The sequence below is a fragment of the Marmota flaviventris genome, chromosome 6 (assembly GCF_047511675.1).
Source record: "Marmota flaviventris isolate mMarFla1 chromosome 6, mMarFla1.hap1, whole genome shotgun sequence".
Lineage (NCBI taxonomy): Eukaryota > Metazoa > Chordata > Mammalia > Rodentia > Sciuridae > Marmota > Marmota flaviventris.
Window position 1 is genome coordinate 88,972,308 of NC_092503.1, and position 144,179 is coordinate 89,116,486.

Here is a 144,179-nt window from a genome sequence, read left to right on the forward strand (position 1 = left end):
TCAGGGCTAGGTGATCATGGATGGGAACCTCTGAAACCATGAACCAAAATAAAATTTCCTTTCTTGTAAGTCGTTGTCTCAATGACAGAGAGCTAAGATATGAAGTCTCAAGGGACCTATTTGGAAATTTTGAAATATGGCCCCTGAAAGTGAGAGATAGAGGGTTGGTGTATGATTTAGTTCTGAAAGAACGATAGCTGACCATGGAGTGGGACTGACTCCAGTGGCCATATCCAAGAAGGGTTGATTTTTATCATGATGGAACTAGAGTAATGCAGTTAAATTGGGCTATGTCTATGCTGGAAGAAAAATTATTGCAACAATTATGATCATTTCCAATAGAGGAGATTTGAGCTATGTTGAGGTGAATGGGGAGAACTGGACTGGGTTGTTCTCCAACCAAGAGAGATCCTAGGAGAGGATTAGAAGACATTAACAGGAATAATCAAAACTGTCCTCCAGTATGCCTTGGGGATGTTAGAAGAACTCTAAGTGACTATCTGGAAGAAGTGTCTCTTCAAGGAAACTATAAGAAAGAGGTCTCCAGAATTGTGAATGTACCACAGTAGAGTCAGGTTCAAACATCTGCAAGCACAGAGAACTTATTCGTTTATGATACCGGTTCACATTACAATTACATTCTCTCCTATTCTCTTCTTCCCTCCTTATTCTGTCCTGGTAGAATTACCAGGCCATCCCTTAACTACTGCAAGTTTCCATCCAGAAGTGGGTCCTAGGTAACGGATAATATAAGAAACTGTAAACAGACGATGATGTTCATTCACAAAGTTGTGTTTGGCCTACATCACAGACTATGCTTGTTAAACTCAGTGGTAAAACTCATACTAAACACACCAGTGGACCCAGCCAAGGCATCCCAGGAGTTCTCTTCCTCTGTTTCACTATGACCTATGGCAGTGTCTGTCTTGTTTACTTCTGAATACTATAAAAGCCTATCATTTCATTTTGAATGTTCACAAACTGAATTCACAAGTATGCACAGATCTAAACAAAAAGGCCATAATATGATAAGGCAACGTCCAGCCAAGCAATTACCCTGCCTGGCATCACCGCCAGCAAATTAGAAAGTCTTTGGGGGCAGTGGGTAAACTTAGACTGAGTCAAGATATTATCTTCCTGCATTCTGGTGAGTTCTGATAATCATATCACCCATTCTACATTTTCGGGAAGTGGAAATCCGTAAAATTCGTTTGAATCTACACATGTATATAGTCCATCCTTTCCAGAATTTCTTGGCTCTCTCAGTCCATCCGCTTAGGCTAGGTTAAACATTCCAAAAATGCTTTGCTGCTGTGAGACGACCTCGTCCTTTGGAACTCAGCCGGTGTGAGGCAAACCAGCTCGATGACGTCAAGGCGTCCGGGCGTGCCCCGCCCCTAGCCCGTTCTTCCCGCCCCGCCCGGCTCGACGCCAGGGGACGCTCGTGGGTCGGGTCTCCTAGGCAACCAGTTGCTCCGCCCCCTCCGCCCCTTTAACCTTTAGGGTGAGCGGGTTCCGCGTCCCTCGCCCTCTCCCCTTTCCCCCTCCGCCTTCCCTATCCCCTTCGCTCAGGCGTGTCCGGACCGGAAGCGAAGATGGCGGCGGTGACTGCTGGCGCGGCTTCAGCCGAGCTGGTGATCGGCTGGTGCATATTCGGCCTCTTACTACTGGTAGGGGAGGCGCTTGGAGTTTTCCCAGTGTTTGCACTGGCGGGAGAAGGGAGGGGCCGGTCCTCCAGCTGGCCTCTCCAGGCTCTGGAGACCCTCCTTGCCCCGCCCTGCTTTTAGCTGGGACTCTGGGCTGCTTTCCATCGGGGGGCGGGGGCGGCTCCGGGAAGTCGAGGAGGGGGAGCTGATTTCCGGCCTCTTTTGCTTCCATTTCACCGATGACGTCTGAAGAGCTGGTGTCATTTACCGAAACTCTTGCCCCAAGCCTTGATTGAGGCCTGGGGCCGGAGATCTGTGGGCGGAAGAGACCCTCGGGTTGAGAAGGGTGTGGTGACCTTTCATCCCCAAAAGGCTGTACCTCTAGTACAGGTGTGCGGCGGCAGCGCCAGGTCTTTTCCGGTTTTGTAGGCGCTGGCGTTGTTGACTAGTCTGATTTTCTAAATGTTTTTTTCCTCCATGTTCCCTATCATTGGCAGCCTTCAGTGCCCATTGTGCGATTCCGCCTTGATGACGTGAGCTACTCGTTCTGACTTTGAGGTGTCACATTCTTTTCAATCTTTTATTGCTAATTGTAGAACAATTGTAAGGTAGAGCGGTAACCTCTTGCTAAGGCCAATGCCAGAGTATGTTACTCCCATTTCACCTCAAGGGCCTTCTGTCCCCAAGCTTCTTATTTCTGATTATTCTATGGGACTGCGATGGCCCCAAATGGCCTTGTTTTTACTTCCCTACCCCAAAAGACAATTCTTTTTTCCCCCAATTTGTTCTTCTTTATATCCCTCTATATTCTCAGAATTCTTTCGTCTTTTGCCTTCATCCTGCCCTGTTGTTTCCTGTTCCAATGTATTTTGACTTCCTGCCTTACAAGCAAAACAAAACAAAACTTTTCACTTCTAGAAATCCGACTTGTTTGAATTTATGAGATTCCTTAAAAGTGTCTCCTATATGTTCTGTTAGTAAATTTTTTAGCAGAAACTACAAAAAAAAAAAAAAAAAAAAAAAAAACTATTGAAAATGTAAGGAAAGGCTTTTCTTGCTGCCTTCACTTTCACAGATGCCTTTGCATCAGAATATGCTTTACCCCCTCATGAAGAAACTGGAAACACTAAGGGTTGGCTGTGGCCTTCAGAGCCATCCACTCCTGTGCTTGGAGAATTCCCTGGTTTTCCAACCCATCATATTTAGTTTATTTAGAAGAAAATAAACAGGTATGTAACTAGTATTGAAGTCTAGCGGGATTATTGTGTCAGTGGTTGGTGAATAAGCATTTAAACTACAATAGGTTTTCTGTAATTTGTAGAAGGATGCACATGAAACAAAACATGGCCTTTAGCAAGGCTTGGAGATAGTTGGGAAAAAGAAAATTCTTGAAACATGTATTTTAAACAATGAAAGCAGGAGTTTAAAAAAGAAATAGTGATTCTGGGAATAGAGAACAACATTGAAAGTGAGTATTGAGATAGATTTTAGATAGAAGAGGAAAGCCCACTTTAATTAGTAAAAGCACAGCAGGAACAAATGAAATGAGAAGACAGTTAATAAACCAGAAACCTGGATATTGGAGTGGGGGAAAAAAATTAGTAATACGGATCATTGTTTAAATTTCTGCAGATATATTTAATTTCTGGTCTTAGAAGAGAACTGGATTCTTATATCTACTTTTTCATTCAGTCTTGAGTTATTTTGGTTGAAGTATATGAAGAAAATCCAGTTTCAACAATACGTGGTTAGAAGCAGAGAAGTATTTTACATATAGTTGCAGATGGTATTTGCTAGCTCATCAGTTAGAAGCTTCTTATGTTTAGTTGCAATATGCAATCTGAAACCCTGTCAATGACTTTTCCTTGTTATATTAAAATTCATTAGTCCAACATGGACTTTGAATGGATCTTTTACCCATGCATAGTTTTACAAGACAGTATGTTGACCATTTAGAAAATACTGGTTAACTGAGTCATGCACATTTTCCAAATATGAATGCATTTTTTTTTTCTTTTTGCAGTACTGGGGATTGAGCCCAGTGATACTTTACTACTGAGTATTTTTACTACCCAACCATTTTTTTTTAGATGGGAGCAATCTCACTAAATTGCCCAGGCCAGCCTTGAATTTATAATCTCTCTCCCTCAGTGTCCTGAGTAGTTGGGATTACAGGCCTGCACCACCCCACCTGGCCAAATATGGATACATTTCATTATAACATATCCAATGTCACATTCATTAAATCACTACTGATCTTATCAGAAATGTCTCAAACTTCCGAGTATTAAGAAGTTGTCAAGCTCACAACTTTTCCAAAATTCTTTCTTTTTTTAAAAATTTTTATTTTTTAATTGATTTTATTTTTAAAATACATGACAGCAGAATGCATTACAATTCTTATTACACATATACAGCACAATTTTTCATATCTCTTTTTGTATATAAAGTATGCTCACACCAATTTATGTCTTCATACATGTACTTTGGATGATGATGTCCATCACATTCTACCATCATTGCTAACCCCCTGCCCCCTCCCTTCCCATCCCACCCCTCTGCCCTATGTAGGGTTCCTCTATTCCTCCCATGCTCCTCATCCCTACCCCATTATGAGTCAGTCACCTTATATCAGAGGAAATATTCAGCATTTGTTTTTTGGGGGGATTGGCTAACTTCACTTAGCATTATCTTTTCCAACTCCATCCATTTACCTGCAAATGCCATGATTTTATTCTCTTTTATTGCTGAGTAATATCCCACTGTGTGTATATGCCACATTTGTTTTTTAACCCATTCATCTACTGAAGGGCATCTAGGTTGGTTCCACAGTTTAACTATTGTGAATTGTGTTGTTATAAACATTGATACGGCTGTGTCCCTGTAGTATGCTGATTTTAAGTCTTTTGGGTTAGACCGAGGAGAGGAATAGCTGGGTGAAATGGTGGTTCCATTCCCAGTTTTCCAAGGAATCTCCATACAGCTTTCCATATTGGCTGCCCAATTTGAAGTTCCACCAGCAATGTATGAGTGTGCCTTTCCCCCCACATCCTTGCCAACACTAATCTGTGAGGTGAATAGAGAGTCTACATCTTGGGAGCAAATTTTTACCCCTCACACATCAGATAGATCACTAATCCCTAGGGTATATAAAGAACTCAAAAAGCTAAGCACCAAAAAAGCAAATAACCCAATCAATAAGTGGGCCAAGGACATGAACAGACAATTCTCAGAAGAGGATATACAATCAATCAACAAATACATGAGAAAATGTTCATCATCTCTAGCAATTAGAGAAATGCAAATCAAAACTACTCTAAGATATCAGCTCACTCCAGTGAGAATGGCAGCTATTATGAAGCCAAAATTCTTATTTTCATTTGAAAGCTTGAATTTTAACACTGGTTAAAAAAATATTGTTAGTTTTTCTTGAAGAGATTGTTTTCTTTGTTCATTTGATAAAATTTGCTAAATATCCAAAACTGAATTATCAGTTTCAGTTTTTCTTTCAAGTAAAAATAGTTTTGCTTGAAAAGAGTAGCTGGTTCTACTTTTGACTTTTCACATGTTTTCTTGGTGAACTGCATACCTTGGTATGCAGCAGGAGGACTTTACGCATGCTTTATATTTTAACCTGAAGTATTTAAAAATATCATGGGTCAAAATTTAATAAAATTTTTACTGCTTTTTCAAGCACAGTCTTAAGTTAAATTGCTTTGTGTGTGTGTGTGTGTGTGTGTGTGTGTGTGTGTGTGTGTGATAGTAAAGAAGGCAGTGACAACTGGCAGTCTGATGCCATTGTCTTGGTTTGTGGTAATACACCAACAGTTTAATCTACTGTGGCTTTTCACTTTAACCATGAGTGAAACTGCATATGACATCTTAGTATTATTATGAGAATAGTTTTCAATTTTGAGTTGAAAGTTTGAATTGAGATTTGGGGACAAGCAGGGTCTGGGGACTTCAGGCTTTTAGAACTGCTGCCAGACATCTACTGAAGAATTGTGACACACACGTTCCTACTTTTGTGATCTTGACCAAACAGAGTGGATTTCAATTTCCTCTACCACATAAAAATGATTAAATTTGGTCTTTCATGCTTATTCTCTGTGTTTACTATAGCAGTTATAAACTTTCTACTTAATTCCCAACGTCCTCAATAATTTGATTCAATCCATCTTTCAATTGTTTTTTCCAGTACTATAGAGATGATCTTCATTTCTGTAAAGCAAGTTTATCTTGTTTCTTAAAGTGTATCATCTGAGTACTGGTTAGAAATAGAAAATATATTGTCCCAACTTCACTGGATCAGAATTGCTGTTTAACAGGATCCCAGAAGTATGTATGCTTATTAGTTTAGTAACTGCTCCTTTATTCTCATTCCTTCCTCTGCTCCATTGGTTTTCAACCTTAGCCACTCATTAAAACCACCTAGGGAATTTTTTAAATCCCAGTACCCAGACTAGTTAAGTCAGAATCTCTTGGGAGGAGTTGGGGAACTATTTTTAAATCTTTTCTGAATTTTTAATAAAGTTATATATTAGTTTACTTTATAAAATGCTCTAAAATATTGTTTTGAATGACACTTCATAATAATTCCTAATTTTTTTTAAAGTACAATGGACAACCATACTTTTTTTTTTAAAGAGAGAGAGATTTTTAATATTTATTTTTTTAGTTTTCGGCGGACACAACATCTTTGTTTGTATGTGGTGCTGAGGATCGAACCCGGGCCGCACACATGCCAGGCGAGCATGCTAAAGCTTGAGCCACATCCTCAGCCCATAATTCCTATTTTTTAAGCAGTTACTGTGGCTAACCACTTTGTAAAACATCTCATTTAATTCTTATAATCTTCTGTGAAAATATTCTTATGCTTATTTTATAAGACATTGGTTTATTTATGGTACAATTATATTGCTACAATGAAACCTACATAAACAAGATTTTTTTGGTTCTTTTAAAATGTAAAGGGATTCTGAAACCCAAAAGTCAAAACCCATGCCTTACCTATTTGCCTGGTTGCCCCTTTTTAATTTGTCTTCTTGATGCTGGCATACTCCTTCCTTTTGATTATACCAACCACTTTGAAATTTATAAAAGTGCAGATTTTTCTCGAAATCTAACAAATTTTGTTGAGCACTATGTGTTGAGTACTCTGCAAGAATAGTAAGATAAGTCTCAGATGCCAATGAATTCAAAACAAATTTGAGGAACATTTAAAATATTTATTTATTTATTTAAAAATTTTAAATCAAACTCAAAACAAAAAAATATTAGTAAACAGTTAAACCAGAATTTAAGTCTAGGTCCTTTTTTTTTTTTTTTTTTTTGTACTAGTGATTACACTCAAAGCTTAATCACTGAGCCATCCCCAGCCCTTTATATACATACATATATATATATATATATATATATATATATATATATATATATATATATTTATTTTATTTTGAGGCAGGGTCTTGCTAAATTGCTTAGGGCCTTGTTAAGTTGCTAACACTGCCTTTGAACTTGGGATCCTCCTGCCTCAGCCTCCTGAGTTTCTTAGATTATAGGCTTGCACCACTGTGCCTGCTCCAAGTCCTTTTTTTGTTGTTTTGTTTTATACCAACATCTAGGTTCTAAAGTCTAAATCTTTTCTCACCTGTTCTTTTGTTTTTTCTTCCTGTTGGTCTGTCACCAGTTGAAATGACAGCAATATGAAGGAATGAGTCACAACTTGGATGTTGTGTCATGTGAAAAGCCAAACTCAAATGACAGAATACTACTATATGAGTACCTAATGACATTCTAGAGAAGACAGAAATTATAGAGGCAGATAATAGATAGTAGTTGTGAGGGTAAAGAGCATGGTTAATTACAAAGGGATAAAGGGAAATTTTTTGGGGTGGTGAAACTGTTCTTATATCTTGATTGTGGTAGGAGAAATTGAAAACTGTAAAACTAATTAGATGGTTTTATTAATTCCATTCAGACATCTGAACTGGGATGCCTAGAAAGGAAGTAACAGATGGTTCTTGAAAGTGAAAGGACAAAACAAGGCTTTTGTCCCAGAACTCTTACTTTATTTAGAATAATGGTTTTCAAGTTTGGCTGATTAAATCCTCAGGCATTTAAAATACTGATGCCTAGAGGACCCTAATTGACTTGATAGGGAGTTGTGGGGGAAGCAAAAACTATGTATTTTATTTAGCTTTATGTATTGTTTATTTTTATTAGAGCCTTACAGTTATAAATAGTAGTTGGGTTCATCTTGGCAAATTTGTACATGCATGGAATTGGAATTCGATGTCAGTTCATGTACACCCCCCCCCCCCCCCCGCCCCCGGCATTCCTTCTCCTCCTGCCTCTGCCCATTTTCCTTCCTCCACTCTACTGTTCCTCCTTTTGCTGTGTATTTATTTATTTTTGTTTGGTTCTTTCTATTTATACATAAAGGTGAAATTCACTATTGTATATTTGTATATGCCCATAGCATAATTTAAAAAACAAATTCATTCCACATTTCCCTTTCCTTTCTCATCCCTCCTCTCTCCCTCTCTGTCTCCTTCTTTACTAATTTTCTGCATAGATTTATGATATCCAATCCTCCTCTTTTTTTTCCCTTCTATTTTGCTGTAGCTTCCACATAGGAAGGAAAACATTTGATCCTTGATTTTTTGAGACTGGCTTATTTTATTTGGCATGCTGTTCTTGATTTCCATCCATTTACCAGTAAATGCCATAATTTCATTCTTTATGGCTGAGTAAAAATGTATTGAATATATATAACCACAGTTTCTTAATTCATTCATCTATTGATGGGCATTGAGGCTGATTCCATAATTTGGCTACCTTGAAGTGTGCTGCTATAAACACTGAAGTGACTATATCACTATAGTATGCTGATTTCAGTTCTTTCACATAACTACCAAGGGGTGGGATAACTGTCATATCATGGTTCCATGCCTAGTTTTTTGAGGACTTTGCATGTTGCTTTCCAGAGTAGTTATACTTATTTGCAGTCCCACCAGCAATGTACAAGTGTATCTTTATCCCCGTACTTGTACCGGCATTTATTATTATTTGTGTTCTTTATAATTGTCATTTTTATTGGCAGGAGATGAAATCTTAATATAGTTTTGATTTGCATTTCTCTGATTGCTAGAGACATTGAACATTTTTCATATATTTGTTGGCCTTTTGTGTTTCTTTTTTGAGAAATGCCTGTTTGGTTCCAAAAGATATTTTAAACCTACACAGGTGATTCTAACTCATAGTCAAGGCTGAAAAACATTGATTTCATATGTCTGCAACCCCCTATAATTGAGCAGAGTGGATACTCTTGAAATATATTCCCTGGACCAATAGCAGCAGCATCTGAGAATCCATTACTAATGCAAATTTTTAGGCTCACTTCAGATCTCTTGAATCTCAGAATCTGGGGTTGGGTACCAGCATTCTGTGCTTTAATAAACTCTCTACTTGATTCTGATACTCCCTAAAGTTAGAGAATCACTTTGGTAATTCAGTTGTTAGAAAGGTCTTGATAAAGTTATCAAGAGTACCTGATTAACAAGAGAGGTTCACTGAAGTATCTCGGGGTGTACTTTTTCTCATTTGCTCTGCACATGAATCCATTTTCAGTGTTGATTTTTCTTTATTTAAAGCCCTTTAAAATTTGAATTATAGTAATTGCATAATAATTATTGCCAGTTAATCTTTTTAACTGTCATAATAAGGCAAAATTAATTTCAGTCTAAGTTATATTCCATGTCACTTCAGTAATAAGCCTAGGTTAGGACAACATCTAGTTATATTTCCTTTGGATGGAGAGATCCACAGGAAAAAGGTATTCAAAACTGGTTATAATTATGACATTGTATGTAACCACTAATGGTAACACTGTGTTTTGTGAGGGTATATGTAACTGAGCACTGTTATCAGTAATGTATGTGTTAGCATTGAAGCAAAGTTGTACTACATTCATGAAACAGACTTTGAAAATGCTAAATTTTACAATTTTTTCATTATACATGTAGAAGAACCTTCACATTACATAAAGTTTTTTTTTTTTTTTTACTGGAAACCTTTAAACACATACAAAGTCAGGGTTGGAAAATACATAGGGGAGTAATAAACATTCTTTTTGTTCTATTTCAGGCTATTTTAGCATTTTGCTGGATATATGTTCGTAAATACCAAAGTCAGAGAGAAAGTGAAGTTGTCTCCACCATAACAGCGATTTTTTCTCTAGCAATTGCACTTATCACATCAGCACTTCTTCCAGTGGATATATTTTTGGTTTCTTACATGAAAAATCAAAATGGCACATTTAAGGTATGTATTATCATACTATGTAATTTTTTTTCTTTCAAGTTCTGAGCAATTAAGTCCAGTGTATTTTGTGTTTCCTTTTTTTGTATCTGGGTTGAAATAAGAATAAAAATGAAGCATAAAGGCTAAGAATGCAACATGGTAAGCTAGAAGCAAACTATTAATTGACATAAGAACCATGAATTCAATAACCTTGCAAATGTGAGAAATGCCTTTTGTTGATCTGAAAATATTTTAAGCATAATAGATTTATTCTTGTGCCTCTCACAACTCTTTTGAAGCTAACATTTGTTGAATATTTACTATGTGTCAGTCTCTATTTTAAGCGTTTTACATATATTAACTTTGTTTAATCTCCTAAACAACCCTACAATATAGATAAGATTATCCATAGTTTTATGGATGAAAAACCAAGGTTTAGCTTGTCAGTATTGTAACTGGAATTTGAAGTTCTGCAATCTGGTTTCAGAGCTCTTGTTTCATGAGGTTTCTTGAGAAGATGGCCTCTTAAGTAAAAGATACTTTCAAGTAGCTCAGTAAATGGGATTTCTGCTAAGGAGTCCATTGTTGTTGTTGTTTTCATTTAAGCAATTCATATTGTGTATTGAACTGTCATAATACAGCAAAACATTATTTCAGCCCATATTTTGGGCTGAAACATTATTTTAAGAAAAATGACCATTTTGTGTGTGTGTGTGTGTGTGTGTGTGTGTGTGTGGTATACTTAAAATTTCTGCTTTTTTTATTGGGCAAGAAGTAATATACCTTTAATAATTGTGTACACAGTACTTAAATGATTGATATTAACATTATAAGATTATTATCTGAGAAATATTTCATTTTAGATCTAAATTCCATAGAAATGTTTGATTTCCTATAACTATGTAAATGGTTGTTTCTTGCATAAACCTTTTAGACATTTTAAGAATGTCTGAATATTCTTTTTATTTAAAAACTGTAGTTAAGGTGCCGAGGGGGGTGTTATGTAGGTAGACTGCTGCTTAGCATATTGGAAGGTCCTAGGTTCAATCCCCGCTTCTGCTAAATATACACCTGTGTGTGTGTGTGTGTATGATAATTCCAGATGGATAAGACATAATTATAAACTTCTAGACTATTCTCTGTGAAGTTAAATAAAATACATACATATATACACATACGCTATATATATATATGTATATATACATATACTATATATGATATATACATAATTTTTTGCAGATATTATAGAAACAGTGTAATTATTCCTGTACAAGTATTGTTTGAATAGGAGTTTTTAGTTGTGAATTTAGAATATTTGATTTTAGATTTTGTGGGGAAATATTTTCATCTTGAAATTTCTCAAGTAAATATTTTCATGAAATTGTGAACTCTCTCCTAGATTAAGTAAGTAGTTGTTTTGTGCCCATATTTTTAGCAGTCATTGTCTGGGTGATGATTTTAATTATTGTTTGTTTGTTTGTTTTTGGTGAAATTGCATTATATTCATTTGAGCAAAATTTTAAGAATTTATCTTCCTAAAGAGCAAAAAATATTACTTGTTAAAATTTAGACTGCTTATTAAATTTCTCCTAAAAGAAGAAAATACACAGTGATAATTTATATGCTTACTTTATAGTTATTAAATATAAATGTGATATAAATGACTAGAAGGGAACAAAATTCATGATGAATTTCTCATACTTAATACAAAGCTTTTAAAAATTATTATTTGGATAATAAAACTGTAGGTTGTACTTTCACTTTTGGGGGGGGGCGGGGCGGGTTGGGGAGTACCAGGAATTGAACTCAGGGGCACTTGACCACTGAGCCACATCTCCAGCCCTATTTTGTATTTTACTTAGAGACAGGGCCTCACTGAGTTGCTTAGTGCCTTTCCTTTGCTGAGGCTGGCTTTGAATTCACAATCCTCCTGTCTCAGCCTCCAGAGCTGCTGAGATTACAGGCCTGTGCCACCACACCCATCTATTTTCTTTATTTATCTCTTGTTTGGTTTAGCCCCTTCAATATAGACAATGTATCATTTTTTTTCTCTGTACATTGACACTTTTTTGATACCTTGAAACATTCTTTGTATGTCTCCCTTCCACTTTCTCTCTCTCTTTGGCTCTCACTTCTTATCTTCTCTTTTGTTGAATAAAATTCACAGTTTTCATTTGGAGTCAGCCTGTTTGCTAACTCTCAGAAGTAGAACCAAAAACATTTTTAAAACTTTTCACTGATAAACTCTTCTCCAGAAAGCTACTGCTGAATTCTTTTCATGTACTTAACAACTAAGGAAAGTGTAAAGTATTTAACAATTAGTTCTTCAGATGTTATGCTATAACTATAAATATAGTCATGTTAATGTAAATATGCCACAATGGCTTTAGATCTATTCCAGGTTTATTTGTTGCTATAAATGTATGTTGGTTAGCAATATGTTCTGGTATTGCTTTCCATAGTGAGTGATACTTGCATTTTAATGTGCTTTTGTCTCTCCTCCCCTCCACTCTCCTTTCCATTCCAATCTCTTTTTTGGTACTGGAGATTAACCCAGGGCTCTACCAAATGAGCTACATTTCCAGCTCTTTTTATTTTATTTTGAGGTAGAGTCTCATTAAATTTCATTGTCTGGCCTCGAACTTTAGATCCTCTTGCTTCATTCTCCAGAGTAGGTGGGATTACAGGCAAGCGGCACCCATGCCCAACTTCTAACATACACTTCTTATTCCTGAATTCCTGCTTTCTCTGCCTTTTTATGGAAGCTGTACATCACAATGCCCAAGTTGTTTCTGTTGACATTTCTTTTAACATAAAGCATTGTAGATAATTGTAACTAAATAACTGCTTTGTTTCTAACTTCTTGTGAAGTAATCAACTTTTTATATTAAAAAAAGACCTTAAAGCTTAGCTATAAGTGCTCTATTAAACAGTCTTGTATAGTTGGCCAGTGACTTTGGATAGTGAACTATACCATTAAAAATGATAAGTTGACACTAATATGAATAAATATTCTTTATTTTATACAACATGTAAAAAAAATTCAAAGCTAGTAGTTAAGATATGGCATCAGAACACTTAGTATTTATTTACTCTTCTCCCCTAGTGATTAATCTCTTTGCGGCCTGCTATTACAACATATCTGGGTTGAACTCTATTGCTTCCTTATTCCTATTTTCAAACAGTGGGTATTATATCTTAGAACTTTGTCTTGTTCTCTGAACCTTAAATACATATATTTACTATTTATTAAGTACATAGTATGTGGTAGACAAGGTAGTTTCTGGAGATTATGATGAAAATAAATAAGATTGCAATTCACATGGAGCTTAAGAGTATGTAAAGCCAGACAAATGGTCAACAAATAAATGCAACAAGGTACTGTATTAGTGATAAATTCTACAAGGATATATAATATATTGACACAAAAGTCTATTTAGGTGTGGTTAACGCAGAAATGGTGATAGGGAGGCCAGACTGCTGAGGTAAACCAAACTAGTGGGTTAGATGAGAGCCAGCTAAGAGCCAAAAGAGAGAATTCTCAGCAAATACAAAAGACTTTAGACAGGATGAATTGGCTTTTTTGACTGAAGTGTGGTATTGAGGTTTTGCTTTTGTATAAGCTAAGAATCAGTGGAAGGCAAGGGCCAAATGGCTTATAATTTTTTTCATGTTAGTGAATTTGGATTTTTCTCTTAATAGAAAGTTAATGAAGGTAAAAGGTGCAGGTAAGTTGAATTGGAGTGGTGCTAATAGACAAAAATGATGAAAAATAATATATATTTTGGAGGTAGAACTCCTGAATTTGTTCATGGATTGGATATGACAGGATGAAGGTAAAAGAAAATTGGAATGCCTACGTTTTTATACAGCTTAGAGATATAGGGAAGTCTAAAGGAATAACAGAGCATAAGCATGCACATGGGTATATGAGGGAGTGTAGAGGGAAAAAATGTGTTTTAAATAAGTCACCTTCAAAGTAACCATTATATATTTGCAAGTATAGGTATCAAGTAGGAAGTTGAAGCTCTGAAGAGAGGTAGGACTGGAGAGAAATATTTGGGGGTAAACATATGAATGTCAGAGCTGTATACTGGTAACTGGGGAGACTGAGTAGTGAGAGAAGACTTGACATTGGAGTGCTTCAATATGTAGAGGCCAGTCAAAGGGAAGAAGCTGGAACCCGAGAAGTAAGAAGAAAAGTAGATAAGGAAAGTAGGAGAAGAATATTTCAGGAATAGAGAATGATTGCTTTTTTGAGTGTTGTTGGAAGGTTAAGTGAAAGGGGTAGAGAAATGACAACTGGATTTGGTCATTGGTAACTATGAAGAATAATTTTAGCATAGCAGTAGGACAGACAGGTTGTGGTGGGTTAAATATGGACAGTGAGGTGAGGATGTAGTGATAAGGAATACTGTCAACTTTTCAGGAAATTTTGTTCTCTAGGTGGGCATCTGTGTTTTTATTTGTTTTGGTAATGTCTTTATCTCTTTGAGGTTAATGGGAATTAATTGAGTTTGTATACTTTAAACTTCATTAGAAAAGGAAGAATTTTTGAGAGTGGAGATAGTGTGTCATTGCAGGTGTAAGATGCTTGACAGATGCTGAGGTAGGCCAGACCTCTAAGTCAGTGGTTCCCCACCATTGACATTTTGTGCTGGATAATTCTTTGTGGTGAGGGACTCTCCTAAATTTTGCAGATGTATACTTAACAGATGCCTATTCCTCCGTCTGCCTGGTGTCTCTAGACATTTCCAAATGCCCATGGGAACAAAATGGCTTCTGAATGAGAATTACTGATCTAAGGTGAGGTTATCAGGTAAAAGTATGGAGAGTCATGTTGGAATTTTAGGTTGGACACCAGGTTTTAGAAAGTCATCTTGAAGGATAGGAAAAGGAATTTACATTTGTGACCCCACTACATTTTTGTTCTATGGAATTCATATCATTTTCTTTTCTCCTGAAATATTCTTCTGTAGTAGTCTCTATTTAGTATTAGTTTTTGAGTGTCTTTACATTCCTTTGAGTCTTAAGTGATTGAAGTTTCTTTTTGTTTCTACTCTGGGAGGAAATAGTTTATAAAACATATCAAGGGTATAGTGGTTTTCAAAACATAAAAGAAAGAAGATTTAATAAAGTAAGCTTTCTTGACAATATATCATATATTTTGGAGGCAAAGGAGTGCATAAAAGCCAAATACACTAATGGTACTTGAGTGATGTTGTGTATTTTACACATATTTGTAGCTTTAAAATAGTAACAGTTTTACTCTTTATTACCTCAATGATTGGTTAAACACAAGAAACTTGTAGAGTAAAATATGTTAAATTTGAATGATTATTTGGCTATAAATTACCTTCAAAATTTCTACTTTCAACCCCCCCCCCACTTCCCCCTGGGTTTGGGCTCTTGTCCAATTTTTAAGTTTGAATTTTTTAAAATTCTAATTTGTTATATATGACAGCAGAATGCATTATAATTCATGTTACACATATAGAGCACAATTTTTCATATCGCTGGTTGTATATAAAGTATATTCACACCATTCTTGTCTTCATACATGTATTCAGAGTAATGATATCCATCTCATTCCACCATCTTTTTTGCCCCCATGACTCCTCCTTTCCCCTCCCACCCTTTTGCCCTATCCAGAGTTCTGTTGAGGACATTACTACTTCTTGGGGCTGTCTTGGAAACTCCTAGGGACTTTGCATGAAATGTAATAAGTAAAAAAGCTATAATTATCCTCTAGTCCATCGATAAATTATTCTTAATTTGATCATCTTCATCAGAAATCTTTTTACACTTCCAGTTTGATGCATAAGCAATCACTAAGGAAGTACATCTCTTAGGAGGTGAAGCTTTGGTGATTATGTATATATGCATTTGGATATTTAAATCACCGAGGAAAAAATTTCTAATCATTATATAGAATTTTCCTCAGGGCTTTCCATTCTAGTTAGTATGCACTATGTACGCTTTCTTTGACTTTTTAAAAGTGTTTTAGGTGTTTCTTTTGTCCCCCCCCCCCTTTTTTTTCCCTAAAGAGTTGGTTGCATGTGTTAAAACTAATGGTGGTAATATGTTCTCTTCCCTCTGTTCAAAAGTACTTCATGTGTATGTTTCTATGGCTGTTTTTTCTAATAGGTTTGTTTTTAATGTCTGTGTGATATTCTCTGTTATGAATATACAATAATATGTTTTACCATTTTTCCTGGGGTATTTAGATTTTCTTCAGTTTTAAACAACACTATACTGAATATGGTTGGGCAAAGAGCTTTTAAGCAAAAACCGTTATTGTTGCTTGGTGTAGACTGTCATTTACTGGAATAAAAATCAGCAAGTGCTTATGTTCATGTATAAGTTGAAATATATGCAAGAATAAGCTCTCCCAAGTGCAGATACTTCAGTACTTCAACCTCCTTTCTTCTATCTTATAGGGGAGGCAGAAGAGTGGTCTTGTAGATAGATAAACACTTGGGACTTCAGTGTCAAGTAGTCTGAGCTGAGTAGGTACAAGCTGTTCAGAGGGTGTTAGTACATTCTCATTGCTGAATAACTGATGAAGACTGTGGGCTCCTTTGTCCCAGGAGTAGTTGAAATTAAGTGTATTCCTCTTGTGTGGGAAAGGGAGGCCGCCCTGTTCAGGCTATCTTGTTGCCAGGGAAATCGGTAAGAATCTCAAAGTCATTCATTGGCCAGTACTATTAAAAATGTCCCTGTACTGATATCTATCTTAACTTGTGAATATTTTTAGGATGGAGTCAACAAAGGATATCTAGATCATAGAGTCTCCTATTAATGTGAAAGAAATGCTTTCAACTCCACATTTTGCCACTACTTCATATTATTAATGTTTTCTATTATGCCAGTTAGTTAAATTAAACATTATTAAAATAAAACATTTTCATGTTTTACTAGTAAAATATAGTAATTAGGAAATTACTTATTGTTGGTCTTTTTTAAGATATTAACATACTCCCTTGGTACATTGGGATTTCTTCTTTCCTCCCTCCCTCCCTTGCCCTTCCCTTCGTTCTTTCTTCCTGTTTTCTCCCCTCTCTCTCTCCTTTTTTTCTTTCTTTTAAGAGAAAAGGTCTTGCTATGTTGTCCATGCTATCACTGAACTTCTGAGTTCAAGCAATTTTCTCACCTTAGCCTGCCAAGTAATTGGGACTATAGGCACATGCTATCATGCCTGGCTCACTCAGTACATTGGGGTTTTGATTGGCAATATATATTATTTTTATAGATTAATTCGGAGTGAATTAGTATTTATAATCTTTCATGTTGCACAGGTGATTTTCCACTTATTTAGAACTTTAATAATCTACAGTTAGGTTAGTTTTCTTTATATAGTTCATTTTTAAAATTTGGTTTATTAAGCTATATTTTTATAGCTGTTTGGAAGTATTATTGTTCATTTTGTATATAGGTTTTGCACTTGCAAGTTTGGATCGTCCACATTTTTATTTTAGTTATTTATCGGCAAGAAATTCATAGATGTTCAGTGCTAGATGTATTTGTAGGCAAAAAGAAGAAGAAAAGAAAAATCCTAAGTTATTTTAAGAAAATTAAGTGTTGATAATTTCCTCAACAGCACTTATAGTGAATGTTGACACTAACTTGAATTCCTGAAATGTTTATTAAAAAAAAAATGACCTGCATTCTAATTTGAACCTTGCAACTTTAATATCAATGACCAGTTCCATAGACTCTCCAGGTTTAATTTTTTGCATGCACAGAATTTAGGGTATTAGACAAAAATATTTGATATTATTATACCTCCATTCTGACTCAGTAGCGTATAGATTTTTTTTCTATTGACAAGATTAATTTGAAATATAAGTTTATTAGTTGAAAGAACATTTATGGGGATGAATGCAAAGGAGTTTAGATGGACTTTTATATATTTCAAAAGTGATAATCTGTTCAAATCTTATTTTATAAAATACAAATTACGTTTGTTAATGTCTGCATAAATTCATTACCATTTTTCATTAGTCCAAAATACTTACTATGACTCACAAGTCTCTTCAACATATGCCCTTCCTTTCCCTTACTCCACCTGCTTTCTGGTTTTTGTTTTTGTTTTTCTAGTGAATCTGTATTTAGCTTCTTTCAGTTTTTCTAATTCTCCATGCATATTCCTCTTTCCTCTTTCCTCATTTTCTTTCTATTTCCCTAAGAACATCTTCTTTTACCTTTGGTCTCTCATTTTAGATAATTTTGGGAAAGCCATTCCTGATCTTCAGTTCAGTTAGGTGCCTTGGTGCTTCACCAGAACTGTGTTATCTTATCTAAGCATTTCCATATTGAAATTTGTCTGTATACTTGTCTGCCTCTCATTTTTTGAAGATATAGACCATACCTTATTTGAATTAATGATAAACTTTAGAAGTGAAATTCTGTCAAATTAAATCTTAACTGTTGGGCAGGTGGATGTTAAAATTAATATTGCTAATGTTTCCTTACTGTCCTAGGATTGGGCTAATGCTAATGTCAGCAAACAGATTGAGGACACTGTATTATATGGCTACTATAGTAAGTATCTTTTTGTTATATTTCCTATTTGGGCTGCTATCAGAATGTAGAATAAAGCTACATATAAACTTTTAATTTTGATATCAAATATGAGATTATTGTTTTCTTTTACACCAGGAATGAATAAATAATATGTCTTCATTCTCAATATTCTAAAACTATTAGTGCCTATTTTGCATCTTTTAGGTTAGCTTATAACACTTCTTTGTGGTGGTTCGATCTGATTACTTTATTTTCATGTCCCTTATGTTAATATTGCTGATTTTCCATACCTAATTGTGCTCTTTATTTAAAAATCTGTTTTCCAGAATTTTTTTGGTAAGTGTTGACAATAGTAGAAAGCTCTCTTGGAAGGGGAATTTTCACCATTACCTTTATTGTACTATACAGAGGTATTTAATTCAGAGGCTATGGTTGATAGGTAGCCTCTCTCCTTTCCCATTCCCCTCCCCTTTTTCTAGTATTTGATCTTACAAATTTATAATAACCACCTACATTTTTCTTTTCAAATAATCATGAGACTTGTGCTATTTAAAAATGTAAAATTTCTTATTTAGAAAAGAGATGCCATTTTTTTCATCAGTAAATAAGATGTATAAGATTTCAGTTGGAAACTTTAAAAAATACAGAAATTTCTGTTAATGGGAATTTTTTTCAAGTGTTTCATTGATTTTTTAATTTAGCTGTTTTGGTTCTAACCTTTGTCTTTTCTCCTGATCTAAAATATAAAGGACCCATTGTGCAATTCTATCCTTTTGGTATAGGTTTGGAAAAATCTTTATAGTATTTTAATATTGAATAATATTTCTAAAAATGGCATTAATAGGGAAAGTGGTGACATTTGGGTAACTTCTGTAGTTAGTTACTAGTATTATACCAGCTTTAATTTTCTTGTTTTGATAAATTTTGTATAATTATGTAAGATGTTACATTAAAGGATGCTGGCTGAAGGGTATATGGCAACTCTTGGTACTACTTTTGCAACTGTTCTACATGTCTAAAATTATTTCTAAATAAAAAACCAAAAGGACAAAGAAAAGAATTTAATATTTCCTATTTATACATTAAATATGTTATAAATGTAATGTTAAAATTGTTGATATGGTTCTTATTAAGTAGAGTGTTGCTTTTCAGTACAAATTTATTGGAAGGATATGGCTTACTTCTTCAAAAACAATTTTGGTGGACGAGCCTGTCACTTGTGTAACAATAAAATAAGATTATCCTGTAGACATGTAACAGGATAAGCCAATTTACATGTTAGGGAAGTCTATGTCCAGGAACCATATCTTATCATTGAACCCAGAGGCTACTGAACTAATCTATTAAAACCAAGGTCACAGAGACTTGTAAGCCAGAATATTACTTCATCAGCTCTTTGCAGTTAGTATCATGTAGGAAATTAAACCTACAGAAAAGGCTTTTGGTATTTTTCTCAGTTCTCCCAAGGATAGTATGTCTTCAGTCTTCACAAGGATAAAGTGTCTATAATAGAATTTAAAACATTAGGAAATGAGTCAGTTCTTACAAATAATAGGTGCTTTAGGGCCTTAGGGCTAATTCTCTGCAGAACTTAGGCTATGCTGAAAAATATAACTTCCTTGGGTTAGGATAATTGAGACATACTGGTCTAGGGAAGAAATTTGCAAATGATGAATAGAATTTTTTGATGACCATGAAGTCAAAACAAAATTTAATTGGATATTATTAATGGTTATTATTATAAAGTTAGTCACATCCTTGAACTATCCACCAAGGCCTTTGGCTTCAACTCAGTGATGATCTACCTACAGCTAAGAACCTGAAAGGAAAGAATTGTGTGGTTTCTAAAATAATTATTATTCTCAAATCCAGCTTTTTCTTCTGAAATTCTAGATACTATCTAGTTACTTATTACATAGACATCTTCTTCTGGATTCTGAGAACTAAAAAAATACAAAGCACTGTATTTATCTGTTGCTTCCATCAGATTCTACAGTTATCTAATCTCTCCCAATACATCAGCACATTTTCAGTCTAACCTTGTAGGCAATGTACAAGACTTTCATAATTATCTTCTGTGTTGTCTTCTGTCTTTCTTGTGTGCTTTTAAAAGAAAAGCTATCTGGTAACAAATCATTTGGCAGTCTCTTTTCTAGACAAAGGTTAATTTTCATATGTTAATTAGTGATAATTTACAGTAGCTTATATACATATTTTTGGAGAGCTGCTGTTTCAGGGCTCTCCTACCTTTGTCAGGTTTTTTTTAATGCCAGTGTAGGTTTTAACTAAGATGCCAGTTTCTATGAAAAACCAAAACAAAACTGGTCACAAAGGTTTAAACTCTTATTAAAATTCTCTTAAAGTAGTTTTAGTTGTCTTCCTCCATGAAAATATTTAAGAGTGCTAACTACCTTCAAATTACTGATTTATATTTATATGTTCACTGCCTTTTCATTCTTCATTGCCTTGAAATTCCATTTGCACTTTGAATCAATCTTTTACCTATACATGTTTTTTGACATTTTATTGACTTATTCATTTGGAAAATATTGGTTCAATGAATAATATAGGTTTTTCAAATGTTGACATATATCATTATACATTAGAAAAACATTCAATATTGTCACCACTATTTTTATTAGAAAAGCCCTTTTGTATTGGGAAGCTGTGAAACTCAAGTTCTAAAGGTGATAAATTCAAGTATTCCTAAATTCTGATTTTTCTCTTGAAAGCTTGAGTTTTATCGGTGGTAACAAATACTGTTATTTACTTATTTTCTTTGCAGTTTCTTTTTTGTTGTTGTTTTGTTTGCTTGCTTGTTTTTGAGATCTTGCTATGTTGCTCAGGATGGCCTTGAAGTCCTGGACTCAAGCAACCTCCTGCCTCACCACCTGAGTAGCTGGGACTGTGGTTGCATGCCACTGTGCTCAATGTTCACTGCTAATTTTTGACAAAGATTGCCTTATACCTAAGTCTGGATAACCATTACTCATTTGGCAGTTGTTCTTTCAAGCAAAAAAGAGGATTTTTTAAAAATGCAGTAGTATATCTCATAACTGGAATAGCATTCTATTGAGACATTTCTAAGAAACAAGTAAGTATGCTTTATGTATACTTTTCTTGCCACAGAATGTTAAAAGATACATACTTAAGGGTGGACATTTAATAGACAGTTTACTTTCATGAATAAAAGTCCAAACTACTTCTTCCCCTGAAGGATACAAAACGACTGGCAGTATAGCATGAGTCCACTGTTTTCTCTCCTTTTAAAAGGCCAGCAGTTTTATCCACTGTTGTTTCTGTTCCATCAATCAGTTCATGTTAAGCATAGAAGAAATGCAAATAAAAACTTGGTATCATTATAAAAAGAATTTTCATTTGTAGATGGCCTTTAAGGATCTCTGTAAATCCGAAGGTCTGGAAGCTCCATTTGGAGGGGATCTTCTATTTTATTAATGGAATTCAGGTGTTTTTTCCTGGCAAGTGTATAGAAGTCAGGATGACTGCTGTGTCTGCCTGCGGATATTCCCCGTCTGTTGGTTATTAGCAATCCTGTTAACTGAAGCTACCTGAAAAGGAGATACAGTTTCCTGGAGCTTGTTGAAGATGAAAAGTGAAGTTGCTTATTTCTGCCCATTTCCACTATGCTAGTAGTGATCTTCTAATTAGGAGACTCCCTTGGCTGCAGATGTTCTGTCTACCCCAGAAACATAAACCCATTTTGTCACATATTCCCAGATGTTTAAAAAAACTTACAAACTAGTATGTAATATATAACTATATATTACATAATAGGCTTATAATTATATTATGGCATACTAATTGGTATAATAGTAATATTAGTATAATTATATATGTAAACTCTAGATTATGATTTCCAACCTAGTTTACTATATCTGTGCCAATTTTGTTGAAATATTCCTAGAATTGAAAAGTTGAGACTTGAAAAATTGAAAACTTAATGGGTTAAGCTTTCATTTCTTTTTTCCTTTTTATTAATTTTATTTATTCATTATGTCTTCAAGTGTTTTGCTGTTTTCTTTCATGAAACTGCTCTTGTATGACTTTATAGTTCTCAGTTCTGTCTAATTTTGTGTCCTGTTCCATGTTCCCTTTTCCTCCTTTTAAAAGAAAACATTGTTAATCTTAGGGGATGTTTCCTAAGTAGTTTCTGGTTAAGTCTGCTCAAGAGATTATCTAGATAAAAACTTCTTGAGACCTAAATGCCTAAGGATTTCTTTCCTCATTTCCAAGTGGAAATATCAGAAAAATAAGTAATCTCTTGGATTTACAGCTAGAGTGACTTGTGTGAGTTTGTCATATTGGTATCATAAACCTTCCTCTATATGCCAGATTGTGAAGAAACATATACTCTTGGTTTTTCATTTTACGTCCTTGGTTATGCCTTGTAAGTTTTCTTTGCAGCTTCTTTCTCTTCTTCTTGACCTCTTTAATGTTGAAATGCCCAGGGTTTAATCTTTGGATCTGTTCTTTATCTCAGTCCTTTATTGATTTTATACTGTTGCTTGATTCTAAATATCATTTATATGCCAAACTTCCAAATTCAAATCTTTGTGCAAACCTCTTTTGAACTTCATATTCTTCTGTGCAGCTGTTATAGGAATTTCTACCAGAAAACCTCAAATTTCACATGTTCAGAGCAGCTCGATCTTCTATACTATTATTTTCCTTGTTGTACTATGTAGCAACCAGAAGGATAGAGTTCCTCAGGCCAAAAATCTTGAAGACTGTCCTTGAAACTATTTTTTTCATGTTTTATATCAAATATGGCAGGAAATTCTCTTGTATTTGATCTTAAGAATTCTTTTAGAATTTACTTCTTACTACCTTCTGGCTACTATACTGTTTAACACACTGTTGTCTCTTTTTAGGTTATTATAGGAACCTCCTAACACATCTCTTACCTATCGATTTTTATTCATAATGCAGAAATCATAGTGATCTTTTAAAAACATGACATATCCTATGCCAAGTCTGCTCAAAATCCTGTAATACTTTCCCATTTCACTCACAGTAGAAGACAAAGTCATTACTAGAACCTATGGAGCTTTGTGTGATCTGGCATTCTTTCCCACCTCACAAACCTCTCTGACCTCATTCCCACTACTCTCTTGTGGTTGGCTGCCTCTTAAGATGGCCCATAGTGCCTTCTACTTCCTAATACTCATGCCCCATGTAGAATCCTCTCTTTTTCAGTATGTTGTGGACCTAATAATCGGCTTCTAACAAGAGGATTGGCAAAAAGGATGGGATGTCACTTCTGAGATTAAGTTATAAAAGATGATGACTTTTGCTTGTACTCTCTGGCTCTTTTCTCTTCCTTTCTTTGATTAAGCAGCTTCCCTGTAGTATACTGCCTTATGGACAAACCCATGGAGGGACTAAAAGTATCCTCCAGCTAATAGCCAGTATAGAATGGAATTCTGCCAACAACTGTGAGTTGGGAAGTAAGGTCTGTCTCATTTGAGCCTTGAGAGAATTGCTAGATGACCAATATCTTGATTTCAGACTTGGGAGAAATCCTGAGTTGAAGGACTTAGCTAAACTGGGCTCATATTCATGACCCACAGAATCTGTGATAATAAATGTTCTTTAAATTACAAAGTTTGGGTAATCTTTTTCACAGCAGTGATTACCTAATATATCTCTACCTCACTGATTATATTAATGTTGCTGTTAATGTTCTTTAACATTCCAGGTTCACTGTTCCCTTCCATCCTCCACTTTATGTTCCCTTTGCCTGGAATGCTTTTCTTCCAGTTATCTGCTTGATTAGTTTCTTTAACTCCTTTAACCCTCAAGTCTTTGCTCAAATGTTATTGAGTGTGAAAAGGTCTTTCCATCTTCAATTAATGGTCCCTTTTATCTTGGTCCATTTTATTGTATTTTTTTCTTGTAGGCCTTAATCACCTTTTCATGCACTATGTATTTTAGTTTAATTTATTGTTTATATCCTCCTGCTAGAATTCATACTACACTAACAAAAATATCTTTTTTGTTTCTTTTGGTCCTTGATGCATTTAGAAGAGTTATTGGCATGTATGTAGTTGCTCAAATATTTGTGAAATGAATGGGTCCTTTATTTGCTGTGTAACTTGAAGAACTCACGTAAGTTTTACCATTTTTGTTAATGAGAGAGGGTTATATGTGCTTCCATGTAGTTAAGATTGAGCTGGGGGTGGAATTTTATCCATGGCCATGTAAGAAGGTTGGCAGATTTTCTTCTACCCCACCCCCCCCAAAAAAAAAAAACAAAAAAACAATCATAAAGCTGGACAAAAATTGAACAAAACCCCCAAATCTAGTGCTTTGGAAATCAGACAAAGACATAAAACAGTCTGACAGGTATTTGATAAATGCTGCAAGAATGTTGTAGTTCAATGTTTTAATCTAGGGATGCTGTATCCTACTCCCAGGTTGTTTATTGCTGATGGATCTCCAGGACAGGGCAAGCCATTAAGACCAGAAGCTGACCTGTTCTGGTAGAAGGGACTTATTCAGATGGGTGCTTATTTCTAGCAGTATTGTTAGTGTAACTGACAATCTTGGAGTCAGCTAAGTGGAAAAGGCCAGCAGTTCTACCTGCATAGGGTTGTGGTCATGACAGACAATCTCATATCCAACTGTTTCTGTACACATGTATATCAGAGAATGGGGAGGATGCAAGTTAGTCATACACTCCTGTCTAGGGGCTGTGTACACATATATAGAAGACCAGAAAGAGCCCAGCAGAAAATAAAACCCAGGGCCAACTTAAACTTGACCTGAACTTTTAATGCACTCTCTTGTCAACTACAGAGTAATTGGCAAGGGATAGAAGACTTACTGGCTCAAGGCACTTGAGTAAAATTTCTTTCTGGTCACTAGTTGATCATTAAGCTATATAGACACTGGAAATCCCTAGAAACTGAGGCTTGAAGATAAAAAGAAGAATTAAAAAAAACCAACCCATAAACAAAAATCAACTGGGTAGACCAGCAGCAACTTAATGCTGTAGTTTACAGATATAATTCTGACAAGTAAGTGAATAAAGATACAAACTGTAAAACAGGAATGACAACCTTTAGGCATAATGGCACAGTCCAGAGTTGATAAAATATATTGTCTAAAATGTTGAGTTTCAAAAATTATTAAGTATGTAAAGAAATAGGAAAATGTGACCCATGATAAAGAAAACAGCAGAAATAATATTTCTAGATTTAAATACAGAGGCTTCAAATACCTGTTATCAGTTAAAAGCAGAAAGTAAACTATTTAATTAAATGAAAGTGTGACAAATTGAGACTTAGTAAGGAGATAGAAATGATTTTTTAAAGAACCATACAAAAATTCTGAAGTTAAAGAATATGGTAACTGAAATGAAAAATTCATTAGATAGTCCCATCAGCAATGGGATCTGATGTGGCTGATTAAAAAAAAAAAAAAACCTCAGTGAACTTGAAGATAGATTATCTAATCAAAAGATCAGAGTGGAAAAAAGATTGAAGGAAAATCAACAAAGCCTCAGAGACCTGTGTGTCAGCTTCAGGCTTACCTATTCATGTATGATGGAACATTCATAAGAAAGAAATCTTGGAAATCCATAAATATTTGGAAATTAAGTAATGCACTTCTGAACAACCCATGGGTCATTATAAATCATAGGCAACTGGAAAGTATTTTTACATGAAAATAAAAAATGGGACTTATCAAAATTTATAGGATGCTGCTCTAATGGTGCTTAGAGAAATTTGAAATTTTAAACTTCTATATTAGAAAATAATTCTTAGGTGCCTAAACCTATTACCTTAAGATAATAGAAAAAGAAGAGGAAACTAAATTTTAAGCTAGTAGAAGAAGCAAAATCAGAGAAGTAGAAAACAGAAAAACATTAGAGAAAAATTAGTCAAACCAAAGTAGGTTCTTTGGGTGAAAATCTATACATTTGACAAATCTTTAGCCAGATTGAGGGCATGGAGCAAGGAGAAATAAGAGAGAGAGAGAGAAAAATAGAAATTATCAAAATGAAGACTAAAAGAGGTGTGTTATTACTAATTTTGCAGAAATTAAAAGGATTAAAAAAGACTCTAAAGAATGACTTTATAGCAACAAATAAGATGAATTAGAAAAATTCTTAGAAAGATGCAGATTACCAAAACTGATTCAAGAAGAAATCGCTCTATAGCACATAAAGAAATTGAATTAATTATTTACTATATTTTCACAAATAAAACTTGATACATAGATTTCATCACTGGTGAATTCTATCATATGTTTAAAAGAGAAATTATATTAGTTTTTCACAAACCCTTTTAGGGATAGAGGATGGAATACCTTCCAACTTTTACCTTGACACCAAAATCAGACAAAAACATGACAAAAGGAAACTTTGGAATAATATTCTTCATGATGCAGACACAAAAATACTACACAAAATTTTTAAAAACCTGAATTGGACATCATATTTCCATTCTTGGGAATTAATTCCAAAAATGGAAGGCTGGTTTAATATTAAAAAATCAATTCATGTAACATACATATTAAAAGAACATAGGGCAAAAAAATGCATGATTGTCTCAGTAGACATATAACAGAATTTGCGTATCCATTGTTGATAACAACTCTCAACAAAGGAGTTATAGAAGGGAACTTCCTCAACCTGACATAGGACAGCTATGAAAAACTTACAATTAACATTATATTTAATGGTGAATATCTGAGTGTTTTCCCCTAAGATCAAGAACAGAGTACAAACATCTCTCATCACTGATACTTAGCATTGTACTGAGGATTCTAGCCCATGAAGGAACCAAAATAGTTGTTTAAATAAATATATCTAAACTAGGAAAGAATTAAGATTTGTGTAACTGATGTGATTCTGCAATTTGTATACGGGGTAAAAATGGGAATTCATAACCCACTTGAATCAAAGTGTGAAATATAATATATCAAGAACTATGTAATGTTTTGAACAACCAACAATAAAAAAATTTAAAAAAAAAGAATTAAGATTTGTTTTCATATATGACAAAATTCTGCAGGTAGAAAATCTCAAGGTACCCATGTAAAGACAAATAAAACCAATAAAAAGGTTGGCAGGGTCACAGGATGCAGTTTTGACATGAAAGCTAGAAACATAATTAAAAGGAAACAAGAATGTAATTCCAATCAGAAACCAGAAGTTCCTGTATTAATGCAGGAATGTTACAAGTTGAAATGATTGGATTGTGAGAAGTGTAACCTAATCAGCATTGAGTTTGTAGGCAGGTGGGGGGTGGCTGGAGGTGGGTCACTGGAAGTGTGCCCTGGAAGGTTATCTTCTTTGTGGCCCCTTCCCCCACTCTCTGCTTTCTGGCTGCCTTGAGATGAGCAGCTTTCCTCCACTATGTACTTCCACAAAGATGTGCTGCATCATCTTGAGCCCCAAGAAATGGATCTAGCCTTCTTTGGACTGAGACCTCTGAAACCATGAGCTCCCAAATAAACTTTTCCTCCTCTAAAATTATTTTTGTCAGGTCTTTTAGTCACAGCAGTGAAAATGCTGACTAAAACAGTTTGTAAGCACATAAAAAGATATCCTACGTTTTTAATCATTAGGGAAATACAAATTGCATTTCCAATGAGATATATAACACATAAATTAGAAGCAGAGACTGTTTAGCAAAATAATATAGACTGGGTGACTAAAACAACTAATATTTATTCCTCATACTTCTGGAGGCTGCCAATAGATTTGGTTCCCTGATGAAGGTTTGCAGATAGCCATCTTCTTGCTGGGTTCTCAAAGTAATACACATTCTGTTCTTTCCTCTTTGTTTGATAATCCCATCATAGGGCCCTTTTTAGTGCCCTAATCTATACTTTATAACTTCCCAAAGGCCCCATCTTGAAATACCATCACAATTGGAGTTAGAACATCAACATACTATTTTGTGGGGCTTAATTCCTTCTATAATATTCCACCTTTGCATAGAAGAAGGACATGAAAATTCAAGTCCTTCTCCTATGCAGAATACATTCATTTCATTTTAGCATTCCCTAAAGCCTTAACTTATTCCAATATGAACTCAAAAATCTAAAATTAAGAGTCTTATTTAAGTATCACCTATCTGTGACACCCTTAAGTACTTGTCTATCCTGAGGCAAAAATTTTCTCTATGAACTCTAAAACCATATAAGTCATCTATTTCTAAAATATTTTTAGTGGTACAATCATAAGATAGACATTTCTTTCCAAAAGGGAAAAATCAGAAGGAAGAAAGGATCTCAATCAAGTGCAGAACTTATAAAGGCTAGGTTTGATGTTCTGCCCTTTGGACTCACTGGCACTTGGACGCTGGCCAAGTTTGAGCTTCCAGGTTCTACTTTGTAGGATTTATGCTCCCAAGAATTTTCCATTTGGCCTTTGAAATCTGGGCGTTGCTACCTCCCCCCACTCTTTGAAACCTAGGCGGCAATCTTGATGATTAAATAGCTTCTGGGGTCATTATTCCCTTGTGTTGTGGAGTAGTAAACTTTTGTCACCAAATAGCTCTATGGTCTGGTAGAAGAATTTGAGAGATCCATCATCCTCTCTTTATGTTATCTTACCTCAATCCCCTTTGGTTGAGACAGTGTTTCTGCTGGAGTAGCTGATTATATCCATGATTCTAGCTGATTATATCCATGGTTCATATCTATACTAATTTGCTTATCAAATATTTTTAATCTGGTGGGGGCACACCAATCTTTATTACACCAGAGGTTACTGTAAGGAACATGGACAATATCCAGCTGTCGACACGTACATAGAGAAAATTGAATGTTCAAGTGCCACTATTTGGGAACATCAAATGGTACAGTTGCTTTGGAAAATTTCTAAAAAAGTTATTATATGATATGGATATAAACTTATTATATGATATGGATTTTCACTTTTAGAAATCTACCAAGAGGAAATAAGCGCAATGTCACACAAAGATATGTATGCTAACTTTCATAGAAGCATTTTTTGTAATAGCCTCAAACTGGAATGAGTACCAGAGCTCAACAACTGAAGAATGTTGAAGTAAAACCTATGTCCATACAATGGAATATATTCTGCAGTCAAAGTTAGAGATCAGCAAACTATGGTAAGGCCTCTGAGTCAAATCTAAATCTGGCCATACCTATTTGTTTACATGTTGTCTGTGGCAACTTTCATGCTAGAATAGCACAGTTGAATAGTTGTAACAGATGTATAGGCTGCAAAGCAGAAAATATTCACTATCTGATTCTTCGCAGAAAAAAAATTCCAAACTCCTGGGCCCAGATGGAAAAAAAACTGTATATATAATTATCTATACATAAAATATCCAGAAAAATAAAAATTTCTAGAGACAAAAAAGAAGTCAAAGTTTGCCTCAAATTTGGGGCAGGTATGGCTATTATTTACAAACTTACAAGACAACCTTTTGGGGGTTATGGAAATATTCTAAAACTGTAAATTTATTAAATTCAATTCATACACCTACATTGTATAAGCTTTGTGATAGTAAATTACTTGTCAAAGTTGTTGGTAAAAGTATTTAATGAGCTAATGTAAATAGAGCATCACAACAGTTTTGTGTTTTGTAGACAGTAAAGGATAGTTGTAATACCAGTCAGGAATGGGTTCTCATTCCCAATGTGTTAAAGATTAAATACCTGATAAATGCCAAGGCAAATATGGAAAGCACAGTTTTATTTAAGAGAGGGACAGAAGTAGCAGACTTCTCCTGAAAAAGAGTACTCAGAGCTAGGTACTTGCAGGAGTGGGTGTGTCTTGCTCTCTTTTAGACCACAGAATGCCCCTTTTAATCCCTGCCTCCCTATCTACTCTGTGTATGTAACTAAGGGCAGGAAGTGGCAAGAGCACAGGGTGTAATCCTTTGTGTTGGGAAGTGAGATCCCTGGAGGTGTTAGCAACCCCTTGAGCTGGAATGTGTGATCCCAGAGGTTAGCTGTTCCCATTGATAAGCAGCCATTATCCTCTCTGGATCCCCATCATTCATTATGTACACTGACTGCCAGGTGTTCTCCCCACTGCCTTGGTTTGTTGAGGAATGTGACATTTCCTGCCCCCAGGCCAAGCAGGGCTGCATGCGGATGCTTTTTGGCAAAGAAAGCATGTGGTGAGTCAGTAGAGTGGGCTCATTTTATAGAATTATTCTCTTAATCTTGTGTTTCCACCATCCTCATCTATTTGTCCTCTTACAGTTGCTATTGTTATAGCTTACAATTTTAGAGGACTTGTGCTATGCTTTGGATAAGTGTCCCACAAAGATTTAGATGTTAAAAGACTTGATCCCTGATGGGTGTTATTGAGAGGTATTGTGGTCCTTTAGGTGAAGGGTTCTAGTGGGAGGTCCTTAGGTCACTGGAGGTGTGCCCTTGAAGGGATTTGTGGAACCCTGGCTCCTTTTTCTCCCTTTTCTTTGCTTCCTGGCTGTGCAGTAAGCAGTTCACTCCATCATGCACTATTTGCCATTGCCATCCACCATTCCCAACAGAGCCCCAAAGCTATGGGTCCATTGATTTTGGATTGGAATCACAAAAACTATGAGCCAAAAACTGATTCTATAATTTCATTCTGTCCAGCATTGGAATCTTTAATTTACAGATAAAAACATTGAGGTTAAGAAGTTAAGAAGACAGGCTTATCAATTGAAATGTGGTTCTTTGTAAGATTCAGCATGATCTCCAAGAGTAATCTGTCTGTTATGTGTATTACTCAGGCTTCTCTAGAGGAACAGAATCAATAGGAAGTATGATTATCAAAAGGGGATTTATTTACTCAAATGCATTTCTATACATCAGTGATGAATCCTCTGAAAGAGAAATTAGGATTAGCCTTAAAAAAAAAAATTCCTGGGAATCAATTTAACAAAAGAGGTGAGCGATCTCTACAATGAAAACTACAGAACACTAAAGAAAGAAATTGAAGAAGACCTTAGAAGATGAAAATATGTCCCATGCTCTTGGATAGGCAAAATTAATATTGTCAAAATAAAAGCGCTATACAGATTCAATGCAATTCCAGTTAAAATCCCAATGTCGTTCCTTATAGAAATAGAAAAAGCAATCATGAAATTCATTTGGAAAAATAAGAGACCCAGAAAAGCCAAAGCAATCCTTAGCAAGAATAGTGAAGCAAGAAGCATCACAATACCAGATCTTAAACTATACTACAAAGCTATAGTAACAAGACAGCATGGTATTGGCACCAAACTAGACATGTAGACCAGTGGTACAGAATAGAAGACACAGAGACAAAACCCACATAAGCACAGTTATCTTATACTAGACAAAGTTGCCAAAAACACATATTGGAGAAAAGATAGCCTCTTCAACAAATGGTGCTGGGAAAACTAAAATCCATATGCAGCAAAATAAAAATAACCCCTATCTCTCAGCATGCACAGAGCTCAACTCAAAGTGGATCAAGGATCTAGGAATTAGACCAGAGACTCTTGTGCCTAATAGAAGAAAAAATAGGCCGAAATTTTCATCATGTCAGATTAGGCCCCAAATTCCTTACAAGACTCCTAAAGCACAAGAAATAAAATAATAAATTAATAAATGAGATGGATTCAAACTAAAAAGCTTCTTTTCAGCAAAAGAAATAATCAGTGAGGTAAAGAGAGAGCCTATATCTTGGGAGCAAATTTTTGCCACACAAATGTCAGATTATGAGAGCACTAATCTCCAGGATATTTAAAGAACTCAAAAAATTTAACACCAAAACAATAAACAACCCAATCAATAAATGGGCTAAGAAGCTGAACAGACACTTCTCAGAAGATATACATTCGGCCAACAAATATATGAAAAAGTGTTCAAAATCTTCAGTAATTAGAGAATTGCAATTCAAAACTATCTAAGAATTCATCTGACAGCAGTCAGAATGGCAGTTATCAAGAATACAAACAACAGTAAGTATTAGCAAGCATGTGGGGGAAAAGGCACACTCATACATTGCTGGTGGGACTGCAAATTGGTGCAGCCAATATGGAAAGCAGTAAGGAGATTCCTTAGAAAAGTTAGAATGGTACTACAATTTGACCCAGCTATCCCACTCCTAGGTCTATACCCAAAGGACTTAAAATCAGCATACTATAGTGATACAGCCACATCAATGTTTATAGCATCTCAGTTCACAATAGCTAAACTGTGGAAGCAACCTCTATACCCTTCAATGGGTGAATGGATAAAGAAACTGTGGTATATATAAACAATGAAATACTCAGCATTAAAAGAGAATAGATTAAAAATTAAAATTAAATAAAAATTAAATAAAAATAAAATTACTCAGCATTAAAAGAGAATAAAATTGTAGCATTTGCAGATAAATGGATGGAGTTGGAGAATATCATGCTAAGCTAAGTAAGTCAATCCCCCAGAACCAAAGGCAGAATGTTTTCTCTGATAAGTGGATGTTGATCATGGGGGGAGGGCATGAGAAAAATGGAAAAAAATTTGATTGGGCAAACTAGGGGAGAGGGGAGGAGAAGGAGCATGGGGACATGAAAGATGGTGGAATAAGATGGCCATCATTACCCTAGGTACATGTATGACTGCACATACATCATGTATAACCAGAGAAATGAAAAGTTGTGCTGCATTTGTGTACAATGAATCAAAATGCATTCTGCTGTCATATATTCCTAATTAGAATTTATAAATTAATTAATATTTTTAAAAGGATATTTATTTAATATCCTTTTGGATTGGCTTACTCAGTCAGAAGCTGGATAGTCCATAATAGCTGTTGCAGGCTGGAGAGCTGAAAGAATCAGTAGCTGCACAGTCCAAAAGGCTTGAAGCCCCAGAATGTGAAGGATCAATGGTACTACCCTGGTCTGAGACTGAAGGCTTCTGGAAACTCCCCAGAGTATCACTGACAGAGTCTGCTTTGGAAGAATGAAGAAATGAGAGTCCAATATCCTCAGATGATCACAGCACCAAGAAGAATGGAGCTTGCATCTGCTGCTGCTTCCTTGTTCTTCTAACTTTTATTCCATCCAAGCCACCATCCTATAGGGCAGTGCTGCCCATTCTTAGGGAGGGTCTCCACTTCAGTTCCCTATCCCACATGCCAATCATTTCTAGACACACTCTCATCAACACACCTAGAAGCCTCTTAATCATAGGCATCTCTTAATCCAATCAAGTTGGCAATTCAAATTAGCCATTACATAATGCTAATTTATTTCATGTGTTTTCCACATACTGTTGTTTCTGTATTTCTGTGTAGCTTTGAAGTCAACATTGTAGTCATCAGTTGCGATTCAATTAGGAGTTACACTATGAATTAATCTTTTTTTTGGTTACTTAACAACTTATTGTTATAAAACTGGCATTGAAGTTTAAATCTTGGAATAAAGACTGTAAAGAAGGGAAACAATTTTTTTTAAAAAGGCATAAGTTAAATGAGTGTTGACCCATTCTTCAGAATAAAAATTCTGAGTCAAAGCCTAGAAATGATGTTATCCTCCAAGGTATGTATTCTCAGTATATACTCAGTATATATGCAATAGAATGTTTGAATGACTTTGCTGTACTATCAGAAGTTGTGCTAGTTATTTATTGTCATGTAACAAATTGCCACAAAATTTAGCAGTTTAAAACACCAAACATTATATTGCAATTTCTGTTGGAAAGGAATCCAGATGCATCTTAGCTGGGCCTTCTCTCTCAGGTTCTCTTGCAAGACTGGAGTGAATGTGTGTGCTAGAACATCCTACAGCTTCTCTAGGGGAAAATTGGCTCCCAAGTCCCTCACAAGGATATGAGCAGGCTTTCAGGTATTACCCTGTTTGGCCAGCAACATTTTTGTGCCACATGAACTTTCCCATAGGGCATTTTATAACATGGCAACTGTGTTCTCTCAGAACAAGTCAGGGATAAAGTGATCAAGAGGGAAGCCAGTTTTAAAAATATCTCAAGAGTAATAGTTTTTGTTACATTTTCTTCATTAGCAATGAGTCACTAGGTCCAGCCTCTATCAAGTGTCTGTATCAGTTTGTCCCCTCCTTTAGAAGTAACCAGTATTTTAAATTTAGCTTGTGTTCATCCTTTGCTTTGCTTTATAGTTTTATATACTTTACTCAGTTTTAAACTTTATATGAAATGACTTGTTTTCCTTCATCCTTATGTTCCTGAGATTCATACATGTTATCACTATAGTGTGTAAATTTTCAGCATGAATGAATATATCACATATTACTGTGTACATTTTTTTATTAAAATTGTGCAATGAATGAAACTCATTATTCTTTCTAAGTGTTTGCACTACTTTATTCCCAAATAAGCCTTCTAGTTGCTCTATATCTTAAACTATGATATTGTCATGCATATTTAGTATTTGTCAGTCTGGTGTGTATGAAATGAAGCCAGCCTGCACCTTATTTGGAAATGAAGTTGCAAGCCTTTATATTTGTTGGCATTTCCATTTTCTACTTGAAGGAACTATTTCAGTGGGTTTGTTAAATTGATTTTGGAATATTTTTATGTACTCTGAGTAGTCTATACCATAATTCTAAATATTATGCTTTTTCCCCATTAGAATTAAGCTTTATGAGAGTGGGGACTTCTGTGTTTTGATGTAACTATATGCGTACCTCCAGAATGTTGACTGAAACATACTAAATAGGTATTGGTTAATTGAATACATTTTATTAGGGTCTTTTTCTGTATCAAAATGATCATTTGAGTTTTTGTTTTGTTTTTATTCTTTCAAGTAATACATTAAATACCACATATCTAGCTAGATGATTCTTTTTTTTGGTATTGGAGATTGAACCTAGGGGCTGTCAACCACTAAGCTATACCTCAGCCTGTGTTTTTTTTTTTTTTTTTCCTGAGACAGGGTCTCTGTAAGTTGTGAAGGGCCTCAATAAGTTTGTGAGGCTGGCTTTGAATTTGTAATCCTTCTGCCTCAGTCTCCTGAGCTGCTGGGATTACAGGTACCCATGCCAGCATGGATAGATTCTTCTTAAATCAACTTTGCATTCCTAGGATAAACCCAAATTGGTCATGAATAGTAGCTTTTGTTTATTTAATTTTTGTAATGTTTTTCTCTCTTTCAGAGAATGCTGTAGACTCTTAAGCACAGTATGGTTCTCTTTCTCCCATAATATATACATGTGTTTCTTATAAATAAGGGATCGGAGTATATCATGGCAGTTTACACTGTTGGTCCTAATTCATCAGTGAATAAATCTATAAGTTGTTTATTTTTGAGTAGTTGTTACTTACAAAACTTTTGCTTGTTACCTAGCATGCTGATTTTGAATTCTTAATAGCTGTCCAGGAGTACTTACACCTTGGGATGAAACAGTGCTTTCATTGAATTTGAAGGTGCCATTCTCCCTAATCATTTTGGTGTCCTTATTTCATTGAATGACTGGGAAATAAATAGTTACCATATCAGCAGGAATGGTAGGCTAGCCAGAGCTGTTATGTCAATATTATAATATAAGAGTCTGAAATTTATTTCTCCTTGTCTTTCCATCCTTAGTACATTAGTACCACCTTAAGGAAACTACAGCATCCAAAATGAGGTGGAGTTAAGCCATCATATATTTGTTTTCCTTCCATGGGTGTTGAATACTGAAAGAAAAATGGATATTCATATACAGCTATCATTCTTGACCCCAAATTTCTTTAAGTGAATAAAGGATACTTTTAAATTCTTTTAGGGTTCCTAGAATATCTTTATATTTTGACCCTCTAAAACAAAGTTTTTTTTTTTTAAAGAGAGAGAGAGAGAGAATTTTTTTAATATTTATTTGTCAGGTTTTGGTGGACACAACATCTTTATTTTATTTTTATGTGGTGCTGAGGAGCGAACCCAGCGCCCTGCACATGCCAGGCGAGCGCGTTACCGCTTGAGCCACATCCCCAGCCCCCCAAAAACAAAGTTTTTTAATGACTACATTATTCTCTTACAATATTGACTGTTATTCTAAGTTTTTCTTGGACCAAATATTTGGATTTAGAGGTTAGCTTCTTTCATTGATAATCAGGAGGAATACATTTTTAAAATTTCAATCATTCAAAAGTCTAATGTATCCAATTTAATTTTTATGGGAATTATAATTTAATGATACACAGCATTTATATGTAGATTTCTTGTTTTGTGTATATATTTTAAAAACCATAGGAATTATCCTGTATTCTTTGCCAGTTTTTTTTTCATGTTTTTTTTTTTAAATCAGTGGTCCTACATTCATTTGTTTTTGATAGTTCTTAATAAGTTTTGTTTTAAAGAACATGTTTTATGAGTAATTCTTATTTATTTATTTATTTAGTTGTAGATGGACACAGTATCTTTATTTATTTATTTTTATGTGGTGCTGAGGTTCGAACCCAGTGCCTCACATGTGTGAGGCAGGTGCTCTTCCACTGAGCTACCACCCCAGCCCAATATGAGTAATTCTTGTCAGTTTCTGTGGACATGAGATTTTAAAATTTGTTCTTAATATGTTCTTTGATGTTAGTGGGTCTATTAAACCAAAAATGTATTATCTTTTATTTGCTAATCTTTAAAAAAAAACTTATATAGAAATGTCATGAGAACATCACAACTGTTGGAGTTAAGAATATTTTTTCTTTGAAAATAGCTGTGAGTTTGAAGTATAATTTTAAAAGAAGCAATTTCTCTGTTTCATGATAGTAGTAGTTATAGCAATTTTTTTTCATTTATAGCTCTATAAACTCAACTTGGCATTAGAAATGATCCAAAACATACAATAAATGTTAATTTAATTCTTTCTTTACATTTCAACATTTATGGGCTAAAGGAGGAAATCTTTACAAAGCACACTGGAAAGAGCAGTCAGATTACCAGAAGATAGCTTAGAATGGGATGTCAGGGACATAAAGATTTAAGGTCTTCTAAATAAATCTGAATCATAAACTACTGGAGAGATATTAGAGAGTCTTCTTAATTTTATCTGTTCCTCACTTCCTTCCATGGGTGTTGAGTACTAGAAATTGTCTCTTTTTGAGCACTGCTATCAGCAGCTTCTCATTAGCCTCAGAAGCTTCCCCCAACCACTTTTTGTTTTTAATTCCTATAATAGTTTGTCTAGTGCTAGAATTTTCTTTAGTCATAGGAAATGTATTCTTGTGCCTGGACTTGTTTTATTCAAGTGTAAGGTTGTGAAATTTATCTGTATCTCTCTCTCTCTCTCTCTCTTTTTTTTTGGTATTGCTGTGTGGTAATCTTGTGTATGAATACATTCAATTTGTTTATCCACTCACCTGTTGATGGACATTGGGTCCTTTTTAGGTTTTGATCATTGCTAGAACATTCCTGCTGAGAGTTAATGCAGCAAATGTGCTATTGCTCAGCTCTTGTCTATCTTCAGGAGGATTAGCTTGTGTTACTGACCCTTGACCAACTCTTAGGAGCCTAGCCCTTGCTATGTTTCCTGTGCTACTAATTGATAAGGTGGTTTTTTACAATGGGATAAGAAAACATGTGGTACCACCTTGTTTAAATTGTTTCTGAAAACCATGATTTTTGGTGAACTCTTGTTTTCTTTCTTAGAATCTGTAGTTTTGATAATTGTACTCAAAACAGATACTATATTATAAGCCTCCAATAAAAATCCTAGATTCCAGAACTCAAGCAGGCTTCCCTGAGTGGAAACACTTTGCATATATTATTGCACTTATCACTAGAGTAATAGAATTGTTGGGTCATAGAGTAGGTGTTTATTGATCTTGATAAGAAACTACTAAACAGTTTTCTACAGTGTTGTACCTTTTTACATTTCCACAGGAAAGTATGAGAATGTTGGCTGTTTTGCTTCTTGTTAATTCTTGGTACTGTCAGTTAATTTTAACCATTTTAGTAAGTCTGTATTATCTAATTATGGGTTTTTATGCTTTTCTGATAATTAATGGTAATATGAACACCTTCTTAAGTGTTTATTGGCCATTGTATGTATCTTCTATTGTGAAGCATCGTTTTAAGTCTTTACTTTTAAAAATGGATTTTCTTTTTTTTTTTGTTTTGTTTTTGGATGAAGGTGCATATTTAGTGGTATGCAAGGTGCTTCATAACATAGTCATAAGCCAAAGAATCATATTTCAGGACAGCAGCTACCATATGACAAAAAGAGTTGCTTTTTAACTATAAGAATTTGTTTTATCCCTGTCATGTTAATTGAATATGATGGTAACTTATGCAATTAGAAGATAATTGTGTTTTATAAATGGCCTCCAGATAAATGAGATAGTGTGAGCAATTATTGAGATCATATTTAAAACTTCTATAACTCCTGCAGTTCTTCCTTCCAATGGAATAAGTAACTTGAGATTTTATCATGTATTAGTAACAAATGCTTTCTATTTTTTTCTTTTTATTGTGGCAAATTAAGCACAACAAAAATGTGTAGTCAACCATTTTATGTATATACTTCAGTGGTGTTAAATACATTTATAATGTTGTTCAGCCATCAACACCACATTTTTATAAATATTTTTATCTTGTAGAACTGAAACTCTATACCCATAAAAACAGTAACTCCCCTTTCTTTCCTTCCCCTCAACTTCTGACAAGTACCATTCTGCTTTCTGGCTTTATAATTTTGACCTAAGTATCTCATATAAGTGTAACCATATAGTATTTGTCTTTTTGTGATTGGATTATTTTACTGAGCATAAAGTTTTCAAAGTTCATCTGTGCTGTAGTTTGTGTTACAATTTTGTTGCTTTTTAAGGCTGAATAATATTCCTTTTATGTGTATGCTACATTTTGCTTCTCTGTTTATCCATAAAAGGATGCTTGATTTTCCAAAGGTATTGTGAATAATGCAGCTATGAACATGGTTATATAGGAAAATCTGAAACCCTGTTTTTTGTTCTTTTGGCTTTATACTCATTAGTGGAATTGCTGGATCATGCAGTAACCGCTCCCCCCCCCCCGCCTTTTTTTTTTTTTTAAAGAAAACATTATACTGTTTGCCGTTTTATGTTCCCACCAATACTACACAGTGTTCCAGTTTCTGTGCACACTTGCCAACATTTGTTATTTTATATTTTTAATAGTAGCCATCCTAATAGATGTGAAATGATGACACATGATTTTTTTTTTTTTTTTTTACAAAGGAATACAATATTTACCATTCTGTAATTGGTTAATATAATTATACTGGTGCTATTGTTTTTCATGAACTTTATATGCAAGGAAATGTTGATACCTAGACTTCTAAAAAACAACTTTTTTACACTTATTATTTCCCAAAAAAGTTGTTTTGGCTGTATTTCTTGTCTTTATGTGTGGTATTGAGGATTGAACCCAGGGTTGCTTTACCACTGGGCTTACATCCCCGACCCATTTTTTTATTGTTTTAAAATTTGAAACAGGGTCTTGCTAAGTTGCCCATGCTGGCCTCAAATTCACAATCCTTCTACCTCAAATTCTAGTCACTGGAATTACAGTGTTGTGCCACCACACCTGACATTTATGCTGGTTTTAATATTAAACAATGTATCTTTCATTATTCCAGTTTTTAACTTTAGATCACTATTGAATTAATTTGATTAGTGTCTATAGAAGTATCTCAAATCTAACATTTTAAGGTAGAAAAATAGTAATTCTTGTCAGTTAACTTTGAATCTGATTTTACTGTTGTACTGCTTTTCTTCTTGCTTTGTGTAAGGTCAATTTTATAATACTGCATATTTTAAATTTAGCATGGGGAAATTATTTATATCAAAAGGACAGTAATATTTATAGCTGTTATTTTAACTTGCCAGAGTGGCAAATGTTGGGTCCCTGTGATCAATTTTAAGTTGGAATGAATGCAAAAATTAGTTTAAATGAGATAGTTTACAGGAAGTTCGTAGCACTGTGGTTAGCACATAGCAAGAGCTCAGTGGTTACCTACCATATTTGTTGTTGGTACAATTATTTTAATTTTTTGTTATAAATTGTCCCATAGTTAACTTGAATTATAATATATTATTCTAATAGTGGTATTGATTTCTTGAGATGGAGGACAGCAAACGCTCCTTGAAAATCACATGTACAAAGTTATGAATACAGGAAATCAGATAGGGAAGTAAATTTTGGTAAGTTGATATATATATACATGCAGACATATAGTTAGATAACTGAATGTGTATGTATTAAGTAGAACTCAGTTTATTATTTGTTTCCACAGCTTTATATTCTGTTATATTGTTCTGTGTGTTCTTCTGGATTCCTTTTGTCTACTTCTACTATGAAGAAAAGGATGATGATGATACTAGTAAATGTACTGTAAGTTATCTCTACTTTAGAGGTCTAATTTTAGTTAAAAAAAATATTTTCTTGTTTTACAAAGATGAAATGACTCCATTTTAGTTTATTCTAGATCAGTGTTGTCTAGTAGAAATATAACATTAATCCCACGTGAAATTTGAAATTTTCTAGTAGCGACATTAAAATAAATAAAAAGAAAATTAATTTTAATTTAACATGGTAGTTAATGTTTCCCTTATTATAATTTCAAAATAGTCAAATTATATTATTAATAAGATACTAAATTTTTTTTCACACCAAGTCTTTGAAATTTAGATTACAGCAATTTAACCAGCCACATTGTTCAGTAGCCACATAATGGCTTGTGTCTGTTGTTTTAGAGAAATTCGAAAGTAAACTTTCCTGTGAAAACTGTGTAGTAAATATTTTAGGCTTTGTGTCTCCACTATTCAACTCTGTCATTATAGTGTTAAGTATCCAGAGATGATACTGAATGAACATTTTGTGATGCATTAAAAAAGGAGTCAGGACATGGTTTGCTGACCCTTGTTCTGGGTTATAAGGAAGGAACACTTGCAGGTAGTTCAGACTAAATGACACTGAAAACAGAAACCTGATAAATATAGCACCAGACGTGTCTAAAAGAGCAGACTAGTATCACATAAGTATTAGCATAAAAATCCCTAGCTATAAATATAATTGCGAGATGCCTTAAAAATATATTGATGATGCTGGATGCGGTAGTGCATGCCTGTAATCCCAGTAGCTGAGGAGGCTGAGGCAGGAGGATTGCAAGTTCAAAGCCAGCCTCAGCAAAAACAAGGACGCTGTCTCTAAATAAAAATACAAAATAAGGCTGGAGATATGGCTCAGAGGTTGAGTGCTTCTGAGTTCAATCCCTGGTACCAACCCCCCCCCACACACACACACACACACATACACATTGATGTTGTATAACCAACTTAGTTCCATCTCTAGATTGCATGGATGGTTTAGAATAAAAAATCTACTATTATGTATTAGTTAATGGGACAAGGAAGAAATTGTATTTTGAAAGGAATTTATCAAAATAAAACACTTTTTTAAAATTTAAACAGTATAATAGGAATAAATACCGAGTTACAGAAATTTGTTTTGTACTTTTTGTTTTATTTAAACACAAAAATATATTAACTCAAAAACCAGCATCATATGCTTAATCATGCCTAAAACCTTAATAGCATTTAGTGTTAAGATTTGGAGCAAGTAAATCAACATGTTATTTATATTTTGCATGGACTGGGGATTAAACTCATGGTTGCACATGCTAAGTGAGCATTCTACCACTGAGCCAAACCCCAGCCTATAAATCAACATTTTAAATGACTTCTAGAGTTACAAAGAATGTGGCATATTAGATGTTTATTTAAAGAGGGTCAAATGATTATTTGCAGATACTATATAACTTCATATTTAAAATGTGTGTAAGGTAAGGTGGCTAGTTACAAATTAAATAAATCTCAGTGAGATAAATGTTGTCATTTTCCCCAACCTTTGTTTGATCTGAGGATTCTCCTTAGTTTTTTCCTTAATTCCCTCTCCCCTCAGGACTGTCTTAGAAATAGCAATGAGAACTTACTATATGAAACATGAATTTAATTTTTTAAAGGTGATTTTTAGAGAATTCATTAGTCTGACACAAAAAATAATGTTCATTCTCAGTGATTTAACTTTGAGAAAATTAACTTTTCTATTCATGTTCATAATGTCTGGCTTTCTGGGGTATTTTGTTGTTGTTGTTCAGTTGTTTGATGTCTGGATTACATTTTGGATAGCAGGCAAATTAAAACCTTTAAATTTCCACTTCTGATTTTATGTTCTTGTTTAATCCTATATGACCTATATTGCTTAAGGTAGATTATTTAACTTCTCTGTGCCTCGGGTTTCATTTCTCTAAAGTAGGAATGAGAGTACCTTAGAGTTGAGAATTAAATGAGTTAAGATATGTAACGTTCTTATAATAGTGCTTGGCAGGATATATGTTACATATATATTTAAAGAATATAAATATATAACTATATATAATATTTACATTTTATGTGTACATATGCTTGTCCACACATGTGTACATTATTTTTTATTATTTTAATCCATTTTGATGATTTGGGAAGGGGCATTGTAGGTTCTGATTGCTGCTTGTTTGGGGGAATATTTTATTAAATATTCTGATAATTTTATTAAAGATGCTCACTAGATAATAAACTGCTTTCAGTATTTTGCTTTTACAAGGGCCTAACCATTGAAACGATTTTAAAATCTTGTATATTTTGTAAAGATATAATGATCATTTTTCTTTAAATGTTAAGTCTTTTTCCCAACTGGCAAAATTTTATATTGTTGATTCTAAATGCATATTTGATTTGAAAGTATAATTATACTGTTGTAAAAAATTTTTATATAACAGCTTACTAAATGATATATTTTCCCCCCCGGCATCTAGCAAATTAAAACAGCACTCAAGTACACTTTGGGATTTGCTGTGATTTGTGCACTTCTTCTTTTAGTTGGGTAAGTCTTAATTTTTTTATCCTGACAATGGAAATATAATTAGTTAAATAATAATAACAAAATGTTCATTCAGAGAAATCTAGGAAAGCAAAACAAAATGTGAAAAAAGAACAAATCACCATTTATACCACCACTGAACAACATAGCCAAAATCAACATTTTTCTCTGTATTGTCCCACATACACATATTTCATGCTTAGATGATTGCAGGGTGCCTGTCCCCACCTTGCATGCACTCTCCATGTTTCAGTTTTCCAAAAATGTGATTATATTTTATTCATTTCTTGATAATCTATTTGTTACACTATAGTGGGTACCTATTTAGGAAAGTAAGTGTGGGTCCATCAATTTTGTCTATATTGCAGACCTTTCTTAGTAAAGCAGTTTATTTGAATGATCTTCTAAGGTATGACTATGTAGACATTTATGATGTTTGCAGTTTCTTTTTATTATAAACAACACTGTGGTAAAAAGCCTTGTCTCTACATCTTTATAGATTTGACCCAACAGTCAAATCTTTGTCAGTAAGTTCCTTCTTTCGTTGTTCTTCCTTAAGTTTCATACTAATATCAATATATTTTACATGTTTGTTTAGACATTTAAAATTTGTTCTTGTTAATGGCACACATTTATCTTTGTTAAAATAGGTCTAGATTCTTTTTTTTATGTTAGAGATACATTAGGTGCTAATAAGCCTTTAAAATTTTATAATTTGGTGTTACAAATTTCAATAAATAACTTTCAATAAATAAAATGTTTCATTTATTAAAGGTAATTTGTGCTGAGAATGAAATTGGTCTGTAACTTTTTATAGCTCCAGGAGTTGTTAGATTCCAAGTGTTTTATAGTCTAGTCATGTTTCCAATTCCCTTTGCCTGCCTTTATGTGTCATGAAAAAGAGAACTTATTGAATGGATATTTTTTTAGTGGTTTTGCTATTTATTTTAGCTACCAAATAAACCTTTTAAAATCTTTTTTGGCTTTTAAAGAAAGCCAGCTCTACTTAATGTTAGTTCGCTTTGATAATGTGGAAGTCCCTTGTCTGTAAACTTAAATTATCTAGAACAGGGATCAGCAAACTCTTCATGAGGTACAGATGATAAGCATTTTGGGTTTGCAGTCTGTTTGATCTGTGTGGCTTAACTGTGCTCTCGTAATTCTGAAGTAATCATAGACAATACATAAACACAAGGTATTCCAATAAAACTCTATTTATATAAACACAGGCAGCCAGTAGTTTGGAAATTCCTGACTTAGAACGTGACTGAGAGCCATCAATAAAAATACACATCTTTATAGCAGCCAGAGTAAAAGAGTAGTAAAATAAAGACTAGTAGTGTTTTGGTTACCCAGTGTAGTATTCTTTTCATTACCATATTTGAATGAGCATACATTTAGGTAAAGTGGCTAATTAAATTTCTTGAAATTTCCTAGAAGGGGACATGCTATTGTTTCTTTGAATTGGTGTTTATTTGTTTATTTTAGCTGGTAAAATTTGAGATAATTTTATTACAAAGATATAGCCTAGATATAGTATTCCTATAGCTCATACACTTTTGGAGCACTTGTGTGATGGACGCTGTGCTAAGTAGTAGGGCCAAAAACAAAGTCCTAGTCTCTATTCTCAAGGTTCACCCTGGGAAAACATGCAAATAAATTATTTAAATTATACTGTTTAAGTACTCCGATAATATATATACCAGGTATGATGATGGAGGAACAAGTTCTTACTCTACCTTGTAGACTCGGAAGACCTAAGAGGAAGTAATACTTCAATTGAGATTTGAAGGAGTGTAAATTGGTTGGAGTGTTTGAAGAATGGCATAAAAAGTATGATATGAAGGGAAATACTGGGGAATGATATTGAACAGATTATATATGTGCATGTATGACTATAACAATGAATCCCACTATTTTGTATAATTATAGTGCACCAATAAAAACATGTAAAAATTTTTTAAAAAATATGTGAATTTAATCCTTCTAAGAAAAAAACACACACCTCCCCAAACAAAACATAAAGTATGATGTGATGTTCCAAGTATTCCTGTGAACCAGTGGCAGGACATGACATTAGCCAGGTAGGTAGGCTATGAATCTAATATATAATGTTTAAGAAATTTTGATTTTTATCCTGCTAATCAGTTGAAAGACAATGAAGATGTACATGTTTGTTTATGTGACTGTAAGAAAGTAAATATGTGTGACCTTGCTTTAAAAGTTAAGATACTGTAAAGGGGTTATTTGGAGGTTGGACTGGAGAAATGATACATTAAATAGTAGGTAGGCAGATTAACTACCTGGCCATTGTAATAATTCAGGTGAGAGATGAGGATCAGAGCTAGTATAGTTACAAAGAAAGCAGAAACAGATAAGCCATTTGGAAGATAAATATGACTTGACTTGGTGATTGAATGTAGAAGGTAAAATTCTCATTTTCAATTCTGCTGAAATTCATCATTTCAATTTCATATCTACTGAAATCCATTAGCCTTTTCTTTGTTTTTTTTTTTTTTCCTGAAGAAATCATCTGTATTAAGCTAATTCAGTGAGTCAGATTGGGTGTAAAATATTTTTAGTTAGCAATTTTTCATTTTTATTATTTTCAGTGACATAAGGGGAAATTATAATCTTACTAGGTTCCAAGTTTTTATTTTGATCTAGTTTTGTGTCTTCAGAAACTGATATGTTTTTATTTACTTTTTGAGAAGAATTGAGATTAAGAAATTATCTTTGCTTCCCCTGCATAAAATCCTACTATAACTCTTGATTACTGTGGTGTCATCACCACTTTGTAAATACATGATAATCTTATTAACTGCTTCTTCCCTCCTTAAAACAGGTGTGTCTGTATTACATCTTCATTTGACTTCAATTGGCTTTTTTTTTTTGTCATGCTGGGGATTGAACCCAGGGCCTTGTGCATGCGAGGCAAGCACTCTACGAACTGAGATATATCCCCAGCCCTCAATTGCCTTTTTATCCATTAGTAAATATTCCTTTTTCTTTATAGATCTTGTATGCAGGGCTGATATTTGGCTAATGAGCAGTGGTTTGTTCTTCCTGATGGTTAAAAGGTTGAAATGCTTCCCTACCAGTTAGCTGCTGTCCTATATTCCTGAGTCTCGTTACCTCACTCTAACCCCACTTAAAGGATAAAGCTTGATTTGTGAAGGTCCTCTAAAATTAAGGCCAGCATCTGTGCTCATTGCATAGTGTCTTTGCCTACCAGTTGTTAAATGCTATGAATATTATTGCTTAGAATTTACATCTATTTAGTTGTAATCATTTTGAATTCTCCTTATGGATGTTTCTCTTAATGTACAATGAGAATAGTTTTGGTTTGTTTCTTAGGTTATAAAATCTAGTGTTAAGGTAATTGACAAATCTGTTTCAAATTTGTGCTTTGGTTTCTGCCTAAAATAATAACTGGTGCTCAAATGTTAATTCTCTGAAGGATTTTTTTTAAGTAGGTATTTTCCTGAAGTCATTCTGAAAATTTTTTGGACCATATAATTTTTTTAAAAGATTGCTTGATCATATGAGGTTTCTTCTACTCTTCATTAAAGACTTGAACTGCTGAATAGCTTTGCTCAGGAGTTTGCACACGAAAGTGTGTTTGCTAGTAGGATTACTTAATTTTTTTCCCACCACTGTACAGTACCTTTGATTACCTAAAATTGCATGTTCAGACTGAACTTTCTGATTTTGAATGCTAGTTTTAGATATTTGCGAGATTTTTATTTTAATAATATTTTAGATGATGTTTTATACAATGTAATTTTTTTCCCCACATTCACACATTGGTTATTTCCAACCAACAAATTTCAAACATACTTTCCGGGATATTTAGAAAAAACTGTCTATATAGAAGTATATGAGAGAAGGAAGATGGCGGCGAGGGGAGTGCATTGTCCCCGTGTGCTGCTTCACTGTGTGGGAGTATGACAAGTTAGGACGGCTAAAGGATATTTTGTTAGGAATTTCAAGCAATAGTGGGGTGCTCCGGAACCTGGAGGAAGGATTTCCATCGCACGAGGATCGGCTACGGGGACTCAAACGCGAGAGGTTTGTCGCACGGAGGGTAACACTGCTTATTCAGCAAATCGCCCCGCGGCTAAAGTCTGGGATAGAGACGCAGGGTTACAGCGCTGCAGTTTCTGCCAGCCGCGCAAGCACCGTACTCAGGGCTGAATTCTGGGTTCGAGACGGGGGAAGGAAGCGGTCCATCTCGGTTCTCCACACCGGTCAGACCACAGAGGAGGCCAGCAGCCACCATGTTGGTAAACTGACGTCACCACCCCTGTTTTTGACTGACCGCAGCTCATTCAGCCATAGAACAGGTAATTTCAGGCTGCAATTCGCCTGCGGCTTGCAGACAGATTGCTAGGGCTCAGCGCCTGGGTGCTTCTTAGAACCTGATCTTATCAGAGTGAATACCAAGCGCGGAGCGGCCGAGTTCCGGCTCCCGGAACTGAGCCCGCGGGGACTGCTTCTTGGAGCTTACATTTATAGGAGCTTACACCGAGCACGGAGTGGCTGAGTTCCGGCTCCCGGAACTTCCCTGGCCCGGGGCTAGGAGCCCGCGGAAACGGCTTCTCGGTCCGGGTCCTGCTGAGGGCCGGTCAGGACTCACCCGGTGCTTTGGTTGCCCGGCAAGGGGAACGAAATGCTGCCATTCGCATAGGATACCAACATGGCAGAGATCTGACGTCTGCAGAAAGCGGCGGAGGAGGGAACTTCATCAATACCAGTGGTGACATAAGCAGTTGGTCTCCTGGTAGGGGGGGTGAGGCACAGTCACCCGAGTCTCCTCAATTTGTCGTCGAGCCAGAGGGAAGGAGCCGGGCCGCCGCCAGCGCCCGGAGCAGGCCCAGCGGCTCGCCAGCGTGGTGACCGCGTGACCCCAATTGGAGAGGGGGCGGAGCGGAGCCGCCACCCGCAACCGCAAGGTGGGCAGACCCGCGACCCAGTGGTACATGGGCGTGGTAGGAGGGGCAGGGCAGAGCCGCGGTTCGCGCTTGCAAGGTAAACAGACCTGTGTCAGCCTGGTGGGTCAGGCCCAGTGGCCTGCCAGTGTGGTACACACGTCACCCCAACTGGAGTAGGGGCAGAGCAGATCCTTCTCCCACGCCCGGATCAGGCCCTGCCGGTGTGGTGGTCACGTGACCCCAATTGGAGTGGGGGCGGAGCGGAACTGCCACCCGTGCCCGCAGGGTGAGCAGACCAGTGATCAACCTGCAGATCAGGCCCAGGGGTCCGCAGGCGTGGTAGGAGGGGCAGGGCAGATCCGCCGCCCGCGCCTCCAAGGTAGGCAGACCTACAACAGACCGGCGGATCAGGCCCAGGAGCCTGCCGGCGTGGTACAAACACCACCCTAATTGGAGTAGTGGCAGAGCAGAGTCGCCGCCCGTGCCAGGAACAGGCCCAGCGTCCTGCAGGCGGGGTAGCCATGACACCCTAATTGGAGTAGGGGCAGAGCAGAGCCTCCACCCGTGCCCAAAAGGTGGGCAGATCTGCGACCGACCAGCGGGACAGGCCCAGTGGCCTGCCGGTACGACAGACACGTCACCCCATTTGCAGTAGGGGCAGAGTAGAGCCGCCGCCCGCGCCTGCAGGGTAGGCAAACCTGCAACCGACCGGCGGATCAGGCCCGGTGGCCTGCCGGCGTGGTACACTCGTCACCCCAATTGGAGTAGGGGGAGAACAGAGCCGCCGCCGGCTCCCAGAACAGGCCCAGTGACCTGCCGGCGTGGTAGCCACGAAACCCCAATTGGAATAAGGAGAGAGCAGAGCCGCCGCCCGCACCTGCAGGAAAGATACGCAAGCAGTATGAAAAGACAAGGAAAGAAAGGACCACAAGCAATGCAGGTCAACGCAACTTTAGAAGAGGTAACAGCTGCAGCAGATGGAATGTCAGATAAAGAATTCAGGATATACATGCTTCAGATGATCTGGAGTATCAAGGAAGACATTAAACAGCAAAATCAGACAATGAAAGATCACTTCGACAACGAATTACGCAAACAAATCCAGGAAGCAAAGGATCAACTATACAGGGAGATAGAGGTTATAAAAAACAAACAAACAGAAATCCTAGAAATGCAGGAAGCAATAAACCAACTTAAAAACTCAATGGAGAATACTACCAGCAGAGTAGAACACTTAGAAGATAGAACATCAGACAATGAAGACAAAGTATTTCAACTGGAAAAGAACATAGACAGCTCAGCAAGACTGTTAAGAAACCATGAGCAGAACATCCAAGAAATATGGGATAACATAAAGAGACCAAACTTAAGAGTCATTGGGATACAGGAAGGTACAGAGCTCCAAACCAAAGGAATGAGAAGCCTATTCAATGAAATAATACAAGAAAACTTCCCAGACTTGAAGAATGAGACAGAACCCCAAATCCTAGAAGCCTACAGGACGCCGAATGTGCAAAATCATAAGAGATCCACACCTAGACACATCATAATGAAGATGCCCAACATACAGAATAAGGAGAGAATTTTAAAAGCTACAAGAGAAAGGAAGCAGATTACATTTAGGGGTAAGCCAATCAGGATAACAGCTGATCTGTCAACACAGACTCTGAAAGCTAGAAGATCCTGGAATAACATATTTCAAACACTGAAAGAAAATGGGTTCCAACCAAGAATTGTGTATCCAGCGAAATTAAGCTTCAGGATGGAAGATGAAATTAAAACCTTCCATGATAAACAAAAGTTTAAAGAATTCGCAGCTAGAAAACCATCTCTTCAAAACATCCTCTCCAAAGCATTACAGGAAGAGGAAATGGAAAATAACAATGAAAACCAACAGTGGGAGGTAGGACAGTAAAGGGGGGGGGAATAATCAAAGAGGAAAACAAACCATGTTTAGTAACAGAAATAAACAAATATGGCTGGAAGAACAACCCATATCTCAATAATAACCCTAAATGTTAATGGCTTAAACTCACCAATTAAGAGACACAGGCTAGTAGAATGGATCACAAAACAAGACCCAACAATATGCTGCCTACAGGAGACGCATTTGATAGGAAAAGACATACATAGGCTGAAGGTGAAAGGTTGGGAAAAATCATATCACTCATATGGACTTCGGAAACAAGCAGGAGTGTCCATACTCATATCAAATAAAATAGATTTCAAGCCAAAGTTAATCAAAAGAGATAAAGAGGGACACTACATACTGCTTAAGGGAACCATACACCAACAAGACATAACAATCATAAATATTTATGCCCCAAACAATGGTGCAGCTATGTTCGTCAAACAAACTCTTCTCAAGTTCAAGAGTCTAATAGATCACCATTTCATAATCATGGGAGACTTCAACACACCTCTCTCGCCACTGGACAGATCTTCCAAACAAAAGTTGAATAAGGAAACTATAGAACTCAATAACACTATTAATAACCTAGACCTAATTGACATATATAGAATATACCACCCAACATCAAGCAGTTACACTTTTTTCTCAGCAGCACATGGATCCTTCTCAAAAATAGATCATATATTATGTCACAGGGCAACTCTTAGACAATATAAAGGAGTAGAGATAATACCATGCATCTTATCTGATCATAATGGAATGAAACTGAAAATCAACGATAAAAGAAGGAAGGAAAAAGCATACATCACTTGGAGAATGAACAATAGGTTACTGAATGATCAATGGGTTATAGAAGACATCAAGAAGGAAATTAAAAAATTCTTAGAGATAAATGAAAACACAGACACAACATATCGGAATCTATGGGACACATTGAAAGCAGTTCTAAGAGGAAAATTCATTGCTTGGAGTTCATTCCTTAAAAAAAGAAAAAACCAACAAATAAATGATCTCATACTTCATCTCAAAATCCTTGAAAAAGAAGAGCAAAACAACAGCAAAAGAAGTAGAAGGCAAGAAATAATTAAAATCAGAGCTGAAATTAATGAAATCGAAATAAAAGAAACAATTGAAAAAATTGACAAAACTAAAAGTTGGTTCTTTGAAAAAATAAACAAAATCGACAGACCCTTAGCGATGCTAGCGAAGAGAAGAAGAGAGAGAACTCAAATTACTAGCATACGGGATGAAAAAGGCAATATCACAACAGACACTTCAGAAATACAGAAGATAATCAAAAACTATTTTGAATCCTTACATTCCAACAAATTAGAAGATAGTGAAGGCATTGATAAATTTCTTAAGTCATATGATCTGCCCAGATTGAGTCAGGAGGATATAGAAAACCTAAACAGACCAATATCAATTGAGGAAATAGAAGAAACCATAAAAAGACTTCCAACTAAGAAAAGCCCAGGTCCAGATGGGTATACAGCAGAATTTTACAAAACCTTTAAAGAAGAACTAATACCAATACTTTTCAAGCTACTTCAGGAAATAGAAAAGGAGGGAGAACTTCCAAATTCATTCTATGAGGCCAACATCACCCTGATACCTAAACCAGACAAAGACACTTCAAAGAAAGAAAACTACAGACCAATATCTCTAATGAACCTAGATGCAAAAATCCTCAATAAAATTCTGGCGAATCGGATACAAAAACATATCAAAAAAATTGTACACCATGATCAAGTAGGATTCATCCCTGGGATGCAAGGCTGGTTCAATATACGGAAATCAATAAATGTTATTCACCACATCAATAGACTTAAAAATAAGAACCATATGATCATCTCGATAGATGTGGAAAAAGCATTTGACAAAGTACAGCATCCCTTTATGTTCAAAACTCTAGAAAAACTAGGGATAACAGGAACATACCTCAATATTGTAAAAGCAATCTATGCTAAGCCTCAGGCTAGCATCATTCTGAATGGAGAAAAACTGAAGGCATTCCCTCTAAAATCTGGAACTAGACAGGGATGCCCTCTCTCTCCACTTCTGTTCAACATAGTTCTCGAAACACTGGCCAGAGCAATTAGACAGACGAAAGAAATTAAAGGCATAAAAATAGGAAAAGAAGAACTTAAATTATCACTATTTGCAGATGATATGATTCTATACCTAGCAGACCCAAAAGGCTCTACAAAGAAACTATTAGAGCTAATAAATGAATTCAGCAAAGTGGCAGGATATAAAATCAACACGCATAAATCAAAGGCATTCCTGTATATCAGCGACAAATCCTCTGAAATGGAAATGAGGACAACCACTCCATTCACAATATCTTCAAAAAAAATAAAATACTTGGGAATCAACCTAACAAAAGAGGTGAAAGACTTATACAATGAAAACTACAGAACCCTAAAGAGAGAAATAGAAGAAGATCTTAGAAGATGGAAAAATATACCCTGTTCATGGATAGGCAGAACTAACATCATCAAAATGGCGATATTACCAAAAGTTCTCTATAGGTTTAATGCAATGCCAATCAAAATCCCAACGGCATTTCTTGTAGAAATAGAGAAAGCAATGATGAAATTCATATGGAAAAATAAAAGACCCAGAATAGCAAAAACAATGCTAAGCAGGAAGTGTGAATCAGGCGGTATAGCGATACCAGACTTCAAACTATACTACAGAGCAATAGTAACAAAAACAGCATGGTACTGGTACCAAAACAGGCGGGTGGACCAATGGTACAGAATAGAGGACACAGAAACCAATCCACAAAACTACAACTATCTTATATTTGATAAAGGGGCTAAAAGCATGCAATGGAGGAAGGATAGCATCTTCAACAAATGGTGCTGGGAAAACTTGAAATCCATATGCAACTAAATGAAACTCAATCCCTTTCTCTCGCCATGCACAAAAGTGAATTCAAAATGGATCAAGGAGCTTGATATCAAATCAGAGACACGGCGTCTGATAGAAGAAAAAGTTGGCTACGATCTACATACTGTGGGGTCGGGCTCCAAATTCCTCAATAGGACACCCATAGCACAAAAGTTAATAACTAGAATCAACAAATGGGACTTACTCAAACTAAAAAGTTTCTTCTCAGCAAAAGAAACAATAAGAGAGGTAAATAGGGAGCCTACACCCTGGGAACAAATCTTTACTCCTCACATTTCAGATAGAGCCCTAATATCCAGAGTATACAAAGAACTCAAAAAATTAGACAATAAGAAAACAAACAACCCAATCAACAAATGGGCCAAGGACCTGAACAGACACTTCTCAGAGGAGGACATACAGTCAATCAACAAGTACATGAAAAAATGCTCAACATCTCTAGCTGTCAGAGAAATGCAAATCAAAACCACCCTAAGATACCATCTCACTCCAGTAAGATTGGCAGCCATTAGGAAGTCAAACAACAACAAGTGCTGGCGAGGATGTGGGGAAAAGGGTACACTTGTACATTGCTGGTGGGACTGCAGATTGGTGCAGCCAATTTGGAAAGCAGTATGGAGATTTCTTGGAAAGCTGGGAATGGAGCCACCATTTGACCCAGCTATTCCCCTTCTTGGTCTATTCCCTAAAGACCTAAAAAGAGCATGCTACAGGGACACTGCTACATCAATGTTCATAGCAGCACAGTTCACAATAGCAAGACTGTGGAACCAACCTAGATGCCCTTCAATAGACGAATGGATAAAAAAAATGTGGCATTTATACACAATGGAGTATTACTCTGCATTAAAAAATGACAAAATCATAGAATTTACAGGGAAATGGATGGCATTAGAGCAGATTATTCTAAGTGAAGCTAGCCAATCCCTAAAAAACAAATGCCAAATGTCTTCTTTGATATAAGGAGAGTAACTAAGAACAGTGTAGGGACGAAGAACAGGAGAAGAAGATTAACATTTAATAGGGATGAGAGGTGGGAGGGAAAGGGAGAGAGAAGGGAAATTGCATGGTAATGGAAGGAGACCCTCAGGGTTATACAGTGGAGGAGGTAGAGAGAGAGGAGGGGAGGGGAGGGGAGAGGTGGGGAGGGGGGAGGGTGGAGGATGGGAAAGGCAGCGGAGCACAACAGACACTAGTATGGCAATTTGTAAATCAATGGATGTGTAACTGATGTGATTCTGCAATCTGTGTATGGGGTGAAGGTGGAAGTTCATAACCCACTTGCATCAAAGTGTGGAATATGATATGTCAAGAAATTTGTAATGTTTTGAACAACCCACAATAAAAATTAAAAAAAAAAAAAAAGAAGTATATAAGTAGTTTTTCTTGCTTAGTTTGTATTTCTGTTAATGAAATATTAATACCAAATAAGTTAATATTATAGACATATAAAATGTAAAAGTTATTTAAAAGTTTCTTCTATCTCACTACAATTATTCCTCTCTTTATTTGATTTTATAACTGGGCAACAAATAATGAACTGCTTTTACATTTATTTTTTGCTCTATATATTTGAGTGGTCACTTTTTTCCCCCTTAAAGTGGTGAGGTTTAAGTCTCTAAGAATAAGACAAGTGTAATAAACTACAGTCAACATGAATAGTTAGAAATTTAAATAACACCCTAATATGTTCTTCCTATTCATCTTTTTATAGAATTGTTAGTAGTACCAAAGAATAAAGATTTTTAAAATTTTCGAATAATGACATTGTTTTACTTGAAATTTTAATCAGAACAAGATACCTTTATATATTCTTAAACTCATCCAGTATTTTCTTTTTTATAAAAGTGGATAGAATTTACATCTTGCTTATAATTAAAATTGGGCTAAGAAGAAGGAAGAATTAGAGTCACTTTTTACCTTTCTGTTTGATTTTCAACATATACTATCTAAGGGATACCCACCCCTTTAATCTCTTGATTACCTTTTGGTTCATGATCTGGGTTCTATAATAAAGTGACCATTTATTTATTTTATTTTCCATTTTCTCAGTCTAAGCTCTTAGAACAATTCCTAGGACACTAGCTCTCTCTGTTATTTCAATGGTTCCCCCTTACCTGTGGACCTAAAAATAAACAGAAACTGATTTTGTTATTTTTATTAAGCACAATATTGAAAGATATAAAGAAAAGAGAACAAAATGAAACCCCCCAATCCCACAATGTTAAATTTACTGTTTATTATGATGTATTTCTTGTCTATTATTTTCAATGCATATAAATATATTGAATTAATTGCATGCCTATAGTTTGTTCTACTAATTTAATGCAGAAGATCTTCAACTTTTTTTGGGTGATGCACTATTTTGTCCATCTTAAATTTATAGGACTTTAAAAAATATTTTATGGGGCTGGGGTTGTGGCTCAGTGGTAGAGTGCTTGCTTGTGTGAGTCACTGGGTTCAATTCTCAGCACTGCATATAAATAAATGAATAAAATAAAGGTCCATCAACACTAAAAAATATTTTTAAAAAAATTTTATTTATTATTGTTTTATTTTACTCACCTTTATGGAAGTATAATTGAAAAATAAGCCAAAATAGTTTTAAGTACAAAAATAAAATATATGGGGTTACAAAGGAAGGTAATTTTACTGAATACCGTAATAAAGTTATTAAAACAAATTATGGTAAAATGTATACATAGATAAGAAAATTCCCATACCTCTGTATAAATGGTGCAGATTTATTAGTTATTCAGGGGAAAAGTTGATATTTGTTTCAAAAAATTACTAAAATTGAGTTTCAGGCCATTTCTTTTATTCAACATTTTTATTTTTAAAGCAATTTAATAGAGTTATTTTCTGTTTTAGTGCTTTTGTTCCATTGAATGTTCCCAATTATAAAAATTCTACAGAGTGGGAAAAAGTGAAGTTCCTATTTGAAGAACTTGGAAGTAGTCGTAAGTATTCTTTTTATTTTCTTCTACTTTTTAAAATCTACCCATTGTAATTTATATATCCTGATCCTTAAGACTTTTCTTTGACAAGTAGCCTATTACATTTTCTATTCTCTCACAGTGAAGCTGCTGAGAAAGAAATCAGGAAAACAATTGCATTTTTAAGAAATCAAGAAAACAATTGCATCCTCTCTAGCCTCAACAAACAAACAAACAAACAATCCTGGGGGTAAATCTAGCTAAAGAGGTAAAGACCTCTGCAGTGAAAATAATTGAACAATTAAGAAATTTTACCTGCTTGGGAGGCTGAGGCCATAGGATCATGAATTCAAAGCCAGCCTCAGCAAAAGTAAGGCACTAAGCAACTCATTGAGACCCTGTCTCTAAATAAAATACAAAATAGGGCTGGGGATATGGCTCAGGGGCTGAATACCCATGAGTTCAATCTCTAATACCAAAAACAAAAACAAAAAAAAAAAAAAGAAAGAAAAATTAAGAAGACTTTAGAAGATGGAAAGATCTCCCATGGTCTTGGATAGGCAGACTTAATATTGTCAAAATGGCCATACTACCAAAAGTATTCAATCCCTATCAAATACTGATGATAGAAAACAGAACAGAGGTGCTGGGGGTGTGGCTCAAGTGGTAACGCGCTCGCCTGGCATGCGTGGGGCGCTGGGTTCGATCCTCAGCACCACATAAAATAAAAAGATGTTGTGTCCGCCGCAAACTGAAAAATAATTATTAAAAAATTCTCTCTCTCTCTCTCTCTCACTTAAAAAAAAAAGAAAAGAAAAAGAAAACAGAACAGAGAACTAAAAAAAAAAAGTCCTAAAATTCATATGGAAGAATAAAAGATCCAGAATAGCAAAAGTAGTACTAAGCAATAAGAGCGACCTCATCTCAATTTATACTACAGTGGTATAGTAACAAAAACATCATGGTAAGGGCACCAAAACAGACAAGAGGACCAGTGGAAATTAGATTAGAAGACCCAGAGACATTTGATCCTTAACAAACATACCAAAAACATATGTTGTAGAAAAGAGAGTGTTTTTAACAAATGGTGCTGGGAAAACTGGGTATTCAAATGTAGGAGAAAGAAACTAGATTGCTGTCTCTCACGCTGCACAAAAATCAACTCAAAGTGGATTAAAGACCTAGGAATTAGATCAGAAACACTGAAACTGATAAAAGAATATATAGGGTCATACTCCAACATATCAGCAGGTACCAGTTTCCTTAATAAGACTGCTAAAGATCAAGAAATAAAATCAAGAATCAGTATGCGGGATGACATCAAATTAAAAAGCTTCTGTACAGCAAAGGAAACAAATAAGAAAATGAAGAGAGTGCTTACAGAAAGGAAAAAAAAAAATCTTTGATAGGTTACTAACCAACAAGGAATTAATATTCAGAAAATATTAAGAAGTCAAAAAGTAACACCAAAAAATCAAATAAAAATGTGCATATAAACTAAACAGAAATTTCTTAAAAGAATAAATGCAAATGGCCAACAAATATATGAAAAAATGTTCCAACAGTATTAGCAATGCAAATTAAAAGTGCACTGAGATTTCATCTCACTCCAGATAAAATGGCAATCATCAGGAAAAGAAATAACAGTAAGTTCTGGTGAGGATGTGGTGAAAAAGATAAACTCATACACTGATAGTAAGACTATAAATTAATCCAACTTTGGAAAGCATTGTGGTGATTCTTCCAAGGATTAGGTATGGAACCACCATATGACCCAGCTATCCTACTCTTTTTTGTTTATCTAGAAGAACTGAAATCATACTAATAGTATACAAGCAATTCATAGCAATATTTTAGCAGTAAAATTCCTGAAAGTTTCTATGTGATCCTTTTTTTTTTTTTGGAGGGGGAAGGTTAACAGGGATTGAAATCAGGGGCAGCACTATACCACTGAGCCACATCCCCAGCCCTACTTTGTCATTTATATAGAGACAGGGTCTCACTGAGTTGCTAAGCACCTTACTTTTGCTGAGGCTGGCTTTGAATTCATGATCCTCCTGCCTCAGATGCTGGGTTACAGGTGTGCACCACCGTGCTCGACTTTCTATATGATCTTCAACTCACTTAAAATAATATAGAATAATTTTTAAAGAGCACTAAATTATTATTTGAAATGAAGTAATCTTTTATGTAGGTTATAAATTACTGAGACTTCATATACATTAAACAATGTTTTATCATAAATTTATCTCAACAAAACATTTTGGCATTACTTTTTCAGAAGTTCTAAAATTAATCCATGCAACTTAGTTTTTTAAAGGAAAAAAATAAGTTCAAGTGGTTAGGTTAAGGAAGTTGCTTAGAAGTTGAAAATAGCTTTGCCATTACAAAGTCATATAGATAAAAATGTGTATAATATTACTCAATATTTCATGTGCTTTTGGACATAGCTACTTTATTTTCTTTAATTAATTAATTAATTAATTAATGACATCAAATTAAAAAGCTTCTGCACAGCAAAGAAAACAAAAAAAAAAAAATGAAGAGCAAGCTTACAGAAAGGAAGAAAATCTTTGATAGGCTATTATTCCAATAGGGAATTAATATCCAGAAAATATTAAGAAGTCAAAAAGTAACCAAAAAATTAAATAGAAGATGTGCATATGAACTAAACAGATATTTCTTAAAAGAAGAAATACAGGGCTGGCTGGGATTGTAGCTCAGTGGTAGAGTGCTCGCCTAGCATGCACGAGGCACTGGGTTCGATCTTCAGCACCACATAAATGTAAAATAAAGGTATTGTGTCCACCTAAAACTGAAAAATAAATATTTAAAAAAACAAAGAAATACAAATAGCCAACAAATATATGAAAAAAGTTCCAAAAGTCTTAGCAATGCAGATTAAAAGTGCACTGAGATTTCACATCACTCCAGATAGAATGGCAATTAATTAATTAATTATAATTAGGTATCTTGGACAGCAGAATGCATTTTGATTCATTGTACACAAATGTAGCACAACTTTTCATTTCTCTATACACGATGTAGTGTCACATCATATGTGCAGTCATACATGTACCTAGGGTAATGATGTCCATCTCATTACACCATCTTTCTTGCACCATACCCCATCCCACCCTCCCCTTTATCCACAGTTCCTCCATTTTTCTCATGCTCCTCTCCTGTGCATCAGCATCCACTTATCAGAGAAAACATTCAGACTTTGGTTTGGGGAGATTGATTTACTTCATGATATTCTCCAGTTCCATCCATTTACCTGAAAATGCCATAATTTTATTCTCTTTTAATGCTGAGTAATATTCTGTTGTGTATATATACCATAGTTTCTTTATCCATTCATCCATTGAAGGGCATCGAGGTCGCTTCCACAGTTTAGCTATTATGAATTGAGCTGCTATAAACATTGATGTGGCTGCATCACTATAGTGTGTTGATTTTAAGTCCTAGGAGTGGGGGATAGCTGGGTCAAATGGTGGTTCCATTCCAAGTTTTCCAAGGAATCTCCATACTGCTTTCCATATTGGCTGCACCAATTTGCAGTCCCAACAGTAATTTATCAGTGTACCTTTTTCCCCACATCCTCGCCAACACTTATTGTTTGTCTTCATAATAGCTGCCATTCTGACTGGAATGAGATGATATCTTAGAGTAGTTTTGATTTGCATTTCTCTAATTACTAGAGATGGTGAACACTATTTTTATTTTCTATGAAATGTAGAATACTTATTTTTATAGATACCATACTGAAAAATTTGTTTACTTTTGTGAGTATTCTTTCTATTAGGTACCATATATTCTTTGGTTAGTATTTCTTGTTTTTTTCCAGATACAGTATTAAAATAATGATTAAATTGTGACTTGTTAGCTACACTATAACTTCTTAAATGTCTTGCTTTCCACTTAAAAGATTTTTCTTGTAAATTGTAGTCCTTTAATGTCATTCTGAAACCAGCAAGAATAAGGATAGCAGGACTGGCATCTACTAATAATGAATTGTTAAGGATTTATGCACCTTGATCCTTTTTCTCAGAAATAAATAGCTTCTTTTCTTGCAGTTAACTCCTTCAGGTTTTTTACTCCTTCTGCCTAAATATTATTTCATAAATTATACTAGTACTTGAGTATTGATATAACTTGAATTAGTGATTAGACATACAATATTGTTCTGATTTTTGTAATCTCATTCTCTTTAGTCTCAATTTTTTTCCTCAAATTTAAATACCATGTTCTAAATTATATTTCATTTTAGGTCTGCCATCTTTTTAGGTTCAAAATAGTCACCCAGCTATTCTTAATTTTTAGTTTTGTTGTCCCTCACCTCCTTATTTTTTTAGGCATCAATTTTAGGCTTAAAACTTTATGACATAAACTTTAGACCTCTTTCTTTAGGCATTTTAACGTTTTAAAAACTGTACTTTACCTGTAGAGAAATGCATATGGCTTATACATACATGTATATAATCAGTGTAACTGATTGCAATCAAGATATAGAACATGTCCATCATTACGGAAGTTTCTTCAGTGTGCCTATTTAGTATCATCTCTGGTAAGAAATACCACTGTTATAATTTCAGCTACTATGTATTAGTTTTTCTTTTTTTAATATTATAAGTGGAATTATACATTATTATGATTCTTCTTTTGTATGTCTGACTTATTTCACATAGTAATGATTTAAATTTGTGTAAGTAGTTGGTTCTTTTTATCACAGCAGTTAATGCATTTTATGAGTATACTATAACTTCTTTATCAGTAGGATCTCCTTATGTATATGCTCAGATCATAGACCCTATCTTATCAAGAGAATCTATGTTCAGTGTCTTTGACAAGTTTATTATCTTTTACCGAAATGGGAATCCTTCTAAATGATTAATTTTGAACTCCTTGGCTCAATTGATTCGCTAATATGTGAACATAATACTCTATCAATTCTAAGACATATTTTGTTTTCACATTTTTATATCTCTGGTGTTGGTAAATATAAGTTATAGTGCCTTAAAATTACTATCAGACAGGTGGTAGACCTTGGTGGTATGAACACCTTGTGTTGATACTTCTGTTATAAGAAAGTAACAACATCAAAATGACTTTGATTTGATAATAAGTAGTTTAAAAAAAAAAGACTGAAAAAAATTTGTCTTGCATAATTTATGAATTTGTTAATTTTTTTTTATTTTTAATAAAACTGATATTTGACTTTTAAGAAGATTTTATCATTTTATTTATAGTTATGGAAATATTAGGAATATGTTAAATTGAAATATTATATTTGACTTTACTGGATCTGTATTTAAAGTAGATTAGTACAAGCCCATTAGAACCTGTATTAAAGCTAGAAAAATTGTTACATCCTTTAACAATAATCAAATTTTCATAGTATTTCCTTATATATTAAATATATTTATGTGCTACCCCAGCTTCTCACTCATGGCCTTTTTTAAAAATAAAGTTTTAAGTCCAACTTGTTAACAGTACTACTCTTTTTGTTGTTAAATTTGAATCTATTTTCTTTTTTTGTTTTTCTGCCAAGTGGGCAAGCTAATCTTTTCAAGTTAAAAAGTGAAGTAAACTCTTTTTAAGATCTTACTTTTAATCTGGGTGTGGTGGCACACACCTGAAATCCCAACTACTCAGAAGACTAAAGCAGGAGGACGATAAATTCAAGGCCAGTCTAGGTAACTGAGCAAGACCTGTCCCAAAATAAAGTGTGAAAAGGTTTGGGAATGTAGTTCAGTATAATACCTCTGGGCTTAATCCTCTGTATAGGGGGAAATAAAAGATTTTGGTTTTAGGCTATATATTAAAAACTGAATTTAAAAAAAAAAACAACCTGGAAGTATCAAGATTGAGGAGAAAAGGGAGAGTTAAGGTCAGTGGCTTTCTTATGTATTTTATTTTTTAGTATCTGCCATTGAGAAAGGCCAGGCAGTCTTTTCATTACCTTTTGAGCATCTAACCATTTTATCAATCTCTTTTTTAGACCCAATAGACCTATAATTAAACAGTAATTTTTCTCTTAATTTTAAGAGATGAAGGAAAGAAAATTTTAATTAGTCTGAAAGATCTTTTTAAAATCAGTTTGTGAAGAGGACTTTAAAAAAAACCTTTTTCCCATTTGAAATTAGCACTGCAAAGACATGGTAATATATATTTGTTTTATTACATCTGAATGTATAAGGAGTCTAATTTCATATATTTACATTGATTTGCTGAATATAAATGTGTGAGTAGTACATATGTGTGTTTCAACAGTCTTTTTCTCTCCACAGATGGCTTAGCTGCATTGTCATTTTCCATTAGTTCTCTGACCTTGATCGGAATGTTGGCAGCTATAACTTATACTGTAAGTGTAATGGTGTTAATTGAGTTAAAATTAAAGATTCACCCTATAAAACAGCTTTTTTTCAACTTAGTAATCTATTTAACTTAATTTTTTTCTCTTTAATGTTTTAGTTCTTCATTTTTTCTTCAGTTTTCTTAAGAGGATGATAAAGTTTGAACCACTTGGTCACAATAATTTTATCTGTATTTATAAACTTTAATATTCAGAAACAAATTTTATTATTGTGAACCTTGAAGATGGTTATATATTTTACAATACTATAACTCTGACCTATAGATCAAGATCATTACTGATAAACTGTCTTATTTAGGGATGCAGAGCTTTTAAAATAGGCTATTTTACAGAATGATACTTTTCTAGTATAGAAAATCTAATATTATATTATCCAACACTTTATTTTTTGTATTTCTAGAAGTGACAAGGTGTGAATTATAAATGATTTCCAAATTTATATACGGACTGCTCTTTGAGTCTTTTGCTCAAATTTTAGAGGAAAATTCAATAAGAAGTGCTCCTTTCTTACCTTCCAAAGTTGTAGAAGCAGCATTAAAATTATCTTGGACCTTTTTAGATTAATGAACATTTTGTTTAGAGCATTTTTGGTTCCTACAAAGATGAAAAATACTGTTTATAAATACTTTTGGATATTTTCCCAATATGTCTTCCTTTAGACATAAAAGAAATAGGCTGTTAGTATAATAGCAATCTAATTTGGTTACATGCACATTCATATGCCATATTGTATAATAAAAGAAGTCTAAAAGACATGCATTTTAATATCTTCCCAGTGCTTATATAGGTATTAAGTTTTATTATTTATTAGTACTTTTCTGTTTTTATTTGTTGGTACACAGGAATTTGCCATTTCTTTTAGTGGATGATTATCCTCCCATCTCACAAAATGTATGTAGAGGATGTTAGTTGTCATTTAAGAAGCAGGCACAAATTAAAAACAAATTAGAGGTTAGACCTGGAACACAAATTGCTATTCTCTGACTGGTTTGTTATGCTGATCTTGGGTTTGTCTTTTACCTTTCCTTGGTCAGTGTTTTATCTATTCCATTGGAATAGGAAATATTTCAAAGGGATTTTTTTGAAGGTCAAATGATAGATACTGTTTATAAAGCACTTTGATGTCTATAGGGAAATTCGATAGCAGTTATGGAAGATTAGCCAGGAAAAACAAATGGAAAAGGAGAAAAACAACATGTAATTATACTGTCAGTAACTATAAGGAACCAAGTATGATCTCATAAGCCTATAATCCTAGAGACTTAGGAGGCTGAGGCAGGAGTATTTGCAAGTTCAAAGCCAGCCATAGCAAGGCCTTAAGCAACTTAGTGAGACCTTGTTTCTAAATAAAATATAAAAATGGGCTGGGGATGTGGATCAGTGGTAAAGCACCCTGGGTTCTATTCCCAGTACTCCAACCAAAGAGGTAAAAAAAACTATTAAAGATCTAGAATTTTATTTTATTTGTAGCCTGCCAAAGTTTTATGGATTGTGATCAAAGATGCAAGACTTCTTTCTGAGTCAGAAACAAAGACTTTTCTTATTCACAGTAATAACACTAGCTTTAGAATTGGCATTTTCTTATTCTGTTTTCCTGAGTCCCAATTCCCAGAGAATTGTGAGTAGAACCATAGGAAACCTGTATATAGTGGGGTGCATTACAAAAGAGGAGCTCTGAGCTTAGGGAAACAAGCTTTTGTATGGACAGTAACCATGCCTGCCCCCACCCCTTTTTTTCCCAGAGGAGGATATTGTGTCCTATACAGACATTATTGAAAAGGTAGTACAATGCCTGGTTGCAAAATGTACAGCAATTTAAGACCCATTGAGAATTGTCTCCCAAGGGTCAAGGAATAGATGCTATGAAGAATAATAAGCAGCCTAAGGGATTAGATAATAATAGAGGCTAATGTTACTGTAAAGGTCAGGAGTGCCTTTTCTAACATTTGAACAAAAGACCTAAATAAAATGAAAGCAAGCCATGACAGAAGAATAAGTGCAAAGATCCTGAGGTTTGTACATGTGTGCTGTTAGAGTAGCAAGGAGGCAAAGCCCTTGTGGCTGGAGCTCAATTAACAAAGGAAAGAGGAAAAGGTGTAGATTAGATGTTGTGAGAAGTTAAGTAGTCCTAGTATAGACTGTGGTTAGGATTTCAAATTTTATTTGGATTGAGATTAGAAAGCCATTTGAAAGTTTTTAATGCAAAATAAAGGGATTTGTCAAACATTTTGTTTTAATTTTTTTGTAGTTAGATAATATCTTTATTTTATTTATTTTTATGTGGTGCTGAGGATTGAACCCAGCACCTCGCACTTGCTAAGTGAGCCACAGCCACATCCCCTCTCAAACATTTTAAATGTATTAATCTTCTGGCTCTGAATTAAAGAAGCTATCTTAATGGGGAGTAGAAGTGGAAAAAATGATTGAAATTATCAAAACTATTTGAGAGAGAACTTTTCCTGTAGGAACAATATTACTGTAGAGATAAATATTTTAAACTAACATAATGTTTTGTATTGTTCAAATTAAAACTTTAAAAATTATCATTTTAATCAAGTAAATCACATATAATAATCATGCTGAATTAGTTATCTGTCTAAAAGTTTTGGCTTTTCTAGAATACAGAGGGCTGAGCTTAAGGACATTGATAAAATGATCAGAGGACATTATGATGGTACTGAGGCTAAGAACCTGCAAGATAAGGAAGAGTTGCTGACTAAGTAGAAAAGACTGCTTAAAGCCTGATGTTAAGGAAGAGATTGCAATGGAATAGGACAAGATCAGACAACCTAGAAATTATGTTTTGTTTTATGTGGCATAGCAACAGAATCATGTACTTAGTGGAGAGACTTAAATGTCGATCTCAAGTTCATGGGTTCCTTGACCTATTTTACCTACCAATTTTTGTTGTCTTTAAAATAGAACTAATATTTAAGTAATAATATTATTGGGATTTATTAAACAACCCATCAAGGATTAGAATCTAAATATTTGGTTTTATTTGGATCAAACTATAGTTTCTACTTCTTTTCTCTCTCAGTGAAAGTCAACCAGATGCTAAAAACAATCATATCATGATTAGTGAAAATTGTGAATTATTCAAAGATGAGTAAGTCAAAGAGGCATCCATAATTGAATGATAGTTGGAATTGGTAAGGTGTGGATAGACAGATGAATATCATTTAAATAGCACTTCAAGGATGCTCAAAGCTCAGTAAGAGAATGTTTTGCTACTTAAACTTTAGTTATACTTAATTGAAAAACTTATACAGGGGCTGGGGTTGTGGCTCAGCAGTACAGTGGTCGCCGAGCACAAGAAAGGCACTGGGTCCGATCCTCAGCACCACATAAAAAAGTAAATAAATAAAGGTATTGTGTCCAACTACAACTAAAAATATTTTTTAAAAAACTCATACAAACTTTTATAAATTAATTAAAAATCAGTAATTTATAAATAGATGGTTTTATTATGAATAACTCATTAATATTACTAATTTTTATATTTATCTGAAGTTCAGATGCAAAGTTATCTCCTAACTTGTTATGGAAAAGCTTGAGAATTGAGCATTTCATATGGCAAGAAAGTGTTGTATATGTTCATGAGGTACATTTTAACTAATGTACCCAAAGTGGGAAGTTAATACATAGAGTATTTTGGCCCTATATACAAAGACTTACTTAAACCTAAAATCATGTGTGTGATGGAATTTGTTATTTTTTTGCATTGGGACTAGAGAGACTTTTTACTTTATGTTAGTCAAGTATGGATTTCTCAGAGATATCTATTATTGTTTAGTTTGGAAGCTACTTGATTATTTAAATTATATTTAGTTTCTAACCTCTGTACAGTGTCCTAAAGGATAGTCAGATAATTGGGCATTCAGTTTTAGGAGAAGAATATCCAACAATATATTAGCTTGCTTATTATTTTAAGCTTAAACCAAAAAGAAATCTGATACTGTCTAAAATTAAAAAAAAAAAAAAAAGAAACCTCTAGGAACAAATATCTTTGTAGGTATTTTAATTTTTTTTTGGTGCCACCAAGTGGGGAAATGTTGAATAATGATGTTTTCATGCAAAATGAATTACATGGTCCAGAGAAAGGCCCCTATGAGAGTTTAGCAGAGACAGCTAAACTTTTTATTATATATTCATGTTAGTAAAGCTTTTAATATACTCTCCAAGATGTTTGTGAATTACAAATAAATATTATTATCCTAATCAATGTACATTTAATGTAAAACAAACTAATTGAAGTGATAATTAAAGATTCAAATATGGAAATAAAATGTTTTCTTCTTATGCTCATGAAAATTTGCCTTAGTTTGGGCTGCTGTAAATGTACTATAGACTGGGTGGCTTAAACAACAAACATTTATTTCTGACAGTTCTGGGAGCTAGGAAGCCTATCATCAAGAAACCAACAAATTGGTTATCTGGTGAGGGTTCACTTCCTAGCTTGCAGTTGGCTGTCTTCTCATTATTCCCCATATAGTAGAGAGCAGAGAGAAATATCGCAAGCTCTCTTGTATCTGTTTTGTGTCACTAATCTCATTCATAAGGGATCCAACATTGTGATTTAATTACCTCCAAAAGGCTTCAAATACCATCACACTAGAAATTAGCTTCAACATGAATTTGGTCGTGGGGGTAGGGGTGAGGGTAGGGAACAAACATTCAGTCCCTAGCACCCTATGAACTGGTGCAGTGGTTCTCAATAATCTGGAGATAGAAATCCCCTTGAAAAATCAAATTTGTCACCTTTCATGTGACATCGTATGTCTTTTAGTCTGTGATACTTATTGGAAGATGCACCATTGTTTTAAGTGCATTTTTACCATTAAAGGAAAAATCCTTGAAAATAATTTCATTATTAATATTTTTCTATATTCAGTAAGAGAAGCTTCTTTGTCTTGTGTAGATACTTTTTAAAAATCACATCAATCTTTGCAATATAACAAGGAAAATACGAGTGAAGGAAATTGGAAAGGTATTTCTAAAACTGCACATTTTCTAAGAAATTGTGAATCATTTTTTGAATTGGTTATGATGTTCCTCTTAACTGAACAGTGCAAGAAGGTATAAGAAATGTTTGTAGTTTGTATATGTTATTTTAAAATATTTCTGTTGGCAGTTTATTTTTGGAAGTCAAAACAAGATAGGAAGCAATAATGGCCAACCTAACCTTTTAAACTGTACAATCTTTTTAGCCTTTGTTGTTTTTCCAGAAATTCACTAGAGGGCAGTAGTAAGTAATAAAAATTTGGTTTTTGAAAAAGTGTTTTAAGTACATTTTTTTCCCACAGAAGTTTGAGGTTACATTCGAAAGGTTGTTATTTAAACATGTTAATTTTTTTCTATGTTTATTTCAAGCTTATTAAAATCTAAATAGTATAAATTTCCTGATAATCATTTAAACTTAAACATGCAATCTAAAAACAAACTAAACACTTGATGAAAAAAACAAAAGATTATTTACTTTTATTTGCTATATTCATAGAATTATGGTATAGTCTGGTCTCATATTACTACAAATTGTTACCAAGGATGTATTTTCGTTTTCTAATCTTTTACATTAAGCCATTTAGGAATTTAGTTCAGCTCTTTTAGTAAATATATCAATTTCATGCAAGGAAATAACTTCATGAAGAATTAACAGTTCTCTCTTCTTAAAATAGTTTTAGTCAGATATTATCTTCTTACAATAATTATTTTATTAATAAACATTTTTTCTTAAACAGTAGAAGGACAAAGAATTGGGACCTACCTAGTCTTAACAAACCCAATATTCATTCTCTGGTTGCTAACTAGTTTGGGTCAGAAATTTGATTAGTCAAGTTTGGCAGATCTAGTGAAAAACCAAGTGAGCAGACTGATAATTGTTAAATATGTGTTATGTATTGTAAGCAAGTGACATTTACAAATTGAGGAACATTTCTCAGACACAGTATAAGTAAGCTGAAACCTGAGTGCATTCAGATTTACTAATGAAGTAAGTTAAGAAGGTAGGCATAGAAGAGGGTGCTGCATGTATTAAAGTATGAAGGCCTGAAGTATTTTAAAATTAGAGTGTTTTAAGAACTATGGACAATTGTGAGGCATAAGGTAAAAATTTCTCTGACAAAGTAACAGTGGATCACCCTGTGGCTCACCACTTTCTTGTCTTTCATACTGGCCATGGGGTTACCTTCCCAAAAGGTGCTTCTACTAGAGCACTTTGAAAAATACCCTTCCTTTTCCTGGAAAATCTTAAAGGATACTAACTAGAAGAATGACATATTCTGAATTGGGTGTTCAGAGTAAGATCATTTGGAAACAGTATAGAAGATGTATATGTAGAGAGTAAGAGCAGCAGAGAAAATAGTAGATGACCTTGTATTTAGATGACCTTGTATTTGACAGTAGATTATAAATAAGGGCCGTGTTGTTAATATTAGTAGACCAAAAGATTCTATAGAAACAGTATTGAGTACTGAATGTAGTACATTATAGGATTCAAATCCATTCAGCATAGAGTTGGGTTAAGCCTAAGAAGTAGCATTTATCCTGAGTTTGTGTGCTCAGCAGAAAAAATGGAACAAATTTAAAATTACATTCATGTATCTGCTTTAGAGCCTATCGTTGCAACCAGCAGGTGTTTCTCAGTGTTTCTTCTAAGAATTTAAAGTCAATAGATTCTGAACCATGGCTATATGGCAAATGACATTGACTGTTAAGTTAATGATTATAATAAAAAGTTATTGAGACGTTTTGGAATTGAGTAGTATATACAATAATATGTTTATTTTTAATGCTGACTAAAAGTTAAAAATTACTTGTTGGAAAATATTTAAAATACTTAGTAAAAAGATTGGTTATAAATAGGTAGAACTTTTAAACAAATTGTCCATATAGATAATTGGTATACTAATGAAGTACTGTGTATATATTACTATACATATGTTTTTCTAAAGATACATTGTATGTGCTTGGAGAAAATTACTCTTGTTTTCATAGAAAATAATTTTATAAATTGTTCTCATTAATTCATACTATCATAATTTGATTAGCCTAAAGTTATAACTTATTACTTTGATAAAGTATTATATTGACATTAAATGTGCAACTTGTCCTTTGAGGAAGGAGTAATATGTTATCATAACTGCATAAATGTAAGTGTAAAATAAACAAGAGAATTATAATATGATCATGATTCACTTCCTTAAAGCATATTCTTCAGTGACTGTACACTGCTACTACTGCCCACTTTCAAGTTATTAAAGGACATGTTTTTACCTGAAAATTGTGTTAATCTGATTGAAATGAATTTATTAAAGCATTTGAATTTTGTTTATTTTAGGCCTATGGTATGTCAGCATTACCTTTAAATCTAATAAAAGGCACTAGAAGTGCTGCTTATGAACGTTTAGAAAACACTGAAGACATTGAAGAAGTGGAGCAACATATTCAGACGATTAAATCAAAAGTGAGTTAATGTTTTGTTGTTACTGGGAAGCATAAACTTACTTTACCTTTGAGCTGCTTTCTGATGTGACTTTAATATTGGGAAACACATATATTTTTATATTGTTTGATAGTTTTTTAACATTCTTCAAGAACTATGCCTCTATTTTGAAAATTGATATCCTGTGTAAGGTGGGACACTGGCAGTTTTAGAATTTCTATCAATACTCTAACAATGAAGAAACAAAACTACATATTTATGATCAAGACCTTTCCAGTTCTCAGTTATCCTTATTCCATATGTAACATCATATTTTACTGTGTTACTTATGTTCAAGTTTTGTGTACTTAGTTGAAAAAGCTAAAGAGTACATGTAATCACTTGCCAACTAAATGGACTTCTAAAAATATAATAAATTTTTCTTCCTTTTTTACCATCAAGTAACACATTAATTTTAAAGAGTTTAGGAAACATGATGAGCTTTCTGAATTAGTCTACTAACCTAGCATGAGCCTACTTAAAAAAAAAAAAAAAAAGCAGACAGTAATAGCACCCAAAAAGGAAAAAAAAAAACCACCTACTCTCTTTCATATGAAGGTAGAGGCAAGTATTTTAATAGAAATATAAATATTAGCAATGCAAAACCTGTGCTGTAATAAAAGCTTATCATAATGATCAGGCTATATTTATCTTAGAAATACAAAGATGATACATTAGAAAATACATTAAAGTAGTTTAATATATTGAGATTAAAAATAAGAAATATAAACATCTTAACAGATGTCAAAGAATAAATTGGTAACAGTCAATTTGTAGTTATGATTTTTAGAAACCAAAAAAAAATCTTACCAAATTAAGAGAAGAAAATACCAAATCAAGGAATCCTCTGATGAGCATCATACTTTAAAGTGAAAGAAACATTCCCAATAAAGTTATATACAGGACAATAATGTCAGTATGATTGCCACTCTTTAGCATATTCCTGGAGATTCTAGTCAAATTAAAGGAAATTTAGATAAGAACATTGAAAGAAGGAGAGGAAAAAAGGGAATTTAATCTGTATTGTTTGCAGATATCGTCTACCAAGACAAGTGAAAGAATTAACTACAAACTACTAGAACTAATAAGAATTCTTCAAATTGTCTAGATACAAACATAAAAAAATCATTAACCAGTTAAATGTTGTTATAGAGAATTATCCATAATAGCACAAACTATAAAATATTAAGAAATGTCAACATCTACCTGATGGAAATTATAAAATTTTCTGAAGTACATAATAGGAGATTCAAATAAATAGAGAACTTCATCGGTTTGTAATTGGTTAATTCAATATTATAGATATATTACCTGAAAATTGTTTTTCAGTAATTTTGGTATTAATTCAATAGTCTATATAATACAAAAATTAAATTTTCATAAAATTTCATACCATCTAAAACTGTATTCTAAATCTAAATCAAGTATAAAACACTTTAGAAAGTATGAATTTATCTTGGTGTGGAGAAATCCTTTCTAAAAAAGACACAAAACCAAGTTGCTAATTAAGAGAAAATTGGTGAGTCTTCAGTTTTTATGTTGTAAAATTTATGAACCTGAAAAGGGCACCTAAATGAACGTTAAAGACCAACAATTGTATGGGAGAAACTCTCAGCACAGATGATAACGATAGTAAATCAAAGGACAAGCAATGTACAGAAATAATGAAAGACCCAAAGGTAGTTCACTGAAGGAGAAATTAAACTGTTTAGTAAAATTATAAAATGATGTTTTAGGTAAATAGTAAATAGGAGGTTGATCAGGTGTCCCAGTTACCTGGGACCCGAGGACTTTTCCAAAATATAGGACTCTCAGTGCTAAAACCAGGAGAGTTGGTAACCCTAGTAATAAAAAGTATAGACATTAGAATGACTTAATATGTATTTTTTAATCATTCGAAAGTCTTTTAAATGGTTACATGTGTCAGGAATTGATGATATTTGGGGAGGTAGTAATACTGTTTGTGGGAATATGAGACATACAGCTTTTTAAAGAAAATGAAATGTTGTGATGCCTACCTGTATAATCAAACATACAACTTTTAAAAATTTAACCTAACAGTTTATCTATAGGAATCTATGTGTGCTATATGTACACCTTGGTATGTAGATATATAGGAAACAACCTTAGTATTAAAAAATAAGGTACTTATTAAATTAAGACACCATGGTGTAATGTGCTATGTAGTGATAGAAAGGAATGAGGGAGATTTATATAGCTTGAAAAATATGTCTTATAAAACCAGACTATCTCAGTTCAGATTCTGACTTTTTTGATTATGCACACTACATCTGCAGTCTTATTTTTTTTAGGTAGTAAATGAACATATTTCTATTATTCTGAAAATTTAATTAGAATAAATGCGTAACGAAAAGACCAGTTTTAGGCATAAGAAAGATGCTCAAGATATGTTAGCTAGTACATACAAAAAATATATAAATACATTGGTACATGTGTATATATGTCTGTTTGATTTGCTTAACAATGATAACCACAGGAAAGGGAACGATAATATGGTAATTGGTCACAGTGTGAAGGAAAGCTTTTACTTTTTTTTTAAAGATGGTATACGTATTTATGTACGTTATAACCATGTTATTTTTCAAATGAGATGGATTGCTGCAGAATTTCTGTCCTAGCATTTTTTCTCTTACCAAAATTATTCTTACATTAATTTAGTGAGTAGTGCAGAGTGGATATCCATCCCTCACTGTACTGATACATTCATTCACCAAATAGACACATAACTGTTTTAAGTTGACCCTCAAATTGATTTACTAATTTTTTTCTGAAATGGTTAAATCCATCAGTTAAAAAAAGTACCTCATTGTTTGTATCATTTTGACATCATAATGGAAGTTTTGAGAAAATTTATTATGGGTAATGTATAAAGTACTGATCCCTTCTCAAATCACATACTTGAAGTATTATTATCTGGGTATTTCTTTAAGAAGGGAGTGTTCATTTTATTCCTCTGACCTTCTTTCTGTAAGTTCCCTTTTCGGGGATCCAATTTGATAATTCCATTGTACTCAACTTAAAAGTTGACTTAAAGGAGTGAAGATAGTAAAATATAGCCTTATAAATATAAAATATGGTCTTTGCACCATATTTATTGGGAGAAATATAAATTCTAGGCCCACTCAAGATCTAAATTATATTCTTTGGGGCGTTGGGCCTAGAATTCTGATTTTATTGAACTTTTCAGATGAGTCTTAAGCATGCTAAAGTTTGAGAAGCATTAAAATAAGGTATGGAAGAGGATAGTTAGCTTCAGAAGAGCCTGGTAATGCAAATATGTAAAGAGCTTTTTATAGCTGTGAGAATCTTTTATTAAAGGTTTGGGCATTATCTTCATTATACGATTTCAAATTGAAGCTACACTAGGCTCTACTGGAGAGAAATGTTTTTGTCTGCTAGGAACCCATTTAAACCTTGATAGGTATATTAAAGACATTATATTCTCTAATTTAGACTTTGCATTCTTAAAATGTAGTCCTTTGTTTTTCTGTTCCTTCTAATAAAAGCAAACAAATCTGCATTTCATCCTTTTTTCATTTAGCAGTTATTATTCTGGTTTATTATTGTGGTCAATTTAAGACATTTCGGGGTAGGGGAATTAAAGTGGGAAAGTGTATCTGTGAGACATCATGGAAAAGGCACTACTTATGGTTACCCAAAGCATCATGTAAAAACAGATGAAAATTATCTGTCAGATAGATTGACCAAAGAAAGCATTACTCATTTGCAGGTGTACTTGGACAACAAGGAAGTGCCAACTCTTAGCAGTTTTTATAAAAACTCCTGCATGTGACCTATGCTTGATATTGCATCACTCTACTGATAATTTGAGTTGGGCTGAGAATCATCAGTTCAGGGAACACAACCACTAAACTAAAGGATGGGAAGGGGCAGGACCAAATATATTAAAATAGGGGATAGAGGAGTTTGGAGGTGAGGAAGAATAATGACAGTAATAGTGGTTAACAGTTCTTTTAAACAAACACCTTTTTAGTAGGGTATTTTTACAAATACATATCTTTTTTTTTTTTACAAATACATTTGGAATAAAGGAACAAGGAAAAGGTCAGTATTAAATGTACACACATCTCCATTTTCATGCTAATCTTGGTTCAGAGACATTTATTGTTACATTGCATTTGTCAATTTTATTATTTTTGTCAATATGCCTAAGTAGCGTCCAAGCTAAAAGTATTTTATTGCCTGATTTGCTAGATCTGGTGGATGCTTTATTAAGACCTTAATGGTGGGGGAAAAAAACCCACCCCCAAACCTTTAATTTTGTTCTGTTATTTGCAGAGTAAAGATGGTCGACCTTTGCCAGCAAGGGATAAACGTGCCTTAAAGCAATTTGAAGAAAGGTTACGAACACTTAGGAAAAGAGAGAGGCACTTAGAATTCATTGAAAACAGCTGGTGGACAAAATTTTGCGGTGCTCTGCGTCCCCTGAAGGTAAATGGAGTTTTTAAAAAAATTATGCTGTCACTCTTCTCTCAAGTTTTTGTAGTGCCTCTTAGAGACTGAGTTCTTCTATTGAGGCACTATAGCATGATACTTCAGAGTGTGGATTTTGGTGTTCAGATAATCTGGTTTTTAATCACAGGTTCCTTGCTTAGGTCAGACAAGATATGAACCTCTCAGAGCTTCATTTATTTCATGTGTAATATAAGTATTATAATCGAGTTATTAGGAAATTTAAATAAAAATAAAGGTAAATAAGAAATAAGCTGTTAGCATATTTTCAAGTTTGTAGTTATCTATCAGTAGGAGACCTGAGAACCACATTAGAACAGAAGAACCCTAACTGAAAAATAATAGAATTTGCCTCATTATTAGATTTTAGATGATATTTCTGAAAGTATGCAAAAAGATGTTATTGAGATAGAAAACCTTTTTATTTTCCTTTTTTTGTTTTTCAGGGGTGGGGGGAGCCATTGTTTGCCAGCCTTGAATTCTTGGGATGTTAGTGCCTAAATTTAAGTACCTAGATTGAATTAAAACATTATAATATGACTTAGACTATAAAGAAACTAAAACTGCTGTCCACCAACTTCCAAATTTGCATGTTATATATATACGGGGGCATTTCAGAGACCAGAATTTTATACCATAGTATGTTAAGTTGTAATTCGGAAAGTACAAGGAAAAGACTCATATGAGGAATGCAAGATGAAGCTAGAAGGTCCATTTTGGTTAAATTTTGAAAGAAATGTTTCAGAGTATTTCTATCAAAGACAAGTGAGTCTTGTTTAACTTTGGTACTGTTCACTCTTTAAAAACTTAAAAAAATGCATTAACTGCTTATCCTTTTTAAAACCTCCTTTTTTGAAAGAGTTTTTCAAAAATATATTATAATCATGTAATTCTGTGTAACCTCTTTTTAAACCTTCTGTTAGAAGTGTGTGTGTGTGTGTGTGTGTGTGTGTGTGTGTGTTTTGCTGAGAATCTAACCCAGGACCTAATGCATGCTAGGCAAGTGCTCTACTACTGAGCTATACCTCCAATCCAAAATAAATTGTTTAAGGACTCACTCCAATCCTTTTTCCTAAGATAATTTGTCTTCATAGCAACAAAGGTGTACAAAAGCCTCTCCAACCCTTATTTTAATTCTAGATTCTTTATAATGTCTTATAAATATTCATATCCTGATCTCTGTCATCAGCTGCCTTCTTTTAAACTTCTGTTTCATTTCACTGAGCATATGTTTAGAAGGATTTTAAAATCAACTTTATTAAGTATACAGATTGATTTTGCCAAATATAAATGTATAGATATGTAGAACATTCACATCACCCCCAAATTCTACCTTCTCTTGCTCCTTGAGCTCAGACTCCAGGTAATCACTGATGCCCTTTCTGTCATTAGAGTTTAGTTTTATGCATTTTAGAATTTCATATAAATGGAATCATGGGATATAAAACTTTTTGTCTAGTATCTTTGGCACAGCACAGTAGTTTTTAGATTCATTCACAGTACTTCTTTTCTTTTGGTGGTCATTCCATTGTGTTGCAGAGTGGTAATCTGATATGTGTCTGTATCACAATTTGTTTATCCATTAATCTGTTAGTGGATATTTTGGTTGTCTACAATATTCAAAGTTTTTTTCCATTTGTTTCCTTTCCTCTTTCTTTGAATCCCATGTTTGTGTTGGTTTGCTGATGATGTTCAACATCTCTCTAAGACTCTGTTCACTTCATTGTTCCTTCCTTATGTACTCTCAGTTGATTTCTCTTCAAATTGCTAACTCTTCTGATGCTCAAATCAGCTGGTCAGTTCTTCTAAAAAACTTTTTTATTCAGTTATCATTTTCCATTTCCAAAATTTCAGTTCACTCTCTTTGTTAGTGTTTTTAAAAATATCTTTATTGGTATTCTTTATTGCTGACGCTTCATTTTAAGACATAGCTTTTTAGAGTTTTCTGAATATATTATTTTAAAGCATACTTAAAGTTTTTGCCTTGTAAATCTAATGTCTGGGTTTCCTAAAAAAGTCTGTCAGTTGTCCCCAAATCCATGCACTTTTTGTTACCAATACTTCATTGTTTTTGTTGTTAACACTTAGAAAGTGTTAAATAATATAATATGATAACTCTAGAAATCAGATTTCTCCTTGGTCCCAAGGGTTTGTTGTTATTATCCTTTCTATCATTATTTGTTTAGTGACTTCTCTGGACTGTGTGAAGTCTCTATTTTTTTTTTTTTTAATGTGACCACTATAGTCCCTGCTCAGTTGGTTTGTTAATGATTAGATATAGATTTTCTTAAACACCTGCAGTCAATAAGTCTCTCAGTCTTTAACAGAGATTTTCGTGTGTGTTAGTACACTACTTCAACACCCAGGGAGATACTTTCCAACTCAACCTTAGCCTTCACTTCCTCCTTGTACTCAGTGCTTGTCAGAGGTAGATTTTAGTCCTCAGATCTTTCCTGGTCATGCACAGAGCCCTGAGCGTACACAAGACCTTCTAGATTCTTAGAGATACATCAGAACTTTTTAAAACCCTTATTGATATCTCATTTCCTAGGCTTTTGTTTTAATCTTTTTGGTTAGTTTAATTTTTCCATTGTCCACTGGCTTTGAGGTCATGAAGTTCATAGATTGCTTGCAAATTTTTTTGGCCAACACTCCTTTGAAAAGGCTTTTAGCCTCATGTGAACACCAGTTTAGGTCAAATACAAATAGCCTTGCAAGTGGGGGCTTCTAGAGAAACACAGACAGGCCAAATAATGACAGTTCTTTGGGAATGAGACTAAAAAGTGTCAGCCCTTTTTGCTTCCTTATTTGATTTCTAGGATGCTGAATTTTATGGCTATTTTTCAAGGCTGCTGTGGCGATAGAGTAACAGAATTGGGACTAGAGCAAGTTAGAATGTCATAATGCTCTAGATTCTGAGATTCAGCCATTTTTCTTGAGTAAATGCTCCTATATTACTGCAAACCTTTGGTTAATTTCCAGAATGTTGAAAATGTTGATTCTGATTATTTATGCCAGTTTTCTTAGTGCTTTTATGGAGGAGGAAATTTTCAGAGGTTCTTACTCTTCTATTTTTACTGTGTCACCTTTGTAACTTAGTTTTTATTTCAAAATTGACAAGATTGCTAGAATATACATTAATATGTGTTCAAGGTTAACCCAACATGATCATCTCTGAAATGATTCCATAAGTACTAACTTGAGTTCTTATATTTAAATATACATAGTTTCCTTGGTCTTTATAAAGTATTTATCTTTTTTGAACTTTTTTTGTTAGTTGCTCAAAACATTACAATGATCTTGACATATCATACATTTGATTCTAATGGGGTATGAATTCTTATTTTTCCTCGTGTACAGATTGCAGGATCACATTTTTTTTTAACGTTTATTCTGTGTTCTTTTAAGTAACCAATTAAACAATTTAACTCTGGTTCCTATAAGATTGGGAAGATAGCTAAGGATATATTGTATTTTTTACTTTTTTGCCCAAATGGAAATCAAGGGAAGGGAATTTTAACTTGATATACTTCTATGTCATGTTTCTTTACTACAGAGTCTGGCAGGTATACTGCCTTGTGTCACTAGCTATTTCTTATTAACAGACAATTAGGAAGTAATATATTTTATATATTGATCTTTAGTTTTCACCTGGGTGTCAAATATAGGAGCTGGAATCTGATAGAAGAAAAATGTGTAACTAGTAAACTATATTGTAATGAATATATTTTTGCTTTTAGATCATGTGGGGAATATTTTTCATCTTAGTTGCATTGCTGTTTGTAATTTCTCTTTTCCTGTCAAAGTAAGTACAATACACACATTTTTTTTTATTTGTCCTTTTTAGATATACATGACAGTAGAATGTATTTTGACATATATACATGGAGTATAACTTATTCTAATAAGGATCCCATTCTTTTGGTTGAACATGATGTGTAGTTACACTGGTCATTTATTCATATATGAACATAGGAAAGTTATATTCAATTCATTTTACTGTCTTCCTTATTCTGTCCCCCCTCCCTTCCCTTTATTCTCCTTTGTCTAATCCAGTGAACTTTTGTTCTTCCTTCCCCCCACTAATTGTGTGTTATCATCTGCATATCAGAAAGAATATTCAGCCTTTGGTTTTTGGGGACTGTCTTTTTTTTTTTTTTTTTTTTACTGACCATGATAGTCTCCAGTTCCATTCATTTACCTGGAAATGCCCTCATTTGATTCTTCTTTTATGGCTGAGTAATATTTCATCAGGTACACACATTTTTTAAAGCACTTATACAAATTCTGTGATTTAGATTTTTGGTGTTAAACTCCATTAGTGTAGCCTGTTCGTCTAAAATAGCTATTCTGACATGAAATATTCTACAGTATTAACTCAAAAAATAACTGAAAGTTTCAATAATAGAATTATTTCTTTATTCTGTATCAGTTGAACAATATCTGTGAGATATTTAAGTGAAGCTTAATTTGTTTTCCATGTTTTTCTTTGACTCAGCTGAATTTTCATGTTTAAATTATAAGATATTCTTTCTAGATCAGTTAAAAATGTGATAGTAAAACACAATTATCTTCTTTATGATTTTCTTTGTTTTAGTTTAGATAAAGCTCTTCATTCAGCTGGAATAGATTCTGGTTTCATAATCTTTGGAGCTAACCTGAGTAATCCACTGAATATGCTTTTGCCTTTACTACAAACAGTAAGTATAGCATCAAGTCATTTTATGTTCCAGCAAACATTCTGATACTGTTAAATTTAAAATTAGTATTCTGAAAATTTGTTAATACTTTAACATACTTATGTTCTCTGCTAACTTGACTTTTTATTTGCATATAATTTCAACATTAGAGTGTTGTTTTAAAGACTATTTTATCAATATATTGCTAAAGTTTTAGTTGAACATAATTTGATTTGGGGTACATTATGTAAGGTGAACTTTTCCAAATAATTTTTGTTTTTAATTTTTTAATAAATTCTTTTATGTATATAAATGTAATTTGATGCTTAATTTTTTTTAGTATTTTTCTTAGGATAATCATACTAAATAACTTAGTAATACTTTGTATCTTTGAGAATTTTTATGTTTTAATGGTATTGTAGTAACCTAATCTAAATCAGAGTTGACATTTTAAATATTTCTCAAATAAAATAATTAAATTTTTAGTTAATTTTATATGACTTCTAGAGAGTTCATAGTTTGTATATTAAATTTGATTTTATCTTTTTCTAGGTTTTCCCTCTTGATTATATTCTTATAACAATTATCATTATGTACTTTATTTTTACTTCAATGGCAGGAATTAGAAATATTGGCATATGGTTCTTTTGGATTAGAGTAAGTATATATTGCATTATTATTTTGATGTTTTTCTCATTATTTTATACATGTTCTCCATTTTTACAAATTACATTTAAAATATATGAGTTGTGTCTTGATACTAAGAGTAATGGTAATATTAAACTTTCTCATTTCATATTAACATAAAAGTGTTTTTGTGTCTACAGCAGTACTTCTTAAACACAAGCCATTTTGTCCACCTTCTCCTGGAGATATTTGACAATATCTAGAAATGTTTTTAGTTGTTAGAAGCTAGGGAGTTTTATTGTCATCTTTGGATATGGCCCAGACATGCTGCTAAACATCTTGTAGTAAATAGCACACAGACTAATCCTGCCCAAAAGTTAACAGTGCCAAGGTTAAGAAAACCTTGTCTAGAAGATACATTGTTTTCTTGGTGTTTTACTGCATGGAAACATACTGATGCTCAAAAGATTGCCTTTCCTGTTAGGAGTTATAGATTATTACTGTCAGCCCTCTGTATAAAAGCCCTTGTGGATTTAATCAACTATGGGAAGAAAATGTTTAAAAAAAAATTTTAAAAATTGCATCTATACAATATTTGCAGACTTTTTAATGTTATTTTTCCCTAAATAATATAGCATAACAACTATTTTTGCAATGTGTACATTATATTAGTTATTATAAGTAATCTAGAAGTGATTTAAAGTATATGGGAAGATATACAGAAGTTATATGCAAATATTTTGCCATTTTACGTAAGGGGACTTGAGCATCTGTAGATTTTGATATCATAGTTTGTCTTGGAACCAGTCCCCCATAGACATTCATGAAGGACAACTGTACGTGATTTGTTATTTCTTCTTACACTCATTTTGAAATAATTTGAGAATTTTAAAATGAAGCTGATTCAGGTAGATACTACTTGCAGCTATGAGTAAAAGAAAACCCAGTTCATTAGTGATTTTAACTAATGCAAGACTTCTTATTATGAAGGTTGTCATATATTTAATTTCCCTTTAGTATCGATACATGTGAAAATGTAATCAGATTGTCATAAATTATCATAGACTACATTTTGTAGCAGAATATGATATGAGGATGTCATGAGTATTTCATAGAAATGAATACTTATGAGACATGTTTTTCTACAGTAGTATGTAAAATAATACATATATAAAACCATAAAAATTTACTAATACCTAGAATTTAAACTCATACTTTTGATCTTTAGATAGAAAGGGAGGTAGTTCACAATTCTTATGTACTTCTAACAGATGCTATTGTATGGTAAGTGAAGAAGGTTTGTCTGCAAGCTAGTCACATGAACACTGATAAATTCTGTAGGTCTTTAGTTTTTAATGGATCATTTATAGGATCCTTTGGATATAAATGCTCTGCCGTTATTGAATTATCTTTTTCATTCTTCTAATTATTTGCAATGGCTAAGACTTTTCAGTATTTATTTTGGAACAAAGAAATGGTTGACTGAACTGTGTAAATTATTCTCCATAATGTAAGAGCAGTACTTAATGATTTACAAGTAAAATATATAGCTGAAATTTTGTCACTGTCTTTTTTTCTTTCCAGTTATATAAAATCAGAAGAGGTAGAACCAGGCCTCAAGCACTTTTATTTCTGTGTATGATACTTCTTCTAATTGTTCTTCATACTAGCTACATGATTTATAGTCTTGCTCCCCAGTATGTTATGTATGGAAGCCAAAATTACTTAATAGAGGTAAGTGAACTTGATTATTTTTATATTTTATAGACAGTGATCTTTAAGGCAAAGTTTAGTTTTGAGGGCTAGCATATTAACTCACCAGATTAAATTTAATATTGCTAAAGCTGGTTTTTCAGTAAATTTTGAGTATATTTAGATTTGTTTTATACTTTCTTTTTAATAACCCACAGAATTTCATTTTCATTGTTTCTTAAATGGATCTTGTTAGGTACTAAGTTCCTGAGCATTATCTTAGCACTTTTAAGTAATTTTAATTATACGACTTCCCCTCAAAAGTTTGGTGAGCACAGGATTTCTGTTTATTGATTCTATGAATCCCACAGGAAAGGCTGTCTAAATATTTTATTTGTAAATTACTTGACTTTCTTTCAAAATGATGGGTATCCTGATATCTGACTTCTTGATGATGTTGATCTCCTAAAAGCCAGTTGTGTTTTTTGTTTTAATTAGACAGCAAGTTTAGATTTTTTGACATTTAAATATTTTTACAATAACTGATTCAACCTTTGTTTAGTTTGTTTCTTTGTCCCAAATTACTTTCTTGCTCTATTTCCTAACAGTTCAAATCATATTTGTGTTTCAGAGCCTATTTCAAGCATTGCTTTAATGGAATCTTGCATTGCTAACCTGTATTGCCCAGATTACTCCTTTTTTTATACTGTACTTCCTACATTCTTTCTTTAGTTTAACATGTAATTAGAAATGAAAAAAATCAGCACATCAAACCCTCAGTTGATACCATCTATAATATTGCTAAATATTAAAAAGCTAGTTAGTTCATTGAAAATTTTTAAGTAATAATCTAGGTGAATTAGAAAAGGCTTAGATCATAATGGAAGTACATGAACTACCTTTGTTTGACATCCGCTGTGTTAGATCACTGAACCATTTTTTTTTTACTTCTTAATGACATTTTATTCTGTTTCTGCCTTTTCCCCTGTATGTAGTCTACTAAGTCATGCTTAGTAAGCATTTATCTAGGAAAGAAGGAAGAAAAATTATGTTTTGTGAGGACAAAAGACATTCTTTGCCTGCTTCACAAGTCTAAAATTAAGTACTCTATTTCTTTTTAGATGCCCTATTTAAATTAGAAGTTTATTAATGACTTTATGTTTGTTCTGGGAAGCAGCTCTGTTGTTTAATACAGGACCTAAAAAAATTACTGCAAAAAGATCAAATATTAAATTTACCATAATTCTCTTTCTTCTAATTGAAATTTGCATTAAATTTGCCATTTAGAATATCAAATAGATGTAATTAATGGAAAAGAGTATAAAGTTCAAACTATGATTACTTTTTAAAATCCAGGTATAGTTAATAATATAATATTTTCACTTTAACTATATATTCATCTTTCAGAGCAATGTAACTTCTAATGATACTAAAGGCAATACAACCATTTCTGTGCCAAAGAGATGTGATGCAGATGCCCCTGAAGGTAAAGCAGATTTTTTTGAACAATCTTGTACTTTATCATTTTTTTAGAGAAAACATACCTTGTGTTTTGCTGTGTTAAGCATTTGATGCATCTATTTTAATGTGTGGTAACAAAGGAACTTTCAGCTAGTAGAAGATGGTAAGTGTCTTTAACAGAATTTCTTGGTGATGGAAGGATTTCCATTAAGGAATCAACCATTATCAATTCGTTACTTAGGAAGTAACAAAAGGTAGTTATTATTTTTTACATTTACGAATATAATAAGCAATTACTATTAAATGATTTTTTTTTTGTTTTAGAAAATTCCAAGAAAGTTTTTTGGAATCTGTAAATTCTGAGACCAAAAGTACCTATAATTTGGAACAACTTTTAATGCATCCTTATCACTCTAGTTTATAGTAATAGTATTAGTTATAATAGCAGTTAACTTGTAAGCACATACAGTTGTGTTTGAGCACAATATTTCACTGTTTTGACAAAATCTCTGACTTTGCTCTTAACTACTGTATATTTTAGAGAATGATTTTTTTTCTATTTTCCATGAGTTGTAAAAGTGATTTTTTTTCTTTGAATATTATAGTATTCAATTCTGATTAAAGACTACCAGTTGATTTTTTTCAAAATTTATAAAAACTTTTTCTGTTTGTCTTCAAAATGCTTTTATTTACTGGTGTCAAATATGGTATATTTATTACTCCATGTGTCAAATATAGTATATTTCTCATTCATGCATTACCATTATCAAAAACATAACTTCTGAGGTTTTATTTTAGATGGGTAAACTATATAATGTGATAGAGAGTAATAGGAGCAGTTATAGAGAACAGGGATAGCCTAAAGGAAGAAGTGAGTAGCTTTACCTGTTGGAGATTATTGTAGAGTAATAGTTAAGAATAAAGTTTTCAACAGATACTAGAGCTGTATTTCAAGATGAAAGAAGAATTTATCTGGCTTGTGTCAAGGTAAGGCTGTTCTATGCCAAGAAGAAAATTGCATGAACAAAATTAAATTATACAGGTTTATGTTCAAGAGGGACACAAAACATTATTGTGTTTTTTTAATGCATTAGATATACTATCATATCATTTTTAAGTTATGGGAGTAAGTATGTGATGGAGGAATGAGATTACAGAATTAGAAACCAGATCATAAAAGATCTTAGAAAATGATTGAAGAGCTAATAAAGAGTTTTTTAAGTAAGAAAATAGAAGTTATCATCTGATTTATTTTCAGTAGGTTATTTATAATAGTTATATAAAGAAGGGATTTAAGAAATTGAGACCAGAGCATGGAAATAAGTTAGGGGTAGGGGACCTATCTATAGTAATCCAATAAGATGGTAAAAACTTGAATTAAATATAAGTCATGATGATAGAAAATGATAAAAGAAATTTGTGAAATAAATTTAAAGAATTTCTGATAGCTTAGATCCAAAGTAGTGATGAAGAAAACAGATTCTAGAATGACCCTCCAGTTTCTAATTAGTTTTATAAATTTTGATATTACTACACAAGATAAAAGTTACTAAGATTAGAGAGAGATATAAGACATGTTCAATTGACTTGAAATGTCATGGGGACATTCTGTTGGAGATTTCACAGGCAACCAGATATAAATGTAAGGGATTCAGAGGACAGAGAGTAAGAAGAGAATGGAGACTGAAACTCAGGAAATCATTTTCTAAGGGCAAGCAGATAGAGAAGGTACAGGGAAGACAAAAAAGAAGAAAAAACTAATGGAGGTAAAACTAATTTCATTGAATAGAAAGAATAGTAGTCACAATTTATATTACTTTGTTGAAATTATTAATAGATACTTAGAGAAGGTATGCATGCCAAGTTGAATTATTGTTTTGTTTTTTAAAATTAGGAAAGACTTTAGGGTTGATGATAGATTGGAGGTAGCGGAGCAGAAGAGGTTGAAGAAAAATGTCAGCAAGGCTGATTGATAGACCAATATTATCCAATTCGGGAGAATATGATTAAAAAGGCATAATGTGCTAGAAAGAATGAGGCACACCTCTTTCTCTAGATCACTAAGAAGGAAACAGGATAATAAGTCTTGGATAATAAGTTTTTACACTCTGAGGGTGGCAGGAAGTGGTATTTCTTGATTAGCTATGAAATATAAGTTCATATCATCTACTGAGAATAGACTATTGAAGAAAGTGGCAAAAATTTTTGATAGTCTGTGAAGGAAAATGTATGGGTTCTGACTGAAGATAAGGTAATGATAGGTAAATATGTGAAGGGACAGAGATGAAATTATCAATTTCTATTTTTGTTGAACAAATCTGAACAACTGGTATGATTGTTATTCATACCAGTTTGGAGAAGGCATGACTTGAGGAATTGAAGTGTGATTGGGGATATAAGTATGGGAAGCAAAGTACACACCTAGGGTTAGAGCATCAGCTGACCAACCAGAGTCCAGAGGCATAGGAAATAAGGAAAGAGATCAAAACTAGAGAAAGGAGCAAAGTCAAGAGATGAGATAGAAAAATAGGGATTATTTTACCTTGTATGAAGAAATAATAGTTTAAATCTTACTAGTATGAATAAATACTATTTAATGTTTGAATCTACTTTATTAGTGACTTTATTCCTAGATGTTTTATTATAAAATGATATATACATCACAAAGGAGGGTCAATAGTTAAAGTGCTTCTTGTTATCATCTTTAGCTAAATGAACATAGAAGGAAAAATTAGTATTGGTTTAGTTTAGTTTTGTTTTTTTTTAAACTAAGGGGGTAGTTACCTTGAAGATCTATTTCCCAAATTGTTATAGTGGTCTTGAAACCTTAGAAAAACAAATAAAAACATAGGTTTCAAGAATATATTTTACTGATAAAAGGGATTTTAAAATGTCCCTGTGTTGCTGAACTGCATGAATTAGTATATTATAGACCTTTTGTCAAATGAGACACTTGTCTATAACTTTTTTATGAATAACATTCAGTATTTTTGTTCTTTAGTCTGATCTAATTTACTGTGGTTAAAATGACTCTTTGAACTACCATTTTTCTTAAACATTTCAGTTGTCTCATCTTTTGAAATGTTACTTTACAGTACAAAAATTTACCCTTTAGGTTTATGGATTACATTTACTTTTCCTAATCCTTTTTTTTTTTCTATATCACATATCTAAACATTTAACTTGCTTGTACATGCTTGAAAGAAGATAGCAGAAATAAGGTAATTGAATTTGGGGTAGCAGGGTAGTTTTTTTTTTTCTCCCAAGAGACTGTAGTTTAAATATTGATAGGGTAAGATGAAAAGGACATGATATTAGATATATAAGAATAGTCTGGAAGTGGCATATATGGTGAGAGACTGGTACAGTTGTATCCATTTAAATGGAAACTAAGAAATTTAACAGGTAGGGAAAAATTCAGTACTGTTATTTATGATATTTTGGTGAGAACATTTGAATAGAGTAGATGATATGATAGTATATATAATGCATAAGATATTTAATGTGATCTTTTGCAAGTAGTAGAATTTTTGTTGTTTTTGTTCTGTGGTGCTAGGGATCAAAACCAGGACCTTGTACATGCTAGGCAAGTGCTCTAACACTGAGCTGCCACCCCACCCCTTGCCCCAGCAAGTAACAATCTTAGAGAATGATTTTTAGATTTGGAAATGAAATAACAGCATGATAATATAGGTTATTTCCAAGATTGCTAGTTTCCCTGAAAAAATTTTTGGCAACAAATTCTAAAAATATGCACATTTATTTCTTCTTAATATCAACCACATTTTAGAGACTTTTTACAGTAATATTTTATTCATGTGTGAGTTGGTCTGACATTTATTAAACATATAGAAAATACTACTAAAATTTTGAGCATTATGTTTAGAATGACAAAGTCAAAGTCATTTATCAAAGAATAGTTTACACTGTGTTTAAAATAATCTATTAAATAGAGTGATTTAGCAGTAATCTTATAGACTGTTTTACTATGTTTATAAAGTTCTCTTAAGGCGACAGGAATACTTAATTTATCCTGACAGGTATTCTGCATAGTTTTTATGTTCAAAGTGAGCCAGTTGAGCAGATTCGAAGATAAGTTTTAAATTTCTTATGCAAGGGGACTTTTAGGTTTATATTTTTATATTCTTTGATTGCTACTTAATTTAATAAGGATTAATAATAATAACAATAATTGATTTATATGTAGATCTGAGGAAAATACTTTAAAGCCAACAGTTATTAAAGGAACATATATATTCATAATTATGAATATTTGAGTGAATATAGGAAAATGAAAGATTAGGGTGCTCTAAAGGACAAATAAAATAGGCAGTATAAGTACTGGATGAGATTTTGGAGAAAGGGAAAATGTCAGAGGAAACACATATAGAATTCTTCCCTTCAAAAAGCATATAGGCTAATAGAACTGAATCCAAAAATAAATAATTGTAATAATTGTAATGGGAGGAAAATAAATGGCAAACTATAATGAAAGTATGTAAAGGTGGAAGGAATAAGGATTTATTTTGCCCAGGGGGCAGTATAACATTTTAGTTGGACTCAAAAGAATAGTTAAATCTGAATGAACAAACAAAACAACCTGAAGATATTCCAAGAAAAAGAAAAAAATGTCCATTAACAAGGCATAATGACGTAAATATATTTGGCATGTTAATGTAACAATAAATTGTGGCAGGAGCATAGATTAATTTGAAGAAGATGGAGAGTGATCAAACAATACGTTCCCAAATGACCAGTTTTAAAAATCCATGAACCCAAAGTCTCATTTCTGTTGTTTCATTGAATTATTTTATCTTTTCTTAAAGTAAATTTGTGTTGTCTTATTTGGACATTAAAGTTACTAGAATGCTCTCTGTGGATTAAACTTCATGTTTGTGGATTTATTCTGATTATTTGTTAAAATAATACATATAAAGAGAGGAGCCTTAAAAATTATCAAATAATCCATAGGGTTAGGTTTTAGCTTGAAGATATGATGTTACTAGGACAAATTGAGTGAAGTTAGTTGCTAAAATAGGAGCTGATATGTTAAACCAAACTATATGAATTACAAAGAAGAAACTAAGCAGACAAAAGTATAATCTAAAGCAAACTTAATTGCATATCAGAATGTTAAAAGAAAAATTTTTATTGATAACTTACAAATTAGATGAACACTGTTTTGTAGTAAACAATTCCATCAAGAGATGATTCAAAATATAATCTCTATAAATAACACTTGTTTATCAAACCATTTTGCTTTGGCTAACAAATATTCATTACCCATCCTTCTGAAATGGTTTACCTAAGACATTGCATAGGTTAGGTTAGAAAATATCCCCACCCCCAGATGTCTGCATGGGAGACAGAAATGGTAATAAAAGCCATAAAGAGCTGCGTGGGTTAGAAACTATTTCCTATATATCTTTCTATCATTTCTGGTGAACTAAAAAATCCTAGAAAGATTATCTAAATAATTTAATTTTGCAGATGAAGAAACTAGAGCTCCAAGAGTTAAGAGTTAAAAGTTGCACAAATAGTATCAGACTGAGACTTTAATGCCAAGTGTCTTTTTCCAAGTCTTATTCCAAGTCTCTTTTTCCTACATGTAACATATTTTGTGTTTCGTTTGAGAAAAATAAAATGTAAAACTATTGCATCATTTGCCCTTTAAGTTTAAAAATAAGTTGTTGTTGCTTTTTAAATAAAATGGAAGTGGTTATTTGAAGCCACAAGAGAATGAAAGGCACAGACAATATACAGAAAGCCAGAAATCAAAAGGCTAAATCTAGGTGTTGGAAAAGACATACAATTTTGGAAAATAAGAGATGAACCAGAAACTACAGCATATTAATACCCAAGAAAATGCCATGCCTAGTGGTCAATAGTGTTGATGCTTTAGAAAGAGATTTAGTTAATGGCAAATCTTTAAACCATTGAGAATGGTTTGAATGGGCTGAAGTAATAGAGAATTATTCTGCAACTCAAAAATAATTAACATTAAAAAAGTAAAGTGAGTACATTTTTCAATGAGAAAATTCCTTAATGTGTTTTCAATTTGAGATTGAAATAGTATTGATTAAATAGTATTGATTAAATAGTATTTTAATATCCCACATATTGGGTGTTATATGAACTAAAAGCATGTAAATATTATAAATAGTACATACAACTGATTTTTAATATAGTTTTTTAAAATTTATTTTTTAGTTGTAGATGGACACAATATCTTTATTTATTTTTACGTGGTGCTAAGGATCGAACCCAGTGCCTCACATGTGTGAGGCAAGCACTCTACCACTGAGCCATAGCCTCAGCTCCAGCCCCAACAACTGATTTTTAATACAGAATCATACCAAAGCATTCAAGAGCTTTCTATTTGGGTAATACCTCTTAATTTTTTTCCCCAAATGAATGCTTTTATGTATTCTGTATGTCTGTTTTCCTACTTCATGCATTGAAAGAGAACATCATTTAGTTTTGAGCATTTTTTTGTTTGAATTATTCATTAAACATTCAAGTAGACATATTGAGTTGGCAGTTGAATTGGATCTAGAATTTTGGAGGAAAAAGTTTATGCTGGGCTAGTCAGGAATGGATGGGAAGAGACTGTGAAGGATCACTAAGAGAATGAGTATAAATGGAGACTTGCAAGGTTCTGGCTTTGTGATTACTGACACAGATTATAGAATAGTTAACCAAAGAAAAGATTTTGAGTAAGGCCAACTCAAAATATTGGCCAATAACAAAAAACTGTTTTAAAATGAATGAATGTACCAATGAAATCCTGACTTATAAATGGCCCAAACAAAACATTTACAGATAGATGTAATACTAGTTATTGAAAATAAATTCAATGTAGGGAACTATGGATTAAAATCACAAAGAGATCTGTCCATAGATTATTTATTTGTATAAAGAGGGAAAATAGTAGCTATATATTAGAGAAATTGGACAATATCTGCATCAGGTGATCAAAATTAGCATCACCGAGGAATAAATTTGCTTTTTGTGTTTCATTAAATGACACCCTGAGAAGAATGGATAACATGAATTAAATCAAAACGAAAGAGCAGACAAACCCAAATTGAGGAACATGCCATAAAGTAATTGTCCTGTGTGCTTTAATAATGTCAATGTCATAAAAGACAAAGAGGCTGAGGAAATGCTACAGATGAAAGAATATTAAGGAGACATTATAATACATAAATCTGGATTGGATTTTGTACTTGAGGATAAAAGTACTATAAAGAATATTAGCAGGGGTATATACCTGTAATCCCAGCAACTTTGTAGGCTGAGGTGGGAGGACTGTAGTTTGAGGCCAACCTCAGCAAATTAGAGAGACCCTGTTTCAAAATAAAATATAAAAAATGGGCTAGGGATAAAGAGCTCAGTGGTAAAGAGCCTGTAAGTTCAATACCCAATACCAAAACAAACAGAGAAAAAATTAAAAATAAAAATAGAAATTAAAAGGATATATGATGGTGTTGGAAAATGAATGGCAGGATAAATAAAAATATAATACAATATTAAATGTCCTGAACTTAATACCTGTACTGTAGTTACATGTCAGAAAGTATCCTTCTGATTAAAAAATGTGGAAACATTAAGAGGTCAAGGACCATGAAACATCGTTCAAAAAATGTTGTGCATATGTTTAGAAAATGATTCTAGGAGGAAAAAACCTACAATGAGAATCACTGTATACCATCTGAATAGCTGCTCTTTAAAAAAAAAATTACAATAATCAAGTATAGACCAAAATGTGAAACTGTTGAAGAAAACATTTATGAATACCATTTTAGAGATATTATACAATGTCATTTGCATAATTATATATTATGTGTATTACAAATATTTACATTATATGCATTATTTTTCTTATTTCTGTAAATTTAAGTTTGTATCTCCAGCGATTTAACATGATGTATTTTGTCCCACAAAATGACAGGATTTATTTTGATTGTAAAAGTTAGTATAATGCTATTTGCTGATTCCCTAAGCAATTTAGATGAAAAGTAAAACTTATGAAAGTAAGCTAATCTTTCATGTTTACTTTTAATTTTGAATTTGCTACAAAATAATTCATTCCTTATATCTTTCTATCATTTCTGGTATATATTTTTAGTATCAAATAAATTTTGACTTAATTATAGACATAACCAATCATGTAAAGTGAGTCATTGACTAAGTTTACATGATATATTTCTTTTGAGACTGAATGGAAAAGGGCAATTTAAATCCACAAGAAACATATTTAAAACTCTTCAGAAATTAAAATCTTCTCTAAAGGCACATAGTACTTTAAAACCTATTGAAGATTTTTTTTTCATTTAGTTTTAAATAATTTACCAATTAAAATGGAAAGTTGGTGTTCTATATTTGATGATGTAACCCAGCTTCCTTAAACAACTTAGGATTTTTCTATGAATTTCCTTTCTATTTTTTTAATAATAGAACTATTTTTTTTAAATTTACATATGACAGCAGAATGCATTACAATTGTTATTATACATATAGAGCAAAATTTTTCATATCTCTAGTTGTATACAAAGTATATTCACACCAATTCATGTCTTTATACATGTACTTTGGATAATAATGTTCATCACATTCCACCATCATTTATAACCCCATGGCCCCCCTTCCCCTCCAACAACTTTGCCCTATGTAGAGTTCGTCTATTCATCCCATGCTCCCTCTCCCTATCCCATTATGAATCAACCTCCTTATATCAAAGAAAACATTGGACATTTGGTTTTTTGGGATTGGCTAACTTCACTTAGGATTATCTTCTCTAACTCCATCCATTTACCTGCAGATGACATGATTTTATTCTCTTTTATTGCTGAGTAATATTCCATTGTGTATATATGCTACGTTTTTTTAATTCATTCATCTATTAAAGGGCATCTAGGTTGGCTCCACAGTTTAGCTATTGTGAATTGTGCTATTATAAACATTGATGTGCCTATATCTCTGTAGTATGCTGTTTTTAAGTCCTTTGGGTATAGACCTAGGAGTAGGATAGCTGGGTCAAATGGTGGTTCCATTCCTACTTTTCCAAGAAATCTCCATACTGCGTTCCATATTGTCTGTACCAATTTTCAGTCCCACCAGCAGTGTATGAGTGTACCTTTTTTCCCCACATCCTCACCAACACTTATTGTTGTTTGTATGCATCATAGCTGCCATTCTCACTGGAGTGAGATAAGATCTTACAGTGATTTTGATTTGCATTTCTCTAATTGCTTATATTAGACAAAGGTGCCAAAAACATGTATTGGAGAAAAGATAGCCTCTTCAACAAATGATGCTGGGAAAACTGGAAATCCATATGCAACAAAATGAAATTAAACCCCTATCTCTCACCATGCACAAAACCGAACTCATAATGGATCAGGACTTAGGAATAAAACCAAAGACCCTGTGTCTAATAGAAGAAAAAGTAGGCCCTAATCTCTATCATGTGGGATTAGGCCCCAACTTCCTTAGTAAGACTCCTGTGGCACAAGAATTAAAATTAAGAATCAATAAATGAGATGGACTCAAACTAAAAAGTTTCTTCTCGGCAAAAGAAACAATCTGTGAGGTGAATAGAGAGCTTACATTCTGGGAGCAAATTTTTACCCCTCACATATCAGATAGAGCACTAATCTCTAGGGTATATAAAGAACTCAAAAAGCTAAACACCAAAAAAAAAAAAAAAAAAAACAAATAAACCAATCAATAAATGGTCCAAGGACCTGAAGAGACACTTCTCAGAATATGATATACAGTCAATCAACAAATACATGAAATAATAGAGCTATTTTTAACATTTTCTTATGTGAAGATTTTGCTTTGAAAGCTATGAACATAAGCAAGCAGATTTTCTAATCAGAATAGTTTCATAAATTGTATCAGGAAGTTAGCCTTCTTACTGGTTATTTTCCAAATATACTTGGTCAGCTCCAGCATATTGTCCATCACAGAGTATCATATTTAATTTCAACAATTTTAATAAAATCTAAGCCATTCCCAAGTGCCAATCAATAAATTTTGAAAGCTTTAACCCTCTGAAATGCATGTAGCTGGTGACACCAACATAGTGTCACTACACTAAGCCATGCTGAATGTAGGCGTATTTCCCTGTCCTTATGTTCAGTAATATTTTTTTTAAAATTGGTTTAGTTACTTGCTCTAGGAAATACTCCTGACTGAAACCACTAAAATAGCTCTTTAGCAAGATTAATTGCTTAGTAAGGCTTACTTCAAGATTTTCGCTTTCACTGTACCTACTAATCTAAAACTATTTCATCATAAACTTTGTCTAGTTCTAGCTAGTTCCCCACCCTGCAAGATGTTAAGTGGTCTAGCCAACCCCATCCCCTAAAACCTCATAAATATTCTTCTCAGTATTTCTTCTTCATGTTCTCTCCCATTGCAGTTCCTCTAATAAATTTAGCTTTGCTAGGTCAATGATGTTTATTAGTGATGTTTGGAGAATTGACAGTTGACATATAGAGGTTATTCATGCTTAGTAATTCAAAGGGGTGAAATCAAGAATTCAGAATATTAAATTTGTGCTCTTATTTTCTAACTGTCTTCTAGTTCATCTGTAGGGACAAGCATGTCCTGTCAACCCCTGAAACATAAAGTCCAATATTGAGCTCCTTTCCTTTCTTTTCCACTTTCTTACCACCTTCCCTGGTCATGGGGTAGTGAGGAGTGATCCTATTCCTTTTCTGTCTCCTAAACTATTTATTCGGATGGAAGTCTTGAAGTTATATATGTATATTCTCTCTTCCAATAGCTAACCAGTTTCCAAGCCCTATCAAGGTTAGAAAAGAAATAGCAAAATCAAAAGATACAACTGTGTATTTACCCACTAATGATACTACTTTAAATAACAATAAATAAAATGTATTGGTACAACTTTATGTGTTTTAATAGAAAAGTAAACATCAATGGTTGTTGGAAGAATATATATTATCTCATTTTTTGATGCTTTTGTGCATAAACGAAGACTAAAAATCTCGTTTTGCCTAAGGCAGGCAAGAAGTAGATATTTACTCTGTTCTTTAAAATAAATAATTTTTATTCTCTAATTAAAAAAAAGCACAATTAAACATCTTTAAAGGCAAAATCAGTGACAGACAATATAGTGATATGCATTTGCCAAGTAAATATTGATTTTAGGAAGATGTTTGTTCTTTCCAGTTTGTTAAAAATGGGAGTGTGGAAGATAGTTACTTTTCGAAGATTAGTTCATTCTTTATACCATCTTTTCTCAGAACATGGAATATTTTTTTCTCCTTGAACTTTTATGGTCCTTTGAAATTTTATTTTGAAGTTTGTATCTAAGCCATACTGTTTACATTTACATTGTCACTTATAATGGATTCAGGTGATTTTTTTTTTTTAACCTCCCTCCCCAAACTTTGGCCTGGAAGAAAAGAAAAATATGTTTTATGCATTTTACTTGTGTTTAAAACCAATGTTACTAAAAGAGTTACTATAGTAGATGATGCTTGGCATTTGATATTTACAGTTACAGATAAAATGTTCATTTTAACAAAGACTAGTTTTAACAGGCTGAGAATGAAGCTGGTTGAGAGATTTCTCTAGAAACTAAGCCTTAAGTGATTCAGTAGAAAAATGATGCTAGTGCTTTGGGATGATGGTGTTTGGGATGTGGTGCTCTGCCCAGTGGTGGTTCATAAATACAATTTGAAATGAAAGCAATGGAAGACTGTTACTATCTTTATTTAAAAGGCAGGTTTGAATGTGAACTATCGACTTAACACTTCCTTGTCCATATTAAGTGAAGCTTTCTGAAATTTTATAATTAACAAGATGACCTTCTTTAGGAGAATAAAAGTCACTAAGTCCCTCAGAATCAAGAACATGGGATAGTGGCCTTTCAAAAAGCTATATTTGGCTGTGTGTGGTGGCTCATTCCTATAATCTGAGTAGCTCAGGAGGCTGAGATAGGAGGATCAGCCTCAGCAACATAGGGAGGCCGTAAGGAACTTGGCAAAACCCTATTTCTAAATAAAAATATAAAAATGGGCTGGGGATGTAGCTCAGTGCTTACACGCCCCTAGGTTCAATCCTTGTTACAAAACAAAACAAAACAAAAAAATCTATATTTGTCCTTTTGTTTTATAGTCAACAAATTTGGGGATGCAAGTCAAAAAGTTGGGATGATCTATAACATGAAGACAAGTTAACTCTAGTAATAGAGATAATTTTAATAACCTTATCTAGAAAACAATTCTGTATGAGGGATAAAACATATTAATTGCTATATTGTAATTCAAGCATCTTTGGAAGTTACTGACATTATCTTCAATACCATTGAGGGTCACAGTCCAGTTAGTTTCTAAATTATAACAAATTTATATATGTTTTAATTTCAAGTGCCTTACATGATCTTTTAGTTCTGTTTATTCTAGCATTCCTGTGCTTTTCATTTAACATATGATTGTTGATGACTGCTATGTGCCAGGTACAATTTTAAGTGACAGAGATACAAAGTAGTGAATGAAACAATCAAGGATTCTTGTCCCCACCAATCTTATTTAGAAGGAGACAGACAAATAAGTATATCAGGTGATATGTACTATGGAGAAAAATAAAGGGCCAAAGGAAGGGTAGGTAGTGCTCAGAAGGAGGAATGGTTCACATTTTTCAATATAGTAGGAAGGAAATTGTTTCTGAGAAGATGGCATTTGAGCAAAAATATTTTAAGGAAGTAAGGAGTAAACTAAGATATCTGGGAAAGAGCATTCCAGTAGAGATAATAGTAAGTTTGGTGTGGGATTAAGCTGAGAAGGTAGGAATAGCAAGCAGATAATCTTAAGGACTTCGACTTTTATTTTCAGAGGAAAGTATTTGGAAGATTGTGAGCATAACAGGGATATGATGTACATATGTTCCTAAGAGATCGCTCAGACTGTGTTTCATATAGTCCAGAGCTTGGCAAACTTTTTCTGTAATGATCCACATAGTAATATTTTAGGTTTTGTGGAACATAGTTTACTACAACCATTTGTCTCTGCCTTTGCACGTGAATGCTGCCATAAACAATATATAATGGATGGCTGTGGCTGTGTTCCAATAAAACATAAAATAAGTGGCAGCCCTGATTTTTCCTGTGTGCCATATTTTGCCAACCTGTGATACAGACCATAATGAACCACGGACAAAAGCAGGTTGACAGGAAGTTTTTGCAGTAATCCAAAGCAGAGCTTATGGTAGTGGCCATAGCAACAAATGGTCAGAATCTGGAAATATTTTAAAGATAGAGCCAATAGGATTTGCAGGTGAGTGTATGAGTAGATTTGAGAAAGTGGTTAGAGGCGATGCCTATGGTTTTGAGTTCTAATTAGAAAATACTTGCCTAATGTTTCACCTTCTATAAGGTTTGATTATATCTAGGATAATTATCTTTAAAACATGTTTGCACCTATTAAGGGTATGCATTTCTTTCTTTTCTTTTTTTCCTTTGAGCCTTTGTGACTTTGTTTAGTTCTTGGTATTTCTTCATAAATAAAGAAGAAAAAGGATAACTAAATAACTTCTCAGAGCTACCTGGTCATTGCTAACTCATTAGATTTTCCTGATGGCTGAAAGCATGTATGTAGTTGGAATGTGTTATATAGGTTAATGTGTATAGGTCAAGGAAGAAACCAAAAGAAAGATATTAGCCAGTTATCCTGCTATGAGTAGTTCCAAATGAGACTGAGCCATTATGTGAAATTAATACCCCAAGCTTTGCCTTATTTTGGTACTATATCCAGAAGAATGTTTAAAGTGAATAGTTCTTAGAGAAGACAATACAAACTATTAGATAAGGACTTTGGATTATACTGAGAAATTCCACTACCCGCATTCTTATACTACCATCATTCTTCAAAGTACATTTAATCTTTATTCACTCCTACTCACACCTAGTTATTTTACTAAAGGATACAGAGTCAGTTGTCATAATGACCTTCTCATCTTACCTTCATTCCATCTCACTTAAATTACATTTTCAGTATTGTTACACTCTGATTTGCACTACATACTGATATTGGCTTAATTGTTCTGAAAAACTAGTTATCATACTTTTATATACATCTGAATCACTTGTAAGGCTTTTTAGACACACAGATTGCAAAGTTTTTGATTTAGTGGTTCTGAACTAGAACCCCACCTCCTAATTTTCTCATGGTTCTAGTTTGAGGACCCATCATAGAAACCACTGTTCCAAAGTGTTCTGATAATGTCATTTCATCAATAATAAACATAAGACCTTCCCCTTCTTCTAATCTGATAAATTCTCTGGGTTTTAAGGACTGTCACTATTTACCCTGTCATACAAGTTTCTAGCTTTTTGGAATATACTTTCTGGACATGGACATCTTTGCCATCATTGCTTTTCAATTACATTTTTAGAATGTCACAACTGTTCTTTACTCTATCCTTCCCATTTTCATTAGTCAAAATCCTAATCATCTTATAAGGTTTATTTCAAATGAGACCTTTATTAAATCTCCAAATGTGTGCATTCTCCTTTTTCCTTTGATTTCCTAAAACATTTATATTTTTTTAAAACATCATCTTTCTCTTAATTGACACCTGTCCCAGTCTCTTATATGAATGTAAGTAAGCTCCTTGACAATGAAATACACACATTCAGCCATCTCTCTCTCACTCACTCTCTCTGTCGCTTTGTCTCCTTCAAACAACATTTGTAAACCACCCTTTTTATTTTTTCTTTTTCCACTCTTTGAATAGTGTAATTAAAATAGCCTAAGACTTTAATATGCCTAATATCTTCTAGCTTCTTTATGTTAGATGAAATTCATTGTATAGAATTAAAGGCTTTCATCTTGGAACCTACTAACTTTCTCTCTTATTTGGTTCAATTGCTCTGATTCTATTTTACAAATTTTAATTACAAATTTATAATGCTATAATTTCTGATCATTAAACTTTTGATGTATTGTAAACAATCTCTTCTTGATTTTCTCTTCTATGTCCCTAGTTTTGCTATAGTAAAAAAAAAAAGTGTTTGTGTGTGTGAAATACATATTTGAAAAGTATTTTGTGTATCTGAAAAGTATTTTTGTGTTTCTGAAAAATATTTTTGTGTCACACTTGATGGGTAGTTTGGGCTTAGAATTCTACATGAGAAATAATTTTCTCTTATATCTTAAGGGCAAGGCGTCATCTTTGTCTTTGATTTTAACTGAGGAGATAGCTAATACCAGTGTTTGTTTTTGTTTTTTTTTTTTAAGCTAACATCATGGTTTCTATTTCCTGCTTTCCTTTTTGGGAGTTCCTGTTCTTTAGTTACAGGGCACCTTCAGTTGATCATCTGTCTTATCTCATACTTCATGTATTCTGCCTACCACTTTGTTCTAAATTCTTAAATATGTATTCATCTTTATGAACTATATTTTGAATTTTTATTTCATGTAATGCATTCTTACCAATATTTTATTCTTCTGATTGTTCTTTTCCAGTCATCCTTAGTCTTAATGGATGTAACATCATCTTCAATATCTGAAGACACTAAACATTTTCCTAAATGGTTTTCTTTAAATAAAATTACAGTTCTGTTTATCTTGGAACAATTCTGTTCATCCTGTTCTTTTCCCCTCATGCTGATAGATTTCTATATATCTGATGATCTATTCATATTCATGTCAATTCATATTAAGTGTCAGAAACTATGATTTCTCATTGCTGGGAACTCTGTGGATATGGTTGAGACTTCTTGATCTTCAAATTATATTTTAAAATAAATGGGAGGAAAATCATCTGTTTTACTGGAGACCTTAAATGTGGCTTTTCATCTTCCAAATTATTGTTGAAGCCTCTCATCAGCTGATGGTCCAACTTCTATTCTCTTCACAGTTAAAGGAGTGCTTCTGGCTTTATTCCTGTACTGTAACTTTAATAAGGTCTTGGGAAGGATAAGAAACAAATGACTGTCATTTTAAACCAGAAAGCTTTGTTTTCAACAGATTAAAATATATCTTCATAGTTATGTACTTTATATTTACATATAATCTTTCATTTGACACATAATACATTTGGATGGATAACCTCATTTGATTGAAATCTAGTAAACCTGTAAAACGGGTAGTACAATATTAAAGTTAGAGTAATGAGATGGAAAACTAAGAATTACAAACTACCCTATCTTTGTCTTTAACATCTATATTTAGCTTCATATAACCCGAGAGGAGACTAATGTATTCGTCAGATGACTGTTTATCAATTTACTATAGTAATGTTAAGTATTAAAGAAACTAAAGGCTTAGGATTAGTGAATTCCGACCAGGGAAAAAGAGTCTACATGGTAAACCAAATTTATAGTCATACAGTTTAGGTAAGAATGAAGGCACAAAGAAGGCCTCATTGATCTTATTGGCTGGGATCATCTAGCTGAGATAGTCTGATATATTATGTCCATTTTCAGGCAAGGTTGCCATGTAGACCAGAAAATTGAGTATTGATCATGACATCATTTTTCCTGGATTTTGCTAGAGATTGAGAAAGTTTCCTAATGTGGAGGTTCTTTTACTAGGTGACATTTTGATTGTCCTGATAAAGTTCAACTAAGACAATATAATGAAGTTAATTAGTTATAAACTTTCTAAATTCTTCAGAGTCCATACTAGAGCCAGCTTAACTAATTTTGTGAAGCTTCTCAGCTACTTACAGATTATTGCTTAAGATTGCTAACTCAGAAAACATCAATTTTCCTTTTTTTTTTAATCAAATGTAGATCTCTCTCTAAATTTAATTCTCAAAAGGTCGATCTAGCCAATCACCACATAACATAAGCAGACATTAGCTTTATGTCACTTATAAAGAAATTGATACTCAGAAGTTAAATGGCTCATCCCAGAATCTCACAGTATATTAGTGGCTGATTCAAGAACTAAATTTCAATTTTCTGTCTCTAATTTTTTCAAGTATACCCCTTAAAATGCTTTTGTTTTATGAGAAAGATAAAGTAATAAAAAACAATTACCAATTGCTTGGAGGGGAGAATGAAACTGAAGGATCGTCAGTGAGCCCAGCCTAGGTGACAAAGCAATATCCTGTCTCAAAAAAAAAAAAAAAAAAAAGATTACTGTAAAACTTATTTATTTGTTACTGCAAAATATATAACAAATCCTATCTTTTTTGGGAGGAGGTGCCAGGGATTGAACTCAGGGGCACAAAACCACAGAGCCATATCCCTAGCTCTATTTTGTATATTATTTAGAGACAGGGTCTCACTAAGTTGCTTAGCACCTTGCTTTTGCTGAGGCTGGCTTTGAGCTCTCTATCCTCCTGCCTCAGCTTCCCAAGCTGCTGGGATTACAGGTGTGTGCCACCATGCCCGGCTGACAAATTCTTTCTTTATTAGCTCAATACAGTTTGTTTTTAAGATATAATAAAAATATTTATTTTCCTTAGAATTTCTGTGATTATTGATGTTCATCAGTTCTTTTTCCCCTTTATGGAGCAATCCCAGTGAGATTTAACAAAACACTTATGCAGTTTGCTAAATTTTTTCTCTGGTACTGGGGATCAAACCACTAAGCCATACCAACAACTCTGTTAATTTTAAGTTAAATATAACTTTAGCTTTTATTATATATTTTCATTTTTTTCTGTCTTCCCACTTATTTGGTTGCATATTGCTACTCTCTCAAATGTTTTATGTGTATGTATTTCATATGCTGTAAATTTATTTGACAATAAAACTGATAAACTGGGACTTTATGTCCTAAAAATCTTTTCAGATTCAACCTTTTCCATCCCTACAGCTAATTTTTTCACTTGAATTGTCTTCTTAGTGAACCTCTCTCTACTGTGAGTTCCCTCCTCCAATCTGTATTTCATGTTATATCCCCTCTTAACACCACTTGATGAGTAACTCCTAATCATATCAAAATAAAGTCCAAAGTTTCTTGTCCTGTGTATAGTTAATATTTATATGCCCCTTATACTTCAATAGTAGTAAGACCCTAATCAGAAACCAAAGTTATTATAGTCATGGGCAACCATGAGATATGAGTTTTCTCAAATGTTTTCTATTTCTAATCACATAAGGATTTAATTAGTAAGTACAATAATTATTTATAAATGATTTCTACTGAAGTTTTAACATAACTCAATTGTGACTTAAATCAACAGTAATTTTTTTAAATACATTTAAAGGAAAAGGTGCTATTTATTATAATCAATGGCTATAGTTATCTTAGTAGCAGTCAACACACATTTTTAAAAAAGGACATAGTAAGTACTCTAAGAGGAAACGGGAATTATATATATAAGTTATCAGGAAAAGTTTCCAATTATATGCCAAACGATGGTTTCATTACATTTTTCTATTATTTCTGTGATGATAGAAGAGAAGAGATGGAAGAAGGGTGGAAGTAACAAGAGTTAAACATTTTTTATTGTATTCATATGCTTCACATGACTTTCTTGACTTTATAAATTTTGATTTTTTTTTCTTTTTGTGTGGCCACTGTCATCAGAAAGAAAAATATTGCATTTTAGATTTTATTGTCAACATTTAGTTGTCAGTTTAATTGGAACTTCTATGTTTTTTTGAGCTACAACAGTCAGAAGTCCTTTGAACACCTCTGATTTTAAAACACAATCCCTAACTGGAACATTCACCAAGTTGAAAATTTCCTTTGAGGTAAAACCAAGTTCAGAATGTTTTTTCTAACTTTATCAGATAATGAATGTCGAATGAAATTCATAACTCTAGATATTTGTGATTCAGGTGAGCAGCAACAAGTTGACAGATTGTAGAGAAGAAGCTCCCCTCCATTTACTCAGTGTGGAATCATCCCTTAAATTTGAAATGTGTGCATGGAACTTATTAACAGAAATTCTTCTGTGGGTGTATGCCATTTACTATAAATAGAACTCAATATAATAGACGTATAAAGATAACTATAAAAGCTGCTACATATTCTTATGTATGTACTTTTAGTCATGTTGTATTTCAACAAAAAAGACTACTAACAATGTTGGAAAGCTGTGTCAAAGATCAATCACAACCTTTAAAAATAGTGAGCATGTAAATAATATGATAGGAAAAATATTTAAGGTATGATTTTGATGGTAATCCAAAGAATCTGAGTATATGCCAATTTAAAATGTCACTGGATGAATTATTAGACGACTAAAGAATAACAATTTTACTTGCTTCTGCCAGCTCAATCTCTGACTTAAAATTCCTGTTGTAGATCTGAAGTGTTTAATTCAGTCAAATTCTTATTCTCAGAACGTCTTTAAATATAAAAATATGTAATAGAATTTTTATATTTTTTATTAGTTGCTCAAAACAGTACAATGATCTTGACATCATACATTTGACTCAAATAGGGTATGATTTAAGTTTGGAGTATTATCAGTATTGAGAAGACTGACTTTTTACAACCAAGCTTATACTTGTTCAGTTGAGCTGATATTAAATAGCACTTTGCACAGGGTTTTTGATAATACCTTATTTGGTCTTTACACAAAAATGATGAGATTCTCATCTTACAAGTACACAGGCACCACACTTCTGATTTGCCCATTCACATGGCAAAGAGACCAAGTGGTAGCCACCTCCAGTGGGTTGGAGCATGGAGCCATGGCTTTTCTTTCATCATGCGGGACATTTCATTTATACTTTCATTTTTAAGATATGAAATTCAAGTGTCTTGTTTTAATAGCCTTGGAATCATATCCGTTTTTAATGAATAGAAAGTATAGTATTTAACAGTATACATTTTATTTTATTTTTTATTTTTATTTTTTGGCGGCCGGGAATTGAACTCAGAGGCACTCAACCACTGAGCCACATCCCCAGCCCTGTTATGTATTTTATTTAGAAACAGGGTCTCACTGAGTTGCTTAGCACCTTGTCCTTGTTAAAGCTGGCTTTGAACTCTCAATCCTCCTGTTTCAGCCTCCCAAGCTGCTGGGATTACAGGAATATGTCACCACGCCCGACAACAATATATAGTTTAAATACCATATTCCCTCTCTTAAATTTAATTTTGCTTCACCAGTCATGTTGAATATGAATGAACAGGTATGCTCTGATGGGTACTTGAGAATACTCAGGCTTATTGAATAGGAAAAATGGCAAATTAAATATATTACTATGGAGTAAATTCTGTAATTGAAGTGAGAATAAAATGTGGTAGGAGCAGAGAGTAAGTGACAATAGGATTCTTATCTAGGAGTCTCCTCTGGTATACTGAACTCCCAGCACTTGGTGTAAAACTGTAATCTTGCATCCTTATTACAGGAAGACAGGGAAACATTTGTTCAGCCACTACTGCTTGAAGGCTTTTTGGGTTTCTTAGAGAACTGTGACTATTCCTTCTAGGCTCTTCTTTTGATAGAGTAAAAGGGATATGGAAGTAGCCCTTTAGGGATCAATAGAGAGGAATTAGATTGGTCACTGTGGAAGGAACAGGTTGCTTCTCTATTAAACTGCATGTTTTGCAAGAAAAAGAGACAGGTTTGTCCAGTTTCATATTGAGCAATTCAGAAGTAAATATTGGAGTACAATGTTGAAGTGGAAGGTATGTAAGATTCACAGGCTCAAATCTTTACATATCTATATGATAGTTCTTGTATTTTGGTAAAATATAACCTGATTTCTACTTTTCAAAAAAAGTAAACCAAAAAAATTTTTACAGTATATTAGATCCTTTATATAAAAGCTGGGTTGCAAAGTTCCCAGCTCAATTTTGTTTTATGAAAAAATAACACTCACTTATTGAAGCTGAGAAGACAGTTCATAAAAATAAAAGGTGTATTTCCTTAATCACCAGAAAGATGTTATATTGGTCTTCTAATTGAATGCAGGATGTTTTGCTATTGTCCATTTTGGATAAAAGTAATGCAGAAATCAAAATCTCTTTTGTAATTAATAGACTGAAAGAAGTTGTCTTGTAAGATGAAAATTTTCTTTTGTAAAGAATAAAGGCCACTTAAAATATATGAGGTTGTTTTCCTCTATTAGCTGTAGCAAATAAAATTTTTCACACAGTTATGCAATATTGTGTAATATTCTGAATAGCCTGGGTGAGCAAGTATTTCCTTAAACATCATTTACTAGATGTATGTGAATATGTGTACATATATTTGTAACCTAATGGCAGTAATATATTTAGATAATACTAATAGAATCTGACACAAATATCAAAAAAACAGTCTACTACCTTATGAGTTACATTTTATTTGTAGAAGAAAAATATGATTTATTTTTAATTGTAGCTATAAATGATCTCTAAAGTTTAAACAGGAAGAATAGCAATGAATAATGATTTTTGTATTTTTTCAACAGCATTATTAAAAAGAAAAAGATTCAAAAGAACCTTCCCATGTTTGATCTGTTCTGAGAATTCATTTCTTAGAAAAGTGCAAGTTAATTCCAATTATATCTGATTCCTTTGCTCATTTTTTCCTGCTTTTCATTGGAAAAGTTTATCCTTGTTTTATTTTAGGATGTCTGACACTCTAGCTTAAAAGTATTTTTGTTTCAAATAAATTAGTCAAGATAATGTTTTACACTTAAAATCCAGATTACAGTGGTGGCATTAATTTTTTTTAAATATGTCATAATAGTTGGCAGTTTAACACTATATTAAGGTGGTTAAGAGTGGGCTTGGGAGAGAAACTTAGATTTCAGTTCTATCTATCTCTAAACGTTTACTGATTGTATGATCTTGGCCATTAGCTTTGGCTAATCACATTTTAGATATAGAATGAATCCATTTTAAGAAGAAACTATCTCACCATAGTTCTTTTTTTGCTATTTTATAGATCAGTGTACCGTTACCCGGACATACCTATTTCTTCACAAATTCTGGTTCTTTAGTGCCGCATACTATTTTGGTAACTGGGCCTTTCTTGGGGTAAGTACAGATATCCCAGGCATGATTTTCCTTTATAAAGTTCAGTGTATAAACTCCTTGTTTGTATATCAGTAGTCCTTTTATATCACAGTACTGCCATTGAATTTTAAATGCATTACTTTTAAGTGATTTTAGGTTTGAAAAATAACACCCAGCTTTTTTAAATTTACAGGTATTCTTGATCGGATTAATTGTATCCTGTTGTAAAGGAAAAAAATCAGTCATTGAAGGAGTAGATGAAGATTCAGACATAAGTGATGACGAGCCCTCTGTCTATTCTGTTTGACAGCCTTCTGTCTTAAAGGTTTTATAAAGCTGACTGAATATCTGTTATGCATTTTTAAAGTTATACATTAGGATAAACTAACTAGCTTTCATAAAAAATGGGAGCGCATGGCTGTTAAAAAGGACTATATTTTTTATGTTTCTGAAGTAACATTATTGTATCATAGATTAACACTTAAAATTGCTAAAATTAATACTGTGTAAATATGAAACTACCGGCTTTGTGAGGGAATATTTGTGGAAAAAAAATCTTTAATGTATAATAGTGTTAAGTTGATTAAAAATCTTCCAGAATTAATATTCCCTTTTGCTGCTTTTTAAAAACAATAATAAATCACTGATATCTGTGCCTTAGAGTCTCCAGAATAGTGTATCTGTCTCCAGTTGTCTAAAAATAATACTCATAGTATAGCATAATAAACATTACTCCCATATGGAATTTGTTTTTAATTTTCTACTTAAAATCATTAGGGCCACTCAGGTAGATTTCATGAAAAAAATTCTAACTGCTTAAGACAGTGGCATTCTAAGATGTTTGTTATATTATTCAAATATTAACCATTAAGTATGTTACCACTTCTACAAGAGTATTTAAGACATTTATGCATATATATACAGACATATATGTAAACACAAATATGTATATGTCTTTGGACCAATCAATCTGTTCATCTGTCTGTCCCTATGGGTGGCATGTGTTTTATAGATGACCTTAGAATTTGTCTTCCAACATAAATGGAATTGACTAGAATAATTCTGAAAAAAGATCAATTTACTGATCTATGACATCATATTTAAAAACATGTTTTCATTTTAAGGATTTGAAATTTGCACAAGAATATAGTGAAAGTTATATATATCAGTATTTTGAACACATTCTGAATAGTTAAAAATAATCACAAATGATTATTCTAACTTACTAACACAAACAAATTACAATTCATAAAAAGTATACAATATGATCCTTGAAGTAAAATGTGAGTTTCTGAAAAAGATTTAAAAATTAACAATTATATCCAACTGAATTCTTCTGTCACTTAACTTTTATACCAGTTTTTTCTGTTTTCATTCTTTAATTCTCTTGACATACGTTTAAAGACTTCATGTTTGACTTCAGATTCTTTATCTAATCTTTAATGTTATTCATCAGGATTTCATTCTCTTCTGTTCTTGTTTTACATTTTCTCTGTGGATAATCTTACTGTATCCTTAGTTTCCATACATATTATTTTTTCTTACGTTCTGAAGTTTTACTTCACTGTCAACTAGAAATTACTGTTTCAATTGTATCATGTTGAAAATATAACTAAGCCTCTCTCAGTATTCTTTTTTTTTTTTTTTTTTTTTTTGACAAATGGCCTAATTTTTCAAAATCAGGCCCACCTGATTGTCTAAACCAAATATCAGGCAGACTTTATGTCTCAGGTATAACTGACTCATCAAACAGTAAGTCATATTGATTTCTACTTTATATCTGTCCTTCAGCTTATCTCCTTTCCACTTTTACTGCCACTCTGTTAAGGACTGAATAGTGAGTGTCTCTCCAAACTTCCTATGTTGAAGCCCTGAACTCCTATACCTTAGAGTATGACTATATTTGGAGATAGGTCTTTTAAAAAGATAATTAAGGTAAAAAGAGCACTAAGGCAATATGACTGGTGTCCTTGTAAGAGACATCTGGAATGTATGTGCATAAAGAAGAGGCCATGTGAGGATACAATTTTGAAGGCAATGGTCTGCAAGCTAAAGAAAAAGATTTCAAGAGAATCTAACCCTGCCAGTACCCTATACTTGGACTTCCTGACTCCATATCTGTGGGGGGGTTGGGGAAAGCAGGAATTCTATTACATAAGCCACCCAAGTCTGTGACATTTCTTTATGGCAGACTAATGCACATAATGGTTCTTGAACTTCCTCAATGGGTTTTCTGCCAAGTCGTGACTCTTTTCAGTCTTTCCATGGCATTTAAAATACAAATCAGTTTCTTTCATTTGTTTGCTGTGAAAAGCTTTCAGTTATTTTAGAATAAAATCCATAGGCCCTTATGTGATATTTAAGGCTTTTCTGACTTCATCTTTCTCTGCCATCCCCACACCATTTATATGAGCCAGACTGACAAACTATTTACTTGGTTAGGATACCTCACATCTGCATTCTGTGAACTATTCCTTCTATATGTGATGTCCCCCCCCCCCTTTTTTTTTTAATCTTCCAAGAAAATCCTTATTCTTCAAGTGTCAGCCTTAGCACTTTAGGTTCCCCCTTCCTTAAGTCCCTCAGGCTTGGTTCCTTGCTGATTCTAGTACTCAGTGGCACCCTTTGCAGTGTCATTGTAACTAATTGCCTTTATGTCTGCCTCCTCCTGACTGCAGATTTTGGAACACAACATCTGGTTTTGTAACTTTGTCCTGGTGCCTGCAGTAGCTCCTTGTACTTGGAACATATTCAGTTGACATGTAAATTTGCTAATTAGAAGTTTTAAGCCTATAAACTTTATTTTGATTAGAGTGGAAATGTATAGTCAGTCTGTTTTTGTTTTTTGTTTTTCGAACCAGAGATTGAACTCAAGGGCACTTGACCACGGAGCCACATCCCCAGTCCTATTTTATATTTTATTTAGAGACTTGAGATCTATTTTGCTACCTAGAAGTTTAGAGTTTAGAGATTGTATCATGTGTATCTTAAATAACCCATACACTCACACATCATTATTTCAAGGAATAATTTCTTTTTGTCAGACCAACATCTTAGCTTTTTATTTTGTTAGTTATATTTTTACAATGTGATTTTTCTTATTAGTTTCTCAAATGTTGTTGCATACATATTTAGAAGTCTACTTTGATTCTAACACTAAGGTGTTTTTCCCCCTCCTAGTGATATGGAATGCCTTTAACTTTATGATTTCATGAAACTAATTTAAGTGTTAGAATTACCACTAATGAACAACATATATCCTTTGAAATTCTTCTGAAAATGCCTAAATTAGAGGTCTTCTAGAGTATAACTTTCCAAAATACTAAGACCCTCATGTTCCATACAAATCTCAGAGTGAGTATTTCAGTTGTGTAGAAGGTACTGGCAATATGAGGAACCTGGAACTGACTTCCAATTCAGAGCTACTATACCAGGATATGGTGAGGAAGGTGGGAAAATATGTGTGTGTGTGTGTGTGTGTGTGTGTGTGTGTGTGTGTAGAAAAGAAATTAGGAACTCCAGGAAAACAAAGCAAAACAATACAAAAGATATAAGAAAAAATGTTTTCAAAGTATACTACTGAGCAGTGATATGCTGTTTTAGAATCAATCCATAGACAAACACAGTAGTAGACATTGATTATAGCACTGAATTTAAGTATCAACTTTGATCACTGTTAATGAGGTTTGTCACTGTGAAAAAAATACCTGAGAAAATCAATTTAAAATGAGGAAAGATTTATTTTGGCTCATGGTTTCAGAGGTTTCAGTCCATGGTCAGCTGGCTGCAGGTTTTGGGCAGAGCATCATGGCAGGGATTGTGTAGCAGAACAAAGCTGCTCACTTCATGGTGACTAGGAAGGAGATAGAGATAGAGAGAGAGAGAGAGAGAGAAGGAGGAAGGGACTGGTGTCTTAACTTCTCTGCCAAGGCCATGCCCCCCCAGTGACCTAACTTCTTTCCATTAGACCCCACCTCCTAAAGGTTTCCAGCACTTTCCAATAGTGTCATTGGCTGGAGACCAACCTAGTATAGCATGTGAGCTTAACGGATATTTAAGATCCAAACCCTAACAATATAAAAAGATTGTTGATGAAGATTGGAAGGTTGAACAAGAGAAGTACAAAGAGACCTAAGGGGAAATGGGTGTTAATACCCACATTATACAGTGAGTAAGAAGAAGAAAAATGAAAAGATACTATCTCTGTTAGAGGGAGTAATGAAGGGTGGCAGAATTTGCTCCCACAAAGTAGACATTTTGGCATAAATCTACTGTAGGTATTCTGACCGTGGAAATAGACAGGGAAGCGTTCCCCCGGTGAGCAAACTCCTGGGGGTAACTGGCGCCCTGATTCCCAGGATTGGAATCCCAGCAATTCCCTGCTGAGGCTATGAAGTTAACTATGCAGATGCACTCCCTGGTTTACATAGTGACATCCTTTAAAGGAGAGAGGCTATGTTGCATTAACCTGGACCTTATCTCAGTTGGCTAGCACTTAGGATTAAAAGAAATACTGACTGAAGTGTAGTCATTGGTGGTGGGCAATATGTAACTTTTTGGGTTATTAAAGATGACGGCAGAGGGGTAGGCACCCTTTTGTCTGCCATCCTTCTGTCTGTCTGCACCTTCCCTGTGTGTCTGTGTCTGTCCTTTGTGTACCTCTTCTACAAGTCTCCCCATACAGGTGTTCCTTTACAAGCTACTTTAAAAACAGCAGGTGCAAAAACAGCAGGTGCAAGAACATCTAACCTTCCCCTTTTCTTCCTAAAAGCAGAAGATAAAACCATGCTAGAAGATATCCTTTCTATATCAAAAGTAAAACACCATTCTTATCACTGGGACCACAATACCTTTATCAACAAATCTTGTGAAACTAACTTTTGTCTTCCTAGTAACTTTTCTACCATTAACTGTTCCTAGCCCAAGATTCTTTGTCTTGTTCCATTTTCATAATTTACTACTCTTTATCTAATTCAGCATATAAGCATTCAACTCTACTTCTTTGAGTCTTCATTTTCTCATGAGGGCTCCCGTGTCGTGTAAAACTTAAATTTTGTATGTATTTCTCCTATTAATCTGTTTTTTTGTTACAGAGCCCCAGCTGGACTCCTAAAATGGATCAAGAAAAGATTATTTCACTACAGTTCATTAAAGTTGTAAAAATAAACGTAACTGGTGGACCATCTGAAATGGTAGTTTAGCAATATTGTTAAACGTTGTTAAAATGGGGAATTTCATCAGAAGATAAAATAGTTTGCAATTATATGTAAATATATCTTTGAATCCTGGCAGCCAAGACAAAAGGAACACGATGGATGATGACATTTTTACACTTGATAGAGGAAAACGCTGAGTTTTTGTGAAGATAATGTTTTGGGCACTGAAATTTAGTTGGAAGTTACATTTTGACTCCTTATGTAAAGAAAGTTAATGAGCAAATGTCTTTGTTAAAGTTTAACTAGAAAGTCATGTGCAAAGAGAATTTGGGATCTCCAGAGGAAATCTGGTTGGCTCTCAAGAACTCTCCAGATGGATTAGCTTTTATGTACATTATTCATTTATTCCAGTCAACTAATACCCAAGTTCCTGCAAATTCCAGGCACTGGATTATGACTACCGAATTTTTAGGATGGAAGAAAATAGCCCCTGTCAGAATGTGTAGGCAAGTCGCCCCATGGCAGTAACTGGACTTTTATCTATGTCACCAAGATTTGTATGTCTGATGTGAATAAATATACATGAAACAAATTATCGAATTTTGAGTTATAATAAAAATTTTTCTTGTGTTGGAATGCTGTCTTCTCCAAAGCACAACACATCCTCTCCTCGTACCGTATCGGAAGGTTTCTTAATTAGTTTGGAGTTAGAGTGATGCAAGATACGTCCTTGGGAGGGACATTTCTGGCATTTTAGAGTGATGCTTCATAAATATCCACCATTATCAGAAGAATCAACTCCAAGTTTACCAAATTGCCCAAGTTCCTGATATTGAGTTGTTCCCCTGGACAGACCTAGAAGCATACCAGCAGCATTTAATTAAATCTCAACTGACAAATTTCATTAGATTTGCACATACGAATTAAGCTACACCCTGTTGCTAGGAAGGTCTCTCTCTCCCTCCCTGCCCCCACACATTGCCTTAATGAATTTTGGAGGTTGCCTTATTTCCCTCATTAGCAAGTTGTCAGGAAGCAACCCCTAATCTTCAACTAGGATTGCACAGAGGATGTAAAAACTTTCTTCTTAGAATAAAGTCATTAAACAAATATTAAACCACAACTTAGGGATGACATTTTTCTGGAGACTTAAGCTAATATGATCCAGTGTTTTCTCTATGTAGTTCTCCCCTAGACTCACATCTGCTTCAGCTAAGTAAAAGTGGGATTCTCATGTATGTGTAAAGCAATGTCTTCTATTACTCATAGAAGACATTTTGCAGCAGATGAGCAGTCAACAAAGCTAACACTAGCAGTGATTAGGAGGCACCCAGAGCTGCCTCTTTTGCATATCAAGTTGGGGTATCTAGGACTCAGACAAAATTTGTGGGCAAATGATTTTTTTTCCTTAAAGTTCTTCAATGACATATCTTTGATGTGCCAGACTCTGTTGTGTACTTTGTTCTAATATTTAATGAAAAGCAATCAAACTTTATTACATCCACTCTCCTCACTGGTCTGGTCCCACTTTGTATTTACCTGAAGTCTTGAAAACCTGGAGAAAGAGAGTAAATATACAGAGGTGTGCATGCACACAATTTTTGTTGATATAAGGGAAGAATAGTCTAAAAGAGTAATTTAAGGAAAATTTATTTCAGATGTATCTAATAGCTCAAATGCTAACAAAACTATAATCAATTCTGAAAGCTTGTAATGGATTTAGTTGCGCATTCATGTGAACCAATGTTTGAATATGTAGTATGCTATAAATTGGAGACACAGAAATGAAAAGCAAAACAATGCCTATTTTCAAGGTGTTTCTAAAGGACAAGTAAATTCAGAAATAGAAAATCATAATGTAACAAATACTATAAAAGGTATTATATAGAATGTAATGAGGCTGAGAAGTGATACCTTCCTGAGGAAAACTCAGGCTCTTAAGCAAATGCTAAGCCACTTACAGGCAATAAATCATCCAAGCAGACAGAAACTGACTTCTGTTTAGTGAGCCTGTAATGGCCTTAAACAGTGGCAAGGAACTAATGGTGAGAAAAGGCCTGAAGGGGCTGTGATGGAAAGTGAGGCAGATGGGTGATCCAGGAGCAGGAGGAGGGCCTGTCTTCCAGTGTAAACAGCTGGTACTTAATAATCAGCAAAGTCCTCTCAAAATTAGGCTCAACCCTAGGAAAAGGGAGACCCCAAATTGATGGACATTAATTTTCAGCTTCTTTAGTGGAATGAGAAACAGAAGCCATTAGAGAAATAAGTCCTATTTCTTGCATGCCTAAATTTGGAAGATAATGTTTGTACCTGCCAAAGCTAAGTACACATAATTGCACCAATAAACATTTGATTTGACTTGCCACTTAATTGTTCTCTATTGGAACAGAGAAAACAATTTTACATTTACACTGTGAAAGTAAAAACCTCCTTAAATTGTACCTGTTATTTCAGAGTGGTTCATTATTCTAAGGGTTAGTAAATTTTTTTTTAAGAGCCAGCCAGTTGAGTAAATATTTTGGGTTTTTCAGGATCACTCCAGGGCTTTGCTGGGTGTTTCTCACTCTCTCTCTCTCTCTCTCTCTCTCTCTCTCTCTCTCTCTCTCTCTCTCTCATCTCTCATCTCTCATCTCCTTTTTACAACCATTTCATATACACACACACACACACAAAGAAAACTTTTATTAATTTGGTTTTGTCTAGTAGCTACGGTATGCCGACCCTTGAACTATTCCATTAATAACTTTGCTTAAGGTAGTTTGAACAAACAAAAGTTGGCTAAAGACATAAAATTTAAGGGGGACTATTAATTTGAAAGCATTTTTTTAAAAAAATGCTGTTGAGCATATTGCATAGTTTTTAAAATTACTAAACCTTTAAGTTTAGAGGTGATAGGAACTTGTAAAAGAATTTAAACAATTCAGGAATTGTGACTAACCAAGAGAGTCAGTAATTTATAGTGACCTCTAAATTGATTTGACCAGGGATCAGTTTTTCCTACATCTTTTCATACAAAGCCCAGTTGGAGAAATGATGAAGAAGATGATCCCTAAGTTATCTTCTACCTTTACTATTTTGTTAAAGACCTTTTTTAGTTTCTTTTTCTTCTTCTGTTTGTTCTAATTATACATAACAACAGAATCATTTCAATACATTGTACACAAATGGTGCACAGCTTTTCATTTCTCTAGTAGAACACAATTCATTATCACATCATTTTTGCCATCATAGATGTACCTAGGGTAATGTCTGTCTCATTCCACCATCATTTCTATCCCATACCTCCTCCCCTCCCCTCACTCCCCTTTGCCCAATCCAAAATTCCTCCATTCTTCCCATGCCACCCCTCTGACCAATCCCTCTCCCTGATACACACATTATGGATCAGCATCCATTTATCAAAGAAAATATTTGGACTTTGGGTTTTGGGGATTGGCTTACTTTGCTTAGCATGATATTCTCCAACTCCATTTATTTACCCACAAATGCCATAATTTTATTCTCTCAATGCTGAGTAATATTTCATTGTGTATATGTACCACAGTTTCTTTATCCATTCATTTATTGAAGGACATCTAGATTGGTTTCACTGTTTAGCTATGATGAATTGAGCTGCAATAAACATTGATGTGGCTCCATTACTATAGTATGCTGATTTTAAGTCCTTTTGGTATAGACCAACAAGTGGGATAGCTGGGTAAAATGGTGGTTCCATTCCAACTTTTCTGAGGAATCTTCATACTGCTTTCCAGAATGGTTGCATCAATTTGAAGTTCTACCAGCAATGAATGAATGTGCTTTTTCCCTCACATCCTCACCAATACTTATTGTTGCTTGTATTCTTGATAACTGCCATTCTCACTGGAGTGAGATGAACTGTTAGAGTAGTTTTGATTTGCATTTCTCAAATTTCTATAGATGTTGAACATTTTTTCATATATTTGTTGATCAAATGTATATCTTCTTCTGAGAAGTATCTGTTCAGCTCCTTAGCCCATTTGTTGATTGGGTTGTTTGTTGTTTTGGTAATTTTGAGTTCTTCATCTTTCTTGGAGATTAGTGCTCTCTCTGATGTGTGTGTGGTAAAGATTTTCTCCCACTCTGTAGGCTCTCTCTTCGCATTATTGATTGTTTCTTTTGCTGAGAAGAACCTTTTTAGTTTGAATCCATCCCATTTATTAATTCTTGATTTTATTTCTTGTGCTTTAGGAGTCTTGTTAAGGAAGTCAGGACCTAATCTGACATGATGAAAATTTGTGCCTACATTTTCTTCTATTAGGTACAGGGTCTCTGGTCTAATTGCTAGATCCTTCATCCACTTTGAGTTGAGTTTTGTACATAGGGTTATTTTCATTTTGTTGCATATGTATTTACCATTTTCCCAGCATCATTTATTGAATAGGCTATCTTTTAAAAGAACCAGCTTTTTGCTTTGTCAATTTTTTGAATTGTTTCTTTTATTTCAATTTCATTCCTTATTTTAATCATTACCTATCATTTGCTACTTTTGGTGTTGATTTGTTGTTCTTTTTCTAGGGCTTTGAGATGATGTGATAGGTCATTTACTAGTTAACATTTTATTCTTTTAATGAATCAGCTCAATGCAATGAACTTTTCTTCATAATGTTCCAGAGATTTTGATACGTTATATTAGAGTTCTCATTTACTTCTAAGATTTTTTTATGTCCTCCCTAATGTCTTCTGCTATCCATTTATCATTCAATAGCATATTATTTAGTCTCCAGATGTTGGAGTAGCTTCTATTTTTTATTTTTTCCATGATTTCTAACTTCATTCCATTAGAATGCAGAGGTGTGTGTGTGTGTGTGTGTGTGTGTGTGTGTGTGTGTAAATTTTATATATATATATTCTTTTTTTGTGTTTGCTAAAACTTGCTTTGTGGCATATCATATGGTATATTTTAGAGAAGGATTCATGTGCTGCTGAGAAAAAAGTGTGTTTGCCCACTCATGGATGAAATATTCTATATATCTGCTAACTCTAAATTATTGATTATATTATTGAGTTCTATAGTTTCTTTGTTTAGTCCTTGTTCAGAAGATCTACATAGTTGTGAGAGAGGTATGTTAATGTCACTCAAATGTTATTGTGTTTTGATTTATTTGAAAAATACATGTATGATGATGTGAGGGGAAAAAAAAGAAAGAAATGCGTCACATTAGATTGGGTAGAGAGAAGTGATGGGAGGGGAGGGGAGGGGAAGGGGGGAAAGGAAAGGCAGCAGAATAAAAGGACACTAGTGTTGCTGTATGTATATACGTGTCTGTATAACCAATGTGATTCTGCAACCTGTACACTCAGAAAAATGGGAAAGTATACCCTATTTGATTTAAATGTATGATATTTCAAGATCATTGTATTATCATGTTGTAACTAATAAAAAAAAAGAAATTAAGAAGGGTTTATTTGATATACATAGATGTTCTATTGTTTGGGGCATAAATATTCACAATTATTAGGTCTTGTTGATGTATGATTTCCTTAAGCAGTATGAAATGCCCTTCTTTGTCCCTTCTGACTAACTTTGGTTTGAAGTCCACTTTATCTGTTATGAGGATGAATGCCCTTGCTTGTTTACATGGTCCATGTGAGTGTTATGTTTTGCCCCATCCTTTTACCTTTACTCTGTGGATGTCTTTTCCTATCAGTTGAGTCTCTTAAAGGCAGCATATTGTTGGGTCTTTTTGTTTAAATCCAATCTGCTAGTCTATGTCTTTTAATTGATGAATTTAGGCCATTAACATTCAGGGTTATTATTAAAGTATGGTTCATATTTTCAGTCATTTTGGTTTGTTTTTGGTTTTTTACTTGATTTGATTTTTTCTTTGATTGGCTTTTACTTAGTGTAGTTTCTCCCTTTGTTGATTTTCATTGTTGTTTTTCCATTTCCTCCTTGTGAAATATTCTGCTGAGAATGTTTTGTAGTGCAGGCTTTCTTGTATATTCTTTTAACTTTCGTTTATAATGGAAGGTTTTTATTTCATCATCAAATCCGAAGCTTAATTTTGCTGGATATAAGATTCTTGGTTGGCATCTATTTTCTTTCAGAGTTTGGTATATCTTATTCCAGACCTCCTAGCTTGGAGGGTCTGGGTTGAGAAATCTGCTGAGATCCAAATTGGTTTCTCCGTATATGTAATCTGAACTTTTCTCTTGCAGCTTTTAAAATTCTATCTTTATTCTGTATGCTAGGCATTTTCATTATAATGTGCCTTGGTGTGGATCTGTTGTAATTTTGTATATTTGGTTTCCTGTAAGCCTCTTGTATTTGATTTCCCAATTCATTCTTCAGGTTTGAGAAATTTTCTGATATTATTTTATGGAAAAGATTGTGCATTCCTCTGGTTTGTATCTCTGTGCCTTCCTCTATCCTGATAAGACTTAAATTTGGTCTTTTCATGTTATCCCATAATTTTTAGAGAGTGTGTTTGTGGTTTCTTAACATACCATCCTCACTGTGTGATCAACTTTATTTTCAAGATTATATATTTTGTCTTCATTGCCTGAGGTTCTGTCTTCCAAGTGATCAAGTCTATTGAATTTTTAATTTGGCTTGTCATTTTCTTCATTTCAAGTATTTCTGTTTAGTTTTTCTTCAGAATCTCTACCTCTTTCTTGAAGTAATCTTTTGCTAACTGTATTTGCTCTCTTTATCTCTTTATTGGAATGATTATTTATTGCCTGTATTTGCTCTCTTATATCATTCTTTACTTTATAGACCGTTTTAATTATGTACATTCTGAACTCCTTCTCTGACATCTCTTCTACTGTGTTCTCAATGGATTCTATTATTGTAGCCTGTTGGTTTGTTTGGGGGCACTTTCCTCCCTTGTTTTTTCATGTTATACATGTGTCTTCTCCTCTAGCAGTGTGGATCTAAGTTATTACAGTTTCTACCATATAAACTTATAAGTGTCCCTGCAGGTTTCCAATACCTCTCCTTTAAGGGGGAGATCAATATTAACAATACCCACTGCAAACAATATGTAGCATTAAACCAGATAGCTCCTATTTGGATGATTAAAGTTTTGTCACAATCAAAAGAAATGATGTGTTAAATTAATAACTATAATACAAACAGTAGGTTTTCCAAAGGGTCTACAGTTTCTAATGGTAGACAAAGAACAGGGCAGGGGTGGTGTAGGATGTGGTGTGTATGAGGTAGAAGGTGAGACTATAGAGGCATTAGATCATAGAGAAAATGAAAGAGAAATAAAAAGAAGTTCGCTAGCAGGGATACCTCTGGTGTAATCAAGCCTGCAGGGACCTTGGTGATAGTCTCCCAGGTACTGGCTGTTGTCCCTAGATGGAAGCGATCACTCCCTAGTTGTTGGTGGTGGCAGCTTCAAATCTGTAGCTACCTTGATGTTGGCATCCACCCTAGCTTGTGTCCTAAGATGGAAGATGCCCCAACTAAAGATGGCAGTGGCAGTGGAGGAGATAATCCATGATGGTGGTGGAGTTGTCCCAAGATGGAGGCAATCGCTCTCAGAGATGGCACTGAGACAGCAGCCTGTATGGTGGTGTTGGGCGGTCTGTTTGGAGCACTGTGGCAGGCTGCTGCCTCCAGGCCTTGTCCAATGTCCCTAGGTGGAAGCTACCATATGCAGGGATGGCTATGATGGTGGCTGTAGTGTCCCAAGATGGAAGTGGGCTCGGGAGCCACCTGTTGGAAGGTGGGGCCTTCTCCATGGGTGTGCCGCTCTTCTCCTCTGCGTGGGATGGTTAAAGACATTTTCAAGTGAGATTCCAATGTTAGAAATTTTGAATACTAGTGATTTTTTTTTCCTTTGTGCCTGTTTGCTCTTTTGTAAAATTGGGATGATAATTCTACCCCCTTCATGGGATTATTACGGCACTAAGTTAGTATAAAGTGCTTAGTACAGTGCCTTTGGAATGGTAAATTTTCAATATTAAACATTATTGTTATTTCTAAGATGTTTATCTTTATTTCATAACACTCTTTATACCTTATATTTAAGAAATATCCTGTGTCTTAATCTCTATGTTAAATATCTACTGAGTAAAAAGTGAGCATTTGAATGTATAATCAGAGCTCAGAGTATATGAAATCTTAAGTTTTTTTGAGATTAAAACAAGTAAGCAAACTAACAAACAATCAACCTGCCGCAGTCTGGCTGGGCACAAAATCACGAGCCACCACACAGCTTGTAGATTCAAACAGCAACTCTTTATTCCCGAACTCACACCGGCACTCTACAAACAGGTTCTCGGGGAAATCCACGTTCTCTGCCCAAATCCACATCCACTGGGGTTCTGTCTCCCAAAAAATACTGTCTGAATCCCGTGAGAACTCAAGGGGAACTCAGGCAGCAGGATACGCCCTATTCCCAGCAGGAATAACCTTAAACCTGGAATGTCCTAAACCGGGAACGCCCTAAACCCGGATTATCCTAAACCGGGAACACCCTAAACCCAGATCCGCCCTGGTCCTTGAGCAAGGTCACCTACATGCAATGTCACTGCAAAATGTCCTATTTCCACGAGTCCTTCCACTAAGCAACATGGGGTATGCTGGCAAGGAAATTGTCATACCTACTTGGCTAATGGCTCCCAGCATCTCCCCCCTTCTGATTAATTAAACAACAAGCAATGTGGCTTAAGGACCGTGCCTGGTAGGTTGTCCAATTCAACATATGGTTCTTACCCGTCATCGGAAAACTGACCTTTAGGCGTCAGCCTCCTGTCTTAGGTTGATACCACTGCAATTGGATCATACCCGTCACTGACTACCGGTCCAGCATATAGCCATTGGCCCCCAAATTTTAGACCATCACTAGCAGAAGGGAGGAGGATACAGAAATGCCACGACACCAAGCCAATTGACGGCTCCTTGGGAAAAATTGCATCACTGGTGACACCATCAGCAAAGATATGTCAGCACTACCACAATTAATATGGGGTGCGCTGGCAAGGAAATAAAAATTGCATCACTGGTGACACCATCAGCAAAGATATGCCAGCATTACCACAATTCGCTGCACCAAACGATAGTTACATAGTCCAGGCAAGTTCTGTAAGCAGTTCAAAGCGGAGGAATCTATCAATATGTCCATTTCCTCCCAAAATCCGTTTCCTCCCAAAGTAAGTTGACTCCTTGATTGAGCATTACTTGTTGAGTTATATTCATTGATGCATCAGTTTATACAGTTTACTGTGATAGCTATCATAGAAGCTGTAGTCTGGTTTTATCTTTGTCTTCACTGGCACTGGGATGAAGATAGGAATTCTGGCAATGATGCTAAAGAGACATTATCCTGAACAGAATTATTAAATATGATGAAAAGGAAAGGTGAAAGTAAACAAACAGATCTGTTAACCTCCTTTAAAAACAATCCTTAACAGCTGTTTACCTAATTTAAATTAGTAAACAAACAGATCTGTTAACCACCTTTACAAACAATCCTTAACAGCTGTTTACCTAATTTAAATTAAACCATTTAAATCACGTGAATAAAAAAAATAATAATTCGGATCCATTTTTTCATTAGCGCTCCTCATATAAGAAATATGGACATACGCACATACAGATATACAACACAAAACACAAATGTGCACACAAACGTACAACACATAAGAAAATAGTAAAGGCCTTGTAGCTTTACCTAGGTGAAATCTCCATTGCAATGTTTAAAAACTCCACAGTCAAAAAAATAAAACTGATCAGAAAAACATTAACCTAGGTTTGTATGAGCTCAAAAAATAAAAATAGAAACTTATGATGTAGAAAAATGCAATAATAAAATAGCTATTGAAAAAAGCATCCTGGTTAATCACTGTCGCAGATGTAAGAATGGCCAAGCTGGAGTTCTGTATATCAGCTGTTATGGATTTGAGTCAAATCATCTTCTTTTCGATCTGTAGAAATTGTTTTAGTTAATCTCTCTGGAATCCAAATCGGCTGCTGTTCTCCCTGTGGAAAAACACAAAAAGACCCCCGACTCCAGACAATCACTGGGTCAGGACCTTTCCATTGTCCTGTTAGAATATCTTTCCAAAGTACTTTAGGCTTATGTACATTTTTTGGATACATATGCCTTTCCGCAGCACTAAGTCCTGATGAATCCAAATTTAAAAAGTTTAGAGTAAAAAGTGTTATTTTAAGTTTATCTTTGGGGGATATATACCCCCTTCCAATTCCCTCTTTTTGCTTTAATAAGTATATTTTAATAGTTTGATGAGCTCTTTCAACTATGCCTTGTCCCTGTGGATTGTATGGGATTCCTGTTATATGAGTAATACCAAATGATGAGCAAAATTGTTTAAAAGAGGTAGAGGTATAGCCAGGACCATTATCGGTTTTTAACTGTTTAGGAACGCCCACAGTGGCAAAATTTTGTAAGCAATGAGCTATAACATCTTTAGATTTTTCTCCGGCATGAAGGGAGCCCATCAAAAATCCGGAAGAAGTATCGACTGTAACATGTAAATATTTTAATTTTCCAAATTCTGGCAAGTGTGTGACGTCCATCTGCCAAATATGGTTAGGTATCAGTCCTCTAGGATTGACTCCAAGATTAACTTGTGGTAAAAATGTCACACAATTTTGACATTGTTTTATTATATGTCTGTCTTGTTCCTTAGTTATTTTAAAACGCTTTTGTAAAGTATTAGCATTAACATGAAACCTTTTATGAAAATTTGTAGCTTCTTCAAATGTAGAGAAAATATGTATGTCATGTGTAGTTTTATTTGCTAAATCATTGCCTAAACTAAGGGCTCCAGGCAATCCTGTATGTGCCCTAATATGTCCTATAAAGAATGGATCTTTTCTGTCCCAGATTAGACTTTGTATAGTGGAAAACAAAGAGAAAACAGTAGAAGAAGGGGAAATCCTACCAGCATCTTCAAGAGATACTATAGCATTAACTACATACTGACTATCAGAAAATAAATTAAATACAGAATCTTTAAACATCAAAAAATCTTGTAAAACTGCATTAAGCTCTACCTTTTGAGCTGATTGTTTGGGTACTAAAAATGTAAAAGTTTGATCAGGGGTAACTACTGCTGCTGTACCATTATTAGACCCATCAGTGAATATATTTTGAGCATTCATGATAGGTGTTTTTCTTGTCATTTTAGGAAAAACTACAGGATGCTTAGACCAAAAATACAACAAAGGATTAGATGGTAAATGATTATCAAATGTAACATTAGATTTACACATGATTATTGCCCAAGTATTTAACTCATTAGCTAACTCATCAATTTGATCCATAGTATGTGGAGTAATAATTTTATTGGGAGAAATTCCAAACACTCCCTTCGCTGCTTTTATTCCTTTGAGTATTAATTGTCCTACAGCCTCAGGATACCTAGTAAGAATAGTGTTAGGAGAATAAGATAAATGTATCCATAATAATGGACCTTCTTGCCAAAATACTCCTGTAGGAATATTTTTTGTTGGTAGTACAATAAATAATAAAGGCAAACTTATATCAATTCTATCCAAATGTATATTTTCCGTATACATTTCAATAATTTTTAATGCCTTTCTTGCTTTAAGAGTTAACATGCGGGGTGAATTTGGATCTGATGGACCTTTTAGAATATCAAATAAAGGTCCCAACTCTCCTGTTGGTATACCTAGATAAGGCCTTATCCAATTTATGTCTCCCAATAACTTTTGAAAGTCGTTAAGTGATTTGAGTTGATCTACTCGTATTTGAATTTTTGGTGGACGGACCATGGTTGAGGATAATAGAACTCCTAAATAATTAATTGGAAAATTTAATTGTACTTTATCTATTGCTATCTCTAGATTATAATTTTTTAATAAATTTGTAAGTGTGGCATAACATTCCAGCAATATGTTTTTATCTTTATGTGCCAATAATACATCATCCATATAGTGAAATATTTGTAGTTCAGGATTTTGATTTCTAAGTGGCTGGATTGCTTTGTTAACATATATTTGACACATAGTTGGACTGTTAGCCATCCCTTGAGGGAGTACTTTCCATTCATATCTCTGATCAGGACCTTCATGATTTAATGCAGGGATAGTAAATGCAAAACGTGGACTATCCTCGGGATGAATTGGAATCGAAAAAAAAAAAACAATCTTTAATATCTATAGCTAAAACATGCCAGGTTTTTGGCAAAGCAGACAATTGAGGAATCCCTGATTGAGCAGGTCCCATAATAACCATCTCATTATTAATGGCTCTTAAATCTTGCAATAATCTCCATTTACCAGATTTCTTTTTGATGACAAAAATGGGAGTATTATGGGGAGATATGGAAGGTTGTATATGTCCTTCCGCTAATTGTTGTTTGACCAGATTATGGGCTGCTTGTATCTTTTCTTTAGTCAGGGGCCACTGAGGAACCCACACTGGTCTTTCTGATTTCCAAGTAATTTTGATTGTCTCAGTGGCCCTTTCTGAAAATCCAACCCATGTCTGTCTGTTCCTTGATCTATTTGTACTGGTGCTGTTATACCTTGCCCTTGTTTTCGTAATCTTTTTTCTTTCCTAAAGCCTTGTCTAGCCCTAGTAGTGGGCGCATTAGGATTGATGTTATTTGTTAACGTCAAACCTAATTGATCTAGGACATCTCATCCCCATAAATTTATAGGAAGATGATCCAATACATATGGCTGTATAGTTCCTTCACATCCTTCAGGATCCTTCCAATCTAATATCATAGAACTTCTATGGGGATTAGTCGCCACTCCTAGGCCTCGAAGCGTTTGAGTGGCTTGTTGTAATGGCCAATGTTTTGGCCATTCTTGACGAGATATGATGCTAAGGTCAGCTCCTGTGTCCAGTAGCCCATTAACCTCATGACCTTGAATATTTAGTTTTAGCATTGGGTGAGAATCTAAATTTAAAGACAACATAGCCCAATCTACACTTGTGGAGCCTAATCCCCTGGAACCTCTTTCTATACTACGACTAGGAAATTTATTATGTAGGCTGGGTATTATTAACAACTGTGCTATTCTATCTCCAGGTGAAATTACTGATATACCTCTTGGAGAACTAGCTATAATTTTTATTTCACCTACATAATCGGGATCAATTACCCCAGGACTTATCATAAGTCCTTTTAGTGTAGATGAACTACGTCCCAATAATAAGCCTACTGTTCCTTGGGGAAGAGGTCCTTTTACTCCTGTGGGAATGATTTGAACTCCCATCTCTGGAGTTAATACTGCTCTGGCAGAGGCACAGATGTCCAACCCTGCGCTCCCTTAGGTTTGTCTGATGAGGGATTTATGGACATTGTGTCCTGGGCACTACCCTGATGGTGTTGCTGGGTTCCTCCACTGCCCCGTAGATTTGTGGTTGTGGGCCCCGGAGCATTGGGCTCCCCTGTCCTTTTTTTGGCAATGGAGCCTGATGCCTTTCTCCACGATATCGTGGATAAATACCTGGTCTTTGTCCGTTTTTTGATAAGGGAGTACCCTCTATGGTGGTTTGAGAAAGGCATTCATTAGCCCAATGTCTCCCTCTACGGCATTGTGGGCAAATACCCGGTATTCTATTCCTTTGATACCTACTTTTGTTAAACCCTCCTCCTATGGGGCAATTCCTTTTAAAATGTCCTGTTTGTTCACAATCATAGCATGTTTTTGGCCTGGCATCTAAAGCCTGTTGTACTGCAGCTGCCAAGACTTGCCCTTGTTCATTAATATCTCTACATAATTTAATATATGTGTTTAAATCTTCATGTCTCCATGGTCTAATAACCTCTCTGCAGCAACGATTTGCTTGGTCATAAGCCAGTTGTTTTATTAATGGCATTGCTTGTTCTGTATCCCCAAAAATTTTGGCAGCCATTTGAATTAGCCTATCTACAAAGTCAGCGTAAGGTTCATTAGCTCTCTGTATTACCTTAGATAGCTGACCTTGTAAATCTCCATGTCCTTGTAAAGTCTTCCATGCCCTAACTGTGTCTGCAGCAATTTGTGCATATATAGTAGGATCATATTCAATTTGTTGCCGTTGACCCTCATAAGGTCCTTTTCCTAACAACATATCTAGATTTCTTTCAGGGTAACCAGCTGCTGCATTTCGCCTAGCTGTCTCCGCGCAAAATTCCTCATTGGCAACCTTCCATAACAAATATTGTCCTCCATTTAGTACAGATTTACACATGCTAGCCCAATCTGCTGGCGTCATGTCCAAGTTAGTAATGGACTCGACCATGCTTACCGTGAAGGGAGCTTGGGGACTATAGGTTGTTACAGCCTCCTTTAACTGCTTCACTGTTTTGAAATCTAAAGCACGGTGAATTCGCTGCCCTCCTACCTGTTCAAGTACAGGGCATGCTAATCTTTGAGGTCCTGTCTCAGGATCCCATTTATCAACTACGGGGTTTGAGTGCCACTCAGCTGTCTCCATCGGTGGGGCTGTTGGTTGAATTACACCCTCTTGTGATAAAACGGAGTTAGTAACAGCCTCCTGTTGTGGCCTTTTTCCTAACAACCCCTTTTCCTTTAAATTTTCTTCCTCTGTCTGACTAGCTTGAGAGACCTTCTCTTTTGCTTGATCTAAAATGTCTTTCTCCATGGTCTGAACCTCTAACAATTTACTTAACATCTTTTTGGTTTGTTTTTTACTAATTTCTAATCTACTATAAAGATAATGCAACCCAATAAGATAATACAAAACAAAACCGAAACTGAATGAAACAAAAACGGAATAAAAAATCATTGTATCAATTTTCTCTTCCTCAGAGCCGACAAACTTCAAACCTTTAGTCAACCATTTTTTCCAGTTTGCCTGAGAAATTTCTAGGGATAGGCAGCTTGAAACAAAAACAAAATAAATCAAAACAATAACACATTGTTTTTTGAATTGGTCACCCATTCTTTCGCTCTTCCTCAGGGGCGAGCAATTTCACTTACCTCCAAGCTTTAGACGTTCCCCGTAGGAGCCACCAAATGCTGCAGTCTGGCTGGGCACAAAATCACGATGATCCAATTACAGTGGTATCAACCTAAGACAGGAGGCTGACGACTAAAGGTCAGTTTTCCGATGACGGGTAAGAACCATATGTTGAATTGGACAACCTACCAGGCACGGTCCTTAAGCCACATTGCTTGTTGTTTAATTAATCAGAAGGGGGGAGATGCTGGGAGCCATTAGCCAAGTAGGTATGACAATTTCCTTGCCAGCGTACCCCATGTTGCTTAGTGGAAGGACTCGTGGAAATAGGACATTTTGCAGTGACATTGCATGTAGGTGACCTTGCTCAAGGACCAGGGCGGATCTGGGTTTAGGGTGTTCCCGGTTTAGGATAATCCGAGTTTAGGGCGTTCCCGGTTTAGGACATTCCAGGTTTAAGGTTATTCCTGCTGGGAATAGGGCGTATCTGCTGCCTGAGTTCCCCTTGAGTTCTCACGGGATTCAGACAGTATTTTTTGGGAGACAGAAGCCCAGTGGATGTGGATTTGGGCAGAGAAAGTGGATTTCCCCAGAACGTGATTGTAGAGTGCCGGTGTGAGTTCGGGAATAAAGAATTGCTGTTTGAATCTACAAGCTGTGTGGTGGCTCGTGATTTTGTGCCCAGCCAGACTGCGGCATCAACCAACTTTGTAACAAAAATCATAATTAAGAGCATCTTTCTTTTGTTCTGTGTAGTGATCTTCTTTCCTTCAAACTGTGTTTATGAACTCCAAGTAATGAAATTCAAGAATAATCACAGTTATTTCATGTATAGAAGCAGTCAGTCAGAGCTCTTATTTAAGAAGCACAAGCCATTGTGTCCTACCTTTTCTACATTGCTATTTTGCTGGGTCACTTTGAAAGGACTACAGTATATATAGTCTTTGTTTCCCAGGTTTTGTTCTTCTGCTCATCTTAATGTACAGTGAGAAGATTTCTCTTCATTTCCTCATAGGAACACTGTGAATTTAAACAACAACAACAAAAAAGTAACATTTGTAAAGTTTTTTTTTGTTGTTGTTTGTTTGTTTTTAGGAATGAATAAAATTGTACCATCATTGCAGATTTAAAAAAGTAAAATAGAATTAAACATTTTCTGTCACTGTACAGGCTAAAATTTATGATTTAGTATATAAGCTTCTGTTTCCTCATCCACTTTCAACAAGCTTCCTGCCATAAGCAGTGGAGTAAAGCCAAAAATGAAGACATGCCTGGGTCAAAACCGAACCTGTCAGCTAGGAACTGGGTGATTTTAGAAAAGTTATTTTACTTATTATAATCCTGTTTCTTTTGTGAAACAAATTGCATTACTTACCCTGTAAATTGTCAAATGGATTCACAGGACCTAGAACATACTAAGCACTCAGCCAATGTCACCTAGAACCACTCTACATGCGGACAGCCTGAGGAAAGCCCAAAGTTTTAAACCTAAAATGAATTAGAATGCTTTTGGGTAGGGCATGTGTACTCCACTTGACCACACTTTCCACCTAGTACCATCACAAGTTTGAAGTTCATGCTTCAAGAAGGCTTTTGAGTTGAGTTCTAGGTTCCAGGGTCTGTTCCCAGAGTACAAATAGAGCTTTTCTCAAAAGAATGTTGAGCAAGCTACTGACAGACCAAACATTCTTCTGTAAGAACGTATTAAATAACAATAAATTCACAATCTATAACACTTTCAGTGGTTGCAATTTACCAAATAGTCATGGGTCACTTAATTGAAACTAGGCAATGACAATTTCTTTAATTTCATTTCAATCTTAATTTCTAGTATCTATTAACACTCAAGTTACATGTATTTCACACTACACATATGTATAGATCAATCTATCTGTCACAGAAAGACTAAGAAAGGGTTAAGGCAGCAGCAGTGTTTCAGGATTCTTTAAGAAGAGCAAGGCAGAGAGCAGATAAGAATGCAAACAATCAATGTATGTGGTCAGATAAGGGTTTTAACAAACCAGTTCAGCAGAGTTGTCAAGGATCCAACCAAAGTCAGTTTCAGAATGTCAGCTTGGAGTGAACCCTGCCTCAATTGTCATGGGCAGGAGAAACCTGCTGAGCTAAAACTCAGGACAGAGACTAGGAGACTGGTCACTGTGGCAATTTTCCTGGGCTCTTGATGAGTGACCAGGTGATGGGGTCAATGTGACATGTTTTCAGTCTTTGCAGGAAGGAGGGGGGTGTGTCCTCTTACGAGTCTTAAGTAATAGAGTTACATCTGGTGAGGTTGATAAACCCCTTAAATGATCTGGGCTGTCCATTTGTCCAGGTGCTCCAGATTTAGTTTGATAAGGTGGCTCAAATAAGTTATTTATTAGTCCGTATCTTATGATTCTGCTGGGAAGATGGTGGTTGTTTACTTGTACAAACAAAGTATAGACTCATTCTACATTGTCAATTAGACTCAAGATTGAGTGATTTGTGACAAACTTCTAACTTACAAAATGAAGTAACTCAGGGTTACGCACAGCCTGAAAACTATTGTTCATGGAATAACTCCAAGCAGGGTATAGCCTGCTGTCCACAGATAGTTAAACCAAAAATCCAAAAACAGGCTCTGAGAGCTCAAAATAGAAAACCAAAACATTGATTCTCCCCACCCTCATTTATTTAATATCATTTCCTATGGGTTTACTGAACAAAAGAGGAAAGCTACAAAGATTAACTCGTGTCCCCTGACCAAATAGGACCTTTACATTCAATGATTGTTTTTCCCTGAAGCTTAAAATTTATAATATACAATTCGTAATATAAAACTCATAAAGACAAAAAATAGAAGGGTTGTTACCAGGGGTTGAGGGAAAGAGAAAATAGGGAAATATGTTTCAAAGGTTAAAACTTTCAGTTAGAATATGAATAATCCTGGGAACCTACTGACTAAAATTAGAAATAATGTATTGTATTCTTGAAATTTGCCAAGAGAGTAGGACGTTAAGTATTCTTAAACACATACAAAACAAAACTTTGTAAGATAAGTTATTTAGATTGACTATTATTAGATTGACTAATCATTTCACAATGTATATAAACATCACATTGCACACCTTAATCATATATATAATCATATATAATTTTTTGTCGATTATACCTCAATAAAGCTGGAAAAAATTACATATTATGGCCAGTGCAAATAAATGCAGCAAACTATAAAGACATGTAAATCCAAAATATAATGAATTGGTTTTGTCTTTTTTAAATTTTAATTTATTATTATTATTTTTTGAGATGGGTCTTGCTATTTTGCTCAAGTGGTCCCATATGCCTAGGCTCAAGTGGTGCTCCTGCCTCAGCCTCCTGAGTAGTTAGGCCTACAGATGTGTGCAGCTACACCCAGCTTTATTTTCTGTCTTACCTTTAACTCCTTTCGGACATGATCCTTTTCATCTTTTTCTTGCTTTAAAAGCTGAACCTCTAATTTTTCATCTGTGCTACTTCAGGTATCAATTTTCTGTGTAAAAGTACTGTGGTTTCATGTGCATCAAAGATGAACAACCCCCAGTAGTTTTGCCAACAGGGTGGCTGTCTGTTATCTCAATGTCTCCTTATGTAGTACTTATAGTAATTTCCCTAGGGGATTTTTTTTGCCTCTCTTTCAAAAGTGTCTTTCTCTTCCCTTTGGTTTGACAGAAAAAAAGAAGAAATTTTAACTATGGAGGCCCCACATTTCCCTGCAAGACTCTATTTTTCTATTTGGTAAAAGCAATTTCTCACCTTTTCTAAGCCATGGTCAACTCTTCTGGACTTCTGGATGACTGTTGAAAGTTTTTGCCTTGATCAGGGCTGCTGCTATATAAAAGAGCCTTACATTCTTCCTACTATATATCCAAATAATATTGAGAAATGCATCTGGTTCAACACATTTAATCCAATGTACGAATCTGCTCCTTCACCATAAATGTTTTAATGAAAAAAAAAAAAAACAACAAATAAAAATGTTTGTTCTTACTACACAAAAATCACTGCAACTTCGAAGTTCTACATTCTGTACAGACTGTCCTTTTGAAATAGCATTATAAATGTGTAAACTTTATAAGATTAAGCATTTGTAGAGATTAAAAAAAATAGAATCCATAGAAATTTCCAGAAGTTTCCCTAAAACTGTGCTAGGAGTGCCATGACTATAGCTTCAGAGGGCCCATCAGAGTGTTTTCCTGTTCTGCTGTAGCCATTTATACAACTATGCCAGGAACTGACTGATTTTTAGCAACTGACTATAGCAACCTTGCCATGGTCATTCTCAGACCTGCTTTATACTTAGCCCTCTCTCTCAGTCTCATCTTTCTTATTTTTCCACACAAAATTCAAGCCCTCTTTTGTTTGCTGCTGCTCAGCATGATCCCCCTCCTCACCTTAGCTTTAGTGCAATATCCTAGAGAAGTCCCCTGACCTGGTGACTGTGGAATCTGCTGGGATTGCATTCAGCCCAGGTCCTAATTAACTGTGATCTGGAGCAGCTAATTATGAGAATTAGCAGTAGTTATAACTAAAACACCTAGCTAGTGTCATGCCTTGGCTTTAATAGGCATTCAATAAAAGGTGGTTGCCATTATTTGACACATTGGCATCCTGCAAATAGGACTAATTTGTCCCGATCATCTATGTCTTAGTAGTTGGAATAATGGCTTGTTCATCAATTTCCTCCACCACTCTATACCTTTATCCTTAGATAAAAGTTGTCCCTGTTGGAAATGTTTAGGTATTTAGGCACGGCAGATGTTTTCTGTAAAAAGAAATTTCTGCGGTAATTTTCACAAGTGTAGAGACCTTACTTAACTAATCTCTTGCACAGGCTTCAAGTAACAGATACTGAGAGGGTAATCCAATTTTGGTTATAGATCCATTTCAAGATAAACCTCTATGTTACAGCAATGTTCCTATGATCTATTTGCCTGAGGGCAGTAATTATTCTGAGTCAGTTTCTTACCCAATAAGTCAGAAATACGTGGTCAACTTTCATTGTGTGGCAGATTTTTAGATGATGCTGGGATTACCAAAACTAACAAGAAACACAAGATAGTCACATTTCATAAATGTCACATTTCATAAATTGACTCACTTGCGAGCTCTCTCAAAAGCACAGACTTGATGATTTTGAATAGAGTGCAAGAAGGATCATCTCAATAGCTCTCACTGCCAAGCCTCCTTTGGTTGTGGTTATAGTCCTTGTCTCTGAAATCCTTCATCATCTTTGCTACAAATAATTTATGACCTTTGCTCTGAAGTTCTTTGTCTGATTCAAGCCCCTCAAAATGCAGTGGTGATTCCCAGGTATCAGCAAACATCCTAGAACCACCTTGTGATGCATGTGTGTAACATCTTGATTTAAACTCAGCTATACCTAGTAAGCTAGTAATCATACTCCTGATTATTTTCTTCTGATCAGAATGCCAATTCAGACTGTTTATTCCACCTCACTGATATGCATGAAAGAAGTCAGGATTTTTATAAATAAATTAAAGGAAAGAGCCTTTTAAGTACAAAAAGCTTTATATAAACACTGTCAAAAGTAAAGGATTAGGGAATATTAACACTGGGGTTTGATTTACGATGTTAGGATTTGAAAAATAAATATTTACAGGCAATAAGTAGAATCTTTCATACCAAAGAGAAGTACACTGCTCTGTTAGCTTACCTGCAGAAATTATAAACAGGGCTCCAACTCCGGAATCCCTACTCTTTCATGTTTTTCAAACCCTAAGTTTTTGCAGTTTAACAGTGTAGTTCTTGCTTTATTGTAAGCAATGTTTAAAAAAATGATTATAATTTTCACTAATACCTAAATGTTAAATCTTATATTTTCATTGTTATTAATATTTTGAATTAATATTTTTAAGAGGAAAACATCTCCAGCCGAACGTTGAGCTAGTGGAGGAAAGAATAGAAATTCAGTATGAAAATGACTTAGAAAATTTATTTTAAGCTGCTCAGGAGACACATCTGAGGCACACATTAGCATCAGGTTTATGCTTTTGACTTAAAAAAGTAATAGAGTCGCGTCAACTTGGATAATACTCTCCTGTCAAACTCCTTGGATAACACTCTCTTATCTTCAATTTGAGGAAAAAGTAAAAGTTGATATGATAAAATTTGATATTTCTATGATCTTTCTCACTTTAAATATTTTCAAATTTTTACCTTATATGTATGGAGCTGTTTGGTGAAGTTTCTGTTATGAAAAATTATGTTAAATTTTCAAAGCAAAAGGAGCAACCTTTGTAGTAACTTTTAGGATGGTTTGGACTTTTGTGGCTAGTCTCATGGTTCTCAAAGTTTAGGCTGTAGACCAGCAGCATGAGAAAAGTGACAAAAGGAAGAAAATAATGGGTTTGATTATCCAGATGGCTCCCTGAAAAGCTCCACATGTCCCAGGTTTTCAGAGCAGCCTTTTCTTTATTTTTCACCTCTTTTCGGTTTTACTCTGCGATTTGGGGCTATTTAAAAATTTTTTTTTTCAATTTTTCAGACTGCTGTGACCATCTTAGTTTATTGAAAATTTTAATTACTTATTACACATAAACTGTACAATTATATGTGTAATTAAACTTTAATTAGGTGATTATAAATTAGTTTTAATTGAGTGATTATATGCTAAATATATTAAAACCAATTAATTAAATTTTTATACATGATTTTTCCAGAAAAATCTATCTTATGCTGTAATTTCACCTCTTCGAGATTTATTTTTAATTTCTTTGTGTCTTCACTTCTTTATCAAAGGTATTTAATTCCCCCTTCCTCTCTCCCACCTCTTTTCAGTTTTTTGCTGCTGGAGATCAAACTCAGGCAAACCCTTGGGAACTCCTTAGTCTATAGGATGAATTTGACCTTACCTCTTTTGAATAGGATTTTTTTTTTTTTTGTTCTTCTTAAGTATATTCTATTTTGCTTTGCTTGTTAAAGCAATTATGTTTTTTTTCAGCATTCAGATTTTTTTGGACCCTTAATCCCCATCAGCAGGATCTGTTCTGGTGGTCAGTGGTGAATGAGCTGTCCAAGTGCTTCTTTAATAACTAGTGATGATAAAAAAATTTTCATGTGTTTATCTGCCATTTGAGAGTTCTTATATATTCTAGATACAGGTCCTTTATGTGATTGGCAAATATTTTTCCCCAGAATATGCCATGAGACTTCATTTTCTTATTTGTATCTTTGAACAGTAATACTTCTCAATTTTGATAAAATCTCATTTGTGAACGTTCTGTAATGTTTTAAATGTCATATCTAAACACAACCTTTGCCTAAATGTTTTTCACCAAGATTTCCCCCAAGTTTTCTTCTAAAAGTTTTGTAAGTATAGGTTTTACATTGAAGTATATGATCCATTTCAAGTTGATTTTTTTTATGTGGTACAAGGTAGGGATTGAAGTTCATTATTGTGCATATGCATACTCAATTGTTCCAGCAACATCTATTGAAAGGATTGTCCTTTAGTCACTGAATTGCCTTTGCATCTTTGCAGAAAGTAATTTTCTCACATATGCTTGGATGTATTTCTGTGTTGTTCTTATCCATTGAATCATCTTTTCTGTCTTCATGCCATTATACTGACTATGATGTTTTGAAGCAAGATATTTTACTTTCTACAAGTTTTAGCCTCCTTTTTTTAAAAAAATAAACTCACTAACCAGATAGATTTAATGGACTACATAAACCTTAAAAGGATTTTATGGCAAAAGGGAGAAATAAAGAGAGTCAACAGAAAAACATAAGAATTAGAAAAATAGCAAAGTTTCATATTCCTGGAAATCTATACAGTTTGGACCACTCCCACCCCAACACACACACCAGAATAGAATGGATTTTTTAACAAGGATATATTGATTTCTACATTATTTGTAGAGGCAAGAAGAGAGAGAGAGAAAGAAAGTAATAAAATAGAATGCTTGAATAAAATATATCTACATACCATCATATTATTTTTTTCAGTTCCAAAATCCTAAGTCATTCTAAATACCAGCACTCAGACTTTGTATACTAGTTGTCTCCTTTGCAACCACCTCCATGAAATGTTGGCAGGCTAACTTTGTTACCTTTTTTTTTCTCTTCCAATTTGGACACTTTTTCAAGCCTCTCAAAGCTTGAATTCCTCCCAATTTTTCTTCCAATTTTTGTTGGAAGGAAAAAGGCAGCTTGCAAGACCCCTAGGCTTCTAGGTTTTGAGAACCATGACTTTTTCCTTTAGTTCTCCCAGCCCTGGTTGAGGAGGTGATAGAAATAGAGGTGGTGGGTGGTAGAACAGCTGCTTTCCACAATTACTATCTCTAGGAAACCTCAGTGTCTCCTCACTCACTGAACCCTTCAACACTTATGTACCCAATTTTGTATATTTAATTTTATTTTTCGAAATGATTACTGTATTTCTTACTTTCCTAACTGAACACTACTACACAGTTTTTAAAACTTCTAGCCCTGGATTTTTAAAACAGGTTTCCTAAACACTAGTTTGCGTATAGTTTCCCTTATATTTTCTGGTAGTACTTAATTTCCTGTATACTAAAGTCTTTAATATATCTGAAATTTAGTTGGGAAACCATGATTCCCAGATAAAAGAAAAAACAAATTTCAATATTATTCTAGATTAATACTCAGTTGGGATAACAACCATTTATTAACTAATTCATCCTTTTCTGTGGAGTTATAATATATGTTAAGTGTCATGTACACTGATATATATCAGAAACCTAAATCAATGTTTTTTTAAAATTTCATTCCATGAAAACAAACACACATAGCTACCTATACATATCAATTATAGGTGACAGACATTTTTAAAATTGTGACATGAAAATTATATATATTTATGGAGTACCAACCATGTGATGTATTGATTTATGTATATATTGTATAATGTTCAAATTATGGCAAACATGTCTGTCTTCTCAAACATTTATCATTCCTGTGGTAAAGCGTTCAAAATATTTTCTTTTAGCTTTTTTGAAATATAAAAGTACATTATTATTTACAGTTACTTCATTGTACAATAGAACACCAGAACTTATTTCTGCTGCCTATCACATTACTCCTTGATCAGTCTTCCTCATTTCTTCCCACAACTCTACTCTCCCCAGCCTCTCTCTGGTAACCACTATTCTCTCAGATTTTGTATAACCAAAGTTTTAGATTGCACATTTGAGTGACAGCATTTGATACTTGTTTTCAAAGCTTAACTCAATGACCTCCAGTTATACTGATGTCTCAAATGACAGGTTTTCATTTTTATTATAGCTGATAACATTCCATTATGTATATGTACCATCTCATTTCCTTCCTTTATTCATCCATTGATGAACATCTAAGTTGATACCATATCTTCTGTGAATAGTGTTGATGTGGAAATACAGATGTTTCTTTGACATACTGATTTAATCTTTGGATATATACCCATTACTGGATTGTTGGATTACATGGTAATTCTATTTTAATTTTTTGAGGATCCTCTATGCAGTTTTTAATAGCTATTACACTAATTTACAGTCCCACCAATAGTGTGCAAGTGTTCCCTTTTCTCCACATGCAAGACTATAGTTGTTATCTTCAGTCTTTTTGATAACAGCTGTTCTAACTAGAAAGAAGGGATATCTCATTGTGGTTTTGATTTGAATTTTTCTGATGATTAATGATGTTGGCATTTTTCATATGCCTGTTGGCCATTTGTTTGTCTTATTTTGGGAAATGTCTATTTAGGTCTTTTGCCCGTTTTGTAATTGAGTTACATGTTTTATTGTCTTCAAGTTTTGGTAGTTCTTTTTATATTTTGAATATTAACCCCTTGTCAGATGTAAAGTCTGCAAATATTTTAACCAGTTCTGTAGATTAACTCTCTGTTGTTTCCTTTGCTGTGCGGAAACTTTGATTTAATTCATTTATTTATTTTTGCTTTTGTTTCTGTATATTTGGGGTATTATCCAAAAAATCCTTGCCCATTCCAATGTCCTGAAGCATTTATCCTATTTTTTTTCTAGTTCCTTTGTTTCAGATCTTACAGTTAAGTCTTTAATCCATTTTGAGTTGATCTTTGTAACTGGTGAGAGATAGGAGTTTATCTTCACTCTCCTGCGTGTGAATATCCAATTTCCCTACCACATTTATCTAAAAAATCATCCTTTCTCTGATGCATGTTTTAGCACCTTTGTTAAAAATCATTTGGAGTTATTAATTCAGTTTTTTTCAGTGTACGTGTCTTTGTGTGTGTGTGTGTGTGTGTGTGTATGCCAACCTCATGCCATTTTGATTACTAAAGGTTTGGAGTATGTTTTGAATCAAGGCAGTGTAGTGTCTCTTGCTTTATTCCTTTTGCTCAAGATGGTTTGGCTATTCGTGGATTTTTGTAGTTCCATATAATTTTAGGATTGCTTTTCTAATTCTGTGATGAATGTTATTGTTTTTTTAAAATAAGAATTCCATTGGAAAAAAAAATAAGAATTACATTGAATCTGTAGGTTGCTAGTTGAACTCTAACAATATTGATTCTTCCAGTCTATGAACACAGGATGTATTTTCATCTTTTGTGTGTCATCTTCAATTTCCTTCATCAATGTTCTATAATTTTCATTACAGAGAATTATCACCTCTGTACTTAAATTTATTCCTAGGGATTTTATTATTTTTGTAACCATTATAAATGAAATTACTTTCTTCATTTCTATTTTAGAAAATTACTATTGGGATATAACAATGCTAGCTATTTTGCAAGTTGACTTTGTATCCTGTAACTTTACTGAATTCATTAGTTCTACAAGTTTTTGGTAAAATTTAGGGTCTTTTTTATATAAGAATATATTATCTGCAAACAGTGACAATTTGATGTCCTTCTAATTCTGCATGTACTTTATTTATTTTTCTTGACTGATTTTCTGATCAGGACTACTAACACTATGTTCAATAAAAGTGGTGAAGGCAGGCGTCCTGTCTTGTTCCAGATCTTAGAGAAAAAATATATTCAGCTTTTCTTTATTTATGGTAATGCTAACTTTGGCTTTATTGTACCTAATTTTGTTCAGCATTCTTGTCATGAGGGATATTGAATTATATGAAATGCCCTTTCTGTATTTATTGAAATGACTGTGTGGTTTTGGATCTTCATTTTGTTGATGTGATATATCACACCATTTAATATTCATTATTCATTGTTTTTTTTTTTGTGGGTTGAACAGTCCTTGAATCCCTGGTATAAATTGCACTAGATCATGGTGAAAATTCCTTTTAATATGCTGCTGGATTTGATTTGCCAATATTTATTGGTGATTTTCTGCATATGTTCCTCAAGGATATTTGACTCGCGTTTTCTTTTTTGTTGTGTCATTTTCTGGTTTTGGAATTAGGTAATGCTGGCTTCATTGAACACTTTTGAAAGAAGTCTTTCCTTTTGTGTTTTTCTTTAATTATTTAAAGAAAATTGGTGTTAACGCTTTTAAAGTTAATAGAACTCAGCCGTGAAGCCACCTGGTCTTTTCTTTGATGGGAAATTTTTTATTACTGATTCAAACTGGTTACTTGTTATTGGTCTGTCCAGGTTTTCTGTTTCTCCATGATTTAATCTTGGTAATCTTGGTGCATGTGTCTAGGAATCTGTCCATTTCTTCTAGATTATCAAATTTGCTTTCTGCGTTCATTGTGTTCATAATACTCTCTAATGATCCTTTGTGTTTGGTATTAGTTGTAATATTTCCCTTTTCATCTCTGATTTTATTTATTTGAATCTTATCTCTGTCCTAGTTTATAGAACTAAGGTAAGGTTTGTTTCTTTTGTTTATCTTTTTAAAGAACCAGCTCTTTTTTTCCATCATTTTTTGTATTATTTTTTATTTATTTTTTTCTCCACTCTTTTTTTTAAACTTGTCATACTGAAGTAATGAATGATTTGGGCACCATGTTTATAATATTAAAGCTTTCTGAATTTGTCTATATAATTCCTCTTTCCTGGTGAGTTTTATATCTTCCCACATTTTCTTCCTACTCACTAGCATCTCTTTTGGGTATCTGGGTTTGAATCAAGGGACACTTTTCCACTGAGCTATATCTCCAGCCCTTTTTGTTTAAAGCCAGGGTCTCACTCAGTTGCTTTGGACCCCAGTAAGTTGCTGAGGCTGGCTTTGAACTTGTGGTCGTCTTGCCTCAGCCTCCTGAGCCACTGGGATTATAGGCGTGCACCACCATACCCACTGTGCTCTATTCTTTACTTTCTTTTCTTCTGCAAATTTAGGGGTTAGTTTGTTCTTAATTATCTTTTTCCTTGTGATGCAGCAATTGGATCTTTATTTGAGATCATTCTACATTTTGGATGTAGGTATTGATTGCTATAAATTTTCTTCTTGGCACTGATTTTTCTACATCCCATACATTTAGGTATGTTCTGTCTTCATTTTCAATTGTTTTAAGAAAACTTTTAATTTTCTTTTTTATTTTTTTTCCTTTATCCATTGGTTGTTCAAAATAAGTCCATGTACTTGTGGAAGAGATTTTCTTGTTATTTATTTCTATTTTTATTGAACTGAGGTCAGAAAACATACTCAATATGATTTCAATTTTTAAAAATTTAAATGCAGTACAAGTCTTGTGGCCTATCATAGGATCTGTCCAGAATATTATTAGTACTGATGAGAAAAATATTTATTCAGCATCTGTTGAATGGAATGTTCTGCAGATGTCTGTTAGGTCCATTTGATCTAGGATGAGATTTAACTCTGCTCTTTCTTTGTTGACTTTCTATTAAAGTCCATTGCTGAAAGTGTGGTATTAAAGATTTTTTACTGTAACTATATTGGAAATCTATCTCTTCCTCTAGGTCTATTAATATTTGCTTTGTATATTTGGAGTCTCTGATATTGGGTGTTATTAAAATTGTTATTTTCTCTTGTTGAATTGACCCCTTTGTCAATATATAATAACATTTCTTGTCTATTTTCACTGCTTTTAAAGTCTATTTTATCTAATATAAGTATGAGATCTCCCGCTTCCTTTTTGATGCCATTTGTATATATTATTTTATTTCATTCCTTCACCTTCAGTCTATGTGTGTCCTTAGAGGTAAAGTGATTTTCTTGTAAGCAACATATGATTAGGTCTTGTTTTATTAACCCATTTAGTCACTTTATGTCCTTTGATTAAATAATTTAATCTATTAATATTAAAGATAATTATTGATAGATAAGGTTTTACTACTGACATTTTTCTGTCATTTTGTTATGTGTTTTAATTCCTTGCACATTACTTTTAGTGTGACTATTTTAGATTTTTGTGCTTACCATGAGGTTTACAAAAACATCTTTTGATTATAAGAATCTATTTTGAAAAAAAATAGCAACTTATCATTGAAGAAAATAGTAATAAAAATCTCTGGGGGTCAGGAACTTATGACTCAGCCATAGAGTGCTTACCTAGAATGTGCAAGGCCCTTGACTCAATTTCAGGCCTACAAAATCATCCTGGTCATTGTTATCTTCTTTCTCCTCATCATCTATACTTGCATTACATTCATACCCAAAGTTTGAATCTTTGATGTCCTATTTTATACCCTTCTCTGCTGTCTGTCTCTTAATATATTAATGAATTTATTATTTTTAAATGTTTTTTTAATCTTTATACTGAAGCAATGAATGATTTATTCACCATGTTTACAATATTAGAGCTTTCTGAATTTGTCTGTATAATTCCTCTTACCCAGTGAGTTTTATCTCTTCCTATAATTTCTTCCTACTCATTAGAACCTCTTTCTTTGAGCTTGAAGAACTCCCATTAGCCTTTCTTGTAGGACAAGTCTGCTGGTGATGAATGTCATTCACCTTTTGTTTGTCTAGGAATTGCTATATCTTTCCTTTATTTCTAAGGTAAAAGTATTCTTGGTTAGCAGGTTTTGTTTGTTTGTTTGTTTGTTTTGTTTTCTTCAGTATCATAAAAATCTCATCTTGCTCCTTCTTGGACTATAAAATTTCTACTGAGAAGGCCTACTGTTAGGTGAATTGGAATAACCTAATATGCAATTTTTTTTCTTTTCTCTTACTGCTTTGCAAATCATCTTTGTCTTTAATCTTTGAAGGCTTGACTGTAATACATCTTGGGGTAGACCAGATTGAATTTAATCTGATTGATAACCTTTGACATTCCTGTACCTGGATATTTGTATCTTTTTCTAGGTTTTGGAAGTTTTCCTGTTTCTTTGAATAAGCTTTCTACCCTTTGGCATTGTCAAGTTCCTGTTGAACCCAAATAATTTAAACATTTGCTCTAGTTAATGTTTATCAAAGTTCCTGCAAACTTTATCAATTCCTCTAAATTCTTTTTTTCCCCTCCAAAAATGTATTTTCAAATAGAATGCTTTTGAGCTCACTGATTTTTTTTCTTCCATAGTATCTATTCTGCCATTGATGCTTTCTAACACGTTTTTAATTTGGCTTACGTATTTCTCAGCTAAAGATTTCTGTTGTTTTTATCATTATTACTTCAGTCTTCATAATCCGGCTTTGTCTGTGCCTGAACTGACAGAAATTCTAATCAGACTGCTTATTTTCTCTGATCTTGTGGTCACTTCTACTATAGATCACACCCTAAGTCCAGGTGCCATGAGTCCACAGATGGTATGTACTATATTAGCAGCAGAGGGTTTCCCAATCCCAAGTTTTTCTCAAATCTGCAGTTGGTGTGTTTTTCATAATGAACTGAGACAGTCCTTAAAAGGGTTTCCCATCCTCACAAACCTCTGGAGTTGAGATGGGCCCAGATCCTCTTCCACTTTCATCAGCCTATGATCAGGTGTTTCAACATTTTACCTAAGACCAGTGCAACTAAATGCAAGTAATGTTGACTGGAAAAAAGTCCTTCCGTCTGTGAACTTGGTCTTTGGATCCCCTCTAACTGAAACTGGGGTGGATCCAGAAGTTCTTTCCATAGACATTGACCTGGGGAAAGGTACTGTTGAGATATGCTGGGTTTGACTGGCCTGACACTGAGTTACAAAGCAACGTCCTGAGCTCATTTCTCTGTCCAGTCCTCACCCCACAGTGGGGATAGATTGTGCTCCACATCACACTGCCTGAGGTTTGGAGAGGGTGATAGGAATAGTCCCTTGACTGCCAAGGCTGATATCAAACTGGGTCACACCTGAATCTTACTGCTGCTGCAGAGACCCACACAGCCTGTAGGGTGCAGCCTAGTCTTGCACCATGGCTGGTGGTGATGCAGGCCAAATGATGAGCCCATCCCACTGGGGAGCATATCTGTGTCTGGTACCAGGGCAGATCCAGATCCATCCATGAGTTCTTAACTGGATGCAGGAATCTTTGGCTTTGTCCTGGTACTAGGCTTCATCGTAGTGGTCTTACAACACTGAGCTTGAAGGCAAAGTCCTTCCTTTTCTGTCCACTTCCTTGTGGGTAGTGTCCTGCTTTGCTCTGTGCTGCCTGGATTCAGGGAGAGTGGTGGAGGCATTCCGCTGACTTCCCTGCCCATGCAGGTCCAAAATTGGTGGTAAAGTTTGCTCTAAGGCTGATAGTTTGCCAACCTCTGTCTTAAACATTAAGAATCTAAGAATACTTCAACTCTATTCATATCATCTGTTTTTAGCTTACATTAAAATGTAGTCGGATGTTATGGTTTGCATATGAGGTGTACCCCAAAACCTCTGTTAATGAAGGAATATTCAGAGGTGAAATGATTATGAGAGCTGAAACCTAATCAGTTCATCCTAGTGTGAATGGACTGAGTAGGTGGTAACTATTGGGTGGTAGGGCTTGCCTGGAGGAGGTGGGTGGGGGAGTGTCTTGGAGGGGTTCATGTTCCTTACAGCCTTCCTCCCCTACTTCTCCACCCCCACTTTCTGATCCCACCATGAGCTGAGCTGAGCAGCTTTCCTCTGTTGGGCCCTTCCCTCATGATATCCTGTCTCATCTTGGGCCCAGAGCAATAGACTTAGCCATCTATGGACTGAGACCTCTGAAACTGTGAGTCCTAAATTACCTTTTCATCTTCTAAGTTGTTCTTGTTGAGTATTTTGGTCACAATGATGCAAAAGTTAACTGAGACAGCAGGCAATCTATTTACATCTTTTTAAAACATAAATTGAACATACTTTCACTGTTTATTCCTTATTATTTTTTTTTATTGATAATTATTTAAATTTGTCCACATTTACTATTTTCTTTATTCACAATTCTTTTTTATTTACCAGAACTTATTGTGGGTTGATTTCCTTACCATGAATTACATGCTTTTGATTTTGTCTTAATGTTTTGATGAAAACTCATTTTACCTGAAAATCGTTTTATTTTGAACTTTCTTGGAAAATGGTTTCACAGAGTATGAAATTGTAGGTCAAAGGTTAAAATTTTTCTGTTGTTGCTATGGAGAACTCAGTTGTCTTTTGGTGCCTTTTCTCACTGGGCACTTAATATGTCTTTGGCAGTTTCAGGCGATGAATCTTAATGTGGCTTTCATCTATTTATTTAAGAAATATGTACTGAGTACTCTGTTGAGCATTCTCTTTGGAATTTGGGATAAATCAGAAAGGAAAATACAAAGACTTTCAAGGACTTCCATTCTGTGGGGTTAGAAGGAAACAAAATATAAGAATTCTGAATAGTGTGTTAGCTAAATACTCTGGAAGGAAAAGGTTGATCATAGTAAAGGAGATCAGTCCTACTGAGAGGACAAGTCAGGCTGAAGTAGAAAATAAGGTAGTCAGGGGTGCTTCACTTGGAAGGCAAGGGGTGATGAGGGAAAACACTAATGAAGAGGGGCTGAGTGAACATAAAGGGGGAAGGCATTCTAGGTAAAGGAAAGAACTAAACTAAAGCACAGGCCACATATCCTTGTTCAGCTGGAGGAATAACAGAGAGAGCAATGAGCATGGAGTCCAGCAAGTGTGGGAGGGAGTCACTTTTTATTTTCTTTCTTTAACTCCAATAAAAGGTGTTTTGGAAATATCCAACTGTTCTCTGTGTTTTTAAATCTATTTATTCACATTTTTCATTGTGTTCTTTCTTTTTTTCCTAGACTTATTTATTTATTTATTTTTGCAGTACAATTCTTAATACACCATCATACAATAATTTATCATATCTCTGATTATATATAAGGTATGTTGATCATCATATTCTTTCTTTCTGAGCTTCACTCTGGATAATTTTTTTTGGATTCATTATTGCTTTTTAAATTTTTCTCCATCTGGGTTTAATTTGTTGTTTAACCTGCACATGGAGTTCTAATTTTATTTTACAATTTTGTTTCACTGCCTAGAAACCTTCTTAAGACAATGAGGTGAGACTATCCTCATTTGTTTTCTGGTTCTCAGGGATCACTGTTCTTCATTGTCTCATATCCAATGTCTTTAAAAAGCATCGATAATATTTTATCTGCTTTGTTTTTCATTTGTGTTGGTAGGAAACTAAACCTAGTCCATATGACTATAACTTAGAAGCAGGAATGATCTCAAAGATGACATGTGACCTGCCCTTAACAGCAAATGTAAGCATATTAAAGAGTACGGTAAATGGGAAAAGTTGAGATGGACAGGAGCTTGACATATTCTACTAATGGGAAGTGTGTTCTAATATCTATGTGGCTGGTGAATAAGAGAAGTTATTTCTGATGAGGATGAAAAGGAATGCAGGATGTTTTGTGTTTGAGAGTTTCTTTTTCTTTTCTTTCTCTTTCTCTCTCTCTCTCTCTCTCTTTTTTTGTACTGAGGATTAGATCCTGGGTGCTTAATCACTGAGCCATATGATCAGCTTTATTCATTCATTTTTTCATTCCTTCATTCATTCACTTTGAGAAAGGACCTTGCTAAATTGCTTAGGGCCTCTCAAAATAGCTGAGGCTGGTCTGGAACTTATGATACTCCTGCCTCGGCCTCCTGAGTCATTGGGATTACAGGCGTGCACCACCATGCCTAGCGTTTGCTTGAGTTTTTAATACATAAATTAACATGTATAGTTTTGTGACCATCTTTATAAATTATATCTTTTATTTTTATGTAGTATTCTTTAATTTTGTTTGGTTATTCCAACTTTAGTACTACTTGGTCTGAAGTTAATAGTGCAACTTCTTTTGTTGTTTGTATCTGGCATCTCTTTACTTATGTGTTTATTTGTAATACTTCTTTGTCACCTCGTTTTTAACGTGCCTTTTATAAAGAGTACTTTGCCTGGGCTTGTTTTATAAACAAATCTGACAACCACTTTGCTTTTAGAGGCAGAATTTATTTGATTCCCTTTTGCTTTAAGTATCATATATTTTATTTGATGATTTGTTTCCTTTTACTTTATGATTTGCTTTATCTTGCACTTCTCTCATTTTTCCTTTTATTTTTGCAATTTGAATCAATTTGTCATTTATTTCATTTTTTTTCCATTTGATAATTTGAAAGATCAACTGTACTTTCCTATTCCATTAATTGTTATCTCGTTTTCCTCTGTATTCATAATCTGTTATCTGTGGCAGTACACTGCCAATTATATTGTTCATTAAGGTGTTATTTTCTCTCCCTATGTATTCTTATCTGTATCCTACTCTTATTAGATGAAATCTTTAGAATATTTTAACTTCTAAATTAAGAAATTAATTTTGGGGGGAGTTCTTACATACAAGACAATAGTTGAAAGAAATTAATTTTTATCTACTTCATTCTGTTGACACAGTGTCTACTCCTAACTCCATGAGACATTTGGAAAAGTGAAACTTTTCTCCTCTGCTTTCCACTGTATCAATTCTTAAATTTTACTAAAGTAGTTTAGTATTTTTAAATTGTAAAATATTATTAGAATTTCTATTGAATTTCCTTTGTGGAAACTATTCTATTCTTGGAACATGTTTTACATTTAAATAACACAAAATTAATAAAGATGTAATTATTTATTATAATATATATAATGTAATAAAATTTCTTACATTTAAACAGCACTTTATCAGGAAGTCTAAGAGATAAATCCATTCAAACCCACCCATCTTCTCCACTGTTTCTTCTTGATATATGTCTACCTTGAAGTCTCTGTTTTGTATCAATTTTTAGTTTGAGCAAATCTTTTTTTTCCCAGTTTGTGGTATGTGCTTTGCTCTCCAAATTCTTTTTTTTTTTTTTTTGGTGTAGTTTTTGTTTATTTTTCAATTGTTTGTTGCATTTTAATAGTTGGGGGCTGGCAGAGCCTGAGGCAGGAGGATCCCAAGTTTGAGGCTGGCCCTTGAACTTAGGAAGTCCCTGTTGCAAAATAAAAAATGGATATGGATATAGCTCAGTAGCTTCTGGGTTCAATCATCACTGCAAAAAAAAAAAAAAAAAAATAGTTGGCTTTCCAGTCTCAGAAAAATGTAGCAGATATTTACTTTTTTTAACGAAGGTAAAATTTACATGTAATAAAATGTGTCATTGATGTGTTTTGACAAATGTGAACACCTGGGTAACT

At 34.1% G+C, this 144,179-nt stretch overlaps 1 protein-coding gene across 2 annotated transcripts; it reads left to right on the forward strand.

Moving 5' to 3' along the window:
* The first annotated feature begins 1,426 nt into the window (after positions 1-1,426).
* Lmbrd1 (LMBR1 domain containing 1) lies at positions 1,427-110,479 on the forward strand. 2 transcript variants are annotated; one of them, XM_071613276.1, is made up of 17 exons: positions 1,427-1,670; positions 9,792-9,968; positions 18,431-18,491; positions 40,652-40,749; positions 43,211-43,278; positions 55,912-56,000; positions 62,267-62,340; positions 69,692-69,817; positions 74,156-74,308; positions 78,070-78,134; positions 78,927-79,029; positions 79,561-79,665; positions 81,220-81,369; positions 82,735-82,813; positions 104,617-104,708; positions 104,881-105,012; positions 109,781-110,479. In XM_071613276.1, the coding sequence occupies exons 1-16, from the start codon at positions 1,596-1,598 to the stop codon at positions 104,992-104,994; spliced, it is 1,629 nt and encodes a 542-aa protein (XP_071469377.1). In that variant the 5' UTR covers positions 1,427-1,595; the 3' UTR covers positions 104,995-105,012; positions 109,781-110,479. The 2 variants fall into 2 exon arrangements, with proteins under 2 accessions (XP_071469377.1, XP_027784136.2); XM_027928335.2 differs by lacking the exon at positions 109,781-110,479 and having other exon boundaries at positions 104,881-105,343.
* The last annotated feature ends 33,700 nt before the right edge of the window (positions 110,480-144,179 follow it).

What these genes read in the sequence shown, in the direction of transcription:
- Lmbrd1 (XM_071613276.1), top strand. Translation starts at nt 1,596, where the DNA reads ATGGCGGCGGTGACTGCTGGCGCGGCTTCAGCCGAGCTGGTGATCGGC. An exon ending in ATCAAAATGGCACATTTAAG is followed by an intron (nt 9,969 to 18,430) that starts GTATGTATTATC and finishes TTACTGTCCTAG; the next exon opens with GATTGGGCTAATGCTAATGT. An exon ending in TGATGCAGATGCCCCTGAAG is followed by an intron (nt 82,814 to 104,616) that starts GTAAAGCAGATT and finishes GCTATTTTATAG; the next exon opens with ATCAGTGTACCGTTACCCGG.